The sequence below is a fragment of the Canis lupus genome, chromosome 15, assembly GCF_003254725.2.
Source record: "Canis lupus dingo isolate Sandy chromosome 15, ASM325472v2, whole genome shotgun sequence".
NCBI lineage: Eukaryota > Metazoa > Chordata > Mammalia > Carnivora > Canidae > Canis > Canis lupus.
In genome coordinates, this window is record NC_064257.1 from 8,248,095 (window position 1) to 8,373,764 (window position 125,670).

The following is a 125,670-nucleotide window of genomic DNA, read 5'->3' on the forward strand; positions in this document are numbered from 1 at the left end:
CGTCGGGCTCCCTGCATGGAGCCTGCTTCTCCCTCTGCCTGGGTCTCTGCCTCTCTCTGTGTCTCTCATGAATAAATACATAAAATCTTTAAAAAAGAAAAAAAAAAAACTGGGGAAAAAACCCACATGAAACCGTGGTTTGCAGATACTAACCAGGGGCAGGGGTGATGCTCCCGGAGACCTGCAGCAGACGAAGCAGGGAGCGCAGTTCTCCTCCCACGGGGCAGGAAGGGAACCCCAAACCAGCTCCCCACACAAGGCTTTCGGGGTCACGTGTCCTGTCCCTGTTGCGCAGGGGCCCGGCCAACAGACCCTCTCAGCCTGCCTTCGGGATGCCCCGTTTCGGCTCGCGCCCCGTCTGCGGCCCGACCCAGAGGTCGCCGCGGCCCCGATCACGGACCAGGCTTTTCTTTCCCCTCGTGCTGCTTTGTGTCAGGAAGCATCTGGTCAGTCCAGGCGCGCGTGAGCTCCTTCCGTGCATCGGCCTGTGCTCGAGGCCCATCCCCCACTGTCCTTCTACCTGCGTCGGCCCCCGGGACCTGGCCGTGGGCCCCTGCCTGCCGCCCGTCGGCCGCCCCTAACACCCTCCGTGGCGTGGAGCTCTCAGTTTACAGCCACACGGAGGAGCGGGGAGGCTGGGAGGGGCCGCTGTGACGCCCCGGGGCCAAGGACAAGAAGCCGGATAGACTCCAGTCCCTTGAGGGATCCCCCCCCCCCCGCCCCGACCACATTAGGAATATTCCCAGAAAAGGGACAGTAAGGAAACGTCCCAGGGCCCAGGCTTGCTTAACTCGGTTAGGGGCCTTCCTTCCTGGGTGCTCCTGCGGCTTCCAGCTTTGCCACGTGAACACATTTAATAATATTTTTGAGTTTTACGCTTTTCTGTAATGTATACTTCTGTGGTCTGAACCCGTCACTAGGATTCTGAATACCTAAATATCTTCAAAATTTAATTATCTTTATTTTTTTTAATATTCTATTTATTTATCCATGAGACACACAGAGAGCGAGGCAGAGAGACAGGCAGAGGGAGAGGCAGGCTCCGTGCAGGGAGCTTGAGGCAGGACTCGATCCTGGGACCCTGGGTCACACCCTGGACTGAAGGCAGGTGTTCAGCCACTGAGTCCCCTGGGCTGTCCCCCAAATTTAGTATCTTTAAAAGGACTTCAAGGGGATGGTCCCAGTATTTGCATTTGGAGCAAAGGAGATAAAATTGGGGAGGAAACAAAAAGATGTCAGTACATACATATTTTTTAAATGAGAAAATGAAATCTCAGTAGGAAACTGCAGCAGACCTGGGCCCCTTGAGGTGAGCCCCTGGCTGTGCGGTCCATCCTCTTCTTGGGGGCAGGGGTGTCTCCTGGCTCAGGGCAGGAGGCCGAGGGGATGGGGGCGCCACCCACATGCTGCTCATGCCCGGGACCCCGGGGCGGGGGAGTCTGAGCGCTGGGCTAGCCGGTGGCCACCGTACCAACGGCTGCGGCAGGACGGGGACCCCACCCTAACTCGGACGCCCCACACCCTGGAAGCTGCAGGCCGGGGGCGCTTATCCGACGTCTGCCAACAGCGCTCAACCGGGCCAAAGAGGACAGAAGGGGAGCCCTTGCGGCCCTTGGGGGGTTAGTAAAGTCGCCTAACGGAGCTCAGCCCGCAGGTAACGCGTGTGCGGCCTGTGGGAAAGGGGAGGGCAGGTGCGGGGCTCCTCTCGGTCCCCTTGCTCGGCAGCCAGCAAGGACCCTTGACCACCCCCCCCAACGCGCCGCCCCCAGACCCTCTCGGAGCCTCCTGCCCCGTCGAGGCCACGTCCGGGCCGCGAGAGACCGAGGCCACAGGCCCGAGAAGGGGAAGCAGGTCGCCCGTCAGAGTCGTCCCCCGGGACGCGGCCGCGTGGAGCCAGACAAGGGGGCTCCATAGCAGAGCGGACGGGACCCCGCGAGTTCCTCTTCCCCGTCCCGGCCCCGGTAATCCTGCTCCCCCCACGTCTCCCAAGTCTTCTCTAATAAAGACAGAAGCTTCAGTTCACGCAGGTGCCCGGCCGGAGCCTGGTATCCGCTCGAGCAGATTTGAACCACAAGGAAAACGAAACACGGGCGCCACTTTGGACACGGACTTTATTGTATAGAAATTTCCAGCAGAGCTACCACGGGGTCCATGGGCGGGGGCGGGGGCTGGAGAACCTAGTGGAGCCAGGCGGGCAGGCCTGGGGGCCGCTCCTGCCGGACCCCGCAGGCCCAGACCCCAACCGGCCGCCGCAAACAAGGCGAAGGAGCGGCCCAGGCCCCGGCCCCCCCGCCCTGCGGACCGACCCGACCCACCGAAAACCCTGCAGGTGCCAACTGAAAGCGCGACCCCGAACGACAAACAACCCTCGTTGGTGGGCCCCGAACAGGACGCTGGAACACAGTCTGAAAAATCAAATGTGTCGCCCTCGCGCTCCGCCAGGAAGGAACCCCCGACCCCGTGGGCCCCCGGGGAGGTCCTCGTTGACTTGCACAGCAGGCCGTGTGCCTACGGCGTCGTTTGAAAAGTCATGTAAACGTTGCAAAGTCTTCAGGTGTCCACCGTCATCTGAAGAGGTTCGTAAAAAACTACCGGACTTGTTAAGACTACAAAGACCGGCCCCCAGTCCCCCGTGAAAAAAGCAATTGTTACAAAAGTATAAAAAATAGCCCAGCTCCTGCCACGGGACCTCTGCGCCGGGAGCCCGGGCGCCGGCACCTCCCGCTCTATCGGCCGTCCACCGAGCACAAGCGCCATCTCCTCGGTTTGTAGGAAGGAAAAGCTCCGAGGCGGTCCCTGTGCCGCGGGGGCTCGGGTGCCAGCAAGCGGGGCGCTCCGACCCACCCCCCGCAGCGCCGGCCCTGGGGACCTTGGGGGGCGGACCCGGGGGGAGCTCGCAGCGTGTGGATGCCGACACGTGGCTCTAAGCTCAAGTGTCTCCGACGTCCACTACGTGCACCTGGCCAGGCCGCCGGGCACTCGGACCCCCCACGAGCTGGCGACGGGCTGGATCCACGCGGACAGCGGGCGCCGTGGAGGGGACGGTCCTGGAGGATGGCCCTCGCCCACCGGGCACCTGCAGGGCCTCCTCGCCCCCGATGACACCCTGGGCCGCTGTGCGCAGGCTCAGGGAGCCCTCGGGGGAGACGGGCCGCTGGCCCACGAGGCTGGGCACCTGCAGGCAGGGGCCCTCCGCGCTTCGGGGAGACTGCCGGGCGCCCCCTGCGCCCCCAAGGCCTGGAGCCCTCACATGGGGCCCCGCCTGCACGTGCCCAAGAGGACCCTCCTCCCCGAAGCCCTCACGACCTCCAGCTTCACCCTGAGGTGCGCAGAGCCTCCCTGCCCGCGACGGGCTCCCGCGGGCCCTGCTTCACCTGCAGCCTGGCTCGCGCCCCCCACCCCTGCGGGACCCCTCGCCTCGGCCGTAGCCACCAGTACCTGTCACAGGCCCGCCTGGCACCCCGTCCGACGCCGCCTGCCGCGGCCGCCACCACCCTGGCCTGAGACCCAGGCCACGTGCCTGCAGGCAGGAGCAGTGACCCTCCTGCGCCTCCAGCGACCCCGAGGCTCTCCTGTTCGGAAGAACCACATGTTCACACCGCTGAGGGTTTTATTTCACAGATCACGGTGGTGAGGTTAGGATCCCAGCCCTGGCCACGGTCGGTCGTCACACGTTTCCCGACACCTGCTCGTGTCTTCGGAAGAGAAACCTCTCCCCCTACACACCCTGGCTGTTCTAGACCCCAAAGGACCTCCCCGAAAGCAGCGACAATTCAGAGAACACCGGCCACCTGTGCTGAGCAAGTCCCCTCTACTTTGGTTGCTTCAAAAAAAGAAAGAAAAAAAAAAAAAACACCCAGGACTTCCGAGTTACCCCCCATCACATTGCTCAGAAGAGAAGAGCTCCCGACATCAAGGCACAAGGAAAGAAGTCTCTTGGGGCAAAATGACAATGAGAGCGACTGGTGACCTCCGTGAGGCCTGAGGCCAGGCCGCTGGGGCGGCGAGTCCAGCGCGGGGCGGCCAGGCGCCCAGAGGGAGGCCGAGGCCAGCGGTCCTCAGGCGTACTTGTCCAGGAACGTCATGTGGAAGTCCTTCACCTTCTGCAGGACGGTCTTCAGCTTCTCCACCGGGGGGAGGATGGTCATCCTGTCCGGGAACAGCAGTGCGGCCTCAAGCTGCGCACACGGCGCCCACAACGGACAAGGGAACCCAGGCTGAACCCGCCCCCGGCCCGCCCCCCGCCCGCCCCCCATGGACACACGCCCGGAGGCAGCAGGACAGGCAGCATGGGGCCACCGCCGCCGCCGGGAAGCCTGCCCGGCTCTGAGCCGTGTAGACCCTTCCTCTGCGGCCGGACTTGCTGTTTCCCGCGGGTGCAGAGCCAGCGGCTCCTCCTGCGGCGGGGGGGGGGGGGGGGGGGGGGAAGGGAGGGGTCTCCAAATCTCTTGGCGGGAGAACCTCCGGGCTCAGCTGCCCTCCTGGGGCATCCCAGGTCGCGGGGTAATGACACTGGCAGGGCCGGGAGCTCCCCCGGGGAAGGCCGCCCACGAGCTGCCAAGGAGAACCAAGGATGCTGGGAGGCCAACCCTACACGAGCGTCTATGCCGCAGACGCACCTGCCCGCTGGGCCCGCGGCCGGGCTCAGGCTGGGCTCCAGGCTAAGCCCAGGATGCCGCCCTGCACGGAGACCCCAGCCCCTCGCTCAGCGCCAGCACCGCCCCGCAGGGTCCGCACCCCGGGGGTCACGCACATCAGTACGTGGAACCAACTGCTCTGCCTCTCACAGACTCTGGACGAGCTGCTGGGCGCTGCACGCGGGGTCGGGGGAGGGCAGGGAAACTGAGGCACCCATTGGGAACATTCAGACGGCTCGTGATGGGCCGTGCAGGCCGTCCCCCACGGCCCCCGCGGCCCCGGCCCCTGCTGCAGGGACGACGGAGCCGAGCCCTCGGGCTCTGGAGGTGCCGGGGCCGTGCGGGGCGGCAGGGGTACCTGAAGTGGTAGGTGCCTTCCCTCTGCCCGAAGCCGCTGCCAGGCACCACGCAGATGCCGGTCTCCTCCAGGAGCTTCATGCAGTAGAACATGTCGGGGGCCATCTCGTGCGCCTGCGGGCGGACACGGCTCAGGGCCTGGACAGGCTCCCGCGCACTCCCCGCTGCAAACTCGGAGCCCGCGGCCCTGGCGGCAGCTCTTTCCACGGCCAGGTCCCCCCCCCACTACAGGGACCGGGCCCCGACAGCCACGATGGGGTGGCCCGGCTGTGGAACCGCCACTCCTCGCCCACGGCTCGGTCTCCCGTGGTGACCCTCACCCGGCAGGAGCTCAGCAAACCTCGGTGGGGGTCCCCCCAGCACCCAGCACTCAGCCCGGGGTCTGCTCGGGGGGCCTGCAGGGAACGGCGCCTCGGGGTCTGTGCACCCCCCACCCGGTCTACACAGCCTGCGGCACCCGCGAATCGCTTGCTGGCTCCAGCACAAGGAACTGAGCCACATGCTGAATGGTCACCAGGGATTGAGGACATGGGGGGGGGGCATGGGGGCAGCACCCTGAGGAGCACCGGTGGGGGGGGAAAGCACCCGGAGGAGCCCCAGGAGGGGACAGCACCCTCAGGAGCAGCACCCAGGCCCTCCATCCTCAGCGCACGGCCTGCACATGACCCCAGGCCCTCCCGGCCCCTGCACCCTAAGGAGACCCTGGGCGGTGTCGGGGTGTCACGTCCTCGCCCATGGGTCGAGAAGCCCCCACCAAGGCAGCCACCACTTCCTGGCTCTCAGGCCGTCGGTCACATGCAGGACACCCCCCTACCCCCATGAGCACCAGTGCCCAGAGCCCGGGTCCACACGCTCGCCCGGGCGCCCCCTCCTGTGACTCTCTCTGTGCCCCGCCCCCAGGTCCGACCTGTGCGGCCTCCACGGCTCGGCTGGGGATGAAGATCCGAGGGAAGGCGTACATGGCACCCTGCAGGGGGTTGCAGTGGATCCCTGGGACCTGGTTGAACAGGTCCTCCGTCAGCTTGGCCTTCGCCGCCAGGTTCCCCAGCACCGACTCCTTCTCCTGCGGGGACACAGGACAGGCTCCCTGAGCCTCGGGGCGGCCACGCCGGCAACATGAGCATGGAGCCCCAGGCGGCGCCTCTGCCGCCCCACAGGACGTCCTTCCCCAGATGACAAAGCCCCGGCCCTGCCGTCTGAGCGCACTTGGCCCCGGAAGGACGGAACGCCATAGAACAAGCTTCCAGGAGTCAGCCCGCCACGTCCTTGGGGGTGCTGGGTCCGCATGCTATGCGTGGGGCACGTGACACAAGCGTTGTCGGCAACTGGCTGGGAGGCAAGCACGTGTCTGCCCAGGACGTCGGCCGGGCCGGGGGCTGCGGCCTCGGGGTCAGTGACACGTGGCCCACGTGCCCACACGGAGCATTGCTCAGCCTTGGACGGGGAGCGGGTGCAAAGGCACCTCGAGGCAGGACGCCGTGTGAAACGCCCCGCGCAGCTCCACGTGGAGCAGCAGCCACAGCAGCGAGCGGCGGGGAGGACGGGCCAGTGGGCGGCGTGCTCACCGCGTGGACCGGGACAGGCTGCTGGGAACGGTGGCGCTGCCGTCGCGCCACGGCGTGGACGCACTCACACACCAGGCTGCTCGGTTCACCACGGCTAAGACCGCAAATAAATTTTACATCCGTGCGTCTTACTGCAGCTCCAAACCCCTGAGCCTGGAGCAGCCTGGGATGGACTCTGCAGGGACACGACCCATAGGTCCTTGTTCCGACTGGTTAACGTTGGGCTGTCGACCGCGTGGCTCAAAGGGGCGGAGGGACCGCGGGAGCTGCAAGGCCACCACTGACGCCTCGGTCTGGGACCCGGCCAGCTCATCCTCCACTCCATGTCAGAGCCCGCGGCACGGAGGCCTCCGCTCAGGGTGCCCGCCCACCCCGCCCGCCCCACACCAGCCCCAATGGCGGCCCAGGCGCCAGGAGGGCCCGCGAGCACCCCGCAGCCCGTTGGTGACCTTGAGTGCGCGTGAAACCCCGAGAGCCTGGTGCAGCCGTGGCGCCGGGACGCCGCGACTCACCCTGTGGAACTGCTCGTAGGACTCCTCCCCGGGCACCGGCGGGTTCACGACGATGTCCATGGCAGCCTGCCCGGACACCGGGGGGCACAGCCGCACGGAGAGCAGCTTCACCAACTGACCCTTGATCTCGGGGTGCAGGTTGATCACCTCCATGTAGCCTCCTCTGTAGCCACACCTGCAGAGCGAAGGGAGGGGACCAGCATTCAGAGGGGCCACCCAGACGCCCTGGAAGCTGTCCCCGTCCTCCCCCCGGGGTCCCCAACCTCCCCAGGGTCCCCAACCTCCCCAGGGTCCCCATCCTCCCCCCCCCCATCTCCGTTCTGGCCCTACCACAGGGCAGCCAGGCAGCGCGTAGTACCAAGGGGTCCACTGCGACCCACCCTGCGCTCACCCCCCACGGCTCCTCTCCTGCTCCAGAGAGAGTAAACTCCAACCCAAGGGGCCCAGGCGACCAGTCACCTTCCGCCTTCCACCGCTCACTGGTTTCCAGCCCCGCTTCCCCCGCTTCCCCTGCACACTCCAGCCGTGCCCAGGGCATTGCACGGGTACCTCCCTCCTGTACACCCTCCCCCCCCCCCGCATTCCCGCTTCCCCTCTGCGCGTGCACCCCCACCACCACACGTGGTGATTCTCCCCATTTGTCTACGCCTCTGTCTTCGCTAGAACATAGCGGCCAGGGCTGGGAGCGCCATGCGTCACCCACCGCCGTACCCTCAGTGCCAAGACCAGGCTTGGACCCCGAGCGGGTCACCTTGTGTGAGAACCACCACGGGGTGGCAGGGGCAGCCCCGGCCCCGGGCTCTGAGACGCCCCCACCGCGGCCCACCGCCTCCTGGCACCTGTCCACCCAGCTGCCCTCCCGGGCCCCTCAGGGTTCAGTCCCAGGGCAGCAGCGTGGGCCCGGCAGGAAGCGCGGGGAGCCCGGGGCCCCAGCAGGACCTCGCCGCACGGGCGTCCCTGCACCAGGGCTGAGCTCATGCACAGGCCCCCTGAGATGGGCCCCGTGTTCCCCGCGCAGCAGGCCGCCAGCGGGCAGGGCCGAGTGGTGGGGCCGCGGGAGGAAGCCAAGGCCAACGTACTCGCCCATGTAGCCCTTGGAGGTAGAGTGGAAGGACGCAAGCTCCACGTTGCTCGAGTACTCGGGCCCCATCTCGTAGAGCACCTTCTTGAAGGAGTGGAATCTGCAGTCCGGAGAGTACACGTTGTCCTGGTACACCTGGGGGGACAGACGGGGACGGGGACAGTCACCCCGACTGCCCCGCAGCCCCGAGCCGGGTGGCTGCCGCTGCCCAGGACCAGCCAGACTCCGCCTTGGCCGGGATCACCTGGAGGCCTGCCACCCGGCCACCCCTGCACCGTGGTTTGGGTCGCCTGACGGGCTCCGCGAGGGCACTCGATGGGGTGTTATTGTGTGTTGGCAAATTGAATTTAAAGAAAAATCTCTAAATTAATTAATTAATAATAAATAATAAATAAAATTAAATAAGTAAATTGACTAATTAATAAATTAATAAGGGGTTTGCATTAACCTCCTGAAATTTGTAACCACTCGATGGGATGTCATCGTGTGTTGGCAAATTGAATTTAAAGAAAAGATCTCAAAAGTAAGTAAATAAGTAAATAAGTTAAGGAAGGGAAGGGAAGGGGGAAGGGAAGGGAAGGGAAAGGAAGAAGTTTGCATTAACCTCCTGAAATACGTGACCAAGAATCCAAACCCATATAGGGAGGATTCAGGTCACCGTGTCATAGGTCGTGACCTCCTCAGGCCCGGTTAGGACCCCTCCTCCGACACCTGGAAGGTTCCCTGGGTCACAGGCTGGAGCCCGGCCCCCTCCCGTCGCTCCCCAGGGGGCCTGGCCCCGTCTCACCTCATCTGCCAGGAGAAAGAGCTTCTCTTCCCAGGCAAAGTGGATGACGTCCTCTATGCACTTCCTGCTTTGCACCTGACCTGGAAAATCCCCGACAAAACCAGAAGGCCCCTAGGTGAGACCCCCGACCACGCGGCGCCCTGTGTCCCCACGGGCCCTGGGCTCCCACCGCAGCTGCCCTGCCTGGGGGGGCTCAGCCAGCCTCCGGGGCCCCCGAGTGCAGGGAGCCGGGGAGCCGGGCGCGTGGGCAGAGGAGCCTTCCACACTCAGCTGCTGTCTTGTTACCGTTACGAGGTGTGTGTGCGGATGTGGGACCGTCTGTGCCAGAGGACCGAGTCTTGAGGGCAGGATGGTAAACTCCGCGCCCCCGTCCACACCCCACAGCACCGGGGGCTGCTCGAGGGCACGCACGCCGCGGGGCCGGGCGGGGGCCGTGCGGCTCACGGGCTACCCCTGAAGCCAGGACTCCGCTGTCCCCACAGGTCGAGCTGCCTGCAGACCCTACAGCACTCGCCTGGGCCCCACAGCCACCCTGTTAGGTCTGCGCACCGAGGGAGGGGGCGGCGGGTGCCCCAGGAGGGCAAGGAGGGGCGGGGGAGGACGGGGCCTCACAGGCCTGCAGCCCCGAGGGAACGGGCCGCCCTGTGCAGCCCTGAGGGCGGGGGCAGCGATCCCTGAGCCGGCAGACGCAGCAGCAACCGCGGGGCTGCACAGGGAGGGGCGCCCAGCTGTGCCCAGCAGGGGACCCCCCACAGCAGCAGCCACACAAGGAGGCTGACAGGCCTCTGGGGCTTCGCAGCGCAACTGTCCCACAACCCGGTGAGAAAACCCGCCACTTGGCGACCGTCCTTCCCCTGAGTGACAGGCAGCTGTTGTACGGGGACACGGCCCCTCTGCGTCCAGCAGGCCCGGCAACAGGGATCTGGCCAGAAGCCTGGGGACGGGACGGCTCGGGGACGGGCAGTGACCGACTTGGGCGGAGGGGAGTCTGGCCTGGGGTCATCGTTAAAACTCGGGGCGAAGCTCTGGGCTGAGGCTGCTCAGTGGGCAGGTGACGGCCAGAGGGCTCCGACCAGGCCTGGGGAACGGACCGGGTCCCGGACGACGATGCGGATTCCGGCGCACTGCTTACCCCCGGACTTCAGCCTGTGACCCACCCCTACAGCCTGAGCCGGGGGTCTGCCTGAAAACCCAGGGATCCCGCTCACCGTCCCCGGGGGTCCCCACTCATCCTCCCCGGAGGTCCCCACTCACCGTCCCCGGGGATCCCCGCTCACCGTCCCCAGCTCACCGTCCCCGGGGGTCCCCACTCACCGTCCCCCGGGGTCCCCGCTCACCCTCCCCGGGGGTCCCTGCTCATCCTCCCCCGGGGGTCCGCTCACCGTCCCCGGGGGTCCCCGCTCATTGACCCCAGGAGTCCCCCTTCACCCTCCCCAGGGGTCCCCGCTCATCCTCCCCAGGGGTCCCCACTCACCGTGGGGGGGGGCCCACTCACCGTCCCGGGGAGTCCCCCTTCACCCTCCCCAGGGGTCCCCACTCACTGTCCCCAGGGGTCCCCACTCATCCTCCCCAGGAGTCCCTGTTCACCAACCCCAGGAGTCCCCCTTCACCCTCCCCAGGGGTCCCTGCTCACCGTCCCCGGGAGTCCCCGCTCACTGACCCCGGGAGTCCCCCTTCACCCTCCCCAGGGGCCCCCGCTCACCGTCCCCGGGGGTCCCACTGACTGTCCCAATCCATCTGGACACCGTTCAGCCCAAGTGGCCTGGCGCGAGCTCCAGACAAGGTATGGGGCCATCACAGGTGGGCTCCTCCTCCCATCCCCTGCGCCTCCAAGAGCCGACCGAGGCCCACACACACACACTCAGGCCCCAGAGTGCAAGGCCAGCCTCCGCACATTGTAAAGTCACTCTTTAAAAACCACTCACATTATATACACTCACGTGACCCCTTTGCCTAAAATACTCTCTGACGCAGGGTTTCTTCCCACTAAGGCCCAGCCGTGAAGTCACGGGTCCCTGAGCAGGAGCTAGGTGCAGGGAGCATTTCCCAGCACTTCCCGCACGTAGGACCGGCTGCGCCAGGCTGGGACCAGCAGCAGGGGCATCACTTGGAAGCCCCCCGGCACCCCCACCCTAATTTACACCAGGGGACCCTGCAGTAGGGCCCGGCAGTTTGTTTTTTTTAACAAATGAGAGTCTGAGAACCACGGTCCTGGGCGCAGGGAATACCGATGCCTGGGCCCCGCCCCGGAGTCTGGCTGGCAGCCCGGCCTGTGGCAGTTTTAAAAGCTCCCTTTGTGATGCTAACGTGCAACCAGCACAGGGAGCCAAACTGGCGGTTATTTTCCTCCCCGGACCCGTCCCCACCCCCAGGGAGCCCCCCCCACCCCGCACCCGCACTCAGGAATTCAAGTGGTGCTTTCGCTGCGTTCAGGCAGCCTCGGTGATGTTCCGAGGAAGCAGATCCCACAATCGACTCAGAGGCGCTTGGCCCTGATCCGACTCCTCCTACAAAGGAGGAGAGAGGAGCCCTTGTTCCCGCATCCGCACACACCGGGGCAAATGAAGCCAGCGGCCCAGAAACAGGGAAGCAGGCAGCGCTGTGCGTCTGTTCTTGTGGTTGTTGTTTTGTTTTGTTTTGTTTTTAAAGAAAAATATGTAAAATTAAGAGTGCCTTTCAGCTCTCAGAGACTGTTTTGTTCGGTTTGTTTGCGGTTGTTCCTGACCTGGTATTTCCTCCTCGGGTCTCAGGGTACCCAGGGACACCGCGGCCAAGAAAAACAGAAACGCACGCACCGGCGTTCTGAAAACTGGGTCAAAGAACCAGAAGTCAAGGTAAAACGAGGCCTACGATTACGGGCTGTGCGGGAGCAAGCTCAAGGGGACTCTTTGCAAACGCAAGAAAAAAAAAAGTGATCTTAATAATAATGTAACCTGGGGGGCTCTGGGGGGCTCAGCGGTTTGGCGCTGCCGTCAGCCCAGGGCTCCCTGCATGGAGCCTGCTTCTCCCTCTGCCTCTGTCTCTGCCTCTCTCTGTGTCTCTCATGAATAAATAAATAGTCTTTAAAAAAAAATACTGTAACCCTGTCCAAAAAAATAAATAAATAAATGCTTGCATTTGTCCACCTCTTAGTGTGGCCTGTGGCCAACTTTATGGCTTTGTCTTAGCAAACCTGCAGCTGGATCGGGACGCCAGGAGCCAAGAGAACAGCCCATTATTTAAGTCCTTAGGTCCAGGTGTGCGGAACCCCAGCTGCCCCGCCCCCCGCCCCCCGAAGCTGACAAAGCAGAGCACACACCTGTGGGGTTCCCGGGGTTGATGATGCACAGCACCTTGGGGTTACAGTGGTCCTTAGCCTCCTGCACGGCCCGCCGGAGCTCGTTCACGTCGAGGGCCCAGCAGTTCTCCTCGTCCAAGTAGTAGTTCACCTGGATGGCGTCGAGCTCGGAGATGACGGCCGAGTAGAGGGGGTACTGTGGGATGGGGATCAGCACGCCCGTCCGCGACTTGCCACCCCCGGACACCAGGATCTTCAGGATCGTCTGCAACACAGAGGTCACGTCTCCAGGGGACACCGCCACTCCCCGCCCCCGGGTGGCCCCAGCCCCAGCGTCACCAGCCACCCCTGCCTGCCTTCGCTGCAGCCCCCGCACCCCGGGAGCTGCCTGGCTTCCCCAGGCTCACTCCCTCCACCTGCATAGCCATGTCTGCTCCAAGAAGACGGGAGAGCAGATGGTCAAGGTTGTCAGCACAGCCATTCAAGGACTCGTGGCTCGTACTTTCTCAAGAGGGTGTCTTAGAGCAGCAGCCCCCGGAGGCCCCGTGTTGGCCTCTAAGCTCGTTCCCAAGTCCCAGCGGGGGACAACAGGGGACGGTGGGGCCGGTCTGGTTGGTGATGGCCAGGCCCCCCCACCTCCGCTGGACAGACCAGACTCCCCAAGGGATTCTTGAATCAGGATGAAGTCCCCGCCGACTACCACCAGGTGGTGTTCCAACCCGCTGTCCCCGCACTGTGACACCCGCACTGTGACACCCGGGAACCCAGGGGACGCTGCCTGCAAACCCCACTCTGCAGGGGCTCCCAGCTCACACGCAGGCCCCTGGCAGCAGGAGGCCCCGTTGCAAGCAGCTCCACACCGGATCCTCCTCACCAGAGCCCGGCGGCTCCTCCCTTGGCTGCTCCAGGCCCTCGACACGTCCCCGGGAACTAGGGGAGGCCCCAATAGCCGAGCACAGAGGCAGAGGCGGGGCTGACCCCACCGCAGCCTCCCCGCACACAGGCTGACCTGCTGGACCCTGAAGGGTGCCGAGCGACCAGGCACCCACACACATCACCAACAGGAGCCTCAGAGGTCAAGGGGCAGGTGAGGCCGCGAGAGGGAGGGCCGCACAGTGCCGGACGCCGGGGCCACAGACCCAGCACCTGCGAGCCCCCGCCACCCTGGCCCCCCTCATCTCCTGAAGGCTCCCCCCCATCACGCCCCCTCCCCGCCAAGGCCACAGCTTCACACAAACCCAATTACTCCGGCACTGCCTGCCCTCCTTCCGCCTTCAACTCCTTCAGTGGACACCGGTCCTAGGACAGGGACCTGAACCCCCCTGTAGCCACTGAGACCCTGCAGGACCCAGGGCCCAGGCAGCCCTCCTCTCAGTGGGTCCCTGCCGGCAGGCTCACACCTTAGCCCTAACACACAGGTGAACAAGGGATCACAGCCACCACCACACGTACAGAAATGCCGTCGCTGGCTCCAGTGGTCAGGTAAATGTTGTCGGGGTCCGCGGGCACCCCACCGTCCCTCCTGGTGACGTAGGCGGCCACGTCCTCGCGGATGCAGTTGACGCCCTGGCTGGCACTGTAGGACCCTGGAAGACAGCAGGCAGGACCGTGACCAGGGGCGGGGCAGCTGGCTCTACAGAGGTGGTGACCCCAAATAACCCCCAGGGTGGGGCCGAGGAGGCCCTGGGACCCCACTCCCAGGACTCGAGGCTATAGAATCGTGGCCACCACCGACCGGGGGCACATCCACGACCCACCCGTCCACCCACACACCTGCCTCTCCGTCCCCTCACCCGTCCATCCGTCCGTCCATCCATCCGCTCGTCCGCCAGCCCCTCCGCCGTCGGCACCTCTGTGCATCTACCCACCTACCCCCCACCTGCTCGTCTGTCAATACTCCCGGAGCAGCTACTGCGCGTCGAGCTTCAGTCCAGGCCCTGGCTCCCCATCAGTCTGATGTGCCCAGACCCATTTTCCTCCACCCTCCCGGGATCCACACACGTCCTACAACCTGTGGAGCGAGGCTGCTGGGCCTGCTGGGTTGCTACCGCCTCGGCCCGCACGAGCTCCAAGCAACCTGGAGGCACACAAAGAGCCTTCAGCAGCCCTGGAAACGTCGGTGTCCTGACCTGCGTGAGGGCCGCGCAGGTGTGCACCGTGCAAAAACCACTCATTCGTTTTATACCTCAATAAGGAGGGTTTGGGGTTTCTTATTGTAGGGTTTTTGGTTTTTTTACTGTCAGGCCACTGTTTTTGGAAAGAATTTAAAAAATAGGTGCTTGTGCAAGCACCCAACCTGGTCGGAGTCCCAAGCTGGTGAGCTGAGGTGGATGGACGGCTGGGGGTCAGGGGGGAGGCAGGCTTTTCACTCTATGGCCTTTTACGCCCCTGGAACTTTACACCAGGTTTAGGGAGACCCAACCTATTCCTTCCAAGGCTCCGGCAAAACCACCACCAGGCACCAGGAGCGGGATGGGGCTCTGGGCCTCAGGATCAGCCAACCTTGAGGAGCCGCGATCCCCCAAGGATGAAGGGCAGGCAGCAGGAACCCCATGCATATTCTAATGCATCTGGAATACTTTGGGGATTAGAACAGTGGGGAGGCGCCCTTGGCGCTGGAGAGGCCTCATCCAGGGTGCTTGCCTGCGCCCCCAGGCCTGGCCATCCTCCCCTCCCCCCACCAGCAGCCAGGCCTCCCCGCTTCTCCTCCAGCCCCTTGTATGCACGTGAAGCCCAGCCTCCCCATTGGCCCTAAGCTCCCTGAGGGAGGCGCCATCACCTGTTTCCTCTGCCCGTCTCTACCCCCCGCTTGGCCCCACTGCCCCTGTTGATGGCAACCAGAACACACGGCCCACAGACTGGCATCACGGGCACTGCCAGACTTCCCAGCCCCGTCCGGACCTCTTCCCTTGACACTCTGTTCTCAGACCACAGGGCCTTTGCACGCACACGTCTCAGCCTGGCACGCACCTGCAGGTTCTCTACAACTCACCGTCCACATGAATTTGAATCTTATTTGCTCCTTAAACCCTCCCTCGACAGAGTCCCTTGTTAGAGCCCCACAGCTCTCTTTTTCTCCAAGAACTCATGAAAACTAGAGATTACTTTTTACGTGAATTCTTCTAGATATTTGTTTCTCCCAAATCTGAGAGTGAACTTTGTGAGCCTGAAAATACCCCCACCTGGTCCACCAGCACCTAGAGCAGTGCTGGGGTGGGGGTGGGGGGGCAGACAAGGGTCTGCACCTCCCTGGTTATCTGGAGTCCACCTTAATCCTAAAATCCAAGATACAACCTGAGAACTAAATCACACATCAAACAGAAAATAAGAAAACTCTACAAAAAAGCAATTTTAGGGGCGCCCGATGGCTCAGCTGGTTGACTATCAGAGTCTGATTTTGGCTCAGGTCATGGTCTCAGGGTCGTGAGACTGAGGCCCACGTCCAGCTCCAGCAGGGAGTCCGCGCGAGATTCCCTCCTTTGCCCTCTGCCCCTCCCCCCAACTTGGCTCTTTCTCAAATAAACATTTTTTTAAAAAATGATTCCAAAGGGCACGATTAAAACATGTCCAGATGCGCTCTAAGACCTGTGTACGTAGTTAACAATCCCAAACTGGGTCAGGGTAGCCCTGGGCATGTTCCCTTTACGTCTATGGGCAGGTAGGGCAGGTAGGCCCAGGTGACGGGTGCCTGCCCCAGGAGGTCCCTGCCCTACCCCTGCAATGGTCGGGGGGCTGGTGGCGACCCCAGGGCAGGGCTTCTCCACACCGGCCACGGGCTTAGCCTCCTTGAAAAGGCCAGGAGGTGAGTGTAGAGGAGGAGAGGTCAGGGGTATGCACCCCACCTGCCCTCGTAAGGTCCCCACACAGAGCTCAGGGCAGGTCCCCAAAACCCCCGAGACCAACCCTCCTCTTGCTACAACACCCCAGGCGGGGACTCACGTGAACTCGGCCTCCCAAGCTCCTGCCCAACAGCCCTTGCACACAGAGCTGCAAAAACTTCAAGAAGCTTCCAAGGCTGAACAAAGGACCCTCCCCCTCCCCCAGACACCGCAGGAGGCGGGCAGCGGGGTCAGAGGGCGAGCTGCCTCCTCCCGCCTCCCCCTGCAGCCCCAGGAGTCTAGCCCACGGCCACAGGTCTCTCAGAAGTGCCTGCTGTGGGGCAGAGGGTGCGGGAGAGGGCGAGCCCGAGGCTGGCTTGCCCCACGGCGTGCTGGCACCCTGCCCAGTCCGGCGGGAGGAAAGCAAGAGCAGCCGGCCCCCGCCCGACAGGGACACCAAGAAGGACAGCGACCAGACTCTGGACAGAGGAACAGAGGCGAGCACAGGGCCCTTGTTCCCCAGGAAGACTGGAAAAGGCAGGGTAGGGGCAGGGGGACGGCAGAGGCCAAAGGTAGCTGCTCCTGTGCTGAGCAAGCCTCAAGAATCCCTCTTCACGCTCCAGAACACTCAGGCACATGTCCTAGAAAACCCAAGAGCAACTGTTTTTCCTGCTGCAAGGAAAGCTGGACCCCCGCTTGGCTCTGGGCAAAGGGACGGCGCAAAAGTAAACAAGGCAAAGAACAGGAGAGAACAAAGAGCGAGGCTGGAAATCCATCTCAGCAGCAAAGACCAGAGAAGATCATCTCCACATCCTTCAGGGGCCAAATTCCAGGGCTGTTCTCTGAGGGGAGCTCCGGGGCTGGGCAGGTTCCCTCCTGGGGTGCTGTGGGGCAGGATGTGCTCCCTCCTGAGGTGCTCCGGGGCAGGATATGCTCCCTTCTGGGGTGCTCCGGGGCTGGGCGTGCTCCATCCTGGGATGCTCCTGGGTCAAGATGTGCTCCCTCCTGGGGTGCTTCTGGGGTGGCCCGCTTCCTCAATGGGGTGCTCCTGGGGCAGGATGTGCTCCCTCCTGGGGTGCTCCTGGGGCAGGATGTGCTCCCTCCCTGGGTGTTCCGGGGTAGGACTTGCTCTCTCCTGGGGTGCTCTGGGGCTGGGCCCGCTCCCTCTTGGGGTGCTCCTGGGGCATGTGCTCCCTCCTGAGGTGCTCCAGGGCTGGGCATGCTCCCTCCTGGGGTGCTCCTGGAGCAGAATGTACTCCTTCCGTGGGGTACTCCGGGGCAGGACTTGCTCCCCTCCTGGGGTGTTCCGGGGCTACGCGTACTCCCTCCTGGGGTGCTCCTGGGCTGGGCACGCTCCCTCCATGAGGTGCTCCACTCATTCCCTCCTGGGGTGCTCCACTGGCTCCCTCTATGGGGAGCTCCAGGGCTGGGCCCGCTCCCTCCGTGGGGTGCTCCAGGGCAGGACTCGCTCTCTCCTGGGGTACTCCTGGGCTGGGTGTGCGCTCCCTCCTGGGGTGCTCCTGGGCTGGGCGCGCTCCCTCCATGCGGTGCTCCACTTGCTCCCTCCTGGGGTGCTCCACTCACTCCCTCCATGGGGTGCTCCCTCCGTAAGGAGGCAGATGGCTGCACATGGGCTTCCAGCAAAGAGGCCCAAAGGCCACAGCATAGTGGGAAGGGAGGATCCCCCAGGCGGCCCAGGCCCCTCCCAGCTCCCCCCACCCCACCCCGACTCCTGCTGTGGGGTGACAGCAGGGCGAGCGAGGGACCTGCACAAAGCCACCCACGTCCCTTCACAGGGCCTGTCCCTGAGGCCAGTCACCAGGTCAAACCCTCTCGGGGGTGTTGGGGGGACAGGTTAAGCCCCTGACTCTGGATTTCCGCTCAGGTTGTGATCTGGGGTCCTGGGGTCGAGCCGCATTGGGCTCTGTGGGGGGGGAGCCGGGAGGATTCTCTCTCCCTCTCCTCCTCTCTCTGCTCCCCCTCTAGATTAATCTTAAAAATACATACATACGTACATAAATATAAAAAACTTCTAAATATCAGTCTTAAAAAAAACAAAAGAAAAACCAAGGCCGGAAGAACCCCTGCCCTGACCGAAGGCTCAGTCGCCGGGGCCGGCCCCCGGGGGGTGAAGCCCAAGCCCCTGCAGCTGCGGCCTCCCCCTGGGTGCTCAGCTCCGGGTTCCCAGAGCCTGCGGTGAGGAGGGAGGGGCTGCCCCTACCTGTCCAGTCCGCATCACACAGTCACACACTCGCTCACTCTCGGGGTAACCCCCTTGGGGCCAGGGCAGAGCCAGGGCCCAGCCCACGCCCACTCCCGCCCGCTGGGACCCGCTGGGACCCGCTGCTCAGGGGGCCTCACCCAGGCTGTTCCCGCCACAAGCCTGTAGGATCCTCCGGGCTCGTTTCTTAGCATCTTCTGGGAAGCTGGGGCTGTCCAGCAGGTTGGGGTAGGTGCACAGTGCCATCACCTGGGAGAACAGAGGCGCGGCTGGGCCCTGGCACCCCCACCCCGGGGCGCCCACAGGGGCGTGAAGGGGGGCCTGTGCCAGCAGGCCTGCCCCCTGAGGCTTGGCCCTGAGAGCTGCGGGAGGGCGGGGAGGGATGCTGGGGGTGGGGGTGCCTCAGCCCCGACTCGGGACCCCAAGGGGGCTGCCAGGGAGGAGCCAGGGAGCATGAGGGCGGCCCGCAGTCCCTGGCCCCCACTCCTCCGAGGACAGCAGCTCGCACACCCACCCCAAGCCACAGGTCCGGGGTCCCCTGAGCAGGGTGAGGGCGGGGAGCCTGACCCCTTCCTAACATGCAGGGCCCCCCACCCCCACCCCCGCCCTGGGGCCCTGCCCCTTTTCTCTCCATCCATCATCCCCTTTCTGCAGCCAGAACAGAAAGCCAAGCCGGGTCAGCTTTCCTTTCCCTACGACACAATCACCCTCGCCTCACAAATTAAGAGGATTAAGCAAGGAAATGTTTGCAAAAGTGCCAGTAACCCCAGCTCGCAGGGCAAGCCCAGGCTGGCAGGTGAGGAGCTGCACCAGGAGCACAGGAGGGAGGGGGGAGGGAGAGAGAGAAGAGGGGAAGAAGGAGGGGAGAGGAGGGAGGGGGGAGGGGAGGAGGGGAGGGAAGGGGAGGGCCTCACTCTCCTTGCTCCTCAGAGGTCAGTGACCTGGCCTGCACCCCCCTCACCCAGCGGCTCTGAGGACCAGCTGGGGAAGGCGGCAGGAGCCCCACGGGTGGGAGAGGCCAGGCCTACGGCAGCCAGGGCACAACTGCACAGGGGCCACGTTGGCCTCTTCGTGCCTGGAGCACGTGGTGGGGACGTGCCCCCCCAGCCGCGGGGTTCCAGGACAGCCAGGCTCCCCACCTCCCCTGGCGCAGCTGCTCCATGTCATCCCCGGCCTGGTCTGGGGCAGCTGCGTCCACAGGCAGCTGGTTGGCAGCAGTGGCCACGCGAGGGGGGTCCAGTGCACATGCCCCGGCCAGCGCCGGCCCAGGTTCCCTTCCCCAGATCCCAGGTGGACTCCCGGAGCGAAGCAGGCCCCAGCACTCCCGCGACCCCCACGCAGGGAGCAGGGCAGGGCGGCCCGTCCATGCTGGTGCTTCCCGCAGCTGCCCTGTGAACCCTGGCCACGTCAGGGCTTCGTCTGTCCCGGCCCCCCGGAGGCCGCCTTCCAGGCCCTGCCCGGGAGCCCCTGCGCACCCCCCGCACACCCGCACCCACCTTCTCCCCTCAGCCCACAATCCCACCCACGTCCACATCCTCACAGCTGGTGCTCCAACTGAAACGTCAAAACCTGCGTCCTGAGACCCCGGAGCAAGCAGGGTCACACGCCACCCTGGTGGGCGCATCACACTCACCACAGCACCAAGGCCCCAGCCGTCCCCGAAGGCAGCGCTCCGGGCCACCCCGCTGGCAGGGGCAGAGTCCACGCTCAACCTCGGGGCATCTCACAACAGAGGAGGCCGCGGGGCGCCCGACCACCTCCCCGCCCCCCGGGCCTCCACCGCCCAGACGGCCTCTCTGATGCCCTCGACCAAGCTGCACACTCAGGAGCCAAGATCCCAGGCTGTGGGAGGGCAGCGCGTCCCCGAGGGCAGCCCCCCATAAGCCCAGTTTCCTAGAGGACTCTGGAAGGGGAGGCGGCAGCCAGGAGACACCCCGGCACTGGAGGGGGGCCACCCCGACAGCGCCTGCTGTGGCGCCACAGGGGCTGCTCGGCGGGAGGAGGAGGCAGGGATGGGACGAGCCCCGGCAGCCTCAGTCCGCACCCCCCCCAGCAGCCTCTACCCTCGAACGCCCACTTACCTGTCGGAGGAAGGTTATAGGCTGCTGGCCCATGGCCTGGGCGTCCCCGATGTTGGCGCGGATGACCTCGGTGAACGGTTTCTTGATACCCTGAGCAAAGAGGAGGCAACAGGTGGTCAGGCCCTCGATCCTGGATGCCAGAGGCCACGCCAGCCTCGCGGGATATTAATAAACACCCCTATTTTGAGTCTTACCCGGCATCAGGCGTAGCGCCAAGCCCTGGACGCAGCCGGCCCCGTTTCACCTTAACCACGGCCCCGTGAAGAGCCAGCATCGGCCTCACTTTACAAATGAGGACAATGAGGCTTCAAAGGGCTGAGAACCCGCCCAACTCAACACAGGCACTGGGGTTTGAAGCCAGCCAAGCACCACCCCCCATCCCTAACCACTGGACTCACCGCCCCCCACTTCGTACGGAGGCTGCGAGAGCTCTCCCAGGCTACCGGCACCCCGAGGCCGTCGCACATCCAGGGTCCACCAATGCGGCCTGGCGGGGACGCCTCAACACGGGGCCCCGCGGCAAAGCGACTGGAAGGAGGCAGAGGTCAGCAGCAGAGGCCGCGAGACACCGGGCATGGGGACAGGGGGCACCCGCAACCCGCCCCGGAGCTTGGCTCCAGCCGGCAGCCAGGCCACCGTCCCCCCAGAAGACCCCGCAGCAGGGACCTCTGGTTGCTGCCCTGCAGCTTGGCTTCGCACAGCAATGTGGCCTGATTGTCACTTTTTTTTTTTTAAAGCATCAGGGACAGAAAGACTCATGGCCGCGGCCTGGGCAACGTGTCCAGCACAGGAAGAGGGTCCCGGAGAGGAGGGACTTGGAGACCACCCGGCGGGGGGGACTGAAGGACCTCGTCCCGGGCGGAGGATGTGGGACCTGCCGACGCCGGGGGCTCCGTGGAATCAGCCGCCAGGAGCAGGTCGGGACCTCCGGGCGGGCACAGGCATCATCACCTTACAAAGCAGGGGACCGAGGAAGAGGATGAGGCAGGGAGGTCACGGAGGAGGAGGAAGCGAGAGCCAGTGGAGGGCGAGGGCCTGCCAACCTCCCTCCCCCAAGGGCATGCTGGATTCGGATTTCAAAGGGACGATTCCATGATTCCATGTCTTTTTAAACATTTTTTTAATTTAAGTTCAATGTCGTTAACAGAAACCCTATTATTGGTTTCAGGGGGAGTTGAGTGGTTCACCCGCCGCGTAACACGGGGCTCAGCACCCCCCTGAGCCCTCCCTCATGCCCCAGCCCCGGGGCCCCTGCCAGCAGCCCCCACTTAGTTTCCCAGAGTCAAGCGCCTCCTTCTCTGTTTTCCTTTTCCCGCCCTGTGTGAATAAAAGCACCTTCAGAAAACTTCCTGTTTTTAAAATCAGTGACCTACACTTTAAGTAAAAAATAGTGACCTTAGGGAGACGAAAAGCAGCGGCACACGGGTCGTGAGCCTCATTGCTGCCCCCAGACACCCCCGGGGAGAAGGCCCAGGCCAGGAGCTGGCCCCAAAAGCCTGTGGGGCACAGGTCTTGGAGACCCTCCCGCCCCTTCTGCAGCGCTCCCCAGGGCTGCTCAGGATGAGGGGGTCCAGGCTTCGGGGAGAAGCAGCCCAAGGGTCCTGAGGCCACGGCCTGCGGGGCCACCCTCTGCTCCAGGAGGAGGACAGGGTGAGAGCGGGCTTGGGCTGGGGGAGGGACTCAGGCCCTGTGTGCCAAGGCCAGGCCTGAGCCGCCTGGCACCAGCCCCCACCGCCACCCCCCCGCCAGTGTACGAGCCACTGCTGCACTCTGGGCCTGGCCCCGTGGAACGAGCACAGCCCACTCTCAGGTCCACATAAAGCCTGCCCGGGCCAGCACCAGGGACCCTGCGTAGGCCGCTACAGGGGGGACTGGCCTGGAGCAGGGCCCTGGGTGGCCCCGCGCTGCCCGCCGACGCTGGGCCTGCTGACAAGGGGCCTGGGAACACGGGGCGCCCCTTCCCTTGGGCCTGGGCACCCCTAGGCCCCCAACGCTGCTGCGACGCATGAGCCGGGGCGGCGGGAACTGGCTCCCTGGACTGGGCAGCAGGGCAGGACGCTGCTTGGGGCCACCTCAGGGGTCTGGGTGCTCGAGGTCCACATGGGATGGGGGACGGGCTCACCAGGCCTGGGTCACCCGGTAGTGGCCCCGCCTCAGCCCGGGCTCAGAGGCCAGCAGGCCGCCTCCCAGCTCACGCTCACACCCCCGGTGCACATCCAGGTGACCCGCCCGCGTCCATCCACCCCGAGCTGCCTCCCCGTGGGGCCGGGAGATGAGGTCCTACCCAGGGGAGCTCCTGCCCCCATCCAGCCTAGTGAGGGTCAGGGAACAGGCCCCCAGGCTGGAGGGATGGCGGATGTTCGAGGGTGTCCGCAGGGAGGAGGAGCACGACGACCACGGTGCTCCCCAGCTCAGGCTCCAGCAGCACCACGAGAGTCCAGGGACAAAGGCAGCTCCTTGAGCGAGGGACGGCTTCTATCATCTCGTGGGACCGCCGATTCCCAGAGAGCCTCCCTCCCGTTCCACAAACACTTATGGGTCGCCCAGGCCGGGCAACAGGACGAGCAAGCCCGGAGACACCGCGATCCTTCAGAGCCTGGGCTGGTGGAGAACCGCAAGGGGGCACAGGGAGGGGACGGCCCGGCGAGCCCCACACCGGGCGCACCGCGTGGAGAGCCCTGGGCAATGGACTGGACCAGGGCAGGCGGCAGGTGCTACAGGGACCCCCGGGACAGACACCAGACACCAGCCAGCCCCCACGGTCCCTGCGCACAGGCGCAACTCACAGCTGGGGAAACTGAGGCTCAGCACAGAGTCTGGCCCCAACCGTGGTGGAAAGACAAGTGGAGCTGGAGGGAGCACCGCGGGCGCTAGAGCTGCCCAGGACCAAGCGGTCGGCAGAGCTGCAAGGGCTGAGTCCTCACCACTAACACGGGGCGGGGGTGCAGGCCACTGACCTCTGGGGCTCTAAAGGAGGGTCACCCGTGGAGACTGAGACGCACGGAGAGCTGCTGAGCCCCCAATAGGGTCCTGCGCGGCGGCAAGACGGGGCAAACCCCAAAGAACGCACTCCGAGCCCCAGAGAGGAGAAAGGGCTCTTCAGGGCACAACTGGCCTCCGCTGCCTGCACAGCAGCCTCGCTAACACCTCCAACCAGTCTTTAGGAGGCATCACCTGGCCCATCTTGCAGAGGGATAGACTGTGGCCAAGGTGCTCTCGCTCGTAAGGCGAAGCCCAGGATGCAGGTGCATGGTGGCCTCTGAGGGGATCCCCAGGGGGCTCGGCGGTTGAGCACCTGCCTTGGGCTCAGGGCGTGACCCCGGAGTCCCGGGATCGAGTCCTGCGTCGGGCTCCCTGCATGGGGCCTGCTTCTTCCTCTACCTATGTCTCTGCATCTCTCAGGAATAAATAAATAAAATCTTTAAAAATAAAAAATATAAGGCGGCCCCTGAGCTCTAAAGAAACCAATGGGGGAGGTCCCACCCCCTGGGCCTGGAGAGAAAGCCTCCTGTCCCAGCCCTAGGCCTAACCCCGGGCTGCACGGCACCGCCCACTCTACCAGTGTAGACGCAGCACACACTCGTGTGACACTCGCCGCCAGTTTCTCCCGTTTACAAACGTTTTGCCCCAACCGTGCGGACTTTACAAACAGAAGTGAAGCCACGGCTCTGCCTCCACGTGTGCCGCCGTCCTCCCCTCCTGCCACAAAGGGAGAAAGCAGTGGGTGGAGGAGGAACCCAGAGGCCTCGAGGCTCCTGTAACGCTCGCACTGCTCTGGCTGCTCCGGCTGCTCCCGCCCTGGGGCCTGCAGAGCTGACGGCTTCTCCCCCAGAGCCTCAGGGCGGGCCAGGGCGGCCCCACTGGCCTCCGAGAATGGCCCCTTTCACGCTGGGCCGGCCTCCCGCCTCCCGCAGACCCGAGGACCCGGGGACCGGGCCAGGGACGGGCCGCCGCAGCCAAGCCAAACAGCAGCAGCCGTGGCTGCCCCACAGCACGCACTGTTTGCAGAGCACCAGGAGGAAGGGTGCCGGGCATGGGCCGGGGCGGCTGCAGGGGCGGTACGCGGGCGGGGTGTGTGGCCAGGGCGACCGTCACCGCACCCCCTGCGGGCCCTGACCCCCCGACGCCCCCGCTCAGGCCCTCATGACAGCGGTCCGGTCCGGCCGCCGCAGTTCAGAGGCGGGAGCATGAAGCTGTGCAGGGCCGAGCCAGAAAAGGGGAAAATGCAGCTCTCCCGGGGGGGCACTGCGCATGCCAGCTGGGTGCAGAGGGGCTGCCCCCCAAAACGGCGGCCCCCCGACCCTGCTGGCTCGAGCGAGCGGACAGAGTGAGACGGAGGGAAGAGCTGGGATGGAGGCACCGGGCCGGCAGGTGGACTCGGGGCCGCGGGAGTCACAGGCGCTGCCGGCTCACACCACGGGCTGTGTGTCCCCCTCACTCACGGCCCACCCTGCTGCGGACCCCTCACGGTTCCCCACCTCGCACCAGAAGCCCTGGGACCCCTGGGACCCCTGGGCTCCCAAGGCTCCTCCACCGATTCCGTCTCATGCATGTCCCATGACCTCGGAGCCCTGCCACAGCGCTCTTCACCTTCCCCTCCTGCCCTCTCTGCTCCCCCTCTGCTCCCCCCTCTCAGCTCCCCCCAGCCCTATCTGCTCCCCCTGCCCCCTCTGCTCACCCCCACCCAGCTCCCCCCCTGCCCTATCTGCTCCCCCCACCCCGTCTGCTCTCCCTCCTCCCTCTCTGCTCCCCCCTCAGCTCCCCCCACCCTATCTGCTCCCTCTGCCCCCTCTGCTCTCCCTCCTCCCTCTCTGCTCTCCCCTCTCTGCTCCCCCCCCTCAACCCCCCCCTACTCCCCCCAACCCCCTCTGCTCGAAGCCCTGCTCCCACCTACGGTGCTCTCCTAGCTCTCTCTGCTGCCCCCCACCCCTGGCTCTGCTCCCCCCACCTCTGCTCACAGCCCTGTTCCCACCTACGGGGCCCCCCTAGCTCTCTCTGCTGCCCCCCTGAAACACCCCACCATCCTTAAAGAACCGGCGGAGGAGAGGCTCTGCCCAGAGACAGACTGGCAGCCGGCCTCCCGGAGCCCAAGACAGGACACCCTTCTGTCCTAATCGTCCTCATTCCTCCCGAGCCCACACCCAAGCTGCTATTCAGCAAGAGGCAGACTGAATCCCGGGAATTTTCTCTTTCCTAATCCTTAGCCGCTCGGAAACCAGAGGAATCAGGTAACGTGATAAGCCGGGAACAACTGAATCTCAGCTTTGTTTGAACAGGGAGACTTGTTGCAAGGACAGACAAGCCCATGGGCCAGATGCGCAACGGAGCACAGTGGCCAGCTCCCGCGCTCTGTCCCTGGCGCACGGCAGGCCAGGGACGCCCGGGAAGCCGCCGTGCCTCTGCGAGCCGGGCCCAAAAGTCAGCCTGCGAGGACTCCGAGGCAAGACCCTGGGCAAGGACTGGACTGTTCAGCTCACGGCTTCCCTCGGGTTCAAGGGCACGGCGATCGTCACGGCCCCGGAGCCCCCCAGTTCCAGCGCCACTGAGAGCAAACCCAGGAGCCCTCCCCCGCCCACATCCTAGGCTGGAGCCGTCTTGAGCAAGCAGCTGTTTCATCAGATCTTGCGAATCTTCAGAGTATTTACTTTTTTTATATATATATTGCTCTTGACTCGGTCTTCTAAATTCCACTCAGGTCAGAACGCGTATCCTCAGGGGCATCTTTTACACACACACCCCCATTGACCTTGGTTGTGGGAAGGGAGAGATCACTCCTGATCATGTGGCCACTTTTACACACAACTGCCAACTAAAGCCAAGATACCAGCCAGCGAGCCAGCCAAGGGGCGACCCGCGCCATCCCTGTAGGGCCCCAGAGGCTCAGGACCTGGAGCAGCCCCGGGAATGAGCCGACCCTCAGACAAATGCGGTGGCTGAGCAAGGCTCCAGCAGGCGCCCGGGACAGGCCTGCTCCCCACCTGGACTCACAACCCGCAGGCGACCCAAGACGTCCAGGAAGAAAGCTTTGGTGCCAACACACCAGAGTGCCGGAGCCTTGTCCCTGCCTGCCTGGCACACCCCTCCCCAGCCCCCCCTCCCCCCTCCCCCCCCCACCTTCTCCCACCCCCCAATCACTCTTTGGGCTGCAGGCGGGCGGCCTCCCGGTCCCAGTCCCCACAGGCAGCCTCCTGGCACCAATGGGCATCACAAGTCAGGAATTCAGCTCAACAAGTGAGCCGTGTACGCGGCCCTTGCTCTGTGCCAGTGTGGGGGGCAGCGGGAGGACAGCAGGGGGCAGCGGGGGCAGGGTGGGAGGAGGGACGCAGGCTGTGGGCGACCTGGGGTGGGGGTGAGCACGCGGAGCAGGGTACCCTGGCTGTGCCCAGCAGCTGCACCCTGCAACCCCTGTGAGCACGCTGAGCAGGGGACCCCCGCGCCCAGCAGCTGCTCCTCCGTGCCCCCTGTGACCCCACCGAGCAGGGGACTGAGGCCATGCCCAGCGGCTGCCCCTGTCACCCTGTGACCTCTGCGAGCAAGTTTAGCAGGGGCCCCCGGCCGTACCCAGCAGCTGTCCCTCTGCAACCCCGCGACCCCCAGGACCCAGGGGAGCATGCTGAGCAGGGGACCCCTGCGCCCAGCGGCTGTCCCCCATGACCCCCGTGCTCCCACCGAGCAGGGGACCCCTGCGCCCAGCGGCTGCTCCCCGTGACCCCCGTGCCCCCCCAGCAGGGGACCCCCTCGCGCCCAGCGGCTGCCCCCCACGCCCCCACCGAGCAGGGGACCCCCCTGCGCCCAGGGCTGCTCCCCGTGACCCCCGCGCCCCCACCGAGCAGGGGCCCCCGGCCCCCCGCGCCCCCGAGCAGGCCCCCCGCGCCGAGCCCCCGCGCTCACCCGCTGCAGCTCCAGCTCGATCTCGCCGGCCTTGAGCACGATGGGCCCCCGCACCGCGTACTCCACCGCCTTCACCTGCGGGTTCATGGACTCGGGCGTCAGGATGCGCTCGCGCCGGCCCCGCGCCGGCCGCACCTGCAGCGCCGAGGCCCCCGCGGCCGCGCTGCTCCGACGCCGACCCCACGGGCCCGGGGCTCCGGGGCCGCAGCGCCGCCCGACCAGGGCCGCCGCCCGCTGCATCGCGTCCGCGGGGAGTCGGGCCGCGAGAGAGGAGCGTCGGTCGCGCCTGCCGGGCCCCGCCGCCGCCGCCGCCGCCCGAGTCCGCGCCCCGCTAGCGCCGCCGCCCGCCGCCCGCCCCGGGGCCCCGCGCCCGCAGCCGCATTTCAGCGCCCGGCGCCCGCCCCGCCCGGCCCCCTGCGCCGCACGCCCCCCGCCGGCGGGCCCGCCCCGCGCACGGGCTGCTGGGACTGGTAGTTCCGCGGCGGCTGCCGGCGCCCAGGCGGGGCGCGCGCCGGACTACAAGTCCCAGAGGGCCCCGCGCCGGCCCCCGGGGGGCGGGGCGGGAGGCGGGAGCGCAGTCCGCGCGCGGGCGGGGGCGGGGGCGGGGCCGCGGAGGGGGCGGGGCCGCTCGGGGGCGGGGCCTCTGCGGGGGGCGGGGCGGGGTCCTTGCAGCGCCCGGGAGCTCCGAGCTCCGAGCTCCGAGCTCCTCGTGGGGTGCACCCCCCCGGGGGCGCAGCGCGTGCGCAAGCCCCGCCCGCACAGCTGCGAGGCCGCGGGCCGGGATGGTGCAGTCCTCGCCCCGGGTTTCATCATCCCGGGCCCGCAGGTGCCAGTCGCGCCTGCAGCCCCTGCGCACCTGCACCCCCTGCCGACGCCCCTGCAAGCCCCTGGCATAGTCCAGCTCGCACGCCTGCGGGCCTGCGGTCCCCTTCCCACGCCTGGCCGAAGCTGCAGGAGGTCCTGCTTCTCTCCAAGGCTTCTCGGCACACAGGTAGGCGCTGCTGCATAGTCGTTGAAGAATGAGCGCTCAGCATAGAGCGACCATTACTCTTGGCAAAGGTGTTCCCAGGTAGGCAGGGGCACCTGGGTCCCGCAGAGCGAGCTCGGCGCAAGAGCCAGCGCCAGAAACCAGAGAGCACCCCCTGTCTGGGCCTCAGGCTCTCTATCTGCAAAGTACATGGAATGAGGTGACCCCTGAGCTCCCTTCTCGTCTTGGAAATTCTGCATCTAGGTGTTTTTTAGGCAGAAAAGCAGCCCAAAGCTCCCTCACCCCAACGAACACACACACTCCACATTAGATTTGTGAAAGTAAGGGGCAAGGGGGCACCTAAAAAACACAGCAGCGTAGGGGAGGAGGTGCTAGAAAATCTGGGTTTGAATGGAGATGCATGTAATCACTCACCTCTTGGCTGACTCTGAGCATGTTACTGAGCGTTTGTAAGCTAAGTTTTCCCATCTGTAAAGTGGGGTCACGCACTCATCTCACTGTCTGTGATGATAGTTCGGGGAGGCGACCGTTAAAAAAGCCAAGAGTTTGGAACCTGGTGCTGTGGGTCACTCTTACGCATCCTTGTCAAAAGAATGAACGCCATGCGCTTGAATTAAATACGTTGATTGCCAATAAAGGGGAAGGGGGAATGGAGAGAGCAGCAGAAACGAAAGATGTCTCTGAATATTCCTGTGTTAGGAAACTGGCTTTCCCACAAAGGAAACTTATTCAGGCTCCTCATCAATGGTTCCGCCCCCAGCACCTAGATCTATGCTGCCTCCTTCCTGGCTTCTGTCCCAGTGGACAGGGACGCAGTCTCCAGGTAAAGGATTCCCCCCCGCCGCAGGGAGTTTGGCTTCTCTAAGGACCCCGCTGCCTTCAATACCATGTTCTCACCTACTCTACCCAGTCGTGGAGCAACACCCCCACCCTTGCCAAAGGGTCATGCGCTTCCTGTCATCTCCACCCGTGATCAGAAGGGGCCGGGGAGCTGGGAGGGTAGATGGGTAGAGAGAGGTGAGCACAAATCCGTTTGCAAAACTGGGAAAAACAATGCCTAGCACACAGTGCATCCACGTGGGCTCGCACGTCATCATTTAGGAAACAAGTTAATGTCTCAATTATGTCCTTTGCCAATCTGTCATGGTTGCGTGAGAAGGAAGCTCCCTTTCTTTCCTGTGAGCCACACTTTTCGGTTCACGAAGCGCTTTCATACTCATCACCGCATTTGAACCTGATAGACCTCAATGAAGTGAAACAGGCAGGCATCATCCCCATCTTGCAGACGAAGCTCAGGGACACCAAGTGACGTGTTCACGGGGCACAGTCAGGTGCAGAGCAGGGACCGATTTCCAAGCCCATGCTGCAGCCCATACACGCAGGGACCAGTGTGTCTCTCGGGGTTTGGGGCTTTGCACAGGCATTGCAATGCGCTGAGCCCAGGAGGGCTTTGGGGTGGTAGCTACGGAGGTGATGATGGTGGTGACAGCACGAACTTTGCCCCCATCTTGCCCTCTAGACCCGACTGGGGAGGGGGCAGGAGCTGGCCTCTAAATATCGCAAATAACACCTGATGGAACAGTCACGACAGTCCCGCCTGTGCGCTGGACGAGACTGCAGGAGCACAGAAGCCCTTGCTGCCCCGCGCGGCGGGGAGTCACCTGCTTGCAGGACGCAGTGCCCGGCGTCGTTCCTTAGCGACTTTTGACCGAGCACCTCCTGCGTGTCTGGGGCCGGCGTGGGCTCTGGGCCGCAGGGAGTCGCACAGGGTCCCCGCCTCCACACAAGTGCTCGGGCAAGGCAGACCCCCCTAGATAAGCCCACGCGAGCTGCGGCTACGCTAACTGCCGGGCTGGAGGACGGAGTTGCATGACGGCCCAGGCGTCTGAGGGAAGGGTTCCCGGTCAAGGCAGCCCGGGAACTGCCGGGAGGCGACGAGCAGGGTGAGGGGTGCAGCCCCGGTGGGCGGGGAGCCATGCAGACAGCGAGCCAGGAGAACTCGCCCTCAGCCTCGCCCTCCCAGCGGCCCTGCCCTGGGTGCCCTCACCCCGCAGGCCCGGCCCGGGGCTGGCACAGGCCTTGGGCAGGAGGGGACGCCTCGTAGGGGGCTTGGTGTTGGGGACGGGGTACCCCCGGTGCAGGCTGGGCACTCGGATGACAGCAGGACAGGCCCCGTGCAGGAGCGGACGCCTCACAGGGGCTCGGTGTCGGGGACGGGGCCCCCCAGGTGCAGGCCGGGCGCTGGGGTGACAGCGGGGCAGGCCTCGGGCAGGAGGGGCCGGGCTGGGAGGCCAGAGTCAGGGGGGTGAGCGGTTAGGACTGGCAGCCTCCACCCGAGTGTACAATTCTGGGTTGTACCCGCAGAGCAACCAGGAGTCTCCGGCAGCTTCGGGGACAGGCCACGGCGTAGTACTGGTGCTTACAGTCCTGCTGCGGAGGGTGGACTGGGGCAGGGAGCTGGGGGCGCGCAGGGGGGGCCGTGGCGCTGCCGGCCTGGACTCTCCTGCACCCCGGAACCTAGTGAGCACCATGCCCCGTGCACCTGTCCCACAGCCTGGGTGGAGCGAGTCAGGTGGACTCCGGAAGGCCCGAGCTCCCGCGGCGGGTGCGGGGCAGCAGGAGGGGGTGCGGCCCGGGCAGCCCCTGGGGGTGCAGAGGATGCAGAGGGTGCAGTGCGGCCACGGCATCAGCGGGTGGGAACCCGACGGGAGACGCTGTCCCACAAAGAGCAGGCGGGCTTGGGGGCCATGGAAGGGGCGCGAGGTCCTCCGGGAGGTCACAGGGTGCTGGAGCTGGGGGCTGGGGGACCTGCGGGAACCCTCGCTCCCGGTGGGGGTCAGGGCCCTCGACCATCAGCTGCCTCGGCCCGGGCAGTGGTTCCGCGCAGCAGCCCCCGCGTGTTTGCCTAAAACACGGATGCCAGAGTCCGACACGCGGGCTCCGGGGCTCTAGAGCTGGGCTTGCCCGGGGACTTCCTATCATCAGGGTTTTTCTTTTAAGTTTTGGTTCTTAAGAGAGAGCGTGAGCAGGGAGAGGGGCAGAGGGAGAGAGACCCCTCATCAGTGCCCACGCCCAGCCCAGGGCCTGATGTGGGCTCCAGCTGATGCCCGAGGTCGTGCCCTGGGCTGAGGCCAAGAGTCCGCAGGCACCTGACTGCCGCCCGGCGCTCGTCCCACCACCGGGTCTCGAGGTGCAGTGAAGTGGAGGACCACAGGGACCCCGCAAGGCTCGCAGCACCCGAGTGGGAAGAGCACAGCTAGGAGCTCCGGACTCTGCTTCCAGGGTTGTCACTAATGTGTCCCACGACCTTGAGCCAGGGCCACCCTCACCTCGGCCTCCTCATCTGCACAACTGCCTGCATGTCCCCCTGATTTCCGAGCCCCCGGCTCCAGCTTGAAGGCCTTCAGTCTCCTTTTCCAGCCACCTGGCTCCCTCGCGGGCACGGTTGCAACCTCTGCTCGCTGTGCCTCGGTTTCCTTACCTGTCAGTGAGGTGACAACAGTGCCTCCCTCAAAGGGTTGCTCAGAGAGAAAGAAATAATATATAATTATAAATACAAATATTCATATATGATACATCATATTATAAATATTAACTATAATATAAATATCATAAATATAAATTATAATAAAATTATATATGACAGTACTTTTATTTTTTTATTTTTATTTTTTAACATATAACAGTATTTTTAAAACAAGGTCTAGGGATCCCTGGGTGGCGCAGCAGTTTAGCGCCTGCCTTTGGCCCAGGGAGTGATCCTGGAGACCCGGGATCGAATCCCACGTCGGGCTCCCGGTGCATGGAGCCTGCATCTCCCTCTGCCTGTGTCTCTGCCTCTCTTTCTCTCTGTATCTCTCATGAATAAATAAATAAAATCTTTAAAAAAAAAATAAATAAAACAAGGTCTAGGGATCCCTGGGTGGCACAGCGGTTTAGTGCCTACCTTTGCCCCAGGGCGTGATCCTGGAGACCCGGGATCGAATCCCACGTCAGGCTCCCGGTGCATGGAGCCTGCTCCTCCCTCTGCCTGTGTCTCTGCCTCTCTCTCTCTCTCTCTGTGTGTGTGACTATCATAAATTTAAAAATAAATAAATAAAACAAGGTCTGGCTGGTGTTATTAAAGAAAAATTTTGCAGGATTGACTTCCACCGGTCTGTTCTGGCATGCTTCTGATAATATGAGAATCCTCTGGATCAATGACAGCCGGAGCGCAAACTCTGACGCGTTTCCCACGTGTTGGGCCCAGTTCAGTATTTATTGCCACCGTAGCAACAGACACCAGTTTTGGGCAACATGGCGCAGTATTCCCGTCCAGATTTCCTCAGGGTTGGGCAGTTGTTGGCGAGCCGGCCAGGTGCCCCTAAATTGATATTTTTACTTTTTTTTTAAAGATTTTATTTATTTATTCATGATAGAGAGAGAGGCAGAGACACAGGCAGAGGGAGAAGCAGGCTCCATGCAGGGAGCCCGACTCGCAACTCGATCCCAGGCCTCCAGGATCACACCCCGTGCTGCAGGCAGTGCTAAACCACTGTGCCCATTTTTACTTTTTTTAAAGATTTTATTTATTTATTCATGAAAGACAGAGAAGAGAGAGGCAGAGACCCAGGCAGAGAGAGAAGCAGGCTCCATGCAGGGAGCCCGACACGGGACTCGATTCCGGGACCCCGGGCTCACAACTTGAGCCGAAGGCAGATGCTCAACCGCTGAGCCCCCTCGGGATCCCTAAATTGATATTTTTAAAGTTTCTTTTCCTTTGGATATTAGGGTAGATTAGAAAGTCTGAAAGACCAAACACTCCGTTGCTAATGGTGGTTATCTTTGCATGGTGGGCTTATTGGTGACTGATCTTTCTTTTCGCTTGATGTATTATCAGTGTTTGAAAAAATAAAAATAAGTTTTAAAAAAAAAGGCAAAAGCAGCATGACCACATTCTAGGGAACTGTATACACAGAGGAATTGAAGGCAGGGACTTGAGCGGGTATTTGTACACCGATGTTCAAAGAAGCATCATTCACAATTGCCAAAAGGTGGAAACAACCCAGACGTCCCTTGACGAACGAACGCGTGGGTAAACAACCTGTAATGGGACGTTCTCCGATCTCTAAAAGGAAGGAAATCCTGACTGTGCTGCACAGAAGTGAAACGTAAAGATGGGACAATGCTAAGTGGAAAGGACAAAGGCCCATTATGCAGGCACGAGAGAACAAATATTGTGATTCCACGTCCATAAAGGGCACGCAGAATAGGTAAATTTATAGAAGCAGGAGTTCCCAAGGGCTGGCGGAAAGGTCGAGTGGGAAGGTGTTGTTTAATGGGTATAGAGTTCCAGTTTGAGATGACGAGAACGTTCTGGAGCTGGATGGTGGTGATGGTTATGCAAGAACGTAAATGTGCCTGATGCCACTGGGCCATACACTTAAAAATGGTCAAAATAGTGAATTTTGTATTATGCATATTTTACCGTAATAAAAAATAACCACAAGGATTTCCCGTATAGCGCCAGAAAATGTGAAAAGGGAAACAATGTACGTCTCAGAAAGCCGAAGGCTGCGGAGAGCTTCTGGGAGGCGGCCGCTCAGGCTTCTCCACCTCCCGCCCTCTCTCGGCCGCACACCGGGCAGTGCCTATCCTCACCCTTCATGATTCCCTTTCTAACCGGAGGCTCCCCCCCCTTTTTTTTGTAAGTCAGGCTTCAAGTTTTAGGAGAAAATTAGGGGTGATTTTGTTGAGATTCCAGCCACTCTGAGTCAATTTGAGGCAAATTATCGCCTCCCTACGAAGCAAATATTGGTTGAGTTGAGCTGATAGCCAGGACACACACGTGGGTGCAGCTCTCCAAGTGATGTGCGAAGTGGGTTAAAGATAAACTCGTAAGGCTCCAAAGCCAAGCAGACCAGGCAACTGCAGGGGCGAAGCAAGGGTGGCCCACAGAGACGGAGACCGAGCAGAGACATTTCCAGAAGCGGCGCTTACACCGCAGCATTGCCTCAACGGCGTTTCAAGGCAGGGGCAGCGCGTGGTCCTAGCGACGGGTCCAGCCGAGCACAGGGGGTGCTGGAGCTGAGGGCAGGAAAGGGTGTGGGACAAGGGGACAAGGAGCCAGTACCCGCTTCAGGCGCTCATGCAGCCGCTCTCACCCGGACTCTTCGTGGGTCCACATTCCTTGGTTTCTTGCTTCCTGGTCCTGCAGGGGTATGAACCCCTGGCTCTACTCCTTCGGTCACAGACCTTCAGGAAGGATTTTAGAAACCGTCCAAGGAACCAACATAGAGAATCCTCAGCAGCCAACTCGGTGGCTGCAGCCACTCCGCCCCTTAAAACACAGACTAAATATTAAGCAACGGTTGCAATCAATATTCCCAGCCTGGGAGGGAGGGCCGGGGGGGCTCAGCGGTTTGGCGCCTGCCTTTGGCCCAGGGCGTGATCCTGGAGTCCTGGGATTGAGTCCCGTGTCCGGCTCCCGGCATGGAGCCTGCTTCTCCCTCTCCTCTGCCTGTGTCTCTGCCCCTCTCTCTCTCTCTATCATAAATAAATAAATAAATCTTAAAAAAAAAATTTTCCAGCTGGTTTCCTCTCCAACTTTTCCCAGATATTTTCTTCATGAAGCCACAGAATCCTTCACCTAGAGAGGCTTGCTAAATAGGTTCAGAACCCAGGAACATAGGAGATAAAGAATATCTATGCCGAGCCTTATGCTTTGTAGTTCTCGTTTCTTCCTTTAGCTTTTAATGATAGTCACAGAGAGAGAGAGAGGCAGAGATACAGGCAGAGGAAGAAGCAGGCTCCATGCACCGGAAGCCCGATGTGGGATTCGATCCCGGGTCTCCAGGATCACGCCCTGGGCCAAAGGCAGGCGCCAAACCGCTGCACCACCCAGGGATCCCTTCCTTTAGCTTTTAAATGCTGGTTCTTGAGCGTTCTTCAGACCCCTCTGTGTTAGGGAAGCAAATGTGCTTCTTGTTTTTCCGCTTGAGGAAATAGAACAGATGTTTACCTAGAACCTTATCTGTGCGTTTATCTGTCTCTCGTAGGCCCGGGTTAGCCCCAGGGGGCCTGGCACAAAGCTTCGTTTACATTCCTGCTGATATCTATTAAGCAATTTTAGCGTGTCAGGCGCTTTGCTGCGTCTCGGACACGCCCAGAGCAACACAGCGACACGTGCACCATCGGGCTCCCCACAGCAGGGACGGCAATACCGGGGTTCCGAGGGACAGGGCAACCTGTGAGGATCAAGAGCTGAACTAGAACTTGGGACCTAGGAGGTTAAAGGCTGGGTCCCACAGAGCTGCCCCCGCGTGCCACTGGTCACAAGCAGAGTCCCCAGGCTACCTGCACTTGTGCCCCGATGGCTACAAACCCCGGACTCCACAACCCCGTGTGTCACTCAGACTCAGCCGTTCTCTAGAAGGACTCCCAGAGCTCAGGAAAGGACTGCCCTCGGGATGACAGTCTTGTAAAGGACACGACGCAGGAGCAGCGCCGCGGAGGGGACGCGTGGGAGGCTGTGGGTCGGGGCCACGGCCAGGGCTGCCCGGGCCGCACCCCCGCGCCCGCCAGCTCGCCAGGCCTCCTCGTTCTGATCAAGGCTTCATCGGGCGGCTGGACTGCTGACGTCCTTGAACGTTGGACTCAGTTCCCTGGAGTCTCTGACTCAGTTCCCTGGAGTTCACCAGGCGGGGCTGAAAGTCCCAGCCTTGAGCCCTTCCCTTGCACCACCGCCACTGCCACGCCACCGCCACCGCCACCGAGGCTCCCGCAGGCGCCCGTCAGCATGAACACCCCTGTGCTCGCGGGGACTCCCCAGGAATGACGGAAGCCCCTCCTAGTACTCAGGCTGCTCCAGGAGTTTTGGAGCTCGTGCCAGGAACTGGGAACAAAGACCAACTCCGTTTTGTTCTATCATTTTATTTCACTTTTTTTTTTTTTTTTTTGCATCGTGATAAGTGTCTCTTTAATCCCCATCACCTATTTCGCCCGCCTGCCCTCAGGTGGCCATCAGTTGGTTCTCTACAGTTAAGAGTCTGTTCCTTGGTTTTTCTCTCTCTCTCCTTTTTTTTTTCCTTTGCTCATTTGGTTTGTTTCTTAAATTCCACACAAGAGCGAAATCGGGTGGTATTTGTCTTTCTGTCACTGCGCGTTCCACATCCATCACACTCTCCGGCTCCGGCCTTGTCTTTGCAAATGGCAAGATTGTGTTTCCAACGGCTGAATACTATTCCTTTACATGGACACCACATCTTCTTTATCCATTCGTCTGTCGACGGACACTTTGGGCCGCTTCCTGGGTTTGGCCGTGGTCGGTACGGCCGCGACACACAGGGGTGCGTGTGTGGTTTTGCACTTGGGGAGTAAATACCTAGTAGTTCTATTTTTAACTTTGTGAGGAGCGTTCATACTGTGTCCCAGAGTGGCTGCACTGTTTGCACATCCACTGACTAGAGGGTTCCTTTTTTCCTCCACATGTTCATAAACACTCGTGGTCTCTTCTGTTTTTGATTCTAGCCGTTCCCATAGGTGTGAGGTGACATGGTGCTGTCGTTCTGCTCTGCGTTTCCCTGACAATGAGTGACGCTGAGCATCCCTCCATGTGCCTGTTGGCCATCTGGACGTCTTCTTTTTTAAAAAATATTTTATTTATCTTTTTACGAGAGACACAGAGAGAGAGAGAGGCAGAGACCCAGGCAGAGGGAGAAGCGGGCTCCCTGCAGGGAGCCTGATGCAGGACTCGATCCCGGGTCTCCAGGATCATGCTAAACCTGCTGAGCGCCCCCAGGATCCCCTATCTGGACGTCTTCTTTGGAGCAATGTCTATTACAACTTCTGCCCATTTGTAAATTGTATTATTTGTTTTTTGGGTGTTGAGTTGTATCGTTTCTTTACGTATTTTGGCTACTAACCCTTTATCAGATGTCATTTGCAAGTATATCCTCTGATTCTGTAGGTTGCCTTTTGATTTTGTTGATTGTCTCCTGTGCTGTGCAGAAGCTTTTATGTTGATGTAGTCCCACTAGCTTATTTCTGCTTTTGGTTCCCTTGCCTCAGGAGATATATCTAGAAAAATGTTGTTATGGCCCACGTCAGAGACATTACTGCCGCGCTGTCTTCTAGGATTTCAGGTCTCACATTTAGGCCTTTGATGTATTTTGAGTTTATTTTTGTGTGTGGTGAGAGAAAGTGGTCCAGTTTCATTCTTTTGCTTGTGGCTGTCCAGTTTTCTGAACATCTTTCTTGAATGTCTTTTTCTCGTTGTATATTCTCTCCTCCTTTATCAAAGATTAATTGACCATATAACTGTGGGTTTATTTCTGGGTTTTCTATTCTATTCCACTGATCCGTGTGTCTGTTTTTGTGCCAATACCATATGGTTTCCGTTACTACCACTTTGTAATATAACTTGAAATCTAGAATTATGATACCTCTACTTTTATTTTTCTTTTTCAAGATGGTTTTGGCTATTTGCTCTCTTGTGGTTCCATCATATTTTAGGATGGTTTGTTCTAGTTCTGTGAAAAAAGGATATTGGTATTTTGATAGGGACTGCATTAAGTATGTAGATTGGTTTGGGTAGTATAGACATTTTAACGATATTTGTTCTTCCAACTCATGAGCATAGAATGTCTTTCCATTTCTTAGCATCATCTTGAATTTCTTTTATTAGTGTCTCCTAATTTTCAGAGCACAGGTCTTTCACCTCTTTGGTTAAGGTTATTCCTAGATACTTTATTGTTTTTGGTGCAATTGTAAATGTGTTGTTTTCTTAATTTCACTTTCTGCTGCTTCATGAGTACTATATATGAAAATGCAACAGATTTCTGTACGTTGATTTTTGTATCCTTCAATTTTACTGAATTCATTTATCAGTTCTAGTTTTGTTTTTTGGTGGAGTCTTTTAGATTTTCCTACATAGACTATCATGCCATCTGCAAATAGTGAGGGTTTTACTTCTTTCTTACCAATTTGGACATCTTTTTTTTTTTTTTTTTCCTGTATGCTTCCTAATTGCTGTGGCTAGGACTTCTAGTATTATATTGAATAAAAGTGGTGAGAATGAACGTCTTTGTCTTGTTTCTGACCTTAGGGGAAAAGCTCTCACTTTTTCACTGAGTATGATGTTAGCTGTGGTTTTTCAGATAAGGCCTTTATTATGTTGAAATATGTTCCCTCTGGACCGGTTTTGCAGAGGGTTTTTATCATGAATGGATGTTGCACCAAATATGAATTGTACTATGTCACAATAGCATATAGATGAATCCTGGGTTTTTTAAGCCATTCTCCCAACCTTATGTGGTTTTTTTAAAATTCAAGTATAATTAATATACAGTGTTATATTAGTTTCAAGTCAATCTATGACTTAAAAAAATATTCTATTTATTTATTCATGAGAGACACAGAGAGAGGCAGAGACACAGGCAGAGGGAGAAGCAGACTCCCTGCAGGAGCCGATATGGGACTCGATCCCAGGACCCCAGGGTCATGGCCTGAGCTAAAGGGAGATGCTCAACTGCTGAGCCACCGAGGTGCCCCTATCTATGACTTTTGATTGAGAGTTTAGCCCATTTACAATAGCAGAATTACTGATAAGAAAGGACTTACTATTGGCATTTTGTTATTTGTTTTCTGTTTGTCTTGTAGATTATTTTTGTCCTTCACCTCCACTATCACTGCCTTCCCTTGCATTTAGTCAACTTTCATAGTGACCTGATTTGATTGTCTCCTTATTTACTTTTGTGCATATTCTATAGATAATTTCTTTCTCGTTTCCATGGGGATTACATGTAACAACCTAATGTTAAAACAGTCTATTTTCAGTAATCTCTACGCCCAGTGTGGGACTTGAACTCACAACCTTGAGATCAAGAGTCTCACACTCTAATGACAGAGCCAGCCAGGTGCCCCATAGCAGTCTACTCTAAATAAATACCAACTTAGCTTTGATCACATATAAGAACCACACTGCTTTACAGTTCCATCTCCCCACACTTTGTTTTTAATGTCAGAGTTACATCTTTATGTACCTGTTAACATGGATTCATGACTATTCACAAGGAGGAACTGGGAGTCTATACTTAAAGAACTAACACCTTGACCTTCCAGCTGCCACGTGCTGGTTCTGGGCCCCAGCTTTTCTTTCTTGCCTCAGACTCAGGCACTCAGCTTGTGGGATTTGACACTTGATTAGATGCTGTGATCCCAAGTGCAGAGCTCCTCATTCTTACGGCATCAGGACCCAGAGGACAGAAGCTCTTCGCTTTTGAAAAGTTCGGGGAAATAGAGCATAGAAAAATAATATATCTGAGAAAAAAGCAAATCCTACAAAGACTGAATGATCTTGTGCTAGTCCAGAGGACCCAGGTCCCTACTATGGTCGGGGTTTCACAGAGGTCAAGAAAGGCTCCAGATGATTCCATTATTTAAGGGTCATTTTAATTAAGGAGGAGAAAAGGCCAATGCAGGGTACAACAATTGTGATATCCTTTAATTTATTTATATATTTAGTAAATTTTTTTATATAAAAATGTTCAAACTCATAGAAAAGTAAGACACCCATATACCCACCAACTAGATTCAATGACTGTTACATTTTTGCCATATTTACTTCATTTAGATATAAATACTTCATCAAATCAAAGATGCCATTGATTGTAAGAGGCCCCATTATTTTATATAACAATAAGAAAAGAGAAAACACTGCCATTAATTGTTTAAGCACCACCAATTTCTAAGATACATTCTAATTTCGGGGATATTAAGATATAAAAGAAGTGTGTCTAGAGATTATGTATTATATAACTCCATTATATGAAGTGTTACATCAAGTAAAACTAATCTTTGGTGAAGGAGATCATCAAAACAGTGGTTCCCTCAGTGAGGGGCTGGAGAGGACATTAACTTGGAAGAGGCAGGAGGAAATTTTCTGGGGAAAATATTCTGTATTTTGATAGAATAATGGCATTTGTCAAAACTCATTTCACCGTAAGACTTAACATCTGTATATAATGCATAATATTGTAAGTATTATACCTCAGCTAGAAGCCAATGGGGCACCTGGGCGGCTGAGTCAGCGAAGTGTCTGACGCTCGATTTCGCCCAAGTCATGACCTCCGGATCCTGAGCTTGAGCCCCGCGTTGGACTCTGTGCTGAACATGGACTCTCCTTAAGAGTCTCTCTCTCCCTCTGCTCCTCCTCACCCTAACAAGGAAAACTTAAAAAAGAAGAAATTAAAATAACAAAACGTGACTGGAAATTTGATTTTTTTTTTGATAAAACATTTTAAAAGTAAAATTACAGTAAATTCTTTAGCAGGCATCTCTAAAAAATAAGAGCATTCTACTATACAGCTGCAATGCCATTATATCATATGTAAACATTTAACAGTAGTTTCATAATATCATCTTTGGTCCATATTCAAATTTCTCTAAGTATAATCGTCTAAAATTTTATATTTGTTGTTTGTAAGCTTTTTATTAGAAAATAAAATACATATACAGAAAACTACACCAAACATACATAGCCACCACTTATGACAAAAGGTAGACCTGTGCTGGCCACCTTGGAAGGAATCCATATGTTTCATCTCAATCACAACCAACCTTTTTTCAAAGTGACCACAATTCTAAGCAAGATTCCATGAGTTTCCATGTGCCAATAGCAGGTTGGTTGTTTCCTTACCCTTTACACTCAGTTGGATACAAAATCTTTGGCTCACATTTTCTTTCCTGGATATCTTAAATATGTGACTCTGTTTTCCTCCACCATAAAGAAATGCTATTGAAAGTCTAATGAAAATCTAATTTTCTTTCCATTATAATTCACTTGGATCTTTGGCCTAGTTACAAAAGGGGCCAGTTTTATTCTTTTTCCTTTAAAGTTTAGAATATGTCTTAGTATATGTCTTTCTGGGTCAATATTTCCAGTTTTAAGGTATACCTTTTCAAAATGTCGTTTCAAATCTTTATTTATTTTTTTTATTTTGGAGGAGGTGGAGGGAGAGGGAGAGAGAGAGAGAGAGAATCTTAAGCAGACCCCATGCCTCCCAGTGTGGAGCCCGATGAGGGGCTCGATCTCATAACCCCCGAGATCATGATCTGAGCCAAAATCAAGAGTTGGACACTTAACCAACTGAGCCACCCGGGTGCCTGGTTTCAAATCTTTATTTTAGGAAAGTTTTCTTGAATTATAATTTTTACTATTCATCAGGTTCTGTTGGTTTTGTTTTCATTTGCAGTTACTCTTAATGTAACATATCTTATTTACATGGCTTCAATATGTACACTTTCTCTCAAATTCTTTTTCTTTTTTTATTCGGAATTTAAAAACCATTCTTGTTTCACCTTCTATTTCTCAAATATCCATAGTATGTATTCACTCTTGTTTTGTTTTGTTTTTAGTTTAGCTTTATTTCTGAATGAAATTATTTATTCTTGATCTCCCCTAGGTTTTGTCACTTAATCGCAGTCTTTTTCTAGTTCTAATTCGTGTTAATCTTTGATATCTTAAATCTTTTGAAGTATCTCTTAGCCAGTTTTAAAACACTAGTTTATATTTTTCATCAGTTTTGTTGAGAGCAACTTGGTCACTTAGCTTTATGACCCCATGTTGCTTAAACTATTCCAGCCTCATCAGGCCTTCTCAGAGACCCTTTGTACTCCCCCACTACTGGAGCCAACCGCCACTTCGACTGCCTGGCTAGCATTAGTTCACCCTGCCTTCTGCGAATACAATTATCAGGCCCATTAGTTGCCCTGTTTCCTCCCCCTACGTCCTCCTGTATAAATGTAAATATAATGCGGGTCCTACAGGGGTGCTGCCGGCTGTCCTCACTCTCTTGCATTTCTGAATTTTGTGGGGATTCGCCATCATCTGACTTTGTTGTCAATCGATGTTGTCCATTGTTGTTTTTGGATTTAGCATCTAGTTACTCTGGTTTTTTATTTGTTTGTTTGTTGGATGGATGGATGGAGAGAGGATTCAGGGAGATTAAAAAACTATGCCACTGCTGCCTCTTTCCAGAATTGTCATGGAGAGGAAAAGAGCCAGGAGGGCTCAGGAATCAAATTACTATATTTTCATCAAGACCATGTGTCTGCTGGGGCTCCCGGGTGGCTCAGTCAGTTAGGCATCTGCCTTTGGCTCAGGTCATGATCCCTGGGTCCTCGTATTGAGCCCCCCATTGGGCCCCCTGCTCAGTGGGGAGTCTGCTGCTCCCTCTGTTTCTATTCATTCTCTATCTCAAATAAATAAAATCTTAAAAAAAAAAAAAAAAGACCACGTATCTGAACCAAGGTTAAGTGTGAACAGGAGAGGGTGGTTCCCAAGAAGCAAGCTATCATATTTTTTAATTCTATACCAAAGAAGAGAAACAAACAAATGTTCACTATGTATTTTATATAACATTTCACTTCAGGGGATCCACTATTTTAAACAACAAGTATGGTAGCTCTTCCTCGGTGCTGCCTGCAGCGGTGACAGCCATCTCCTACTTGGCCTCAGACCTCTGGTGAAGCCCAAGATCGTTCAGGAAAGGACCAGGAAGTTCATCCAGCACCAGTCAGACCTGTATGTCAAAGCTAAGTGCAGTAGGCGGAAACCCAGAGGCATTGACAATACAGCCCACAGAAGATTTAAGGCCAGAACTTGATGCCCAACGTTGGTTACAAAAGCAACAAGAAAACAAAGCAGGTGCTGCCCAGTGGATTCTGGGAACTCCTAGTCCACAGTGTCAAGGAGCTTGAAGTGCTGCTGATGGGCAACGTCTTACTGTGCAAAGATCGCCCACAAAGTCTCCTCCGAGAACCGCAGAGTCACTGTGGAGAGAGCAGCCCACCTGGCCATCGGAGTCACCAAGCCCAATGCCAGGCCCTGCAGTGAAGACAGTGAATAGACAGCGTATGTGTGCATCGTGTTTGTGTCACTAAAACCATAAAACTACCCAAAAAAGTATGATCATGCAATTACACGACTTGTCCTTTAACCCTATTTTAAAGTTAACTTTTAATTATATGAATGATTTACAAATACATTCCTTTCTAAGAGATTAATAGAGAGTCGTGTAAGGCTAAAGTCCTCTTTGACCACCTCACCAACCCAAATTCCCTGGCTATGTTTTGATGCCTGGCTGACCTTGCCCCATCTCTGGTCCATTACTTTCTGCCCTGCTGAGAGCGTTTAAAGTCATTTTAACGTGGTATCAAGTTAAATGTAATTATGAAGGTGAATCCATTAATACCTATTTGGGGAGGATTATTTCTACAAAAATGTAACTCTTGAGAATGGTTGAGAATTTAAGAAATTTGGCTCTTTCTCTGTTCTTTTTTTTTTTTTTTTTTTTTTTTTCTTTCTCTGTTCTTTAGCATGGGGAGAGCCTTAAGTCATGGTTTCACCCTTGATCAATAATCTTTCTGTTCCACCATGGTAATTAATGGGATGTTTGGCTCTGCTATCACAAGGTTTGTTGAGCTTGTTTTGAATTATTGTGCATTATGATTCAAGTTGCAAAAAGCCCTACTCGTATTGGCTTTTAAAAAGGGATACATTGGTTCATGGACTCAAACAGGATGGAGGTATTTGGCGCTTCGAGAGTTGTTGGATTTAGGGCTCCAATCAGGTCATGGCAATATGCCCTACCCACCCTCAGGCCTCCCCCTCCCCCCCGTTGTATTGCATGGCATGAGCCCAACGCTGTGTCCTCTTGGCAACGCCCTGGTAGTTCTGTGCTGGAGGTTCTTCTCTTTGTTCTGCATTTTTTGTTTGTTGACTCCTTCTCAGCGGCCTCCCTTCATAGCAGTAAAAGTGCTGTGGTAGCTCCTCTCCCCATATCTTCCCCTCACCAAAACCAATAAAGAACAGAGGACTTTCTTCTCCCAGAAGCCCCAGGAAAAGTCCCATCATGATTCACTGGCTCTGATAGAGTCACAGGCCCAGCCCCGAGCCAATAACTGAGGTCAGGGTAACACTGATATGCTCATTGGCTCATGGCTCGTCAGAGTTGGCAGCTTCTTCTGAACCTGTCAAATGGTGGTGGGGTTGGGGGCTGGGGAGGTGGAGGGGGGCCAGGCACGGCTGACAGTGGGGATGTTACAAGGGTTAGCTCCCTGGCTAGGTGGCACCCTCTCTTACAAGGCAGCATATCACAGTAGTTGAGAGTGTTGAGTATGGAGCCTAATGACCTTGGTTCCAATATGGGTGTAGCTATGCCATTTAAGGGCTAGGTGACCTTGGACAAGTTACCAAACCTCGTTGGGCCTCAGCTTCCTCATCTGAAAAGTGGGGGATGATAGCAATGTCCCCCCTAAGATTGTCGTGACATACATTTGATTATATATGCATAAAACACTTGGAACAGAGATTAGTATGGGATAAGATCTAAAGTCTTCACCATGACTGAGAGAGACTTAATGATCCTGAGGAGAATGTAGGGGAAATGTTCTGCATAGCAAGTATTGAATAAAGGGCACGAGGTAAAGTGATGGGAAGTTACCCCTTTATTAGCTCATCCATCTCAGTATGGACAGAAGAGCTTCCAGGTTCCGTACGTGCCCGTGATGGGGTGTGGTTTACATGGAGGAGACCTGGGGTGAGGTCATAGCTGGAGAATGCCATTAAGGACAACCCGTTGTGAGATTTGATTCACAGACATTGTTCTAGAACTTTAGACTCTGATTCATGGTTTTGCTGCCAGCCTTGGGAGCAGCAGCCGCTTCAGTTTGCGATGAAACATGCTGATTTATAAAACCATTTATAGCTCTCCTCCGTGCTTCACACAGCCATGCCACAAATGACTCAGGTTGCAACCAGAGGGGAAAGCGGGGACTGAGACTGAACTCTCTCTGTAATAGAGTGTAAATTGTCCTTTTGAATAGTGCTTTTTTCATAAATCCCACGTCTCAAACATAGTAATTAAGAGAAGCCTGAAAAACAAAAGAGGCTTGTGTTCCAGGCCTCCTTTTCAAGCCCCAAATGTTGAGTTTTCTGGGCCTGTGTCTTGGCCTGGCATCTGATTCCCCCCAGCAGCCTCCTCCCACCCTTTTCTTAGTAACAATCTCAGATCCTGGCAGCAAATGGCATGTGAAGCTGGGCACTTTTTTTATTCTACACACACAGTGTTACATAAACCTTCCTGCTTTAAAGTAATTTCTTTTGCCCTTTATCTCTTTTGTGTGCCTTTAGGAATCTGCATGGATTCTTAATGAGCCGTATCCTTGGCTGGCTATGCTCTTCCTTTTAAGCAAAACCTACTGATTTTGAATCACTTTCATCCAGGCATTCGCACACTTATCGAGGGCCTACTATGTGCCAGTTGTCTTGCCAGTTGCTGGTATAATCAGAGAGCTTCTCCCTATCCTTTTAAGCTAGTTTTCTTGTCCAAAAGAAATCTACTTTATTTTCCCAAAAAATTCTACTTTAGGCACTGCCCCCTTTTCTTTTCTTTTTTTTTTTTCTTTAAAAACACAGTCTTAGTGAAAAGGCCTAATTCTTATTTAGTTACCTCTGTTCTAGACAGTTAAGTGAAATGAGACTGACCATTAGTTCTCCCAGGAAATAGCGGGCTATGTTACACTTCCATGTTTCCTAACATAATTCTGAGGGCCTCCTCCTCTCACTCATCTTGCTTATTTTTCTCATTTTTCTAAAGATAGGTCAACATCCTAACTCTTCAGGAAAACTTTCCTAGATCCTTCTGATCTAGATGTTCCTCCTCTTGGCTCCCTTGAGTCCACCATTCCTGGAGAAACTGTTGCAGTTGGACGGTGAGCACTGATTTACTTGTTTGTCGTCCTCACTCATGTAGAAGCCGGGCAGAGACCCTGTCCGACTAGACTCACTATCACCAGTGGCTAATAGGTAAGTCCGCAGTGAATTGATGAATACGTATTTACTGAGCACCTACTGTTGCGGTGACTGTACTGTACTCTACTAGGCTTTTGGGACACCAAAATCTTGTTTCTTTAAAGATTGTAATTTAGTGGAAAGATGCACACAAGGCTAATAATTGCATGTACTATACAATCTAGAACTGATCAGTGCTTTGAGGGAAAACAACAGGATGTTAGGAGACTGTGCAGTGGGAGGACACAGAGGTTGAATAAACAGGACTTTTGCCTGCGTAGGAATGTGGAGGGAAAATTGCAAAGGCTTTCTGGTAAGAGACTTTGAGGTGTACTAAATGAGTCAGTAGATATGTGAGGGAGTGGGGCAGAGGAGAAAGGGACCTAGCCTGCTTGGTCATCACTGGGCATCTGTTGACGTGGCTCGTTCTGTGTCCTTCTCCAGGTGATAATGCCCTGAGTCTTCTTCTTTGGAATCCAAGCCTTCCTCATTTCCCTTCTGACCTATGCCTTCTCTGGTAATGGGCATTTGACTAGTGATCATGTGATTAGTCTAGGGATGAATGTGAACCTAGGTCAAGTCTGGGAGTCTCAGCAAAAATATGAAGAAAGACACATTTCTTTCACCACTTAGGAGTTTGTGTTCAAAAGAAAAGGGAAAAGATAGATGGAGACTCATAGATTCCTGATGATTTTTTTCAGCACCTGGATCCAGCCGTGCCTAGAACTCCGTGGATACAGTTGTGTCTAAATCCACATATATAGAAGGGCACCTTGGTGGCTCAATCAGTTGAGTGTCCAACGCTTGATTTCGGTTTTTAGGGTTGTGAGATCGAGCCCTGTGCCAAGCGGGCAGTCTGCTTGGGATTCCCTCTCCCTCTGCTTCTCCCCCTCTTAGGCTCTCTCTGCCTCTCTCTCTCTCTCAAATAAATAAATAAATTTTTATAAATTCACATATGTATGGTTCTCAGCTATTGGCTAAACAATTCTCCCATCCTTCTATTTGGCTTAAGCTCATTCTCACAGGGTTTTGGTTACTTGCAACTAAAAGGGTCTCTATTAATACAGTGATTTTAACTGATATCACTCATTTGCTAAAGCCAGAGGGGGCGGGCACCTAGGTCGGTTGCTGGAGCATCTGACTCTTGGTTTTGGCTCAGGTCATGATCTCAGGGTTGTGGGATCAGGCCCTGCATCAGGGCTCCTTGCTCAGCATGGAGTCGGCTTGAGATTCTCTTCCTCTGGCCCCCAAACCCCACAGGCTCTCACTCTCTGTCTTTAAAATAAATAGATACATCTTTAAAAATATATATATAGCCAAAGAGGGTGTGGGTAAAGGTGAGCTGAAGCCACCGTGGAGGTCAGTTAGCGGCAGAGGCAGCCTAAACCCCGCAGTTCCTCTGCTGAGAGGGATTTCCCTGAGCCCTTGGGGTCTGCAGCCTCTGCCCCGAGTCCAGACCCTTGGGTCGGCGTCAGTGTGTCAGCAGCTGGGAACAGATGCACTGAGGGACGACGCTACAGAGCTTCCCGGACTCTGGCAGGGCATGGAGGCCCGGGTACCCAACGTGCTGGAAAACCACGGTGTGCCTCTGCATTGGAGGAATGAGGGACAACCCTGGTTCAAGAGCCAGCTCGGCAGGCAAACTGGTTTTTGCTGGACCTGCAGAGCCAGAAGCTGGGACTGTCGGTGGCTTCTGTGAGCACCAGCACTGGCGGGTCACAGCTGCCATCTAGCGCCAGAGGTCACCTTTTGCAAGTTGTTTACTGGTTCTTTCCAGCTGGAAGGCTCTTGAGGGCCAATTGGAAGAAGGTCATTACCTCTGTCCTTAAGTCAGGAAGAACCTGAAAATCAGATTTTTTAAAAAATATTTTATTTATTTATTTATTCATGAGACACATAGAGAGAGAGGCAGAGACAAAGGCAGAGGGAGAAGCAGGCTCCATGCAGGGAGCCCAATGCGGGACTCGATCCCAGGACCCCGGGATCAGCCCTGAGCCAAAGGCAGACGCTCAACCGCTGAGCCACCCAGGTGTCCCTGAAAATCAGATTTGTGATATTGTCTCTCATTTAGCTTATTACAGATGCCGTCCCAGAGCATAATTGATTGGATAGGGTGAAAGGTCAACCATTCCACGATGTTAACCTTCAGTCTCATTTCAAACTAGGTAGGTAGGAAGGTAGGTAGGTGATAGATAGATAGATAGATAGATAGATAGATAGATAGATAGAGGATAGAAAATTTAAAAAATAAATCCTGTAATGGTGAGATTTATGATTCAGAGTTTTGGCAAGAAGCAGGTCGCGCACTCCAAAGCAGGGACTGGGGAGATACGAAGGTGTGGGAAGGAGCCCAGGGAGCAGTCAAGGCCTGGGGAAGCGTGCCACGGTTATGGCCGCAGGAAGCAACAACAACTCAGGTCTGATGGAGCAAAAAGAGGGAGAGGACCCCGCAGGGTTTGTTCTATGGAAGAGGCCACGTGACCCGTGCTACTGGGTGCCAACCACCGGTTCTTGGTTGGGTTCTTGAGAAGCACGCTAAGAGGAGCATTCACGTGTAAGTAGTTTATTAAGGGCAGATGGGAAGTGAGGTGGGAGAGGCAGGGCAGTGGAGGTGAGAGAGCCAGGCCAGGTGTGCCCCCAGGCAAAGTCCTACAGGGGTCACCTCAGCCTGATGCTGCAGGAGAGCTCCGGGGGGCTGCCTGGAAGCAGAGAGCCTTGGCATTGAAACTCTCCACCTGCCAGTCACCTCGGCGGTCAGGTGGGAAGGAAGGGGAAGAAGCATGGAAGTAACCTAGGCCCTGGGCCTTCTGAGTGTTCAGGTAGGGTGAAGGGCTGACCCTGGGGCTCTGAGAACACGGCCTGCATGTGGCCAGTAGATGCCGGAGTCAGAGGAGAACGCTGAAAGTTCAAAGGGATCCAAAGGGATCTTGGTGAAGCAACGACGTCTCCCCATGTGAGGATGGGAGCTAATGAGATGTGGGATGTCAGTTGACTCCTGAAGACCACAGGTACGTGTAGGGCAGAAGGTGATGCTCAGGAAAGATACAGGGAGAGCCTCAGGACACAATCAGATGACATTCTCAGCCAATCCGAAGGGAGCCCTGCAGCAAACGTTGACCACGAGAGGAGTCATGCACTGTGCAGGGCTGACCAGGGACTAGCACTCCTTGCCATGTCCCGCTGTCAGCTGGTAGTTGACGTGGAAGGACACGGATCCTGAAGGTGGTACAACTGGAGGCCCAGCCACTGGTGCTCCTTGAACTTGAATAACAACTTCTTTTGGAAGGGGGATCCAAACGGAGCACCTCCACAGCTGCCACACTTAATGCAACGGAGCGTATCTGGTTGCCTCAGCCATCTCCCTAACACCGAGAAGGACGAGCCTGCTTGGCAGGAGTACGGGAACAAGGGTCAGGGGAGAAATAGGGTCCTGGTGGTTCACATGAGCATATGGATCCAGCTGTGCCTGAGGCCCATCCTATGCTTGGCTTTCTTGGTTATGTGAACTAATAAATATGCTTTGCCTAAGCCATTTAGAGCTTGGGATCCCTGTTTCAGCAAAAGAAAGGTTCCTGATAATTCACTCCCTGAGCTTCATTTTACTTACCTGTAAAATGAGGCTCCCGAAGCCACCTTGCCGGGTTTGAGGAGGAAGAGGGACAATTAATGTAAAGCACAGGCACAGAGTAGCTGCCCAGTAAATAGCCTCGGACAAAGCAAAGGAGGCAAAGCATGGAATGGACATCTCTGGAAGCCCCTCTGTGTCCGGGGCTGGCCAGGGGGCTGAGTCCAGTACTCGGCAAAGACCAGTGCTGGGCTTGGACCGTCCACAGGTATCCAGCTGTAACGGAGGACTGGCCTCTTGAGTCGCTGTGAGCCTGGGGCTTCTCTGCAATGAGTGGTCCCTGACCCAGCGCGTTATTGTCCATGTAGGAGGAAAAGAAAGTCTTCTTTCTGGCCAAAGATGAAGATTCTCATCCTCTTTTTCGTGGCCTGGACAGTTCTTTGAATTTTTATTTGTTATTGTTGTTTGCAAACTATTCCTTTGGAGAAGTGTGCAAGGTTTATAACAAAATAAAAAGAATAAATATGACCACACTTGTAGCATTGTGGTAATTCCAAAGCTTTCTGGGGAAAAAAAAAAAAAGCAAACCAAGAAAGAACAAAGACTTCTAATTTATAACTCAAGAGCTATTTTCAATTTTCTGAGAGAAATGGGAAATTTTATATTTTAAAAATCTGCTGAGCTTCCCACTGCTTTTCTTCTGTTCTCCTACCAAAAATGTAAAAGCTTTAAAAGACTCGTTGGTAGAGACTCTGTGTTCTGAATGTTAAAGCAATGACGGTGTAGAGGTGGGGGCTGCTGCATCTCAAGGCTCCTCATCTCCCTGAGGAAGCTCATGTCCTAATTATTACAGAGAACAAAAAGTAGCTTTGAATAGCCATTTCGGTTCACCAAGTACTTAATAGCTGTTATTAAAGAAGCTCCTGCCTGGTCTAATTGCTTATCGTGAGGAGGGCACCTACAGGGCTCTGGAAGCATGCATAAAAGATCGTGAGCAAGATTAGAGATAGCATCAGGGCCAGTGGAAAGGGGACTCCTCCGGCACCTGCCACAGTTCGTTCCTTCTGCCGTCAGGTCAAAGATAGACTAGAGGATCTCTCCTGATTTTTCTCATTTTTTCCCTTAGGGTCAGTGGGACCCCAAAAGCCCACTTTTATGTCACTTCCCTTGTGACACAAAGAGAATGAATGGCCTTGCAGAGTGAATTGTTGCTTCCCTTGGGTACCCGTGGTAGCCAGCACCCAGCATGGCCCCCACCCATCCCTGCCTCCTGGGACATACGCCCTTCCTGAGGCCCGCCTCCACTGAGCGAGGCTGACCCATGCAACCAGAAGCACGTTGCAGAAATGACGTTGGATGAAATGAAATGAGTTACGAAGAGTGTAACTTCTGAAACTAGGCCATAAGAGACATTGTGGATTGCGTCTTGTTCTTGCTTGGATCCCCTGCTCTGCGGACGTCCAGCTTCCAGGTCATAAGGCCACTCAAGCAGTCCTACTGAGAGGCCCCCATGGTGAGGAATGGGGCACCTGCCACCAGCCAGCGTGATAGCTTTAAAAGATATCCACAGATTCTTTGATACACATCCTTTCAAGAAAGGGAGCTTAATTCCTTTCTCTTTGAGTGTGGACTGGACTTGTTGGCTCACTTCTAATGAACAGAACATAGTAGACATGATGGTTTGGGATTTCTGAGACTTAGTCATGAAAGGAATCACGAACTTACCCTTGCTATGTCTCTTAGATCACGTGATCTGGAGGGAATCCCGTGACAGGTTATGAGGACACTCCAACATCCCTGTGGAGAGATCCATGAGACAGGGGACTAGGATTTCCTGTCAGCAGCTATGTGGCTGAGTCATCCCAGAAGCATACCCTCTAGCTCTAGCCAAGGCTTCAGATGGCTGAGTCCTAGCTGACAGCTTGATTGCAACCTCCTCATGACAGCGTCTGTGCCAGAACTACCCAGTTAAGCTGCTCCTAAGTTCCTAATCATTTAAGTTTTTAATTAAGTCTCAAAAAATATTTGTAGTTTAATATTATTAGCTAAATCAGAAGAGGAAAATGTATTATTTTTCACCCTAATATGACAAAAGAGACTTTATTGTTTTTGGTTTTGTCAAGAAAAGCCAAAATTAACAATCAAGAGCTAGAACTGTAATGTATTATTTGTGGAGGCATACTGACTAATGAAACAATAAAACTGTTAAAAAATAAATGGGATTTACATACAGAACACAAAGAAGGGGCACCTGGCTGGCTCATTCAGTACAGCGTGTGACTCTTCATCTTGGGGTCGTGAGTCCTAGCATCACACTGGGGGTAGAGATTACTAAAACAAACAAACCACAAAGAAATAAATTCAAAACCAAAATAATCTTTTTAAAAATCAACAAGGCAGGGCAGCCCCGGTGGCGCAACGGTTTATCTCTGCCTTCAGCCCAGGGCGTGATCCTGGAGACCCAGGATTGAGTTCCACGTCGGGCTTCCTGCATGGTGCCTGCTTCTCCCTCTGCCTGTGTCTCTGCCTCTCTCTCTAGCTGTGTTTCTATGAATAAATAAATTTTAAAAAATCAACAGGGCATAATTAACATATAACGTTGTATTAGTTTCAGGTGTATAATGATTTGTATATGTATGCATTGCTAAATAATCACCACAATAAGTCTAGTTAGCACCTGTCATCATACAGTTAGAAAATCTTTTTTTCTTTTGAAAATAGTATTTTTAGAGAAAGATTATTGGATTAAAGAGACAACAGAAAAAGAGTGCAGCTATTTTGCAAAACAGTTTGACAATTCCTTCAAATGTTAAACATAAGGAGAGGTTTTAAGATAGCAGCCTAGGAAGATCCTGACCTAACCTCCTCCCATGGACACAACAAATCTACACCTATACTCAGAATAATCGCCTCTAAAGAGAACCTAGAACGTGGATGAACAGAACTTCCACAACAAGGGATGGCACTGAGATGGACAGAAGAGGCAGAGATGTGGTCCTGCTCAGAAAAACCACACACCAGGTGCAGTGTTCCACTGTCAGAAGGAACCTCAAATGTATAGACCTTTTCCCTGAGGAGTGAGAGATTCAAGCTCCAAATCAGGGACCCCAAACAAATCCTACACAGTAGAGATGAGCTGCAAAAACCTGTCTTTGAAACTAACAGGGAATACTTCAAGGAGAATTTCTTCTTCTTTTTTTTGAAGATTTGTTTATTTATTTTAGAGAAAGAGAGGGATAGTGTATGTAACAAATAAAGCCCCAAATTGGTAGAGGAAAGGAAATAAAGATCAGTACAGAAATAAATGAAATAGAGGCTTCAAAAAATAATAGAAAAGATTAATAAAATTAAGAGCTGTTTTTTTGAAAAAGAAAATTAAAATTGATACACCTTTCACAAGACTCATCAAGAAGAGAAAGGAGCACCTGAGTGGCTCCTGGGATTGATCCTGGGATTGGCTCTGTGCTCTGCAGGGAGTCTGCTTGAGGATTATCTCCCTCTCTCTCCCTCTGCCCCTCCCCCTGCTCACATACACTCTCCCTCTCTTTCTTTAAAATAAATAAACAAATCTTCAAAAAAAAAAAAAAAGAAGAAAAGAGAGAGCCCAAATAAATAAAATTAGAAATGAAAGAGAGGAAGTTAGAACCAATGCCACACAAATACAAAGGATCATAAAAGACCACTATGCCACAATGCCAACAAATTGGACAACCTACAAGAAATGAATAAATTCCCTGAAACGTGCAATTTACCAAGACTGAATCAGGAAGATTGGAAATTCAGACATAATGATTACTAATAATGAAATTGAATCAGTAATCAAAAAACTCCCCAAAACAAGAGTCCAGGATCAGATTGCTTCACAAGGGAATTTTAGCAAACATTTAAAGAACAGTTTATATATTTTCTTCTCAAACTATTCCAAACAATTGAAGAGGAAGGAATGCTGCCAATCTCATTCCATGAGGCCAGCATTACCCTGACACCTAAACTAGACAAAGGCATACATAAATCAATAAATATAGGCCAATATTCTTGATGAACACTGATGCAAACATTCTCAACAAAATATTAGCAAACAAAATTCAACAATACATTAAAAGCATCACATACCATGATCAAGTGGGATTTGTTGCAGGAATGCAAGGATAGTTCAACATCCAAAACTTAAGGAGATTCAAACATTAACAAAACAAGTAGGGACATAAAAATCATATGATAAAAATGGATCATATGATCATCCAACAGATGCAGAAAAGCATTGGGCAAAATTCAACATCTATTTATGATAAAAAAAAAACTCCCAACAAAGTGAGTATTAGAAGAAGTATACCTCAACATGACAAATCCACAGCTGACATCATACTCAAAAGTGAAAAGCTGAAAGCTTTTCCTCTAAGATCAGGAACAAGACTAGGATGCTCACTCCTGCCACTTTTCTTCAATGTAGTATTGGAAGTCCCAACTACAGCATTTAGATAAGAAAAACAGTAAAAGGCATCCAGAAGGCCAGCAGGAACCCCTGCCCACACATATCTTCTGACCAGAGAGTTCTGCAGGACCTCAGTTCTAGAGGAAGTAGTATGAGGTCTCATTTAACAAGCGGACCAAAAAAAAAAAAAAAAAAAACAAGCGGACCAGAGCTCACTTAGTTACAACTTGCCACATTCTAGCCAAGGACCAAATGCTCCCTGCAGGCAGGAGAGCCTCTGCAGACAAGTGGCCTGAGGGATAGAGAAGCCAAAACACAACAGCAAAGTGCATGGAGCACACACCAGACACACTCCCTGAAGCACCAGGCCCGGGACACCGTATGACCTCTTCTTCATAAAGCCATTACTTTCAGGAGCAGGTAACACAACAGGCTTTCTGACACACAGAAGGCAGCAGAGACTTAGACAAAATTCTAAGACAGAGGCATTCATTACAAATAAAAGAACAAGATAAGGCCAGAGATCTAAATGAAATAGATATGAGTAACATGCCTGATAGAGAATTTAAAGCATCATATAGGATACTTGCTGGGCTTGAGAAAAGAATGGAAGAGATCAGGGCAACCCTTACCACAGGCATAAAAGAGTTCAAAAGAATCATCCAGAAATGAAGAAGGTGATAACTGAAATTGGAAACAGGCTTGATGCAATGAACAGAATGAATAAGTGATTTAGAAGACAAAATAATGGAAAAAATGAAGCTGAACAAAAAAGAAAAAGAATTATGGAACATGAGAATAGACGTTCAGAACTCAGTGATGCCATCAAATGTAATAACATTCATGTTATAGGAGTGCCAGGAGAAGAAGAGAGAGAAAAGGCAGCAGAAAATTTATTTGAGGAAATAATAGCTGAAAACTTCCCTAGTGTGGGGAAGGAAACAGACATCCAGATTAAGGAAGAACAGAGAACTCCCATCAAGGGGCACCTGAGTGGCTCAGTGGTTGAGAGTCGGCCTTGGGCTCAGGTCATGACCCCGGGATCCTGGGATTGAGTCCTGCATTGGGCTCCACACAGGGAGCCTGCTTCTCCCTCTGCCTGTGTCTTTGCCTCTCTCTGTGTGTCTCACGAATCAATAAATAAAATCCTAAAAAATAAAAAGAACTCCCATCAAAATCAAAGTGACACCAAGACATATTGTAATTAAATTTGCAAAATATAATGATAAAGAAAATATCTCAAAAGCAGCAAGACAAAAGAAGTCCTTAACTTACAAGAGAAAACTAATAAGGCTAGCTAGAATTTTATCAACAGAAACTTGGCAAGCCAGAACAAGGGAGTGGCACGATATGGGTGAGAAAAATCTGTAGCCAAGAATATTCAGCAAGGTTATCATTCAGAACAGAAGGAGAGATAAAGAGTTTCCCAGACAAACAAACACTAAAGGAGTTTGTGGTTAGTAAGCCAGCAAGAAATATTAAAGGGGACTGTGTGACTGTAAAGGAGACCAAAAGTGACAAAGACAAAGGATCAGAGAAAATCTCGAGAAACAATGACACAGCAAGTAATAAAATGACACTAAATACATATTTGTCAATAATTACTTTGAATGTAAGTGGATAGGCAGCCCAGGTGGCTCAGCGGTTTAGAGCCACCTTCAGCCCAGGTCGTGATCCTGGAGACCCGGGATCAAGCCCACATCAGGCTCCCTGCATGGAGCCTGCTTCTCCCTCTGCCTGTGTCTCTGCCTCTCTCTCTCTGTGTCTCTCATGAATAAATGAATAAAATATTTTTGAAAAATGAATGTAAATGGACTAAACTCCATTCAAAAGACATACAGCATCAGAATGGATAAAAAACCAAGACCCACCTATATGCTGCCTAAAAGAGACTCATTTTAGACCTAAAGACACCTGCAGATTGAAAGTGAGGGGATGGAGAAACATTAATCATACAAATGGATCTCAAAAGAAAGCCAGAGTAGCAACACTTATATCGGACAAACTAGACTTTAAAACAAAAACTGCCATGAGAGGTGATAATAAGGACAGCCCATAAGAAGATCTTACAAATGCACCCAACATGAGGACACCCAAATATATAAAACGATGATAACAAACATAAATAAACTTATTGATAACAAGATAATAATAATAGGGACTTTAACATCCCACTTACAGCAATGAACAGATAATCTAAACAGAAAATCAACAAGGAAACACTTTGAATGGCACACTGGACCAGATGGACTCAACAGATATATTCAGAACATTTCATCCTAAAACAGCAGAATATACGTTCTTTTCAAGTGCACATGTAACGTTCTCCAGAATAGATCACATACTGGGTCACAGATCAGGCTTCAACAAATAGGAAAAGATTGAGATCACTCCATGCATCTTTTCTAATTACGACACCATGAAACTTGAAGCCAGCTACAAGAAAAAATTAAGAAAGACCATAAATACATGGAGGTTAAACAACATGCTACTAAACAATGAATGAGTCAACCAGGAAATCAGAGAAGAAATGGGAAAAAATAACCAGGGAAATAAATGAAAATGAAAATACAAATACAATGGTCCAAATGTCTGGGATGCAACAAAAGCAGTTCCAAGAGGAAAGTATATAGCAACACAGGCTTACTTTAAGAAGCAAGAAAAATCTCTGATAAACAACCTAATCTCACTCCTTTAGGTGTAGTCTTTATTATATTATTTTATTAGAAAAAGAACAACAGGGTAGCCCCAGTGGCTTAGTGGTTTAGTGTCCGCCTTCGGCCCGGGGTGTGATCCTGGAGGCCCGGGATCGAGTCCCGCGTCGGGCTCCCTGCATGGAGCCTGCTTCTGTCTCTGCCTCTCTCTCTCTCTCTCTCATTCGCTGTGTCTCTACTAAATAAATAAAATCTTTAAAAAAAAAAAAAAAGAAAAGAAAAAGAACAACAAACAAAGCCTAAAGCCACTTGATATGTCATTAGGGAAATGCATATTAAACCAATGAAATTCTTTTTTTTTTATAAATTTATTTTTTATTGGTGTTCAATTTGCCAACATATAGAATAACACCCAGTGCTCATCCCCTCAAGTGCCCCCCTCAGTGCCTGTCACCCAGTCACCCCCACCCCCCGCCCTCCTCCCCTTCCACCACCCCTAGTTTGTTTCCCAGAGTTAGGAGTCTCTCATGTTCTGTCTCCCTTTCTGATATTTCGCACTCATTTTTTCTCCTTTCCTCTTTATTCCCTTTCACTATTTTTTATATTCCCCAAATGAATGAGACCATATAATAAAACCAATGAAATTCTAAACATCTGTTAGAATAGCTAACTTCCATGACATTGATGATCCCAAATGCTGGTGAGGATGTACAGCAGCAGGAACTCTTACTCATTGCTGGTGGGAATGCAAAATGGTATAGCCACTTCGGAAAGCAGTTTGGCAGGGTCTTTTCTTTTGTTTTTAAAAAGATTTTATTTGAGAAAGAGGGAGATACAGAGAGAATGAGACAGCAAGCATGAGTGAGCACACAAATGGGTGGGTGGGCAGAGGGAGAGGAAGAGCAGATCCTTCACTGAGCAGGGAGGCCGACATGGGCCTGGACCCCAGGACCCTGGGATCATAACCTGAACCAAAGGCAGATACTTTACTGACTGAGCCACCCGGCTGCCCCCGTTCGGCAGTTTCTTACAAAACTAAACACACTCTGGGTGTGTGATCCAGTGATCGTGCTTATTGGCATTTACCCAAGTGACTTAAAAATGTATGTCCATACAAAAATCTGTACGTGGATGTCTGTATCAGCTTAATTCATAATTGCCAAAACTCGGAAGCAGGTAAGATGTCCCTCAATGAGTGAAGGGAAAAATAAACTGTGGTGCATCCAGATGATGGATTATTATGCAGCACGAAAAAGAAATGAGCTATCGAGCCCTGGAAGGACATGGAGAAAACTTCAATGCAAACTTTCATGCATGTTACTCAGTGAAAGGAGCCAATCTGAGAAATCTACATACTGGAGGATCCCAACTACATGACCTTCTGGAAAAGGCAAAAATGAAGGAGTCAGAAAAAAAAAACATCAGTGGGTGCTGAGGGTGAAGGGGGAGGAGGGAAGAACGGAACACAAGAGATTCTTATGGGCAGTGAAACTATTCTGGGTGACACTTATAAATCTCTAAAATCTCTACACGTTATCCAAACCCGTGGAAGGTACGACACCAAGAATGAGCTGAAGGTAAGCTGAGCTTTGGGTGACAACGGTGTGCGGATGTGGGTTCGCTGATCATAATAAATATATTATTCTGTTGCCAGATTTTGACCGTGGGAAAGCCCTCTGTGTGGGAAAGCTGTGCACCTTCTGCTTAATTTTTCGGAACCTAAAACTGTTGTATTTAAAAAAAAAAAAAAGATATTGTAGTTTGCATATCCTGCAACTAAAAAAAATCAACGTTAGCTGTAACAGTAAGTAACTTTTCCCTCCTCCTTTCTTTCCATTCGTCTTCCCTCCTCCTTCCATCCTTCAAGGCTCCCTGCCTTTTTGGTGTCCTTCCTTTCTGAGCAGTTCAGTGTGAAACCCATCAGGTGTTCATATTTGTCCGGCAGAATCGGCCTTCGGTGACTATCGGATTTCACGGCGGACCCAGGTCTCGGCGCCGAGCCCGGGCAGGTGTCCGCGCATCCCGTCTGGCCCGAGCCGCTCACCTCCGCGCGCATCCAGGTCAGGCCCCCACCTGCGCTCCGCGCCGGCCCGCCCACCCCGTCGCTCGGCCCCGCCCCGGGGGCGTGTCCAACGCCGCGCCCCCGCCCAGGCCCCGCCCCCCCTCGCGCGTTCGTTGGTCCAGCCCGACGCTCGTTCCGGCCGCGCCCCGCCCAGGCCCCGCCCCCGCGCCGTCCGCCGGCCGGGAGGGGGCGTGGCTGCGCAGGCCCACGCCGCGCCCCGCCCCCCTCCACCCCCCACCCCCCACCCCCCGGCACGCAGGCTCCGCGCACGCGCGCGCCCCCGCCTGAGCCTCGGTCCCGGCCGCGGGGAGCCGGCGGGTAGAGGCTGGGCCGCGGAGGCCGGAGGGGAGGAGCCCGGGCCGCCGCCGCCGCCGCCGCCGCCCTGCAGGAGGGGAGCATGTCTGCGAGTCGAGCCAAGAAAGTGAAGATGGCCACCAAGTCGTGCCCCGAGTGCGACCAGCAGGTGGGGGCCAGGCGGGGGCGGCCCGGGGCACGGGAGTCCGGGGGGGTCACGGGGGCGCGGTCCGGCCGGTGCGCACCTGGCGGCGGGGCCGCGGGGGTCGCGGGGGTCGCCCGGTGACCGGGCCCGGGGCCGAGCACGGCCGCGCCCTCCGCCCGGGAGCCCGGCGGCCGCTTTGTTCCCGCCGCGACGCAGTGACCTGCTGGAGGCCGGGAGGGGGCGACCTCGGCGCGCTCGGCGGTGCCCCGCGTGACCCGGTGACCCGGTGACCTGCGCTTGTCCTCCGAAGGCGCAGTTTCTCTAGGCCCCCCTCCGTGAATGGTAGGTCGTTGTCTGGCTTCAAAAAGGTGAATTTACCTTGAACATTTAGCGTCTACTTTATGAACCAAGTCCCCGCGCGGTCCAGGGCTCAGCCAGCCCCCGAGGCCCAGCCCTGGCCCAGCTGGAAAACCTGCGTGGACTCGGAAGAGCATCGCGCGCGCTCGCAGGTGCGCGCTCGCAGGTGCGCCCCCCCGTGGGCCCAGACGGCAGCGCGGCGGTGAGAACGGGACTGCCCGCGGCCTAGAAGCCCGGTTGCGGAGCCCAGGAGGGAGGCCGCTGCCTCCAGGGTTTTGCAGGGAAAGGCCCGCTTGTACTTCCTGTGCTTGGGGAGCCTGAAGCTGTGGCCCCTCACCAGGTGCCCGGATTCCCGCTCAGATGCCAATAAGGGGCCACTTTTACCGCGAGCAATACCGTCTAGTAACAGTACCTGATTAGGCCGACAGGGTCGGAGTGCCGAACTTCACCAAAGGTCTATTTTCTCCGGAAGGACTTTGGTTAATCCTTTACTGACATGTCATAATCCCATGAATTTTTTTTTTTTTTTAAGATTTTTGTTTATTTATTCACGAGAGACACAGAGGCAGAGACACAGGCAGAGGGAGAAGCAGGCTCCATGCAGGGAGCCCGACGTGGGACTGGATCCCGGGTCTCCAGGATCACACCCCGGGGCTGCAGGCGGCGCTAAACTGCGCCACCAGGGCTGCCACCCAGGTGCCTTTCTGTTGCATTCCTATACATTAATGAAACCGTGAAATTAAGAAAACAGTCTGTTTACAATGGCCAAAATAATAAAATATCTAGGAATAAACTTAACTAAGGAAGTGTGAAAGATCTGTACTCTAGGGGATCTCTGGGTGGCTCAGTGGTTTAGCGCCTGCCCTTGGCCCAGGCCACAACCCTGGGCCCAGCCCAGGTCCCGGGATCAAGTCCCACATCGGGCTCCCCGCATGGAGCCTGCTTCTCCCTCCTCCTGTGTCTCTGCCTCTCTCTCTCTCTCTCTCTATCATAAATAAATAAATCTTTTTTTAAAAAAAAGATCTGTACTCTGAATACTATAAGACACTTATGAGAGAAATTGAAGGCGACACAAACAAATGGAAAGGTATTCCATGCTCATGGACTGAGAACCAATATTCTAAAAATGTCTGCCCTGCCTAAAGCAATCTACAGATTTAATGCAGTCCCTATCAAAATACCAAGAGCATTTTTCAGAGCTAAAACCATCCCAAAATTTGTTCTACCACAAAAGACCAAGTAGCCAAAGTAATCTTGAAAAGACCAAAACTGTGAGGTATCACAATCCTAGATTTCAAGATAGACTACAAAGCTGTAGTAATCAAAATGTTATGATACTGGCACAAAATAGACACAGGGATGCCTGGGTGGCTCAGTAGTTGAACATCTGCCTTCAGCTCAGGGTGTGATCCCAGAGGTCTGGGATCGAGTCCCACGGCTCCCTGCATGGAGCCTGCTTCTCTCTCTGACTGTGTCTCTGCCTCTCTCTGTGTCTCTCATGAATAAATAAATAAAATATTTTAAATAAAATAGACACAGATCAATGGAACAGAATAGAGAACTCAGAAACAAACCGACGATTATATGGTCAATTAATCGTCAACATTGGAGGCAAGAATATGCAGTTGGAAAAAGACAGTCTCTTCAGCAAGTAGCTGTTGGGACAGCTACATGCAAAAGAATGAAACCAGACCACTCTCTGACACCTTGCACAAAAACTCAAAATAGATGAATAACCTAAATGGGAGGCCTGAAATCATAAAGATCCTAGAAGAGAGCACACAAGCAGTAATGTCTCTGACATTGGCCGTAGCAGCATTTTTCTAGATAGGTCTTCTGACATAGGAAACAAAAGCAAAAATAAACTATTGGGACTACATCAAAATTAAAAGCTGCATAGGAGAGGAAGTAATCGACAAAACTATAAGATAACTTAATGGGAAAAGATATTTGCAAATGAAATATCTGATAGAGGGTTAGTATCCAAATATATAAAGAACTGATACAATTCAATAGCCCCAAAACAAATAATTCCATTAAAAAGAGGGTAGAGGGATCCCTGGGTGGCGCAGCGGTTTGGCGCCTGCCTTTGGCCCAGGGCGCGATCCTGGAGACCCGGGATCGAATCCCACGTCGGGCTGCCGGTGCATGGAGCCTGCTTCTCCCTCTGCCTATGTCTCTGCCTCTCTCTCTCTCTCTCTCTCTGTGACTATCATAAATAAATAAAAATTAAAAATTTTTTTAAATAAAAAATAAATAAATAAAAAGAGGGTAGAAGACAACACATTTCTCCAGTGAAGACATCCGGATGACCAGCCGGCACATGAAAAGATGCTCAACATCACTCATCATCAGAGGAACGCAAATCAAAACTACAGTGAGGTATCCTCTCATACCTGTCACAATGGCTAGAATAAAAAACAAGAAACAACAAGTGTTGGTGGGGATGTGGAGAAAGGGGAACCCTCGTGTACTGTTGGTGGGAATTCAGATGGGTACAACCACTTGGAAAACAGTGTGGAGGGTCCTCAAAAGCTTAAAGATGGGGGATGCCTGTGTGGCTCCATGGTTGAGCGTCTGCCTTTGGCTCAGGTCGTGATCCCAGGGTCCTGGGATCGAGTCCTGCATTGGGCTCCCCATGGGGAGCCTGCTTCTCCCTCTGCCTAAGTCTCTGCCTCCATGAGTCTCTCATGAATAAATTTTCAAAAATCTTAAAAAAAACCACAAAACTTAAAAACGGAACTACCCTATGATCGAGTGATTGCACTACTGAGTACCCCTAAAATAAAATTAAAAAAAAAAACCAACACTAATTCGAAGAGATACATGCACCCCTGTGCTTATTGCAGTAGTATTTACAGTGGCCAAGATGTGGGAGCAGCCCAAGTGTCCACCAGTCCATGAATGGATAAAGAAGTGGCACATATACACAATGAGATATTAGTCATAAAAAGAATGAAATCTAGCCATTTGCAACAGCATGAATGGAGCTAGAGTGTAATGCTAAGGGAAATAAGTCAGTTGGAGTAAGACAAATATTGTATACTTTAACTCATGTGGAATTTAAGAAACAAATGAAGAAGGAAAAGAGAAAGACCAAAAAACAGACTATAGAGAACAAACTGATGGCTGCCGGAGGGGAGGCAGTTGAGATGGGAAATAGGTGAGCGGGATTAAGGGCACACTTACAGTGGGCACCGAGTCATGCATAGGATTGTCGGATCACTGTGTGGTAACCTGAAACTAATGTAACCCTGTGAAAAAATTATGGTCACCCTAGAGTGTGTGAAATACGTAAATATTGCAATAAAGCAAGTCAAATGAAATTTCTGGTTCTCCAGGGCACATAAAAGCTGTATTACACCATCAGTCTATTCAGTATGCAGTAGCTTTGTGTCTAACAGAACAGTGTATATACCGTAACTAAAAAATACTTCACTGCTGAAGAACGTTAACTGTCATCCGAGCCTTCAGTGAGTTGTGATCTTTTTGCTTGTGGAGGGTTTTGCCTTGATGTCGACAGCTGTTGACTGATCGGGGTAGTGGTGCTGAGGGTTGGGGTGACTGTGGCGATTTCTTGACGTAAGAGAGCAGTGAAGTTTGCCGTCATTGGTTGATTCTTCCTTTCCCAGTTCCTCTGCAGCATGCAATACTGTTAGCATTCACCTGCAGTAAAACTTGTTTCAAAATTGGAGTCAGTCCTTTCAAACTGTGTTCCTTTATCAACTAAGTTTATGTAATATTCTAAATCCTTTGATGTCATTTCAACAGTCTTCACAGCATCTTCACCAGGATAGATTCCATCTGGAGAAACCACTTTCTTTGCTCATCCATAAGAAGCAACTCCCCATCCATTAAAATTATGAGATTGCAGCAATTCCGACCATCTGCAGGCTCCACTTCTGATTCTAGTTCTCTGTCACATCTTGTATTTACTTCTGAACCTCTCAGAGTCACCCATGAAGTCTGGAATGAACTTCTTCCAAACTCCTGTTGATATTTTTACCTCTTCCCAGGAATTACAAATGTTCTTTTTTTTTTTTTTTTTTTTTTAAGATTTTATTATTTGAGAGAGAGCACTTGCAGGGGGAAGTGGTAGAGGGGGAGAGAGAGGGAGAAGCAGACTTCCCCACTGAGCAGGGAGCCTGGTGAGGGCTCAATCCCAAGACCCTGGGACCATGACCTGAGCCAAAGGTAGACGCTTAACCAAGTGAGCTATCCAGGGACCCCTGAATCATGACTATTCTTGATAGTGTGCAGAATGGTGAATTCTTTCCAGGAGATTTTCAATCTATTTTGTGTAGATTCATCAGAGGAATCACTATTTAGGAATCTGTAGCCTTACAAAATGTATTTCTTAAATAAGAAGACTTAAAATGGTTCCTTGATCCATAGGCTGCAGAATGGATATTGTGTTCGCAGGTATGAAAACAACATAGCTTCATTGTACCTCGCCAGAGCTCTTGAATGACCAGGTGCCATGTCCGTGAACAGTGACATTTTGAAAGGAACCTTTGTTTCTCCACTGTAGGTCTTAATAGTGGGTTTAAAATATTTAATCAGCCATGTTGGAAACAGACGTACTATCATCTAGGTTTTGTTTTCCCATTAATAGAACATAGGCAGATTTAGCATAATTCTTAGGAGCCCTAGGATCTTTGGAATGGTAAATGAGCTTTGGCTTCAACTTAAAGCCACAGATGCATTAACCCCTGCAAGAGAATCGGCCTGTCCTTTGAAGCTTTGAGGCCAGGCACTGACTTCTCTCCAGCTGTGAAAGTCATAGGTAACATCTTCTTCAAATATAAGGCTGTTTCATCTACATTGAGACTCTATTATTCAGTGTAGACACCTTCATTAGTTATCTTAGCTGGGTCTTCTGGGTGACTTATTGCAGCTTCTCTGTCAGCCCTTGCTGCTTCACTTTGCACTGTTAGGTTATGGAGGCTGCTTCATTCCTTAAGCCTCACAAACCAACCTCATGCAACCAGACTTTTCTTCTGCAACTTCTTCACCTCTCTCAGCCTTCATAGAGTTGAATAGAATTAGGGCCTTGCCCTGAGTTAGACTTTGGCTTAAGGGAATGTGGTGGCTGGTTTGATCTTTTTCCAGCCCCCTAAAACTTTCTGCAAATTAACTATAAGGCTGTTTCACCTTCTTATCATTCTTGTGTTCACTGGAGTGAGCCATTTCCTTCAAGAAATTTTCCTTTGTGTTTATAATTTGGCTGACTCTTTGGTGTAAGAGGCCTTTCTTGGCTTTTGACATGGCTTTCCTACTAAGCTTACTCATTTCTAGCTTTGGATTTAAAATGAGAGATGTGTGCTTTTTCCTTTAACTTGAATACTTAAAGGCCACTGTAGGGTTATTACCTGGCCTAATGTCAATATTTCCATGTCTTAGGGTACAGAGAGGCCTGAGGAGAGGGACATAGATAGGGGAATGGCCAGTTGGTAGAGCATTCAGGATACACACATTTATTAATTAAGTTTTGTGGTCTTGTATGGGTCTTGTATAGGCAGTCCAAAACGATGAAAATACTAACATCAAAGATCATGGATCACCATAACAGGATAATAGTGAAAGAGTTGGAAGTATTTCAAAAATTACCATAATATGATAAAGACACGAAGTGAGCAAATGCTATTGGAAAATGGTGCTGATAGCCTGGCTCCATGAAGCATTGCCACAAACCTTCAATATGTAAAACCTAGAGTATCTGTGAAGTACAATGAAGCAAAGTGCAATAAAATGAGGTATGTCTGTAATTAAATCTCTCTCTCTCTCTCTCTCTCTCTCTCTTTTGTCTCTAGGAAAAGCCTTGTCAGTTTTGTTCATCTTTTCAAAAAAAAACCCAACTTTTGTTTCATTGATTTTGTTTCTCTATTCTCTATATTGTTTATCTCTAATCTTTATTATTTCCTTCTTTATGCTGGCTTGGGTTTCATTTGCTCTTCTTTTTCTAATTGCTTAAGTTGTAAAGTTAGGTTGATGATTTGAGATCTTTCTTCTTTCTTAATGTAAGCATTTACAGCTATATAACTTTCCTCCATAACATCGCTTTCACTGTGTCCTATGATTGATAGGTTGTATTTTTTTTCATTCATCTCTAAGATTTTCTAATTTTCCTTATGAGTTCTTTTTTTTAAGATTTTTTATTTATTTATTCATGATAGTCACAGAGAGAAGAGAGAGAGGCAGAGACACAGGCAGAGGGAGAAGCGGGCACCATGCTGGGAGCCCGACATGGGACTTGATCCCAGGACTCCAGGATCGCGCCCTGGGCCAAAGGCAGGCACTAAACCGCTGAGCCACCCAGGGATCCCTATGAGTTCTTTTTTGATCCATTGGTTATTTCAGAGTATATTGTTTAATTTCTAAAATGCTTTGAATTTTCTAGTTTTCCTTTTTGATGTTAATTTCTAACTTGGTCCTGTTGTAGTTGGAGAAGATACTTTGAATGATATACTGTCTTAAAAAATGAACTTAAGGCACCTGGGTGGCACAGTCATTTAAGCATCTGACTTTTGGTTTTGGCTTAGGTCATGATCTTGGGGTCATGAAATCAAGTCCCATGTCAGGCTCTGCTCTCAGTGTAGAATCTGCTTAAGTTTCTCTCTCCTTCTTCCTCTGCCCCTCCCCCCTGCTTTCTCTCTCTCTCTCTCAAATAAATAATTCTTTAAAAATGAACTTTAATTCTTACCTGTGCCATATACAAATAATATTTCAAGAAGGATTGTAGATCTACATGAAAAATTTTAAACTATGAAACTTCTAGAAAATACTAAAAAATCTTTGTGAACTTAAGTTAGGCATTTGTTTGGTGTTGCAACACCAAAAGCATGACCCATAAAAGAAGAAAATGATAAATTGGACTTAATCAAAATTAAACTTCTGTTCTTTGAAAATCACTGTTTAGAAAAAGGAAAGACATGAACCAATAACAAGCTTTGCAAAGCATGTATGTAATAGAAGACTTGTATCCAGAATATATAAAGAGCTCTCAAAGGTTAATAATAAAAAAAAACCCAATTAAAAGGCAAAAATTTGAATAGACATTTGACCAGAGTAGACTTAACAGCAAATAAGCTCATAGAAAAATGCCCGACATCATTAGTCATTAGGGATACGTGTATTACCACAGTGAGATCGTATGGGAATAACTAAAGTTAAAAAGAACATAGCGAGTATTGACGAGGATATGGAGGAAATGGACGTCTCATCCTCTGCTGGTGGGAATGTAAAATGGTACAACCACTTTGGGAAATAGTTTGGTAGTTTTCTTTTTAAAAAACCTACCATATGATCTAGCCATTTCCACTTTTAGCTATTTATTCAAGAAAAAAGAATGTGTGTGTGTGTGTGTGTATACACATATATATATAAAGACTTTTCCATGAAAGTTCATAGGAGCTTTATTTGTAATAGCTTAAGCCTGGGAACAGTCAACATGTACAGATACACTGAGGTTTATCTTTACATGGAATAATATTCAGCAATAAAAGGAATGAGCTTGTTACATTCAAAAGCATGGACAAATCTCAAAATAATTATGCTAAGGGAAAGAAGCTAAACAAAAAAAGCATGTATTTATGATTCTGTTTATATAAAACTAGAAAATTCAGAAAGCTGATCAGTAGCTGCTTGGGGATATTGAAGGGGATGCTAAGGAGAGGTAAGAGGGTAGATTACAGGGTGTATGAGGAAACTTAGGGATGATGGATATATTCACTATCCTGATGGTGGTGAGTTTCTTGGGCATACACAGCTGTCAAAACCTGTCCAATAGTACGTTTTAAATATGTATAGTTTATTGTATGTTAATTATAACTTAATAAAGCTGGTAAATGACATAATCATTTTTTTACTAAAACTCTTAAGATCACAGACTACTTCAGGTAGTAAAGACCTTAGAAAAGAAAACAGAAACCTGCCAGGCAAATGAGATCTGTTCCGGTTCTTTCCTCTACAGGAGCCTGGGAGAACCTATGTCTAGCACCTATTTTGTAGTCTCCCTCAAACTGGCAATTGTAAATAAATAATCCTTTTCCAGTAATTGATCCTGGCCCTCTTCCTCTCTCATGTTCAAACTCTTGAAGGCAGATTTTTTATTAAGTATTTTCTAGAAGTTATCTAGTTTAAAATGTTTTATGTGGGTCTACAGTCCATCTTGAAATATTTATATATGGAATAAGGTCAGAATCAAAGTTCATTTTTTAAGACCAATATCGTTCAAAGTATCTTTTCCAACCACAACAGGATGAAGTTGGAAATCAACAACAGAAAGGAAAACTAGAAATTTCAAAAATTTGTAGAAATTAAACAATGTACTCTGAAATAACTGATGAGCTAAAAAAGAAATTACAAGTTTTTATTTTAATTTTTTACAGATTTTATTTACTCATTTATGAGAGAAACAGAAAGAGAGGCAGAGACACAGGCAGAGGGAGAAGCAGGCTCCATGCAGGGAACCCAACATGAGACTCGATCCCGGGACCCCAGGATCAGGCCCGGGGCTGAAGGCAACGCTAAACCACTGAGCCACCCAGGGATCACCTAAATTACAAGTTTTTAGTTCTATTTTATGATTAGTAATGAATTTGTGTCCAAGACTTATTTCTTTCTCCCTTTAAAATGTCTGTCAAATATATTGTTTGGTTTTTTTTGGGGGGCGGGGGGGGATGCATTCCCCTGCCAGCATCCCAGAACAGGACAACAGCCTCTCATCCTGGGATTAATGTAATAATTTCCTAACCTTTTTTCTAGTCTAACCCACATTGTAACTATTCTGAGACTGACATTTTAGGAAATAGTTTTTTACTTGACATACTTCCTGTAGCCGCTTACATTAGTGTTATTAAATATTTAGCATATGCATGGCGCTGTAAAGGACTAGGAGAGTGGGAGGGGTATGATTTCCTATCTCAAATCGTTTTTATGAAGATGTGGAGTTTTTTTTTTAAGATTTTATTTATTTATTCATAGAGAGAGAGGCAGAGACACAGGCAGAGGGAGAAGCAGGCTCCATGCAGGGAGCCCGACGTGGGACTCGACCCCGGGTCTCCAGGATCACACCCCAGGCCGCAGGCGGCGCCAAACCGCTGCGCCACCAGGGCTGCCCAAGATGTGGAGATTAAATTAAAATAATCTCTACCTTCAAGTAATTTATTGATGAGTTGAAGAGACCACATAAACACTTTAGAAGTTCAGTAAATAGTAAAATAGTAACATTTTTTTTTTCCTTTTTTCCCCCCTCCAGGTTCCTGTTGCATGTAAATCTTGTCCCTGTGGTTACGTATTTATTAATAGGAAACTTCTAATAGTAAAACACTCAGAGAAATCATCACCTTTTACAGGTAATTGAGAAATTGAGAGAGTTTATCACTTTTCTGTCTTTTATGGTTTCCATTATATAAAGTTAAAATTAATTTTTGTGAGGTTTTTTTTTTCTTTTTGGCTGGGAGAATTGTAATACTAAAGTCTATTGAAGTATGTCTTTGGTTTCTATTAGGTACAATTAGTCATTTACATTGATTTTTTTTCTTTATCCAATTTAAATGTTAAGTCCTTTATTAATAATATTTTAATTAGATAATGTTAGTTGGAAGAAAGAGAACCCTGATTTTAATATTACAGTTTTTTTTTTAAGATTTTATTTATTTATTCATGAGAGACACATACAGAGAGAGGCAGAGACACAGGCAGAGAAAGAAGCAGGCTCCATGCAGGGAGCCTGACGTGGGTCTTGATCCCGGGTCTCCAGGATCACACCGTGGGCTGAAGGCAGCACTAAACCGCTGAGCCACGGTATTACAGTTTTTTAAAGTACTAGTAATTTTTTTTGATTCACTGATTTAGACTATCTAAAAAAATGTGCACTTCAATTTTGTTTGAGTTTTTATTTTTTTTAAAGATTTTATATATTTATTCCTGAGAGACACAGAGAGAGAGGCAGAGACACAGGCAGAGGGAGAAGCAGGCTCCACGCAGGAAGCCCGATGCGGGACTCGATCCCAGGACTCCAGGATCATGCCTTGAGCCAAATGCAGGCGCTAAACTGCTGAGCCACCCAGGCATCCCCTTGTTTGAGTTTTTAGCTTTCTCTTTAAAGTTGAGAAATCTAGATTTATACCATAAGTGTATTCAGAGGTGGGTTTTTGTTACTCCTAGTTTTTTCCTGTAATAAAATCACGTAACAGTAGTGAATCCAAAATGGTAGACTTATTACAAACAATTATTGAGTGCCTAACATATGCCAGGTACTATGTATCTTGGGCATACAGTAATCTACTTCTAAGACAGCTTTAGTACCGTCATAGTGGTTGAAGGTGTGCACATAGGAATATACATATGGGATATGTGGGGAAAATACCAGCTCATGATAAGTGGTAGGTAGGAAATTAAAATAGGGTACTGCCCTAGAGGTTAACTGGAAGGCTACTCTTGATTGAGTGGTCCAGGGAATGCATCTCTGAGGAGGAGATATTTTATAAGGTCTGAATAGATGAAGGGGCTAGACATGAAAACTAGGGAAAGCAAATTCTAGGCAGAGAGAAAAACAGAGGCAGAAATTCTAAGGCAGGATTTATTCCAGGAATGCAGGATTGGTACAATATAAGAAAACCTATTAGTATCATATACCATGTTAATAAATATAAAGAAAAAATAATAAGATCTCTGTAGATACTGAGAAAACCTTTGACAAAATTAAGTACCCATCCATGATAGAGAAACTCAAGAAAATAGGATTTGAAGAATACTTTTTTAATTTGATGAAGTATATATCTTAGCATTAAAGCTAGTTCTTATCTATTCATTCATTCATTCATGAGAGACACAAAGAGAGAGGCAGAGACACAAGCAGGGGGAGAAACAGGCTCCATGCAGGGAGCCCAACGTGGGACTCGATCCCAGGACCCCGGGATCATGACCTGAACCAAAGACAGATGCTCAGCCACTGAGCTACCCAGGCATCCCTAGTATCTTATATAAATGGGGAAACACTACAGGAATTTTCATTCATGTCAGGAACAAGGCAAGCATCCTCACTATCTTCACTATCGTTCAGCATTATGTTAGAGGTAAATTAGCCAAGACAAATAAGAGAAATAAATAAGAGACATAAAAGTGGGTAAAGAATAAGTAGAGGGCAGTCCGGGTGGCTCAGCAGTTTAGTGCCACCTTCAGCCCAGGGCGTGATCCTGGAGACCCGGGATCAAGTCCCATGTCAGGTTTCCTGCATGGAGCCTGCTTCTATCTCTGCCCGCTCCCCTCTCTGTGTCTCTCATGAATAAATAAAATCTTAAAAAAAAGACAGTAAAGACAGTAAAAAGACAGTAAAGACAGTAAAAAGACAGTAAAAAAAAAAAAAAAGAACAAGTAGAACAGTATCTATTTGCAGATCATAGTGTAACTGGACTCCAGAGAATCAATGATAAAACTAACTCCTACAGTAAAAGAATTCAGGGAAGGATCAAGATTTAAAATTAACATACAAAAATCAGCTTTCATATATAGAAATAGCTTAAACTGGACATAATGTAAGAGAAAAGCCCATTTACAATAGCGACATGAAGGATTAAATGTTTAGGAATAAATTTATTAAGAAAGGCATAAAACAAATTTAAAATACTCCTAAAAGCCAAACTGTGGAAAGAGCCTCGGTGTCCACTGACAGATGATGGATAAGGAAGCTGTGGTCTTTGTATACAATGGAGTATGGCTCAGCCATCAGAAATGACAAATACCCACCATTTGCTTCGACATAGATGGAACTGGAGGGTATTATGCTGAGTGAAGTAAGTCAAATGAAGAAGGACAATCATTATATGATTTAATTCATACGGAGAATATAAAAAGTAGTGAAAGGGATTATAGAGGAAAGGGGGAAATATCAGTGGGAAATACCAGTGAAGGTGACAAAACATGAGAGATTCCTAACTGAGAAACGAACAAGGGGTAGTGGAAGGGGAGGTGGGCGGGGGGTGGAGTGACTGGGTGATGGGCACTGAAGGGGGCACTTGACGGGCTGAGCACTGGGTGTTATACTATATGTTGACAAATCAAGCTCCAATGAAAAAATATACAAAAAAAAAAAACTTCTCTGAAGTTTCACACATTAAAAAAAATAATAATAAAATAAAATAAAACACTCCTAAAAGACACTAAAGCAGATTTAAGGAAATGGTAAAACATCCCTTGCTCTTGAATATGATGATTCAACATCCTAAAGATGTTAATCCTCCCAAGTTAATTTATTAAATCAATGCAATTTTAATAAAAATCCTAACAAGTTGTTTCATTGAGTTTGACAAGTGGATTTTAGGGTTCATGTGGAAATACAAACATGCAAAAATACCCAGAATAATTGTCAGTTGACTTTTAGTAAAGGTCCTAAGGAAATTAAATGGGAAATAATAGTCTTTTCAACAAATGGTATTGGGATATGATGCTGGATATGCAAAAGAATGAAGTTGGGACCCTACCTCACGACATACATAAAAATTAATTAAAAATACGGGGCGCCTGGGTGGCTCAGTTGGTTAAGCATCCAGCTCTTGATTTCAACTCAGGTCATGATCTCAGGGTTGTGAGATCAAACCCTGTATCAGGCTCAGCGTGGAGTCTGCTTGTCCCTCTCCCTCTTCCTCCCTGGTTTGTTTGCTCTCTCTCTCTCTGATTCTGTATCTCTAATACATTTTTTATAAAATCTTTAAAAATTCATAAATCTAACTATAAGAGCTAGCAAAGCTATAAAACTCCTAGATGAAAACAGTAAATCGTAGTTACTTTGGGTTAGGCAATGTTTTCTTAAATATGACACCCAAAGCTCAAATGACGTACGTACACACATACGTATATAGGGCTATGCAAAGTTTAAAACTTTTTTTATTTTGCTGCAGATATTGTCAAGAAAGCAGAAAGACAACTCACAAAATGGGAAAAACTTTTTGCAAATCATATATCTGATAAGGACTTCTATCCCTAATATACAAAGAACTCTTACTCCTCAATAGTAAAAAGAGAAATAACCTATTTTTAAAAATGGGCAGAGGATATGAATGGAATTTGTCCAAAAAAAATCTATAAATGGCCAATAAGTACACTAAAAGATGTTCAACATTATTAGTCATTAGAGAAATGTAAATCAAAATCATGAGATCACTAAGATGCAGTAATAAGAGAAAATAACAATTATTGGTGAGGAAATGGAAAAGTTGAAATCCGTATCCCTGCTGTTAGGAATGTAAAACAACGCAGACACTTTGAAAACCATCTGCCAGTTTCTCAAATGGTTAAATATAGTTATAATATGATCTAGCGATTCCACTCTTAGGTATAAACTCAAGAGAGTTGAAGACAGAAGTGGGCACAAACATTTATATGTGAATGTTATTAGCAGCATTAGTCATAATAGCTAAAAAGTGGAAACAGTCCTGATATCCATCAACTGATGATAAACAAATGTCATATATCCATACGATGGAACATTATTTGACAGTAAAAAGAAAGGAAGTATTGATATGTGCTACAGGATGAATCACTCCTGAAAATGTGCTATGTGAAAGAAACCAGTCACAAAAGATCACATATTTTATGGTTGCAATTATAGAAAATGTCCACATAGACAAATTTATAGATTGTAAATAGATTAACGGTTTAGGGCTGGTAAAGGGAGGGGGGAGAATAGGAGACAACTGTTAATGGGTACAGAGTTTCTTTTGGATGTGGAGAAATGTCCTAAAATTGGATTCACAATCTGGCAAGTGTACTAAAAACCACCATTTGTATTTTAAATGGGTAAATTGTACAGGATGTGAGTTCTAGCCCAATAACACTGGTTATATTATTTTTAAAGGTTTGTTTATTTGAGAGAGAAAGAGAGCAGGAGCAGGAGGGGCAGAAGGAGAGGGAGAGAGAATCTCAATCTCAATCTGAGCACAGAGCAGACTCAGGGCTCAATTTTAGGATCCTGAGGGCATAACCTGCACCAAAACCAAGATGCTTAACTGACTGTGCCACTCAGGTGTCCCAATAAAATTGATTTAGAAATATCCAGGAAAATATTTAAAAAGAGAAATTGTAAGGGTTGAATAACCCTATCAGCTATTAAAATATATTATGAAAAAAATGAAATTTATTATAAAGCCTCTGGGGTGCTCTCAATTTGTGGAGCATGCAACTCTTGATTTCAGGGTCATGAGTTCAAACCCCACATTGTACGCAGAGCTTGCTTAATTAAAAGAATATATATGTATATATTATATATATATGTACACACACACATACACACACACAATGAATCCTGTATAATTAAAACCTTGTGGCATTGGCAGGAACAAATAGAACAGTGGAAAAGAATAAAAAGTGCAGAATTAGACCCAAATTCATATGGGAAGCTAGTATATGACATACTAACTAACATACTAACATAGATCACTAGGGTAAAATGGACCTTTTCTTTTTTTTTATTGGGGTAAAATATGTGTAACATATTTATCATTTTAACCATTAATAAGTGTACAATTCAGTGGCATTAAAAACATTCACAATACTATGTATCCATCACTGGTATTTTACTTAAAAATTTTTTTACCATCCTGGACATAACTCTGTACCCACTGAACAATCTCTTCCTCTTCCCCACTGCCCTGCCCCTGTACACCTCCCCGCATTCCCTGGCAACCTCTGCTTTGTATCTCTGAAAATGTGCCTATTCTGGGCCCCTCATATAAAAGTGGAATCATATATTTGTCCTTTTGTGTCTGGCTTATTTTAAGAAGCATAATATTTTCAAGGTCTATCCATTTGTAGCATTTATCAAAATTTCATTACCTTTTATGTCTGAATAATTACCATTTTATGTATATACCACATTTTTAAATTCAGTCTTCTGATGGGCAACAGGATGTAACGAACATTGGTGTCTAGATACCTGTTCAAATCCCTGGTTTCAGTTCTTTTGGATAGGTACCTCGGAGTAGAATTGCTGGGTCATATGGTAGTTCTGTGTTTAACCTTTTGAGGAAATCCCAAACTGTTTTCCATACTGGTTGTGCTGTTACAGGGGTTCCAATAATTCATATTCTTACCAAAATTTGTTGACTTCCCCCTCCCCCCTTTTTTTTGGAGAGAAGGAAAGTGCATGAACAGGGGTGAGGGGAGGTTGGGGGGGCAGAGAGAGAATCTGAAACAGGCTCCATGCCCAGTGGGGAGCCAGATGAGGGGCTCCATCTCACAACCCTGAGATCATGACCTGAGCGGAAATCAAGAGTCAGATGCGTAATGGACTGAGCCATGTAGGTGCCCCCAATGTTTTTTTCTTATTATTATCACCATCCAAGTAGTTGTGAATTGTTTACCTTACTGGGTTTTGATATGCATTTCCCTAAACACCATGTTAAGCATCTTTTCATTTTCTTATAGGCATCTGTATATCTTTTTTTTTTTTTTAAGATTTTATTTGTTTATTCATGAGAGACACAGAGAGAGAGGCAGAGACACAGGCAGAGGGAGAAGCAGACCCCATGCAGGGAGAACCATACAGGACTTGATCCCGAGACTCCGGGATCATGACCTGAGCCGAAAGCAGACACTCAACTGCTGAGCCACCCAAGGGCCCCCATTTTGTATATCTTCTTTGGAGAAATGTCTATTCAACTCCTTTGCCCATCTTTAACTGCATTGTTTTGGTTGGTTGGTAAGCTGTAGAAGTTCATTATGTATTTTCAGTATTAATCCCTTACCAGAAATATGATTTGTAAGTATTTTTTGCCATTCTGTGGGTTGTCTTTTCACTTTCTGGATAGTGTTCTTTGATGCACAAAATTCTTAATTTTGATAAGGTCAAACTTATCTAATTTTTTTTTTGGTTTTTATTAATTGTGGTAAAATACAAAAATATAAAATTTACCATCTTAACTATTTTCAGGTATATAGTTCAGTAGTGTTAAGTAGATTCACGTCTTTGTGCTGTCAGTCTCCAGAACTTTTTCGCCTCCTAAAACTGAAATTCTATAGCCTTAAACAACTCTCATTCCTGCTAACCTCTGTTTCTGTCTCGGAATATGACTATTCTAGGTACATCATTTAAGTGGAATCGTACGGTATTTTTTTTTTTTTATGACCAGGTTATTTTACTTAGCATCATGTCTTCATGGTTCGTGTATGTTATAGCATGTGTCAGAATTTCCTTTCTTTTCAAGGATGAATAATAGTCTGTTGTATGCAATTACTATGTTTTGTTTATGCATTTATTGGCTGATGGGCACTTGGGTTGTTTCCACTTTTTAGACCATTGTGAATAATGATGCTATGAATGTAGGTGTATAAATACCTCTTTGAGACTCTGTTTTCAGATCTTTTGGATATATTCCCAGAAGTAGAATTATTGGATCATATGGTAATCCTGTTTTTAATTTTTTGAGAAACCAGCATGGTGGTTTTCCATAGAGGCTTCCACCATTTTCCATTCCTACCAGTTGTGCCCAAGGATTCCAGTTTTGCTGTATCTTTGCTAACACTTGTTATTTTCTCTTGTTAGTAGCCATCCTAATGGGTGTGAGTTGATGTCTCATTGTGGTTTTGATTTGCATTTCCCTAATGATTAATGATGTTGAGCATCTTTTCAAATCCTTGTTGTCCATGTGTATATTTTTCATTGGAGAAATATTGAAGTCCTTTTGTTCATTTTAAAATTAGGCTATTTGTATTTTGTTGTTGAGTTGTAGGAGTTCTTTTTTTTTAAACTTTTATTTATTTATGATAGGCACACAGTGAGAGAGAGAGAGAGAGGCAGAGACACAGGCAGAGGGAGAAGCAGGCTCCATGCACTGGGAGCCTGACATGGGATTCGATCCCCGATATCCAGGACCGCGCCCTGGGCCAAAGGCAGGCGCCAAACCGCTGCGCCACCCAGGGATCCCAGGAGTTCTTTATATATTCTGGATATTTACCCCTTATCAGATAGGCGGTTTTTAAATATTCCATTCTGTAGGTTGCCTTTTCACTATTAATTATTTCTTTTGCACAGAAGTTTTAAATTTCTTTTTTTAGAAGTTTTAAATTTTAATGTAGTGTAGTTTACCTATTTTTTTACTTTTGTTGTCATATTCATTACATCATTGCCAAATTCCAGTGCCATGAAGATTTTCCTCAATGTTCTCTTTAAGACTTTTGTAATTTTAGTTTTTATCTATAGGTCTCTGATCCATTTTTTTAACCAATTTTTGTATGTGGTGTGGGTTACGGTCCAACTTCATTCTTTTGCATGTGGATATAGTTTCCCCAGTACTATTTGTTGAGAAACCATCCTTTCCCACTAAATGGTCTTGACACCATTGTTGAAAATCAATTAACAATATGTGTGAGGGTTTATTTCTGGGATTTCTATTCCATTGGTCTTTATGTTTGTTCTTATGCCCATACCATATTATTTTAATCATTGTGGCTTTGTAGTAAGTTTCAAAGTTAGGAAGTGTGATTTCTCTAACTTTTTTTTTTTTTTTTCAGGATTATTTTGCTTATTCAGGGCCCTTTGCAATTCCGTGTGGAAAAAAAGGCTGTTGGACTTTTGATAGGATTATGTTGAATCTTTAGATTGCTTTGGCTAATATCAACATCTTAACAATGTTAAGTCTTCTTGCCTATGAATATGATTGCGTTTTCATTTATTTAGATCTTGTTTAATTTTTTCAGCACTGTTTTCAGCATAAAAGTCTTACTTCCTTGGTTATACATATTCCTAAGTATTTTTATTATTTTTGATAGCTGTTAGAAATGGAATTGCTTTCCTAGTTTTCTCTTCAGATTATTCATCACTGGTGTATAAAAGCAGAACTGATTTTTGCTCTTGTCCCCTACAACTTTGCTGAACTTTGGAAAGTTTTTGGAAACTTTTTTGAAAAGTGATCTACTTTTTTTTCATGGAACAGTGAATGATCCACTTTTAGCATTTCCTAAATAGCTACCCACTTGTCCCTGCACTATTATTAAAAGAGCCATCTTTATATCCACCACTCACATGAGTTAATTCCTCTGTAATTTTGGTGTAGAAAAAGGCTTGCTAACTGTAACTTAAAATACAGAGGCATTAAAGGAAAAGATAGATAAATTTCACTAAATTCTTGGAAACAAAAAAAAAAGCCATAAATAAAAGTTTGTCAAAGAGAAACTGGGAGAAAATATTCACAATATATACTACATAAAAAGGACAATATATTTTATATTTAAACAGCTCTTAAAATCTGAGGGACAAGGGGCACCTGGGGGGCTCAGTTGGTTACACGTCTGCCTTAGGCTTAGGTCATGATCTCAGGGTCCTGGGATCCAACCCCACATCGGGCTCCCTGCTCAGTGAGGAGTCTGCTTCTCCCTCTCCTTTTGCCCCTCCCCCTGCTCATGCTCTCTATCTATGTAAATAAATAAATAAATAAATAAATAAATAAATAAATAAAATCTTTAAAGAACATATGAGGGATAAAAGCTTTTCTGGTTGTGACACCACGTGGTGAAGGTCTCTTGTCTACATTGTCGGCCATGCAGCCCAAGGGCCCACTGCATTCTGGTCCTTAGACACAAAATGATGGCCCCAGGTGTGGTGCACTGCAGACAGGGCAACAATCTTATACAGGTGAATGGGCAGCCCCCGGAGATGATCCCGCAGTGCACACTGCAGTGCAAGCTACTAGAAACTGTTCTGGTTCTGGGCAAGGAATGATTTCCTGGAGTAGACCTCTGAGTCTGTGTGAAGGATAGTGGTCACATGGCCCAGATTAGTACAATTCTTCAAAGCTCTGGGGTCCAGAAATACGTGGATGAGGCTTCTAAGCAGGAGCTAAGATGTCTTCATCCAATATGACCAAACCCTGCTGGGGGTCATTGATCCCCATCTCAGTGAGTCCAAAAGGTTTGGAGGCCCTTGGGTGCTCCCTCTGGTGCTCATACTTGCTACCAGAAATCCTATTGATAAGTCCCTCAGAAGATCAGAGTTCACCTTGGCAATAAATAGTGGTTGTGAGACTTACGGTTTCAAAACAACATATTTCAGGGACAAAGTTCCAAAAACCTGATATAAAAATGGGAATCAGATATGAAGAGACAACTCACACAAAAAAATAAGACATAGTAATGTCCTGAAATATATGAAAAAAGTTCAGGTTCACTCATAATTAGAGAAATGCAAATTAAAATAATACCTACCAAGAGCAAAAATTTTTAAATATGACAGTATACTTTGTTGGTAAAGCTGTGGAGAAATGGGCACTCCTACATCGCTGGTGCGAATATGAATTTTCATAACCCTTCCAAAGGGAAATTTGGCAATATCTAAAAATACTACGTATGTATTGATTTACTTTTTGACCCAGCAAGACCATTTCTGGGTTTTTACCATTAAGATATACCTCCAACGATACAAAAATACATATGCACAAAAAATTCACTACAGCAATGTAATGCAATTAATTGCAAAGTATTGGAAACAGTCTAAATGCCCACACAAAGCAAAGTGATTAAACTATGGTATATCCATTTAGTGGAGTAATGGAACTATAAAAAAAAAAAAAAAGGATGAGAATGATTTGTATTGACTGATATAGAGTGTTTCTCAGATAATATACTGTTAAGCGACAAAGGTAAAGCACAGGAGTATCTATAGTATGAACTTTTGTTTAAGAAAGAAGGAGATAGGAACACCTGCCTTTGGCTCAGGGCATGGTCCTGGGGTCCCGGGATCGAGTCCCACATCAGGCTCCCTGTGTGGGGCCTGCTTCTCCCTCTGCCTGTGTCTCTGCCTCTCTGTCTCTCATGAATAAATAAAAAAAATTTTTAAAAGACTCAGAAAATTATGAATATTTTTTAAAAAAAGGAGATACAAGACAGTTCAAGTGTATCAGTCATTTGCGTAAAATCAATACTGGGAGGATAAACTGGAAACTAAAGTGATGTGATTGGTAACCTGCGGGGGGGTAGGTGGGAAAGGGGTGCAAAACAGTGGGGAGATGAGAACGGTGTATCAGGAATGAGGAAGGAGTGACATTAAAGGGGATGGGGAAGAAAACTTTATTCCAAGTTGTTTTGGAAAATAACCTCTTGATTGGATGCTGTAATGGTGAAGATAAAAAAGAACTGCAGATTAATGCTGTAATGTAGTCAGTAAATATATTTGTCACAGGGGCATAAATGAGCAATTCCAAAATTGCCATATGTGTGCACTTAAACTGAACAAATCAGTAAATATGTTTTAGACAACAAAAACTGGGTTTCTCACAAATACAGAAAGGAGAAGGCTAAAATGAACTCTGTTGGGTCAGTTTGGAATCCGAAATATCAGTATATGGGTGGGTTACTATGCATGTATTTCCTAGCTGTGTCCACTGAGAATGACTAAAAGGTATGACACCCCAGCAGTAATGAACAAACGTAGGATTCAGGTTTTTATTTCTAAGTATGATTCTCCACTTCTTGGAGAAGTGGTTGATTCCAGGACTGACACAGAAAATACTAAAGGTGCTTGATGTGTGCCAGGTAATAACAAAGTACTAGAAGAAGGAGAAGGAGGAGGAGGAGGAGGGGAAGGGGAAGGGAAAAAGGAGAAAGAAAAAGGAGAAAAAGGAGAAAGAAGAAAGGAAGAAGAAGAAGAAGAAGGAAGGAAGAAGAAGATGGTTCAAATGGACAAAGCTGGAGCACTTTGAGCAAAAGAAATAATGAAATGATTGGATTATATTCCATAGAATAATAAAGTAAATATCCGTGAGTGCATACTGATACAGATATAAAATGGGAAATGAACATTTCTCACTTATAGTAGAATTCCAGTTAATACCTGTGGAAGGATGGATGGATTGAGGGAAATAGAAAATAAGAATTAACAAAACAGTAATAATTGTTGCAGACAAGATCCGCCAATTGATTGTAAAATTAGTGAAAATTTGAGGATAAGTAAAATTTAGGTAGATTCAAAGTATGTCCCCCAGGATCGTCATTAATCACAAAGGGAAAGATAATTTTACTAGGATGAAACTTGCCAGAATTTATCTTAGTCGGTGATCAAGGTGAACATCACAATAATAAAGCGTATGCACATCTTGAAACCCATGATACCATGCACTAGAAAGGATACGTCATGTCTGTGTATTCTTACCAAAAATGTATAACCTTAGTCCAGTCATCAGGAAACATCAGCCATACCCAGACAAGGTATGGGTGGGTTACTATGCATGTATTTCCTAGCTGTGTCCACTGAGAATGACTAAAAGGTATGACACCCCAGCAGTAATGAACAAACGTAGGATTTGTTATTTGATAAATCCTTATTTGATAAGGTCAAGGTCATGGAAAATAAGGGAAGACCAAGGCATTCTCAGAGATTAGAGGAAACGAAGGAGATGTGACAAGTATGTGGGAGTTTTTTTTTTTTTTCTACAATAATCTGTTCTTGTTTATTGAAATCTATTTCTGTTTTCTCTTTGAACATTAAAGGCATGATTTAAAATGTCTTTTTTTAACTTGTCTTATAATGTCTCTTTCAGATTGTTCCATTATTTGTAGTTTGAGATACGAATTCTATTCATGTGTCCCTTCACCACTGTGGGGGTTTTTTTGTTTGTTTGTTTGTTTGTGTTTTTAGCTTTTCTCACTTTCTTGCATTTGGGAAATTCTCTTTTGCTTTTGGACTTAGCTTTGTACTAAAACAAGTTTTGATTTTCACTTATATCTCAACTAGCACGTTTGAAATGGAAGAGGTGGCTTCTTGCATTAATTAAATCTACTATATTGATGGGAAACCTCTTTCCCCTATTCCTATTCCATTTATGAACAATAGGATAATTGCTCTCAGGGTATTAGGGTCTAAAATAAAGCTACTCACTTTCCAGATACTTATCTTACAGTTGCATATGTATTTTTGTTTTTTGGTAACAGTATATTGTGATTGAGGTCAGAATTTTTTTCTGCTTTTGTAATGGAAGACATCAACTTATTTGAAATAATTTAGAACTCAAGTGATGGTAGAAAGGAATAGAAACCTTTTCCCTTTCCACTTTGCCATCTTGGAAGCATAGGGGATGAAAAAGGGAGAAAAGTTACTATTGGAGGAATATGTACTTGTAAGGGACTGGAATTAAAGCTGCTGAAAAGAAGAATCCCCCTCTTCATACCCCAAGATTTCTCCCAAACATTGTCTAGATTTGAATTCTGCTGAATCAATCTCTCTCTCCCCCTCTTTTTTTTTTCTTTCTCTACCCCTTTGGTAGGTTTAGGGCATGTGTATGTTATGGTCTTAGTTTTAAAAACTCTAGTGGCCAGTGGACCCTAGTACCGTTTAGAATACGTGACTACCAGGGGAGAATGGAAAACAGTTCTTTCATATATCTGAAATATCATTTTTATTCATTTACACCAAAATTAACTATGAAGCCCAAGAAAGTGAAATAAGCAAAATAAGAAAAATTCCATAGTAAATAAGGATCTAGAAAACATAAAGAACTTGTGAAGTGGCAGTCATTCAGATCATATGAAGCAGGGAAGAGGAAGATCTACAAATACTTTTGTCAGAAAACATTGGAAGCAATTATTTATCAACCCATTATGGGAGGATTTTTTCCCCCAAGCATTAAATGGATCTGAGACCTTAATCTGATAGCACTGGAAATATCGTGTGGCAGGCATTAAGTTCCTAGACGTAAGAGCACAACTCCTATTTTAGTTCAAAAGCATTTCTTTTATGGCAGTGCTTATCAGATTACTGGAAATTTATTCCTACTTACAGTCATCTGCCTGCTGGAAGCTGTTGGCAGGAGAACAGCGATAAAAACATGCATCCTCCAGATGAAATTGCTGCGATTTGACAAGTCAAAGCTTGACCATGATTGATTAACTTAATGTTAGGTCTATTTTCAGTTGCGTTGTGTAGTATTCCTGATGATATTATGTCCTTTGATGGCTGAGTCTTTATTGTTTGTTTCCTCCACAGAAGTGAACAGTGCCCCGTCTTTGAAAGATTTGCGAATACTATTTTTATATGAATTTAAACTAGGACATAGTGCAGCCACAGCAAGTAGAAACATCAATTCTGTCTTTGGAAAAGGCTCTGTTAGTGAGAGGACTATCCGGTGGTGGTTTGAAAAATTTCGTTCTGGAGATCTGAGTCTGAAAAATGAGCCTCGAGGGAGACCCAAATCTGTTTTAAATGAAGATCAACTGAGAGCCATGGTGGAAGCTAACCCCAAAACAGCAATTCGAGGCCTTGCGGCAGACTTAGGAGTTTCTGCTACAACAATTTCTCGACACCTGGCTGCAATAGGAAAGGTGAAAAAGTTGGACAAGTGGGTAGGTAACACCAACTGACAGATGATCATAAACGGAGATGATTACAGGTGTGTTCTTACCTTGGGATTTGAAAGAGCAGAGACCTATTTTGGAGAAATCTTAAGCTTTGACAAAAAAAAATGATAGTGGTCTGGACAATGGTTGGATGTTGATGTAGTTTCCAAACGTGTTAAAACCATCACTGTAATCAAAAAAAGGTTCTGGTAACTCTATGGTGGTCCGCCAAGAGAGTATTTCATTGCTTTTGACTCAGACAAAACTAATAGTAGCATCTTTTTGTCAAGAAGTTGAAACTATTTGTCAAAAATGGGTCTAAAAGCGCTGCATTGGTGAGCAGGTATGGAGGGACCTGTACTTTTCCATCATTTGACCACTGAAACCCCAGACCACCAAAGGGAGTAACTGCATTGGCCCAAGGACTTTTGCCAAATCCATCACACTCACCTGACCTTTTTTCAACATTACCACCTCTTTTACCATTTGGAACTCCAAGAAACAGAACATTCTCCAATAGACAACAGTAATTGAAGGATTTGAATAAATTTTAACAATGCTGAATTTTATAAATATGTAATATTTGGAGAAATTTATCATTGGGGGAAAGTAGTGAATGCTAACTGCGTATTTTGCTCAAATAAAAACTTCTTTTTCTGAAAAATACAACATTTTCATTTTTACGTAAAGCCACTTTCATATTTCTCAATTTAATAGCTTCCCAGACTCTGGCGGAACGTGAAGACCTACAGGTACCTAAGGTTCTGGAAAATTACGAGCTGCCCCTGAGTTTCGGGCTTCTTCCCTGGAGGAATGAGGATCTACCCAGAGTGTATGTGTGTGTGAACGATGCTTAGGGCTCAGCCATGCAAAGATCTGGGTAGGGGGCTGTAGCGGGCTTCAGGGAGACGGGCAACTTCATCAAAAGCTCTCAGGCTCTCGGAAAATACTTTTTGAGTAAAGAAATGAAAGCATGTCTCTAATACCAAAAGCCGTGTACACAGGAGACGGGGCACAGTGGTGCTTTTGGAGGATGATCCCTGTTCTGTCTCCTGGAGCCGGTCCCTTCTTTCATGTGGTTCCCACGCTGATTGTTTTTTTTTTTAATGTCAGTGACCTACCAGAGACCATAATTAGTGGCCTCTTTATGATTCTGTAGCTCGCTGGCAGATATTCCTCATGGCATCCGGGGATTAGGTTGGGGTAGAGACCCTGGGATGCTCCTCTTCCCGCTCCTCTCCTCCTGACCATCCGCGATGGCTGTCCTGTGAAGGAGGGCCGAGGAATCCTAGGAGCTCAGGGCGCCAAGGACGTCCTGGATGGATCTTAACTGGAGGGAGAGACCCGGGGGAGGAACGAAGGGAAAGATGGACGGAAATGTCCTAAAGCAGAATTGACTGTGGCTGAAGAATGAAAGACCATGGGATGCGTGTCTGAAGAGACGTCCCTTCCTTTGGACGGAGGCAGCCTGGTGCTGCGACGTGGGCTTCGTGAGCAGAGGGCCTGGCCACCCGGCCTGCTCAGGGTCATCTGCTCGCCTTCCTGCCCTGTCCCCGGGTCGTCAGGGACTCTCAGCAGTGTTTCTGCGGCTCCTGCCCGACGGCTGCCTCCTCCCGAGAGCGAGGGCCGACACTGAGCTCCGATTATACGGGAACGAGGCTACAACCAGACGTGCGGGAAGGACCGGGAGAAAGGCCCGGGATGGCCCCAGAGAGGGGCAGTGGCCTGAGTTCCCTGGTCTGTCCCGGTGGGGAGGAGCTGCCTCATGACCACCCACCCTTCCCGCAGTTTGCAGACCCCTGTCAGACTCCCAGGGCCGGACGGCGTGCTGGCCTGACGCAGTCAGTGGATGGCCCGGGTCAGCCTGATGGGTGGTTTCTTCCAAGAAGCAGCAGTGACCTGTGGCAGGACAGGGAAAGGAGCAGCTACGGGCCGTGAGCTCTCCCAGCAGTCCCCCTCACCAGGCCCAACAAGGGGGCAGACTTGAGCTGCAGCGAGAACGGCAGATCCTGTGGCTCCTGTGACCGAGCTGGGCCCGAACCATTAGTGCATTTGGTTCATGTGAGGCAGTCATTACCCTTTCTGCGTAAGCCGTTTTTGCAGAGCTTGGCTTTCCATGTTAGCAAAAGAAAGATTGCTGACTGATACCCCACTCCCCGAGCCTTCCTTTACTTAACTAAGATAAAGTTCATGAAACCACCTTGCAGGGCTTGGGGAGGAAGAGGGACAGTTCATATAAAGCACAGGCACAGAGTAGCTGCCCAATAAATATTATTTAATACCATGAAAAGTAGAAGCAGAAAAGGCAAAGTCAGGTGTAGGGGACACCTTGGAGGCCCCTCTGTGTGCGGGGCCAGCCACATGGCTGAGTTCAGTCTCAGTGAAGGCTGGTGCATTGCCTGGACCGTCCAGAGGTACGCAGCTGTAAGGAGGCTAACTTGTTCAGTCACTCTGAGCCTGTGGCTTTTCTGCAGTAAGTGCCCCCCGCCCCAGTGTATCATTGGTCCCACAGGAACCAAAGAAAAGCTCCCTTTCAGGACAAAGACGAGACTTCTCATTTTCTTTGTCTTTACTTTGACTTTTTTTTTTAATGATTTTTCTCTTTTTTTTTTTTTTTAACAATTTTCCTTATTCATGAGACACACAGACAGACAGGCAGAGGGAGAAGCAGGCTGCATGCAGGGAGCCTGACATGGGACTCGATCTTGGGTCTCCAGGATCACGCCCTGGGCTGAAGGCAGATGCTTAACCACTGAGCCACCCAGGCGTCCCTAAGATTTTACTTTTAAGTAATCTCTACACCCAACACGGGCCTTGAATTAACAACCTGAGATCAAGAGTTGCTCACTCCACTGTCTGAGCCAGCCAGGCGCCCCATGGCAGCTATTTGTATCTTTTTAAAAATCATTCCTTTTCGAAAATATGAAATATAAATGTTGTCAACAGCATCAACATGGAATCATGATGATCATTGCTCCATTGCTTTGGAAAAGTAGAAACTATAGCTTAAAATTCATAACTATTTAGGAGCTATATTAGATTTCCAAGAAAAATGAGAAAAAAAATTTTTAAGATTTATTTATTTATTTATGATAGACATAGAGAGAGAGAGAGGCAGAGACACAGGAGGAGGAAGAAGCAGGCTCCATGCCGGGAACCCGACACAGGACTCGATCCCGGGACTCCAGGATCGCGCCCTGGGCCAAAGGCAGGTGCTAAACCGCTCAGCCACCCAGGGATCCCCGAAAAATGAGAAATTTTATACACACAAAAGGCTGCCAAGTGTCCTACTGCTCTTATTTTCCTTTCCCAGAAAAGAAAGCTTTCGAAACTTCCTTGGTTGGTTGTCAAAAGAAGGGAAGGAGTGGAGGTGGAGGTTGCTACGTCCCATCTCCCCATCCCTGAGGTAGCTTGGGTCCTGATTACAGGGGAGTAAGAAGTGACGTTGGAGGGCACCTGGCTTAGTGAAACATGCAACTCTTGATCTGGGGGTCACAGGTTAGAGCCCCGTGTTGTGGAGGGTTTACTTAAAAACAACAACAACAAAGAAAAACATTTAAGAAAATGGTTTGATGTTTCGTTTATTATGTCCATAGTGGCTGTTACTAAAGAAGCTCCTGCCTGGTCTCCTTGCTTACAGTGAGCCTAGAGCATCTACAGCCCCCGCACGACAGACCTAGGGCGAAGTGGGAGAGAAGCCAGGGGAAAACAGACCCTTCGGGGACCTGTCAGGATGGTGAGCTCTCTTCCTCTTTCTGTTGGTGCTTTGGCCACAGTAGCCTCCATTCACTTCCTTTGACCCCAACTACTCTGTCCGTGCTACCACGGCTCTTCACCTCGTTAGAGCTCTCCCCATCACGCACATTTCCTGCAGGATGTCTTACGTGATTACCCCACCCCACTATAGGTCAGGTCCCCTTGTCAGGGGCCTTAGGGCCCCAATATGGTTCCTTCATAGCTGTGATCACAGTTGTTACATGTTTGTGTGATCGTATGTGTCATCTTCTCTGCTAGATTATAAAATTCACAATAGCAGAGATTTTTTATAGATTTTATTTATTTATTCATGAGAGACACAGGCAGAGGGAGAAGCAGGCTCCCTGCGGGGAGCCCAGTGGGGGACTCGATCCCGGGACCCTCGGGTCACAACCTGAGCTGAAGGCAGATGCTGAACCACTGAGCCACCCAGGCGTGCAGGGAGTTTTTGATTCCCAAGATCATACCCCCTCAAGACCGCAAAATCCAGCACATGGTGGGTACCTAGTAAATGTTTGTTAAATGAATGAATGAGTGTTAGAGCCAGTCTCATCCACTTTGTAGAAAGCCCTTGTTTTGGTATCAGTATAAGTCAGGAATATGTTGATAGCAAATAATTGAAAACCTAAGTAGGTTTTCTTTACTGTAATTTATTGAAATTTTCAAACATAAAAAATACCTGAATTTTACAGTTAACACCTGTATGCCAACCGCCTAAAGCGTACCATTGACATTTTACTAGACTTTATCACTTCCCTACTCCCCTAGCTATCCTTTTTTTTAAGTGCATTTCAATACAAAGTAGCAGATATTAGCTCATTTCACCCTAAGCGCTTCAGCAGCCATGTCATTACCTAGAGTTCCGTGTTGGCTTACAGTTCTTGTTCTTATAAATTTAAATCTGATGAATGCCCAAATCTTGACTGTATGTTTTGATAAATGCAAACATTTGTGTAACACAAACCTCTCTGAAGGTGCAGACTATTACTATTAGCCCAGAAAGTTCTCTCATGCCTTTTCATTTTATCCCTACTCTTACCTGCTGGAAGCAAACACTGCTCTGATTTTTTTGTACCATGGAATCGTTTTGCCTGTTCTAGAACTAACATAAATGGAATTGTACAGTGTGTGCTCTTTTGTGTAAGACTTCTTCTACTAAGCATAATGTTCTTGAAATTAATTCATTGTGCTGTATCAACATTTTATTCCTTTTAAAAGCTGATTAGTATTCCATTAAATGAATATAATAATTTATCTGTTTACCTATTTGATACATTTGTGTGTTTTTTCCCCACAGTTTGAGCCTATTATAAATAAAGCTATTATGAATATTCTTGCACAAGTCTTTTTGTGGACATATATTTTCATTTCTCTTGGACGGATACCTAAGATTGGAAATACTGGGTCACAGGCTATGTGTATATTTAGTTTTCCTAGGCCTTTTTCCAAAGTGATTACACCATTTCATACGCCCCCACTTCACTAACATCTGATGGTATTTTTATCTATTCTCGTGGGGGTGGGGCTGTATCTCATTTTGAGCTGTTTTCCCTCTTTTACATTATAAGGAATCTAGGGAGACAGGCCATGACTGTAGGTACTTAACGATGCAGTAAGTCCCAGGTGCTTTCCAGCTTTTTGTTCATCCTTAGTGGATTGATCATGGTTCCATGCGTGGCATCTGAGGTAGGCAGCCTGCCTCTTGGTATTCTTGCCCTTGTGTGCTCTCCTCTCATTGAGTGTGGGCTGGATTTAGTGACTAGCTTTTTTTTTTTTTTTTTTTTTTAAGTAAGATTAATTTATTTGAGAGAGAGAGAGCTCGTGTGTGCATGCAAGGGGGTGAGTAGGGGCAGAGGGAGAGAGAGACGGAAATGTTCAAGCAGACTCCCCACTGAGCATGGAGCTGGAACCCGGAGCTCGATCCCAGAACCCTGAGATCGTGACCTAAGCCATTCTCAAGAGTTGGTTGCTCAGCTGCCTGAGCCACTTAGGCGGCCCTAGCATCTAATAGAAAACAGAAGTAATGGGATGCCACTTCTGAGAGTAAGCCATAAAATTTTTTTTAAGATTTTATTTATTCATGAGAGACCCAGAGACACAGGCAGAGACACAGGCAGAGGGAGAAGCAGGCTCCACGCAGGGAACCCAACATGGGACTCGATCCCAGGATCCCGGGGTCACGCCCTGGGCCGAAGGCAGACGCTCACCCGCTGAGCCACCCGGGTGCCCCTGAGATTAAGTTATAAAAAGAATGTGGCTTCTGTCATGCACATTCATTCTCATTCTTTTTTCTGGGGAAAGCCAAAATGCCATATTGTGAGGCCCCCCACAGTTGCCATGTTGTTAAGAGACTAGGTGATGAGGGACAGAGAGGCCTGCCGACGATCCAGAGTGAGCTTAGAAAGAGATTCCCCCCTAGCTGAGCATCAGAGGAGATTGCAGAACCACACCTGGATTCCTGGCCCACAGAAACCGAGGTAATAAATGTTTGTTGTTTTAAGCCACCAAGTTGTGAAGTCATTTGTTACATAACAATAGATAACCTCAAAAAAAAAAACAATAGATAACCTCCTCCTGGTCTCATGTCAGAAGGTGGCTTCTGTACCTTCAGGGTCTCACGTTCATGCTCCACAGAGAGTAAGGAACAGTGTGAAAGGCAAAGGACATGAATCTGTTCATTTTTACCAGGAACTCAGAACCCTTCCGAAAAATCCCACCCAGCAGCCTGGTTTATATGTCATTGGCCAGAGATAATGCCACACGAGCCCTGTTAGCTAGAAGGCAGCCAGAGAGAAGGGGGGAACCCAGGTGGGGTTCGTCAGCCAACTCTCAGTCTCCTTAACCACTGAGCCACCCAGGCGTGCAGGGAGTTTTTGGTTCCCAAGATCATACCCCTTCTAGACCTCAAAATCCAGCACATGGTGGGTACCTAGTAAATGTTAATAAGTTAAAGACCTCTCCCTTATCGCCAACCCCAGCCAAGTGGCCTTTTGAGGAGATTTCCAGAAAAAGGACCTACTCAAATAAAACTCTCAGAAAACTCAGGGCCTGGATTGCAGGGCTCCGATTTCTGATTTGTGCCCTATGTCATTCTCAGAAAATGGTAGCACCATGTTCCACGGCTACTCCTCTTCCTCCGGTCCTTGCAGTAGAAACTTCAGAGTCATCCTGAAAATATCTCTGATCCTCAAGTTTTACTATGAGGCCTTACGTTATGGCCTCCATATATATATTTTTTAATCTCTTCCCCTCTCCTTCACTGACCTTTCTTTCCTCATGTCTGATACCTGGGGCATCTTGCTAGACCAATCATTCTCAAATTCAAATCGAATCCTATTACTCCCCAACCTAAAACCCTTATAGCCCCATTGCCCTCAGGATGAAATCTGAACTTCTCCCCGTGGTAGCAAAGACCCTGCATAACTGGATATGGCCCACCTCCCCAGCCTTAACTCTTTGCCCTGGACCTGGCGTTCCCCCAACACCAAATTGCTGACCACGTGGTGCCGTCTGCCTGGTAGGTCTTCACTTTTGATGAGACCTCCCCTTGACATCCTTGGGGATTCAGCTTCGGTGACTTTTCCAGAAAGCTTTCTAGGACTAATTCCCTCAACAGCGGGTCACCTGGCTTACTTGGTACTTCGACAGTCGCGTTCAAATCCTTTCCCTTTATGGGTGAAAGGCCACACTAGGTTGACGTGGTAGAAAAATCAAATACTACAATAGGATATGGAATGAAAAATAAGTCTCCCTCCTGTCCTTGTCCCGCAGTTCCTTGTCTCCAGTGTCTTAATGCATATGCAAGTACAAATATATTCTCATATTTTTGCGCAATCTTAAGGTTTTCCAATGAACACCATGTGGGGGATCACTGTATCCCTTCACATCGCTCTGCAGCGATATTGTATGCACGCCTTAATTTGCTCAAGCAGTTTGTTGTTGGGACACCTGGGCTGTTTCTGATTTTGCTCCGAGAAGCAGTGCCACAAAGTGCAGCATCTTTGCACAAATGGATTTGAGTACAGGTGGAAAATAACTTTTCCAGTGATTCTTAGGGGCAGGGGTGCTAGGTGAGTGCAGCATCTTTGCACAAATGGATTTGAGTACAGGTGGAAAATACCTTTTCCAGTGATTCTTTTTTTTTTTATTTTTTTAAATTTTTATTTATTTATGATAGTTAGAGAGAGAGGCAGAGACACAGACAGAGGGAGAAGCAGGCTCCATGCACCGGGAGCCCGATGTGGGATTCGATCCCGGGTCTCCAGGATCGCGCCCTGGGCCAAAGGCAGGCGCCAAACCGCTGCGCCACCCAGGGATCCCCTTTTTCCAGTGATTCTTAGGGGCTGAGGCGCTGGATGAGTGCATCTTTGCACAAATGGATTTGAGTACAGGTGGAAAATACCTCTTCCACCGATTCGTAGGGACAGAGGTGCTAGGTGATAAGGCTAGGTCAAAGGCCAAGAGGATTGTACATTTTGATATAAAATTCCAAACAGTCCACCAATTTACTGCCGTCAGCAGCCCAGCTCTGCTGTAATCTAGTCCGGCCACGGGCCACACTCGCCTAGTGAGTACGGACTTCCGGCGGACCCAGGTCTCAGCGCCGAGCCGGGGCAGGTGTCCGCGCATCCAGTCGGCCCGAGCGGCTCACCTCCGCGCTTCCAGGCCAGGCCCCACCTGCGCTCCGCGCCGACCCGCCCACCCCGTCGCTAGGCCCCGCCCCCGGGGCGAGCCCAGCGCCGCGCCCCGCCCCCCTCGCGCGTTCGTTGGTCCAGCCCGACGCTCGTTCCGGCCGCGCCCCGCCCAGGCCCCGCCCCCGCGCCGTCCGCCGGCCGGGAGGGGGCGTGGCTGCGCAGGCCCACGCCGCGCCCCGCCCCCCTCCACCCCCCACCCCCCACCCCCCGGCACGCAGGCTCCGCGCACGCGCGCGCCCCCGCCTGAGCCTCGGTCCCGGCCGCGGGGAGCCGGCGGGTAGAGGCTGGGCCGCGGAGGCCGGAGGGGAGGAGCCCGGGCCGCCGCCGCCGCCGCCGCCGCCCTGCAGGAGGGGAGCATGTCTGCGAGTCGAGCCAAGAAAGTGAAGATGGCCACCAAGTCGTGCCCCGAGTGCGACCAGCAGGTGGGGGCCGGGCGGGGGCGGCCCGGGGCACGGGAGTCCGGGGGGGTCACGGGGGCGCGGTCCGGCCGGTGCGCACCTGGCGGCGGGGCCGCGGGGGTCGCGGGGGTCGCCCGGTGACCGGGCCCGGGGCCGAGCACGGCCGCGCCCTCCGCCCGGGAGCCCGGCGGCCGCTTTGTTCCCGGGCCGGGTGCGGCGTCCGTGTGACAAACGGGCCGCGGTCGCCGCGCCTTCAAGTTTGGCCAAATTTGGACATTTTTTTCCTCACGAACATATTCCTTCCGTTCCTGACGGCGGCGGCCGCGAGCCCCCGCGCTGGGTCCGTGGGACGTGACCGCCGCCGCCGCCGCCTCAGAACCGGGCGTTTGTGTGCTTCGAGGTCTCTTTAGTCACCGACGTGTAGCTCGATGAGCCCTGAATGACTCGTTTCCACACAGAATTAGCAGTGTCACGGCTGTGATTTTAAAAACCTGGTTTTTAAACCGTTTCTCGGCGTGAGGCGCGCGTCCCGTCTCGCGGGAATAATGGACGTTCCCTCAGCCCGCGGCCGGTCGGGCGCGAACTCGGGGAGAACCGCCCCGAGGCCCCGATTTCACGCCCGCGCGCGCGGGGCTGGGGGTGATTTTTTTCTTTTCTTGCTTTTCTCAGAGAATCTTTTTTCAAAATGACTACCTCCCTCCTCCCCTTTTCTTCAAAAAAAATTTTTTTTAAATTTTTTTCCTAAATCTGGAGTAATTTGAAATGGATGGAGACTTTTTTAAAATAATATTTTATTTTATTTTTTAAATTTTTATTTATTTATGATAGTCACACACAGAGAGAGAGGCAGAGACACAGGCAGAGGGAGAAGCAGGCTCCATGCACCGGGAGCCCGACGTGGGATTCGATCCCGGGTCTCCAGGATCGCGCCCTGGGCCAAAGGCAGGCGCCAAACCGCTGCGCCACCCAGGGATCTCTCTCTCTCTCTCTCTCTCTCTTTTTTTTTTTTTAAATTTGGAACCGACGGGCTGGTGTCGGTGCGTTAAGGGCGACCTCGCGGGCTGAGCGAGCCTGAGCGCGCGTGCTGCCGCCTTACCCAGACGCCTTTGCGGGCCTGGGGGCGCAAGGAGAACACGGTTCCCGGACCCTCCGGGCTTACGCGGCTAAAGGCGACTCCGCCGTGTCCCTCCAAGTAGAGTGAAGACGGCGTTCTTGCCGTTGAAACTGAGTTTGCCACTTAGAGTCGTTAAATTCTGGCAGAATTGGGTTTTGTGATTGAAGTCCCTTTGGCAGGAGATTATATCCATATTTAAGTTATTTCCATTTGTTCCAATTAACTGTGCTCCAGGAGCAGGTTCACGCGTTCCAGTTTCTGTAGGGCACAAGTTACTGCAAATCTTGACCTTATTTTACTTGGCATAACGTACTCTTTAGAGAAAAATAACCTGTTTTTAATATCTGTTTAAAAAAAAGAAAAGGAGTCACAGAATCGAGTCGCGCGTCGGGCTCCCTGCATGGAGCCTGCTTCTTCTCCCTCTGCCTGTGTCTCTGCCTCTCTCTCTCTCTCTCTCTCTCTCTCTATGTCTATCATTCAGAAAGAAAGAAAGAGAGAGAGAGAAGGAAGGAAGGGAAAGAAAGAGAGAGAGAGAGAAAGAAAGGAAAGAAAAAGAAAGAAAGAAAGAAAGAAAGAAAGAAAGAAAGAAAGAAAGAAAGAAAGAAAAGAAAGAGAAAGAAAGAAAGAAAGGAAGAAAGGAAAAGAAAAGAAAAAAAGAAAAGGAAAGAAAAGAAAAGAAAAGAAAAAAGAAAAGAAAAGAAAGAAAGAGGGATCCCTGGGTGGCGCAGCCGTTTGGCGCCTGCCTTTGGCCCAGGGCGCAATCCTGGAGACCTGGGATCGAATCCCACGTCGGGCTCCCTGCATGGAGCCTGCTTCTCCCTCTGCCTCTGTCTCTGCCTCTCTCTCTCTCTCTCTCTCTGTGACTATCATAAATTTAAAAAAAAGAAAGAAGAAAAGAAAAGGAAGAGAAAAAGAAAAACAAGAAAATCAATCTTAAAAAAAAAAAAAGGAAGGACGATAAGCTTGTTGGGCATCCCGGTAATCTTCAACAAGATGTGCTGGACATTTAATTTGGAAGCACACGTTCATCTCGTTATCAAGGACCCCGCGGCCCCTTGCTCCCAGCTGCTATAACCAAAAACCAGAGGTTAAGTGGCTCAGACTGTTTATTTTCTCGCGGTTCTGGAGCCTGGAAGTTGGAGTTGTAGCAGAGAGAACTCTCTGGTTCCCTTAGAAGGCCGCTAATCCACCGTGAGGGCCCCACCCTCATGACTTTAAACCTGACCCTCTCACCTCCCAAGTACCTTGAGATTCGGGGTCAGGGCTTCAACATCTGGATTTAGTGGGGGACACAGTTGAGTCCATGGGGAGCTACTACATAATTTAAAATGTTGGTTTTGTTCTTTATTTATTGTGAGTATTTGAGAGAAGAAAGTATACATGAGGACTAAATAAAACTTCTGATAATTCTTGAAATTGCTTCACTGAAAGTTACTGGACTGAAGGAAATAAAAGATTTTATTTTTTTAAAAGATTAATTTTAGCTAATTATTAGGCAGTACAAGCTTCTTATAGTTATAAATGAGAAAAAAAAATTATAATCCAGAAAGCCGTTTTTTAAACGTCATGAGATTACTGTTATTCTAAGTCTTTGATGAATATTAGAATAGAATTTTGGTATACTTTATAAACATAAAATAATATGTAAATTCTTTAAAGTTTGAGAAGACTGCACCACTTAAATAGATTTACCTATGTTCTGTGTCCGTGTGTGTGTAGGTTTAAAAACAGGTACAGAGATCAGCAAACAAGGCCTAGATTTCAGTTGTTTTATAACATCCCCTTTACGGGGCCTCCATTGAAAATACCGTTCTGAAACATCTAAACCACAGTACTTTTCATTTTCGAGAGGTTTCACATCCAGTAGCTCACATTACTGAACCATTTTGTATGTAGCCACATTAAAGATTCTTGTTAGTTGTCTGGTATCTTTTGTGTATGTGTCTGTTTTTTAATTTTTTTATTAGAGCAGCTATTTTTTTCCTATTTATAGGAAATTTTATGTGTTATGTAGCAAAACGTGTCCACTGTAGGTCACTTTGATTCTCTTAGCACCAAAGAATGTAAATGAGTTCTCTATAATGTGGTTATTTTGAACTTTGTAAGATCAAACAATATAGGACCAGGATGTATTTTGCACTTTTTTTTTTTAGCGTTTTACTTGTTTTTACGTGATTTATTGTAAACATATAAATAACCCAAATGCACTTTTCGAGGGATAAATTAATAAACAAGAAGTCATCAATAAACAAAAATTTGGGTTTTTTTCTATTTTAAAACCCTAAGAGTATAGCATTAGAATTTTCATTAGTATCATCTTTGGTATTACAACTAAAAGTTGAAGGAAACATAGAATTTTTGTTTGAAAAGCAAATTATACTGTAAAGAGATTAATATTATTGAAGTCCACCTTATTTAAGAATTCTTTTACTAGGATTTGGGTTGTGGTGGTTGGTTGTATTTTTTCAGGGTTGGGGTTGGGAAGAGGAGCTTTCCATTTTAAAAGGGATTTTAGGGTGACTTAGGCGCATAAATGTTTCTTGATCATAGAAGACTCATTAAGGAGTGAAAATCAGCCTATCAGTGTTTGTGCATTCTTTCATGCCAAAGTCATATGTACATGTCTCATCTAAGTGCAGCCCTCTCCTAATTCAGGATATGTGTTGATAATATTTTTCTTGCATATAAGAGACCTAACTTTAAATTTGTTCAGTTTTAGTAGCTGGAAGAAAATGCTTGCCAAGTGGCAAAGGAGCTTTTGAATAAGGACATCATGTTTCTGTGTTTCTTGGATAACATTAATTTAAAACAATTTATATTACAGTGAATGCCCTTAATGATGTAAGTGTAAAGGAAATGAGTCAGTACCTTTGAGTTTAGTTCTATGAAGATGTGAAATTTTTAAAATAACCTCTTTTGGATGCGTTTTACCGTATTAGAAAATGTAACGTTTCATTTTCTGTCCTGGCTTGAAAGAATCTCATCACATTCTTAATGCTTCTTAAGTATGTTATTTGGCCTATCTGGAGTTTGACTATTTTTATAGGATTCAATGTTATTTTTCTTACCTGCAAACTAGAGATCATTTGTTTAGTACTTTTATGCAAAGAAAATTCACCCAAAATACTAATTTAGCTTAATTAGATCAAGTATTTATATTTCAGACTATGAAGCATTCTTTACACAGAGAAAGCAAGCTTTATTTATTTATTTTTTTTTTTGGCGGGGGGTATATTTATTTTAAAGAGAGAGTGCACTTGGGCAGCCCTGGTGGCTCAGAGGTTTAGTGCCGTCTGCAGCCCAGGGCGTGGTCCTGGAGACCCAGGATCGAATCCCACGTCAGCTCCCTGCATGGAGCCTGCTTCTCCTTCTGCCTGTGTCTCTGCCTCTCTCTCTCTCTCTCTCTCTCTCTCTTTCTCTCTGTGTGTGTGTCTCATGAATAAATTTTTTAAAATCTTTAAAAAAGAAAAAAGCGCACTCAAGTGGGGGCAGGGAGAGAGGAAGAAAATCCTCAAGCAAACTCCCCACTAATCATGGAGCCCTGCTTGGGGCTCAAATCAGGACCCGGAGATCATGACCTAAGCCAAAATCAAGAGTCATCCACTTAACTGACTGAGCCATCCAGGCGTCCCTGGATAAAAAGCTTTATAATTGTAACTAAACTTTTACACAAGCAGAACAGTGGGCAAATGGAATTTATCTTACAAAAGGAAATTGCAATTTTCTGATCATAAAATATTCTGTGAGTGCTTTTGGTTGAGATTAATTTCTGTTTTTTGGTGAACATGTGATTTCAAGGATTTTTACAGTTAATATTAGTGAAATGATTGTGGAGAAATCAAACATTTTAAAAATGATTTTTAATGACATTTAGCTTTTGAAAAATCATTGTAGACTTGAAATAGGGAAAGGAGGCAGTTGTAATTTACACATGTAGAAACAGAAGTTTGAAGAGCTTGAATTTTTTTTTTTTAAGGTTTATTTACTTATTCATGATAGACACAGAGAGAGGCAGAGACACAGGAGGAGGGAGAAGCAGGCTCCCTGCCGGGAGCCCGACACGGGACTCGATCCCGGGACTCCAGGATCACGCCCCCGGCCAAAGGCAGGCGCTAAACTGCTGAGCCACCCAGGGATCCCCAAGCTTGAGTGTTTTATCCAATGTCCTTCCTGGAGCTGAAACTAAAAGATGCTAGATCTTGATTCCTACCTTCTCCTACATTTGCTTTGGTTTATGGTATGCTTTTGGCCCTCAAAGTAATTTTAAACTGTTCTTTTTTATCAGTGGTAATTGGCATCTTGCCCTCTCATATTAGTACGGGAGCCATTTTCAGTACTTTCCCTTTTAAAAAAATTTTAAGACAAGTATAATTGGCCTACAATGTTACATTAGTTCAGGTGTACAATGTGGTGTTTTGACAGCCCTGTAGGCTCACCATAAATGTGGCTGCCATCTGTCCCCATACAAGGCTATTCTAGTACCATAGACTGTATTCCCTGTGCTTTCAACTCCATGACTTACTTGTTCTATAATTGGGAACTTGTACCTCCTACTCGCCTTCACCCATTTTGCCCATTCCCTTACCCCCCAGGAGGCCATCAGTTTGTTCTCTGTATTTATGGCTTTGTTTCTTCTTTTGTTTGTTCATTAGTTTTGTTTTTTAGGTTTCACATATAAGTGAAATCTACCAATACTTGTCTTTCTCTGACTTACTTCCCTTAGCATAATCTCTAGGTCCATACATGTCGTCCTAACTTCAGTGGATACACACCTGAGATGTATATCACATCTTCATACATTTGTCTGTGGATGGGCACTTGGGTTACTTCCTTTTCTTGGCTATTGTAAATAATGCAGCAATAAGCATAAAGGTGCATATATCTTTTCAAATTAGTATTTTCATTCTCTAATGAAATGGAATAATGGAAGTATTTTCCCCTTTTGAAATGTCTGGCGCATCTATCTTTCTCCATTTCCATTCTCACTATTAGAGTTGGGCCCTCATTCTTGTGCTGGGATTACTTTAATTCCCAGCCATGTTCCCTTTTCCAGTTGGTTTACATAACTGCCATCAAACATTTTAGGAAATACTACCTTTTTTCCCCCACGTATTTTCCCTTGGTCTGATGGTCTTTTCTGTTATGGTTTTATGTTGGTCACTCCCATCAGCACATTTTTCATGCATTTTCTATATACATGGTATTGTAAAGCATTAGGAGAATGTGAAGATGTATTGGACACACCACCAGTCTCAATTTGTTGGTAAGGAGGCAGGTTTAAATAAATCCATGATTCCTAAATAAATTTATGACTTCCTTAAATAAATCTATGATTCAGTTCAGGAGACTACATAAACATTGAGAAGTCTAATAGAAAAATAGTAATATAATTTTTCTTATTTTTGTACAGGTTCCTGTTGCATGTAAATCGTGTCCCTGTGGTTACATATTTATTAGCAGAAAACTTTTAAATGCAAAACACCCAGAGAAATCACCACCTTCTACAGGTAATTGTGAGTTTATCACATATTTAGCTTTTTGATGTAGAAATGTAAAATTAATTTTTGTGAATATATTATTTATATCTGTTGAAGTTAAAAATTAAAACCTATTGAAGTATGTCTTTGGTTCTTATTAGCTGTTGGAAATCAGCTTATAACATTAGTTCGCTCTTCATTCCATTTAAATGTTAACTCCCTTATAATGCTGATAAATCTTATAGCAAATTTTCTGTTTTTTATTATTGGAGGATGGAGAGCCATTGAAGGGTTTTAAGCAAGGGCATAATCTAATTTTTAAAAATTAAAAAATAGTTTGAGGTATAATTGACAATAAGTTGCACATATATAAAGTATATAGTTTGATAAGTTTTGTCCTATGATTACACTAGTCACCACAATCAAGATAATGAACAATGTCCATCATTCCCCTGAAGTTTTGTAGTTTTTCTTTATTACTCTCTCCTTGCTACCCCTCAACCCCAGATAACCACTGATGTGCTTTCTGTCACTATTTCTTTTTTTTTTTTTTAATTTTTATTTATTTATGATAGAGAGAGAGAGAGAGAGAGAGAGAGACACAGGCAGAGGGAGAAGCAGGCTCCATGCACCGGGAGCCCGACATGGGATTTGATCCTGGGTCTCCAGGATCGCGCCCTGGGCCAAAGGCAGGCGCCAAACCGCTGCGCCACCCAGGGATCCCTCTGTTGCTATTTCTACTACTTTATGTATAAACAGAATCATACAGTATGTACTTTTTTTTTTGCCTGGCTTCTTTCATTGAGCGTAACGTAAGATTCAGCTGTATCGTTATGTACATCAGTAAGAATTCTTTTTACTGCTTGGCAGTGTTTTGTTTATCTGTTCACTGGTTGATGGACGTTGGGTTTTATCCTCCTCAGTGCTAGTAAAATTTATAACAACTTAGATTTTTTTTTGAATTAGTATCTGGAAAAATATAACTTGATTTTGATGTGAATGTAATTTTTAGACACTAGTTACTTTTTTATAATTCTCTGGTTTAGAATATCTGAAAAATAATTTTATTGGAATTATACTTTCTCATTAATGTAATCAAATTGGCTTTATTCAATGGATTGAATTTTGAAGTTCAAAAAGATGAAATTTTGTTATTTATCCTCGGATAAAATCATAACAGGGGGGTGATCTCCAAATAAGAGTAGATTGATTACAGATAAATTTTGAGTACCAGCTGTATGCCAGGAACTGTTCTAAGACTTGGGTATAAAGTAATGAACGAATCTACTGTCAGGGCAGGTTCACTGCTGTTGTGGAGCTTACATTCTTGTAGGCATGAGATAGACAGTGAATAAATACAGGGAGAACACCAGCTTTTGACCAATGATAAATTAAAATTAAATGATAGATTAAAATAGATTGTTGTCCTAGCATGTGACTAAAAGGCTACTTTTGGTTGAGTGATTGGAGAAGGCCCCTCTGAGAGGGACATTTAAACTGAGGCTGAATTTGAACAAAGGGGCTAGCCATGATGAAATCAAAGAGAACATTCTTGGCAGATGAAATAGCAAATGCAGAAATTTTAGGGCTGGAAAAAGTTTGGTATATTTTAGGAACAAAAAGGCCTGTGTGGTTGCAGTGTAGACAGTAAGAGCAGGGGAGTGTGGGAGATGAGACCAGAGGGATAGGCAGAGGCCAGATTGTGTAGGACTTCGTAAACCAGAGTAAAGTTTTTTTTATTTTGTTCTTAAACTATGAGGAGAAACTATTCCTAGGGCGTGGGATGGAGTGAAGGGAAGGTTGCGTGCTCTGATTTGCCTTTTAGAAATACCATTTTGGCTGCTGTCTGGGGAGTAGATTGTGGGGATACAGGGTAGAAGTGCGCTATTGCAGTATGTTAACTGAGTGAGAATGCTGAGTTAGTGCTTAGGTTATATATATATATATATACATATATATATGTATATATATATATATAGTGCTTAGTTTATATATATAGTTAGTAGGTGCTTAGGTTATAGTAGCAGGTGATTCAAGAATTGTTTATGTCTGGGAGTTCTGTTTATTCTAGATCTCTATAGAGGTAATAAGTCATTAAATCCCATTTCAGCCTTTGTTTGAATTTGCTCTCTTTTATCAATATAATAAAGACTTTACTGGATTAGCTATATAGAAATCATCCAGAGAGCTTTTAAAAATGGGTCCCTGGTTCTTATTTCCTCAGAGTTTGATTCAGGTATGGAACCCTGGAATGATTGATTCAGTAGACATCTGGGGTGGTGTGTCAACTCAGTTCCGGGTCTCCAAAATGAGTAAGACATGGTCTGTGCCCTAGTGGGACAAGTGTGTTATTTTATATCCAACAAATATTTTCAAGCTCCCTCCATATGCCAGTGGTTCAGGTGAGAAATGAGGTAAAGAAGAAACCCAACAAGGACAGAGAGAAGGGACAGGTGCTGCAAGTATTAAGGAGTCAGGATCACTTCAACCAGAGGGAAGAATTTTAGAGTTACTTCCAGTGACTTGGGTTAATTACAAAAGGGAGTATAAAAAGGAGGACACATTTTTTTAAAGATATTTATTTATTTATTCATGATAGAGAGAGAGAGGGGCAGAGACACAGGCAGAGGGAGAAGCAGGCCCCGTGGCGGGAGCCCAACGTGGCACTCGATCCCAGGACTCCAGGATCGCGCCCTGGGCCAAAGGCAGGCACCAAACTGCTGAGCCACCCAGGGATCCCCAAGGAGGACAAATTTTGAGGGAAAGATGAATTAAGTTTTGGATATGGTTATGAAATACCATCCATGTGAGTTTTTTTTTCCCCAGTTGGACATATAGTCTAAAGCTCAGGAAACAGCCTCAACTGGAGATAAATCTTTTGAGCCATCAGGGAATAGATGGTAGTTGACGAGAAATGGATGAGCTTGTCCCAGAGGGTCCATAGGGTAGGAAGGGGAAGTTTAGCGACTGAACTCTGGCAAACACCGATCTTAACGGCTGGAGGTTATTAGGGAGTGCAGGCCAACTGAGAAGTTGCACGTGTACATGTCAGTTGTAGGAGAATCACCAGTGGAGAGTAGTGTTACGTAAGTCATGGTGATGAGTAAGAAGCAGTTCATCATTATTTTACATTTGGAATTTTCTAAGGTTCTGTTGTTTAATAAGAGTAGCCCTCTAACCTTGAAGTAAAGATGAGACATTAAAGCCTAGAAATTCCCTGGAGGAGGAAGAGGAACCAGCAAAAGAAACAGAAAAAAATGGTTTAAAAGGGTGGAGGAACATCAGGAGTAAATTACGCCATAGAAACCAAAGGAGGGGAGGGTTAAGAGTGTTGAAGCCTAGAGAACAGTTGGTATAGTACAGATAAGGGGGGGTGGAAACCTTGGCTTCAGACTCAGATTCCAGTTTTGTCACTATCTAACAAGTTAACTAACCTCTGTGAGCAGCTGCTATTTACTTGAGTATAATACAGGCTTATTATAGTAGAAGCCTTAGATAAAGGATTGAAGTGCAGATGAAAATGGCTAATGTAACAAGTTTAGTATATTCATTTCTACAATTAAATTTCTTAAAAGTAAGATTTGCCTTGGATAGTTTGTAGTATGTGGGAGATAGAGAAGAGTACATAAAAGTACTTGATGAACATGGTCATGGTCAGTGGGATCCAGGAACATTCCAGTTTTAATTAGAGAATTCATAAAGAAAAAAATGAAAATGAATAATATATATCTGGAAAGATAATGAACTTCGCTAATAATCAAGAAAATGCAGTTGAAATAAAATACCATTCTTTTTACCCACATCCTGACAAAACTGTCAAGGATTTCCAGGTGCTTTCCTGAGTCTGGCAGCATCCAAAGTCTCATACTAGTTGTACATCAGCTCAACCTTTTGGTAGGATAGTCTGACTATAGTTGTTAACAAGTTTTAAATGCACATGACTTAGGATCTAGACATTTTTATCAGTGGGTATGTATCCTGAAGATACAGTTGTTTTTAATACACAATGAGATATATATTAGGATTTATAAGCAACACTGTTTATAATAGAAAGTTTTAGCCCAAATATCATCAGTAGCGGAATGGTTAAGTGGGGTACATCTTTTAGGGAACAACAGTATGTGCTAATTAGATTGTATGTACTGACTTGGAAAAATCTCTAAAACAAAGTTAATATAGGGAAAAAGTATAAAACAATACTTGCATGAACTCGTTTTTTGTACAAAAATTTTTTTCTTGTAATGAGAACTTTTAAAATTTACTCTTAACAACTTTCAAATATACAATACAGTATTATTAACTATAGTCACCATGCTTATGTTACACCATCATGACTTATTTGTAGTATAGAAACTTAGAGAAGTTTGTACTTTTGGACCCCCTAGCCCCCCAACTCTCACCTCTGGCAACCACCAATCTGTCTGTTACTTACAAGCTCAGATTTGTTTTTTAAGATTCTGCATATAGGTGAGATCATACGGTATTTACCGTTCTCTCTCTGATATATCACTTAGCATAGTGCCCTCAAGGTCCATCCAAGTTGTCAAAAATGGCAAGATTTCATTCTGTATTACAGCTGAATAAAATTCCACATTATCTTCATCCGTTCATCCATCAGTGGACACTTAGGTTGGTTCCATATCTTGGCTGTTGTAAATAATGCTGCAGTGAGCATGAGGGTGCACATATCTTTTCAAGTTAGTATTTTTGTTTTCTTTGGATAAATATCCAGCAGTAGAATTACTGTATCATGGTTCAATTTTTCATTTGCTTTTTAGACCCCACAAAGTGATTTCTACATGTGATACGTAAATGGATAGATCACTGAATAACAAGGGAGGAATTAAGGAAGACTTTTACTTACATAATTAAACATTTAAAACAAGAAAGAGCCATCTGTGAAGTTCAAGTTGCACTTATTTTAAAAGTGAAATCAAAGCTATAAAAGATAATTTTAAATTTCAGTGGGTTGAAATTTCTTTTGTAACTTTGTGACACGTAGGAGGAAAATAATCTGTCAAGTCAGATTTACCTAAGCTTGAATTGCTCAAAACTCACATTTTTTCAAATATACTAATCTGTATATCTTCCTAACACAGTAGAAATAGGGAGGGAGGGAGGACACTAGACTTGTATAGAATTTTATCTAGGGGATCCCTGGGTGGCTCAGTGGTTTGGCACCCGCCTTTGGCCCAGGGCGCGATCCTGGAGTCCCAGGATTGAGTCCCGCATTGGGCTCCCTGCATGGAGCGTGCTTCTCCCTCTGCCTGTGTCTCTGCCTCTCTCTCTATGTCTATCGTGAATAAATAAAATCTTAAAAAAAAAAATTTATCTAGCTGAAAATACATTAAAAAATTTATTATGGAAATTAAAGGATTTTTACAAGTTTTTTCATGTTGATGAGGGGAAGAGATGAGTGTTATAAATAAATCTGTATTAAGAAATGCTCAGTGCTTTGTATGAGTCCATAGAATCTTAGGGCAATTAATAATTCTTTGACAACCTTTCTAACTAATGTCCTAATTTGTTAGGTATGTGTTTCTTTTACTCTTTTTGGGGGGCCAGTGTTAAATGGAGATAAATTTTTAGAAATTAACCATCTTGTTCATGTAGGACCTTATTTCTAAATTCAGTGATTGCTTTAGAGTTTAAAAAATAACCTTGAAATTAAGTCTTTCAGGGGCCCCTGGGTGGCTCAGTCGGTTATATGTCTGCCTTAGGCCCAGGTCATGATCCCAGGTACTGAGATCAAGCCTCACATTGGGCTTCTGGCTCAGCAGGGAGCCTGCTTGTCCCTCTCCCCCATGCTCATGCTTTCTCTCTCTCTCTCTCTCTCTTTCTCAGGTGTGCTGAAATAAAGTCTTTTTTAAAAAAGGAAAAAAATTAAGCCTTAAACTCAATTTGAGCAATTTTTTTTTTAAGATTTTATTTATTCATAAGAGACACAGAGAGAGAGGCAGACACACAGGCAGAGGGAGAAGCAGGTTCCATGCAGGAAGCCCGATGTGCAGCTCAGTGGTTAAACGTCTGCCTTTGGTTGACAGGTTGTGATCCTGGGGTCCCAGGATCAAGTCCCACATTGGGCTCCCCACATGGAGCCTGCTTCTCCCTCTGCCTGGGTCTCTTCCTCTCTCTGTGTCTCTCATGAATAAATACATAAAATCTTAAAAAAAAAAAAAAAAAAACCCTGTTTAAAAAAAAAAGTGAAATGATTATTGCCAATTGCTAGTACCTTTATAAACCCAGTGATTGAATGTTACTAATTCAGTAGTTAGTGATCCTCAATTCTTAATTACTTGACAGTGACATTGGTTTTGTTATTTCAGAAAACATTGTTTCTTATGTGCTAATCACTTAAAATTGCTGTACATTCATGTATAGGACATGGCTTTAAGTTTTTATTTTGTCTTTGGTGGAAAAATGCATACCTATATTTACCTCTGTGCCTGTACATTTGGGTTCTTAATCATATAGTTTATATAATGATGACTATATTCATTTTTAAGACTTTTTTTGTAGAATCTTCTGATTTCTTCTAATTAAGACTGATTGATTTTAGGTCTGCTGCATAGCTGTCATACTAAGATTTCTTTCCTTTGTACTCTTAGGATAAGCCTATTTTTCTTGTGTGCCATTTTGTTTTTAACTTGTATGTTTTTGTTTTTGAAATAAATTTTCCAGAAAGTTGTTTCAGACCTGAAAAAAAATTTTTCATAGAAATATCTGTTGGTACATTTCCTGTTTTCAATTGTGGAAGGCCTTTACTTTGTACTCACATTTATTTACTTATTTTAGAGAGTGTGTGTGCACTCATGCAAGTAATGGGAGGGACAGAGGGGTTGGAAGAGAGAAGTAATCCCAAACAGACTCTGAGCTGAGCATGGAGCCCATTGTGGGGCTGGATCTCACAACCCTGAGATCATGATCCGAGCTTAACTGACTGAGCCACCCAGGAGCCCCTGTACTCACATTTGAATGTCATTATCATTTTTCCTTTCCATCTGAGGGCTCAGATCTTCAGTGTAGAGCTGTTTTTACCTATGATTTTTTTTTTTTACCCCATTTTCTTTTCTCTTCTTCCTGGTATATTGCATACTTGTTGGATGATATATCAGGATTACTGTCTACTGAGACTGACACTGCGGTGGGGTTTTTTTCACTGTTTAGTGAAGAAAGATGAAGTTGGCTCTACAGGACTAGTGATTCAATGATACCATCAAAGACCTGGGTTCTTTTTTCTTTTGTTCTGAGATGTAGCTTTCATCCTCATTGTTACAAGGTAGCTATTGTACCTCCAGGTACTCCATAAGCATTCCAAGTAGGAAGAAGAGGGAAGGACAGAGGGACAAAGGGACACGCCAGCTGTGATTGCCCCTTTAAACAAAAAATCGTTCTGGAAGCCTTACCCAATTCCACTTACTTATTGGCCAGAACAAAATTCCATGGCCGCATCATCTGCAGGAGAGTCTTTGAATGTATATATTTCAGCTGGGCCCATTGCCCTCTTGATCAGAACATTCTGTGCTTTTAAGAGGGGGGAGAATGAATACTGGGTAGATAATTAGTAATTATGTCATGGATGAGTATTAGATTTCTTGGATCTTTCCTTCATTTCTCTTCACTTCCTGTCACCTATTCTCTGTTTTTTTGGTGTTCCAGGAAATTTCATTGATTTCTCTTTTAGAGCTATAAATCTGTCTTTCAGATGTGTCCATTATTTAGCTTGTCTCCTGCACTTTAATTTTGAGCAGTTCATTCTGTTTTCTAATTTCTTCTTTATCATTGACTCTTACTCTTTTTTATATTTTTTATTGTGGTAAATTATACATAACATAAAATCAGTATTTTAATCATCTTAAATGTACACTTCAGTGGTGTTAAGTACATTCATGTTGTGTACTCAAAACCATTACCACTATTAATTAACCACCAGGACGGTTTTCCATCTTCCCAAACTGAAACGCTGTACCCATTGAACAATAATTCTCCATTCCCCTTCCCCACTGCCCCAAGGCAACCTCTGTTCTTTCTGTACCTGTGAAAGACTAGTGTAGTTACTGCCTATTTAGAATCACACTATATTTATCTTTTTGTGTCTGGCTTGTTTCACTTAACATAATGTTTTTAGACTTCATCCATGTTATAGCATGTGTCAGAATTTCCTCTCTAATATTTCACCTTATGCACATGCCACATTTTGTTTACTCATGCACTTGAATTGGCTTTCACCTTTTTGCTTTTGTGACTAATACAGCTATGAACATAGTTGTTCAAATATCTATTTGATTTCCTGCTTTCATTTCTATTATATATATGCCCAGAAGTAGAATTGCTGGATCATATGGTATATCTATGATATGGTAATGCCATATCGTTTTCCAAAGCAGCTGCACCATTTTATGTTAGCAGCAGCAATACCCAGAGTTTCCAATTTCTCCACATCCTCATCAACACTTACTTTATGTGCTTTTGATAAGAGCCATTCTAATCAGTATGAAGTGCTAACTTGTGGTTTTGATTTGTATTTCTCTAGTGATTAGTGATGTTGAATATCTTTTCATTTGCCTGTCATCTTTGGCGAAATGTCTATTCAAGTTCTTTGCTCATTTTTGAATTGAGTTTTTACTCAGTTCTTAGAAGTTCTTTTTGTTCTGGATATTAATCCCTTATCTGATAAATGTTTACAAATATTTTATCCCATTCCATGAATTGCCTTTTTTATTCTGTTGATACTGTCCTTTGGTGCACAAAAGTTTTTTTTTTTTGTTAAAATCCGAGTTGCTGGGCAGCCCTGGTGGCTCAGGGGTTTAGCACTGCCTTCTGCTTGGGGCGTGATCCTGGAGACCAGGGATCGAGTCCCCACGTCAGGATCCCTGCACGGAGCCTGCTTCTCCCTCTGCCTGTGTCTCTGCCTCTCTCTCTCTCTCTGTCTCTCATGAATAAATAAATAAAAATCTTTAAAAGAAATAAAAATAAAATCCAGGTTGTCAATTTTTTCTTTTGTTTCCTATACTTTCATTGTGATATCCAAGAAATCATTGCTAAGTCCAATGTTAGGAAGTTTTTCTCTCCTTTTTGTTCTAAGCATTTTATAATTTTAGCTGTAATATTTAGGTCTTCGATCCATTTTGAATTAATTTTCATATAAGGTATAAAATAAGGGTCCAGCTACTTTTTTTTGTTGGTTTTTTGTTTTGTTTTTGTTTTTGTTTTCGTTTTTGTTTTTTGTATATGGATATCCAGTTTTCCCAATACAACTTGTTGAAAATATTATCTTTTTCTCCTTGAATCATCTTGGCACTGTTTTTGAAAATCATTTGACCATAGATTCAAGGATTTATTTCTGGGCTCTCTATTCTGTTGGTCTATATATCTGTCAGTACCACACTTATTTGATTATTGTAGTTTTGTAGTGAGTTTTGAAATCAGGAAATGTGCAACTTCTGACATTGTTTTTCAGGATTCTTTCGCTATTTCAGATTGCTTGGAGTCTATATGAATTTTAGGATTGAGCTTTCTGTTTTTGCAAAAGAATCTTAATGACATAAAGTCTAATCAGAGCTCTCTGAAGGTATACATTAGAATGTTTTAAGATTATTTTTTCTTGGTTCTTTTTTTTTTTTTTTTTAGATTTATTTAATTATTTGAGGGGGTCGGGAGCAGAGGAAGACAGACAAGCAGACTCCTCACTGAGCACCGAGCTCAACATGGGGCTGGATCCCACGACCCTGAGATTATGACCTGAGTTAAAACCAAGAGTCATATACTAAACTGACTGAGCCACTGAGGCACCGCTGTTTTTTTCTTGTTTCTTGAACTGCCTTTTTCTTTTTTTTTTTTTTTTAAGATTTTATTTATTTATTTATTTATAGAGACACAGAGAGAGAATGAGAGGCAGAGACACAGGCAGAGGGAGAAGCAGGCTCCATGCAGAGAGCCCGACGTGGGACTCGATCCAGGGTCTCCAGGATCACACCCCGGGCTGCAGGCGGCGCCAAACCGCTGCACCACCGGGGCTGCCCATGAACTGCCTTTTTCTGTTTTATCTTCTTCCTTCTCTGTTATACTTTTTATTTTCCTTAAATTGCTGGTAATCCTTAATTGCCTATTGATATTTATAAATGAAGGATTTGATTTATCAGTGTAGATAACTTGCATTACCATCCTACACTGTTTTAAGGGTCTATTTTGACCATAGAGCTTATTGGCAGGCTTTTGGGTGTAAATTACATGTGCTGGGAGGCAGTGTTGAATTCCATGATTGCCAAAATTGGGATACCTTCATCCTGGGAGAAAATGTGAAATTCCTAATAGGATTTCATTTTTATGAGGAGCTGCCATTTATTTGTTTGTATCTTCTATGTTTTGAAGGTTCATAGTTCCTTTGAACATTACTTGGTTCCTGAGAGTTTCACTTCCTTATGTCAGTTGTTCTGCTGTAGTTCTGTAGATATTCTGATGATCACTCTGTGGCCTGCCCTCCCTTACTGTAGTTTTTGTCCTGTTCTGAAGTATTTTCACAAAGAACAGCTATCCCTTCGATAGGAGCCATATTTTGTTTATGTTTTGGATTGTAGTGTCTTCTATTTCTAGTTGTTTTTTCTTCTTCTTCTCTTCTTTTTCTTCTTCTCCTTCTTCTCTTTAGATTTATTTTAGAGAAAGAGTATGAGCAGGGAGAGGGGCAGAGAGAGAGAATCTCAAGCTGACTCCCTGCTGAGCCTGGATCCTGACACTGGACTGAGTCCCACAACCCTGAAACCATGACCTGTGCTGCAATCAAGAGTTGGAGGCTCCACTAACAGAGCCACCCTGGTGCCCCCTCTTCTGGTTTCTTTTCTTTTCTTTTCTTTTCTTTTCTTTTCTTTTCTTTCTTTCTTTCTTTCTTTCTTTCTTTCTTTATTTATTTATTTATTTATTTATTATTTATTTATTTATTTTTTTCCTATTCTGGTTTCTTAATCAGAACCTGTGAGCTTGCTGGTTTGCTGAAATTCTGGATGATTGATAGCATCCTTTCTTTGTTTCCATCACGAGAGATTTACTTTCCTTTTTCTCTTTACCTTTTACCTATGTTTATTCTCATTTCAGTGGGATTTTCCAGAAAGGAGGAAGCAGATGCATGTGCTCAGTCTGATTTTATTTATTCAGTACCACTTAATATGTGTAGGTAATATTCTAGATTCTGTGAGACAGAGGCATCCCAATTTTCAGAGTTTATATTCTAATGGAGGATTGAGCATATAAGTAAATAACAGATTATAAAGGTAGAATATAAAAAGAAATTTGGGCTGTGAGACTCAGAGGTGGGTAAACTATAAACATTTTAAGTAAATAAGTAGTCTCATTCAGAGTTTTGGGATGAGAGCTCTAGGCAGAAGGATTAACAAATGCAGACACTTGAGGAAGGAACTTGGTTTATTGAAAGGAAGGCATGTCTGGGGCGTAGTGAACAAAGTGTTGTAGTATGAGAGAAGATTGGAGAAAGGCAAATTCAGATCTTATAGGCACTGTAGTCTTTGGTTAGGAAATTCGACTTTATTTTTAAATATAATAAAAAGCTAATGAAAGATTTTAGAAAGGAAGCTATACAGATGAATTTTTTGAAAGATAATTTTGGCAGCTCTGAAGGAAATATATTCAGTTTGGATGTTGCCCGTAGAGGTAGAGAGATGAAGAAATTACGGATATATTTTGCAAGGAGTACCTGTGGATGTTTGTGATGATAGAAGAAGCAGCAGCCTGAGTCACAGATAACTACAAATCATTTGGCTTTTGCAAACGGGTGGTGCAGTGAAGCTTTGCGAGAGGGAACATCAAGAGTAATTTTTTAGTACATTTGAAATACTTGTAAGAAATTAGAGTGAAACTGTCAGGCAGTCTGGAGCTTTGGGAAGAGGTCCTAGTTGAAAGTATAAAATTTGGAACCATCATAAACAACAGAGTGTAATGTTTTAGGTCTATGGATTATCTCTCAGAGAAGAGAGCTCAGGTCAGAGTCCTAGGGCTTTAATATTAAAGATGAGAAAGTACTTGAGAGAAGACAGCAAAGGAGCTAGAGAGGAATGACGGTAAGATGGGAAACCTGAAAGCCTGAAAAATCAAGTGAAGAATATGTTAAGAAAAAGAGTAGTCCTCTTTGTTGGACTTTTGAGAGCTGGTATTTAGGTGATTAAAGGGAGGTGCTGTTAGATTTGATAACAAATTTTTGTCCTTCTTGATCAGTTTCATTCATTGAGTGGGCAGCTATATTGAAGTGGATTGATTAGTGAATGGGAGGTAGAAACTGAAGGCAGAAAGTACAGAGAGCTCTTTTTTGAGAAGTTTGGCTAATAGAAGTTTGCAGAGATGGGTGGGTAGCTGGAGGAACAAACTTAAATTCATTGTTGAACTTTAAAAGGCATACTATAAAAAGCTTTACCTATTCCTTTAAACCTTTTCTTTTTTTGAGAAATTCTAAGCATACACAAGAGTAGAAGGAAAATGGCCAAGCCTGGCCCCATTCACGCCCATGTCTATTTCCTTCCCTTGCATATTTTTTTAAGCAAATCTCATGTAATTTCAGTTATGTATGTTTCTGAAAGACAGCCGATTAAAAATATAAGCACAATTAAAATTAATAATTCCTTAATATTAAATACCCAAATGGTGGGGTGCCTGAGTGGCTCAGTTAAGCGTCTGCCTTCTGGTCAAGTCATGATCCCAGGGTCCTGGGAATGAGCACTGCATTGGGCTCTCTGCTCAGTGGGAAGCCTGCTTCTCCCTCTCCCCCTGGCTGTTTCTCCTTCTTACTGCTCCCCATGTTTGTGCTCGCTCGCTCTGTCAAGTAAGTAAATAAAATCTTTAAAAAAAAAAAATACCCAACTGGTGCTGAAATTTTCAGGTTTCTCATAAAAACTTTTTTTTTAAGTTTTAAGGTCTTCACAGTACATATGGGCAATATCTTTTTTAGCTCTCTTTTACCTATTGTTTTCTTTCTTTTTTTTTTTCCTTGCAAATTGTGTTAAAGAAGCTATCACGTGTACATCTGGATGTCCTATTTGGTTTTTCATGGTGTAGGAATGTAGGATAATGCACTCCTCTAGTGACTTTTATTTTTCCTGTAAATTGTCATTTGGATTCAAAAGTTTGATAGGATTTAATTTTCCTGGTAAGACTACCTAACAGGTAGGTATTGTCAGGTGGCATATAAAATCTGCTTGTCTCTGTTTTTGTAATGTTAACAGCTATTTATGTTTAGCACTTATATCCTTTAGTTCATTTTTGTTGAAAATGGTGATACCTGGTGCACCAGGAGCCACTTGCTGCCACTGCCACCAAACAGGAAAGCCCTTCAGGACCAATGAGGTGTCCAGTCACAAAGGCTCTATGACTATATCTGTTAACTGACCTAATATGAAATAGGTCATTGAACAGCACTACAACTATCAAGGAAATTGAATTCATAATTTTAAAAAGCCAAAAAAGAAATCTCCAGGTTTCTCCAGATGGTTTCACTAGAAAAATCTACCAAACCTTTAAAGAATTAATGCAAGCTAATGAAGGGAAGGAACACTTCCAAATTTGTTTTATGAAGCTAATATTCTAATACCAAAATTTTGCAAAGACAATGTAAGTAAAGAAAAGTATAGGGGCGCCTGGGTGGCTCAGTCGGTTAAGCATCTACCTTCGGCCCAGGTCATGATCCTGGGGTCCTGGGATCAAGCCCAGGTCAGACTCCCTGCTCAGCAAGGAGTCTGCTTCTCCCTTTCCCTCTGCCCTGCTCCCCCACTCGTGCTCTCTGTCTCTCAAATAAATAAGTAAAATCTTTTTTAAAAAAGAAAGAAAGTTGTAATACTTTAATTTTATCATTCTTCTTTTTTTAGCCACAGTAATTCTTAAATGACAAACCTCTCTTTATCTATACTTCGGTTACCGAGTGAATTAGTACAATTGGAATAGAAAAGGCAGGAAAAATGCTTTGTTCTTTCTATTCTATTTAAGTTTTCAAAATAGGGGGTTCCTTAGTTTTTGCTTGTATTTTTAAAATTTAGTGTCACGTAGTTGTAGTTTTAAGTATATTTGATGTTCCAGTTTGTTATTACAGTTACTGTTTGTATTGATGCCCAAATTGTCCTACGTTGGTCAGTGGGAGCCTTTTCAAGTTACCCCTTGAGTCCTTTAACAAGACCCTGGTTGTCTTTGATAACTTCCCTGCAATCTTGAATACTTAAGTGTTCTTGTATCATCAGGTATATGTCTGAGATTAGATTTAACTACTTCTCTGGGGGTATGATGTTTGGAAATAACCATTACCATTTTACTTAAACAGTTGTTTGTTTGTTTTTAGTTTTACACTAACTTATTAAGCATACTTATAAGTTTTTTAAATTGGTCTCTTCTTGGGATATGAATTTTATATGTTTTGGCCCTTTATCATTGTGGTTTTAGGCATTTGGGGAATTCTCTTTGTTGCTTTTGAGTTCAGGTATATATTAAAGCAAGTTTGTTTTTTGTTTTTTGTTTTTTTTTTTGGCCTTCTCCAGCATTTTGAATTGTTTGGAGTAGAAGGATGGCTTATTGCATTAATTAAATCACCATATTGAGTAAAGTTCCCCCTTTTGCTGTTCATTTAGAGATCTGCATGCTTGGAGAATGTCAGAAATGACCTCATCTGTGGCTAAAGTGCAAACTACTTATTACTTCCCTAGTGTTTTTATATTTTCTGTGGATGCTTTCTGTTTGCTTTTTATTGGTAACCTTAATGTATTATGGCTAAAGTCAGTTTAAAGTCAGCTTCCGTATATTTGACGTATTTCAGTCTGTATTTTGAGTAGGGGGCAAAAAGGAATGGAATTTTTTTTTTTCCTTTGCTAATACTTTACCATTTTTAGCTTGGAAGCAGAGAAGGAAAAAGGCAGAAAGATTGCTGTGAAATTGTGTGAACGTGTAGGGGCTGAAATTAAAGGTGCCAAATAAAGAAACTGGTCTTCTGTTACAAATCTTCCTACCTCCTGAGTTAATGTGGATCTGAATTCTGTTGAATTTCTTTTTTTCCTGTGTGGGTGTGAGGAACAAGGATGTTACGGTTGTAGTTTTATAAAATATGCCAGGCAGCAAACTCTAGTGCTATTTAGAAAGAAAAAGAAGACAATGAGAACTTGGGCAAACAGTTCTTGCTAAGCCCTAAAATATATCACTTTTATTCATCCATACAGAGAACAAGCATGAGGCCAAGAGGAGGCGAACAGAGAGAGTTAGGCGAGAGAAGATAAATTCTACAGTAAATAAGGATTTAGAAAACAGAAAGAGGTCTCGAAGTAACAGCCATTCAGATCATATCAGACGAGGAAGAGGAAGACCTAAAACTGCATCTGCCAAAAAACATGAGGAAGAAAGAGGTATGAATAAATCCAAGCAGTTTTGTTTTTCAAGTATTAAATTTTTCTAGACTTTAATTAGGTAGTAGTGAAGAAAGTGTTTGGTAGGCATTGAGCTCTTGGACTTAAAATCACAACTCATAATTTTAGTTTGAAAACATTTCCTCCAGGGTAGATGCTTGTTTTAAAATCAAAAACAACAACAACAAAAAAAAACACAGAATTGAATTCTAAAGCTAACGGCTCAAATTAGGTAAAATTCACCTTGCTATAAACTGATATTAGAGTTCAGATATAATAATTTGTATTATAGAGAAGCCTGTTAAAATGGTTGTTTTTTGTTTTTAAAGATAAATCTGAGTTTTGTTAGACTTATTTCAAACTGTTGCACTATGAATTTTAAAAATTTACTATTGAAAGTATTCTTCAGTATGAATTTTTAAATTGCTGATGTGTCTTCCTTACTTTGAGGCAGTTTTTTATGTAAATTTTTCTTGGTCCAAAATATATTTGTATTTCTCCTTACAGATTTTCTCCTTTCTTCTGATAAGTAGTATGTCTGCCAAAACTTGTTTTTAACCATTTTTTTTTTTTTTAAATTTTTATTTATTTATGATAGTCACACAGAGAGAGAGAGAGAGAGAGAGAGGCAGAGACACAGGCAGAAGGAGAAGCAGGCTCCATGCACCGGGAGCCCGACGCGGGATTCGATCCCGGGTCTCCAGGACCGCGCCCTGGGCCAAAGGCAGGCGCCAAACCGCTGCGCCACCCAGGGATCCCTGTTTTTAACCATTAACTAAAACTTCAGCTTCTCTTTTTATACATCTTCTAAAAAACCTTTTATCATGGAAGATTTCAAAGATGATACAAGAGTAGGGAGACTAGACTAGGATAATGAACCCCTTTATGGCCATGAATGAATATCTTTTGAAATCGAGACTTCCAAGCCTGTAATTAATGGAAAAGTGATAGTTGCTCTTTATAATTACTTAAAAACCTCTATCAAAATAATTTCATCTTCAGTGAAATGCATTTATGGTTTCTTGTTGGCGGGTTATGCTTTGCTTTTTCAGGCATTCAGTTTTAAATAATCAAGCATAAGTATAAATTTCTCCTATTTTAGACATTGAGAACTTTTTTTTATCTGTTTACCATTTCTCTCTGCCTTGTATGCTTTTATTTGAATAAAATTATGACTGTTAGGGAAAATAACTTCACTGGTATAGCTGTCCTTAGCTTTTTCAGAGTTAATGGCTTCTTAGTATTGTATGGATAAAGGAATAAGGCTTATATCGTATTTGACTGTTTTCTTTGAAGAATACTTAGATACGCCTTAATTCCTTGGATAATTTTACTGCATTTTCTTTCTCCTTCTCTTATGCTGCTCTTCCAGAGAGTTTAAATTTTTTTCTAAACTTAAATGTGTTTTTTAACATGGGATGATTAGAAGGGAAACCAGGCAAAGAAACTAAAAACTGTTTTAGAAGGGAAACCAGGCAAAGAAAAATCAACAAACAAAACAAAACAAACAACAGAGAAATACTGCTTGGCCCAGAAAACAGAACATTCTTTTCAGTTGAAGTAAAGGGAATATAACCCAAAGAGTGGAGAAGGAATGCTTCTGGTGGTGAGTGAGAGGAGATGAGAAAACAGATAATGACAGTCTTTTAGTTGGGGAAATGAAATCTAGATAATTGTGCTAGGAATCTGTGTATGCAGGTCTGAACTTTTTATTCATGATAACTTAAACTAGTTGGCTATAAATTTTTTGTCTGATATTTTCAGCTTATTATAGAAAGTTTTAAGCTATTTTTAGAGTAAGATATGCTCTTGATTTATTTTTAATACAAACAGGAAGATGTTCAAGGCAATTTTTGTAAAACTGGAATCTTTTCATGTAGGCTATGGGAGCGGGGTGGGGAAGAAGTCAGCACACTTTTTCTATAAAGAGCCAGATAATAAATATTTTAGGTTTTGTGGGCCATACAGTCTTCTGTTGCAGCTACTCTGCTCTGTCATTGTAGCTGGAGAGCAGCCAGAGACAATATGTAAATGAATGGGCATGGCTGTGTTCCAGTAAGACTTTATAAAAACAGGTGGCAGGCCAGATTTGACCTTGGGCTGTATTTTACCAACCCTTGAGGCAGACCATGTTCTCTAAATATAATATGGATAAGAAACAGGAACTTTTGAAATTTTCTGTATTTTTACATATCTAGACTTCTTTCATATGCTTTTTACTGTTAAGTAGCTGTTTGCTTTAATTCAGTTTTTATTGATTCCTTGCTCATAAGGTACTTGGAAACTTTGAAGCAAGCTTTACCTTAAATAAGGAGTGTATAAAAACACATTTTTAATTGACTTTGTATTCTATATTTTAAAAAAGAAGAGAAAGAAGAAAGAATGGAAAGGAAAGCTTTTTAGACATCTAGATAGCAGCATATTTTTATACAATCATAAAAACAAACCATTAAACTTAAAAATTTTTGGTTGGGTTAAGATAAATTTTCATTTTATATGAGGGAGAACTATGATTATTTTAAATACTAGATTTAAATTATTTTAAATACTAGGAATGACATTTAGATTAAAATATAGTGGGCAATTCTGGAAATCTTATTAATGAACATACAAGATTTATGTAGAGTTCAAGTTAATGTTGGTAGATCGAATAACAATACCTAGCTCCATCATCTTCAAATCCTAGTAATATTATAGTAAAAGGATTTTTTTTTAAAGGACCAAATTCAAAAAAAATAAAAATAAAAAGGACCAAATTCCACAAGAACAAGGAATGGGAAAAGCAGCAGAATTCTAGAAAGCGGTAACTGCTTTGGTAGACCCATGAAACCTGAACTGTTAGCCCCTTTGGGGAAAACTAAAAAAGAAGCAGATTTTTATTATACAACTGCCTTAAGATCAGGAATTTTTGTGTCAATTATATTTGGAGGTGTAGAAGTGAAGATGAGGCTAAAAATGAGAGTGTTTGGAAGTCTGTTTTTTAATGGCTGTTTACCTCATTTTCCCTCCTTCCAAATGTATCCTTTCAAAAAGATGAGACAACTCTGATTTAGGGAACCCCAGGGGTCATTGAGGGCAGGGCTACTATACTGAGATCAGGAAGGTTATGTGAAAATTAGAGTTGATAAATACCGAGTTCTGTGGTTAGGTTTGGATCATTCCAGATAGGAGATTAGCAGTATCTTCTCTAGGAAATCTAAAAAACCTAAGAGAAAGGGCCTAAAATAAAGGTATTTTCATTAGGGATTTCACAGACAAATGGCCCAGTCAGATCATCCTAAATTGGTGATCACAGTCAAGCTCCACAGATGTATATGAACTAATCAGCTTTTTGGATCCCATTCTTAAATATGAGCATATTATCAAGAATTACCCAGATATATAGATGAAAGTATCTCTATGAAAGGCTAAGACCAAATTAACAGGAAAAAACAATAACTTGGATAAAACAGGTTTTTGCAGGAAAAAGAAAAACTTAAAACTGTCATTAATGTTTTTAGCAAGAGAAGATATTATAGTCATGAAACGAGAATAAGAAGATATTTAAATGGAAAAGCAGCTGTCAAAAAAGTACCTAGAAAATGAACTTTAAAATGCAAATCTAAAAAAAAAATGTGTGTTTATAAAGATTTGCAGAAATGAAACACTAACAGGTTTATTGAAAGAATCAGTTGTACCAGAATGTAGAGAAATAAAAAAGAGATGAAAGGGATGCCTGGGTGACTCAGTTGGTTAAAACACATCCAACTCTTGATTTCAGCTCAGGTCATGATCTCAGGGTTGTGAGATTGAGCCGCATGTGGGGCTCTGCATTGAGTGTGGGAGCCTGCTTTTCTCTTTCTTTCTCTCTCTCTCTCTCTCTCTCAAAAAAAAAAAAAAAAAAAAAAGGGAAAGGGAAAAGAGATGAAAAAATAGAATGGGAAAGATAAGAAATTTAAATGAGAAATTTAAGGTTCAACATCTATAAATTATTGATGTTCTAAAAAAAAGAACTGAGAAGATGGAGGAGAAGGATGTCATTGATGAAATAATTCAAGAAAATTTTCCAAACCTGAAGGACATTGAGTTTCCACATTGAAATGGCCCACCAAATTCCGAGACCAGTGGATGTTTAAAAGTAGAGATTATGCCAAAGCATATCATCACAAATCCTATCTTTTTGATTAAAGGAAAACTCCTTCAAGGGCTCAGGGGAAAAAGAGCGAGAAAAGAATCAAAGTGGTACTTGGAATTAATGCAGTGAAATACTACCCACCAAGGAACACACTACTTATATATGAACAGCTTCAATGAATTTTAAAAACATGCTGAAGGAAAGAAGCTAGACACAAAACAGTTCATGCTATATGATGCCATTTATATGAAGTCCATGAACAGGCAAATGACTCTGTGGTGATAGAATCAGAACAGTAGTTGCTGGTGAGGTGGAGAGGTACTGACTGGAAAGAAGCATGAGGAATTTCCTGTATCTTGATTGTGATGTGGGTTATACACATGTATATTTTGTCAGAACTCATCCAATTGTACATTAAGATGTGTGTATTACACTGTATGTGAATTTAGCAATAATTTTTAAAATAACTGTGAAAAAAATTATTGGCTTTTTTTTAAAAAAACGTGGCACCATTAGTTGGAAGATAATTTTTTGCCTTCATACTTGGATCTCCATGAATCTTAGTCAATCATACTATGCGTTAGCATGAAGGTAGACTAAAGACACTTTCTAACATTCAGGGTCTCAAAAAATTTGCTACCTATACTCCCTTTCTCAGGAAACTACTGCAAGATACATGGCATCAAAAGAAGAAGTAAACCAAAAAGAAGTATTCTGAGATCCTGGACACAGGGTTCAACTCAATAGAAAGATGTTTATATCCAGCATGATGTTGAAGAGCAATCTCAGTGATAATTGTGTAGCAGGTCTAGAAAGCAACCATTTTAGGTTGGAGCAGAAGACTTGGAGAGATTTCAAGAAGATAAAATAGATATAATACCTAGTATGTGTAAGCATTCTGGAAGATCTATGCAACTTGGAGAGAGTTTGGGTTCAATTAGTAATGAAAACTAAACAGATGAAAAAAAAATCTCTTCAGGGAAAAAACAATGCAGGAAAAGTGAAATCATTTACATAGTTGGAATAATGTAAACATTGAATATTGATCTCACCAAAATTGTGATATAACGTAATGGGAAGACGAGATAGGAAGAGTATATTAGGGGGTAAGAAATAGAAAACAATAAAATTATAACTTTCTGTGGTGGGAGGTCAATTAATGCCTAAAACCAAGAAATAGCATCACATAAAAATGTTGCTTAGGTAAAAACAAGAAACAACTGAGAAAAAGTAGTTGCATTTGGGGAGTGAGAGGTGTTGGGTGGCGGGGAGGACTTCTGTATTACAATTTGACTCTACTTAGATATGTGTTTAACTTTGATTAAAAAGTCAAAACAAAACAGACAAAAGTACAATCAGAAGAACCCCCTCCCAAAAAAAAAAGAAATTGGCAAGAAAAAAAAAAGAATTTGGCAGATTGTGCGCAAAGATATTTATTGTGATTTCTGCTGGCTTATAACATAGTATAGGTGTTTTTTTTATCCTTTTTTGTTTTTCTGTACTTTTCAATTTTCTACCATGAACTTGGACTACATTTGTAATCAGGAGGGGAAAAAATAGAATTAAATGTTGGTTATTCTTATTTTGTATAGCAGGGCTAAGGTAAAGAAGTTAATATATTCATAAAGGCATATTGGTAGGGGGGTTAAGGGGACCATCTTTAGGGTGAGAAAATTTGAGACAGTGAGCTCACTCATCCTAGTGAAGAGAAAGAAATATTTGAGACTTACAGAAATGATGTAGATATTATAGACTGTATATATATATACACACACACAGACACACACACATATATAGTTTCCATTTAGTTCATGGCATTTCAGTAACTCCTTTATGTAATTTTGAAAAAATTTTAGTTTTAGTAGGATGATACTATATAACATTTCATGTATGTTGTTAGTATTGTGTATATTTATTATCATCTAAAGAAATAATTGAAAGCTTCATGTATTTTTTTTAATTACCTCATTTACATTAGCTTTCTCTTTTTCTTTTAACAGAGAAACAGGAAAAGGAAATTGACATCTATGCTAACCTCTCTGATGAAAAGGCTTTCGTGTTTTCAGTCGCCTTGGCAGAAATAAATAGAAAAATTATCAATCAAAGACTTATTCTCTGATACTTGTCTGCAAGTGTGTTGCAACTGTCTTCAGGATTACATCAGCAAACTCTCAAACAGTTGAGGACTCTCAGGAGCATGCTGACTGCATCAATAAGGGCCATTGATTGTTTTTTTTTTTTTTTTCCCCCTGTCATTTAGCCTGTGCCACACTTTGGTAGCAAAGCTGTAGGCTGGGACTGTTCTGGGATTTCCTTGTTTACCAAGGAGTATTGTCAGTGTTTTGTGTTTGGGATATAAGTAAATATATTTACCAAAAACAAAAAAAAAATAAAAAACAATGGATGGCTGTTAAAGGATAAAGGTGTAGAGGTGGGAGTGGAAGAATGAAAACGAGGGAAATAAAATGCTTGATAGTTTTCAGGTTTGCCACCAGAGATGCAATATTTTAAGTACTTTGAGAAAGAGTGACTTTTAAGAATATTATATTTCAGATTTTCAGCACTAACAGATTGCATATATACAGTTCATTTACTTTTAATAAATTGGCAATTGATATTTTATTGAATGGGGAATTAAGAATATAAACTGTAAATTTTGTCTTAAATTGATTTTTTTCTTGGCCTTTATTTTTATGACTTAAGGTATGAGTTATATTTTGGGAGATACTTTCTAGACATTTGGGAAGTTTGGATGCTATATGAAGAAAAACATTTAAGGGGATATATCATACTTCAGATATAAACATCTTGTTTTCTTGAATGTAATTTATTTATTGGTTTAAAATACCTTTTCTGCTCTCAAGATGGTGCCTGTTAACCTAAACATAAAATATATTTATTACATACAAAATATTTCTTAGATAGCCACTTTTAAGTAGTAATGTTTTATCTGAATGGATGTTCATTTATACATCCTGATAATTATTTAAATTGTTACTTAACCTCACTCTGGAAAAAAATAAATAAACCTTAATATTGAAACCAATAGATTAATACTGTGGTATAAGTTTTTGTTCTATGAAGTTTATGAAATATATTTAAATTCTTAATTTTTTCTAGTGATAAATGGTAACTTTATAGTTGATTTATTTTATACTAAATGCTTTTGCATTTTGGCATATCAATTTAATATTCAAACTTGACAGTAACTTCCCTTATTTCAGGTACCCTTGATCCCCACCCCAGTGTCCGAATCTGATTGAAAGTCCAGAAAAAAAAAAGAAAGTCCAGAAGCCTTACTTATTAGGGAAGGTAGCCATCAGTTAGATTTAGCCTTAAGAGAATTTTCCTTTCAGTTTCAGTAGTGCTCTTGGCCTTATCCTGCTCTCCCATCACCTCTCAAAAGAAAAAAATGGGTCACCTGGATGGCTCAGTAGGTTGAGTGTCTGCCTTTTGCTCAGGTCATTATCTCGGGGTCCTGTGATCAAGTACCTCATCAGGCTCTGCTCAGCGAGGAGTCTGCTTCTCACTCTCCCCGTCCCTCTGCTTTGAAACCTCGCTCTGTCAAATAAATTAATTAAATCTTAAAAGCGGGTTGGGGGAGGAGTGCAGCCTGGGTGGCTCAGAGGTTTAGCACCCCCTTCAGCCCAGGGCGTGATCCTGGAGACCCGGGATCGAGTCCCACATCGGGCTCCCTGCATGGAGCCTGCTTCTCCCTCTGCCTCTGTCTCTGCCTCTCTCTCTCTCTCTCTCAAATAAATAAAATTTTTTTAAAAAGATGATCATTTTTTCCTACTTTATTTAAATGGTAGCCAGCAGAGGGAGCTTAAAGGGTACTCTAGGTAGGAAGTAGAATTTTTCTAAGAATTTCTTTACAACCCCAGTATTGACCTGTAGGTACTACTAAATTGTCTTCTGTGCGTTTTAAAGCCCAGTAACAAAGTTTATTCCTAAGCATGCTAATGTGATTTGATATTTGAAATACAAGAACACTATCTTCATTTTGACAAGAAAATATAAAAGTAATGAACATCTAAAAATGATTTGAATATGTCCTCAGAAAAAGGAAGAACAGCTTATGGAATAGGCATCTTTTTAAAAGAATATTGGGCAGCCCTGGTGGCTCAGCGGTTTAGCGCCACCTTCAGCCCAGGGCCTGATCCTGGAGTCCTGGGATCAAGTCCCACATTGGGCTCCCTGCATGGAGCCTGCTTCTCCCTCTGCCTGTGTGTGTGTATGTGTGTGAGTGTGTCTCGTGAGTAATGGATAAAATCTTTAAAAATGTATAAATAGGGATCCCTGGGTGGCTCAGCAGTTTAGAGCCTGCCTTCAGCCCAGGGCGTGATCCTAGAGTCCCGGGAGCCTGCTTCTCTCTCTGCCTCTATCTGTGTGTGTGTGTGTGTCTGTGAATAAAATCTTAATCATTCAATCTGAAGACCCTTAGAGGAAAGTCATGTTAAAATAATCATGGATACAATAAGGAAGGAGACTGGTGACTAGGCTGGAGCTTGCCATTTAAAGAAGTAATTTATTTCAGATGCTCATGATGTTAAATTGTTGGCTTATTGAAAAAGTTCCTTGGCAGAGGGGCAAATTCGGTTTCCCCTGTTTGTGATATAACAGGAAAACAGGAAGTTTGTCTAAAAATATTCTCTGATATGTTTATAAGCTATCTCATTATAAAGCTGAATTTGTTGAATGTTGTAATGGTCTTGGAGTATATTACTTGTCATTCATTGGTGTTAAACCTCTCTTCTGAGCAGATGTCCTAAGAGCATAATTATGGTAATTTAATTACATAATCCAAAATTTGTTCTGCTCTAATACCTATAAATGATATGATTATTCACAATGCCCTTAAATGGTTCCATAATTAGATTAGGTCTGTTGAAGATAAGTTCATTCTTAAATGTGAACAAAATTAAGTAAAAGGTATTTGGGAGTTGTTAGGCTAAACTATACAAATATGTGTTTACCTCCCTACCCAATCCTATATTCCAAAAAATTTTGGGGGAGGCACTTAAGTTTCTGAGATTTGATTTTTTTTTTTTGAAAACATGAATATGGGCAGAGAAGGCTTAGGTTATGTTCAATGTAAGGTATGTAAAATTAAAAGTAAGGAAACACTGCAAATTATTTCTTCTGTAGCAGTCAGTTGAAATGATCAAACATCTTGAGACAATTTATATCACGAAAAAGTGTAAAATTACAAAGGACTTAAAAATGTAGCCAGAGTAAATTCACATATCTTGAAGTTTCAAAAGTACTTTAAAAAATAAAGCTCGGGGATCCCTGGGTGGCTCAGTGGTTTAGCACCTGCCTTCAGCCCAGGGTGTGATCCTGGAGTCCCAGGATTGAGTCCCACATCGGGCTCCCTGCATGGAGCCTGCTTCTCCCTCTGCTGTGTCTCTGCCTCTCTTTCTCTCTGTCTGTCTCTCTGTCATGAATAAATAAAAATTAAAAAAAAAAAAGACTCAACATGTCAGGACATCTGTGGTGTTTCCTAAAAGTAACGTGTTTTTTTCTAAGAATTCAAATTGAAAAGTGTTTGACTTTTCACAAATCAAATTGCATTTGATTCTCTAATTCTGACCAAAAATATCTTAGTAATAATTATTAAATAAATAATAATAAAGTAATCTCATTTTTACTTTCAACCTGCATATGTTTATCCTTTAAATTTAGAGAAATTAAGTCCTTTGCAAACCTCATATGAAAGTATTGATCAGATTTGTTTGATTCTGCATACAAAATATTCTCTAGATTGATTTTTATTTTATTTATTTGAGAGAGAGAATATAAGTGGGAGGGAGTGTCAGAGGGAGAAGCAGACTCCTCACTGACCTCCTCACGCAGGTCCCCATTCCAGGACCCTGGGATCATGACCTGAGCCAAAGGCAGATGCTTAACTAACCGCCACCCAGGTGCCCCTCCAGATAGAATTCTTTTTATTTATTTATTTATTTATTTATTTATTTATTTATTTATTTATTTATGATAGTCACAGAGAGAGAGAGAGAGAGGCAGAGACACAGGCAGAGGGAGAAGCAGGCTCCATGCACCAGGAGCCCGATGTGGGACTCGATCCTGGGTCTCCAGGATCACGCCCTGGGCCAAAGGCAGGCACCAAAGCGCTGCGCCACCCAGGGATCCCCAGATAGAATTCTTAAACTTTTTATGTTTAGCTGTTTTTTTTCTCATCTATGACTACTGTTATTATAAGGCTTGTATTTTACATTTGGAGATCTATATACATGTACACCTATTTAATTTTTTCTAGTTACTCTTTTGTGCTATTTTAATCCACTTATTTTCTTAGTAGTGTTCATTGCTCAAAGATTACAACTATAGTGATGAGAATCCTAACATACAAAGCAAACTCTCTGGAATGAAACGTATGAGACATAAGAGAGGCTCTAGGCTGGACTAGAATGATTCTTTCTACCACTGTCAAAATCTTCCTTTTTTATTATTAAGGAATCTTTTATCCTCTTATTGTTGAGAGAATGTCTGCCCCTCTCCCTAATGTTTTTATTTTTTTACCTTATTGCACTGGTGAGGACCTTAATACAATGTTGAAAAAGAATGTTGAGAAGAGGAAGATCCTTGCCTTGATTCCAGTCGTGGGGGAAACAGTCTTACGCCGTTAAGTATGATGTTAATTAACTATAGGTTTTTGTGTTGTAGAATACCTCTTATTAAACTGAGGAAAATACCTTCTGATTTGCCGGGAATTTTTATTATGAACATTTGTTGAATTTTGTCAGATGGTTTTTTCAGGTAAATTGATTTTTTTTTTCTCTTTTAGAATGTTAATATGGTAGGTCACATTGACTGATTTTTGATTATTGAAGCCAGCCTTGGATTTCTGATATGTTACTTGGTTGTATTGTATTATTATTTTTATATACTGATGAATTCAACTTGAGTTAAGATTTTACTGAGGATTTTCATGCCTATGTTCCTAAGGTATATTGAACCTAGTGTTTTTGTATTTTTATCTGGTTTTGTAATTAGATGATCCTGGCTTCATATAATGATTTGAAAAATATTCCATCTTTTTCTACTTTCTTGAAGAAATTGTATAGACTTAATGTTATTCTTTAAATGTTTGGTAGAAGTCGGCATTGAAGTCATCACAGCCTAGACGTGTATTTCAAAAGGATTTTACTAGGAATTATATTTACTTAATCGATATTGAATAATTTCAGTTTTCTCTTTGGAATTTTGGTAGTTTGGTCAATTTCATCGAAGTTATAGAATTTTTATGTGTAAAATTCCTTGTGGTAGTCTCTATGTTTTGGGGATCAGCAATAGTCATCTTTTTTAAAAAACCATTTTATTTATTTGAGAGATAGAGAGCAGGGAGAGGGGCGGGGGAGAAGCCGACCCCCTGCTGAGCAGAGAGCCTATCTCGGTGACTGGATCCCAGGATGCTGGGCAGACACCCAACTGACTGAGCCACCCAAGGCGCCCCTTTTCCTTCATTTCTGACACCAATCATGGGGCTTTTTGTCTAAACTAGAGTCTCTTTTTTTTAAGATTTTATTTATTTATTCACGAGAGACACAGAGAGAGAGAGACAGGCAGAGACACAGGCAGAGGGAGAAGCAGGCTCCATGCAGGGAGCCCAACGTGGGACTCAATCCCGGGACCCCAGGATCATGCCCTAGGCTGAAGGCGGCGCTAAACTGCTGAGCCACCCAGGCTGCCCTAAACTAGAGTTTCTTAATTGTGTTCTTTTTTAAAGAAACAGCTTGCAGTAAAGTTTCAATAATTTTTACTTTTTATGATTTCCTCCCTTTTGCTTGCTTTGTTTATTTTTTTCCTCTTTTTCTGGTTTCTTATGGTGGAAGCGTAG

The 125,670-nt window shown here is 46.9% G+C and overlaps 2 protein-coding genes and 1 long non-coding RNA gene across 7 annotated transcripts; 2 read left to right on the plus strand and 1 right to left on the minus strand.

The window, feature by feature from the left end:
• Positions 1-3,592: 3,592 nt before the first annotated feature.
• On the minus strand, positions 3,593-27,482 carry GPT2 (glutamic--pyruvic transaminase 2). The gene is made up of 11 exons (XM_025420003.3): positions 27,228-27,482; positions 20,337-20,426; positions 18,396-18,504; positions 13,669-13,802; positions 12,238-12,481; positions 8,940-9,019; positions 8,151-8,287; positions 7,072-7,246; positions 5,902-6,057; positions 4,996-5,108; positions 3,593-4,149 (listed from the first exon to the last, which is right to left on the minus strand). The coding sequence occupies exons 1-11, from the start codon at positions 27,465-27,467 to the stop codon at positions 4,059-4,061; spliced, it is 1,569 nt and encodes a 522-aa protein (XP_025275788.1). The 5' UTR covers positions 27,468-27,482; the 3' UTR covers positions 3,593-4,058.
• A 430-nt stretch (positions 27,483-27,912) lies between these two features.
• Positions 27,913-50,146, plus strand: LOC118350745 (uncharacterized). Its single transcript, XR_004805125.2, has 2 exons — positions 27,913-28,218; positions 42,627-50,146. It is a non-coding gene; the product is annotated as an uncharacterized LOC118350745 (long non-coding RNA).
• An 8,876-nt stretch (positions 50,147-59,022) lies between these two features.
• On the plus strand, positions 59,023-120,855 carry C15H16orf87 (chromosome 15 C16orf87 homolog). Of its 5 annotated transcripts, none has more exons than XM_049094398.1 (4): positions 59,032-59,224; positions 98,252-98,348; positions 113,513-113,695; positions 119,810-120,855. In XM_049094398.1, exons 1-4 carry the CDS (start codon positions 59,159-59,161, stop codon positions 119,926-119,928), a joined length of 465 nt encoding a protein of 154 aa, XP_048950355.1. In that variant the 5' UTR covers positions 59,032-59,158; the 3' UTR covers positions 119,929-120,855. The 5 variants fall into 5 exon arrangements, with proteins under 5 accessions (XP_035554949.1, XP_048950355.1, XP_048950356.1 ...); XM_049094399.1 differs by lacking the exons at positions 59,032-59,224; positions 119,810-120,855 and adding exons at positions 91,542-91,751; positions 108,191-108,408 and having other exon boundaries at positions 113,513-113,692; XM_025420004.3 differs by lacking the exon at positions 59,032-59,224 and adding an exon at positions 91,562-91,751.
• Positions 120,856-125,670: the final 4,815 nt, after the last annotated feature.

Bases quoted from the DNA above. Each gene is read 5' to 3' on its own strand.
- C15H16orf87 (XM_035699056.2), top strand. From the start codon at position 59,159: ATGTCTGCGAGTCGAGCCAAGAAAGTGAAGATGGCCACCAAGTCGTGC. The intron at 59,225-68,816 runs GTGGGGGCCAGG...TCCCCCCTCCAG, and splicing joins GCCCCGAGTGCGACCAGCAG to GTTCCTGTTGCATGTAAATC. The intron at 68,914-82,529 runs GTAATTGAGAAA...TTTCCTCCACAG, and splicing joins GAAATCATCACCTTTTACAG to AAGTGAACAGTGCCCCGTCT.
- GPT2 (XM_025420003.3), bottom strand. From the start codon at position 27,467: ATGCAGCGGGCGGCGGCCCTGGTCGGGCGGCGCTGCGGCCCCGGAGCC. The intron at 7,247-8,150 runs GTACGTTGGCCT...TTCGCTCTGCAG, and splicing joins TCCAAGGGCTACATGGGCGA to GTGTGGCTACAGAGGAGGCT. The intron at 4,150-4,995 runs GTACCCCTGCCG...GTTCCCGGACAG, and splicing joins GAAGGCACCTACCACTTCAG to GATGACCATCCTCCCCCCGG.